This window comes from Myodes glareolus, chromosome 25 (assembly GCF_982192425.1).
Source record: "Myodes glareolus chromosome 25, mMyoGla1.1, whole genome shotgun sequence".
Taxonomy (NCBI): Eukaryota; Metazoa; Chordata; class Mammalia; order Rodentia; family Cricetidae; genus Myodes; species Myodes glareolus.
The window spans coordinates 5,825,840-5,970,018 of NC_142050.1; the positions used below are offsets into that span (position 1 = coordinate 5,825,840).

The following is a 144,179-nucleotide window of genomic DNA, read 5'->3' on the forward strand; positions in this document are numbered from 1 at the left end:
AAAACTACTTTTGGTCAATGGCTTAACAGAATATAGCCAGGCTGGAAGAGACATGAATAGAGAGAGTAGACAGAGTCAAGGAGACACCAGGTAGCCGCCAGAGGAGAAAGACATGAGCCCACTAGCCGGAACCTTGCTGGTAGGTCACAAACCTTGTGATAAAATATAAAATAATAGAAACTGGATAATTTAAGATCTAAGAGCTAGCTAGAAATATGCTTAAGATTTTGGCCAAATGGTATTGCAAATATTATAGTTTCTGGGTAATTATTTCAGGTCTGGGCAGCCGGGAAGGAACGAGCAGCCTCTGCCAACAGTGCATGTTAGGGAGCCTGAGAAGAAAAATAGGAAGAAGCACTGGCTTATTCCATGGTGTGACCAGCATCACTGTTTTTGCTTAACACTGTTTTGTTAAGTCACTTTTGCCTCCATGTGGTTTGTTCTCTGCTATAAAAATAGAGAACTAAACTATACTCTTACTCTGTGCCTAGTTGCCTGTCTGCCTTTTCTGGTTGTGGTGATATTGTTAGCATTTTTCAGCTATTTCAAAAAAAAAAACAAAAAACAAAAAAAATCAGTTAATTTTCCTAACAGTTCAGCGTAATTTACTCAAAGGCATTTTTACTGAGAAGTCTCATTGTTAGAAGTTGTTAAACATATAAAAATAATGAAAGAAATCAAACAAAATAGACCTATTTTTTTTTAAAGAGCCAAAGAACCAAATAAAAAGACAGGAGGTCAACGTACCATTTTGTTTAGTTCACATCACTGCTGCCGCTTACTATACCTAATGCAAACCTGAACTATAAGAGAAACAAATCTAAATCCTCAGATGGAGGAGCAGGAGACATGGAAGCTAGTCCTTGCTTAGCTCTTAATTGGCTGCATGAACTTAGCCAGGCCGTCTAATCACACTAGGTCCTCCATTTTTTCATTTCTAAAATCAGAGGTTGGGATGGGAAGTAATTTGAAAGTGCCCTTCAAAGTCTCAAATCCTAATATGTGATTACAATACATTTCTGCAAACTAAGCAATCATCTAATTTATTCCAGATTATGACAAAATGAACTTATAATTACCCAGTGTTCCTCTCACTTTAATTCAGAACAGTGAACAAAATTGCAAGCACAAACTGGAACAAAGCGTTCAGTGTTGGTGCGTTCATCAGCAAAGTCAGGAGTTAAGGTTCAAATGTCTACCGTGGAATCTCCTTGTTTGACGTGTTCTCATCCACTGTTGTGGTTTTGGGGGTGGTCCTGTGCCTTCCCCAACTGTGCCTGTCCAGATCTCATCTGAGGGTAGACAGGCAGTGCAGCAGTGTGTTTTCACCTAGAGCTCACAACTCACATACACTTTTCACCAAATAAAAATATCCTTTTTCATGATGTCGTGAATCCTGATTTGGGGAGAGGGTGAGTCCATGACAGGCTGGTACACATGCACACACAGATCAACCAAAGATGCCCAGAACCCAGACCAGACAGCTTAAAACTGAACAGAGGGGGTACGGATCTTTAGGACCCAGGATGGACAGGGAAAGTGTGGAAGAGCTCAGGTTCATGTAAGGAGCCTCAGGGTTTTAAAAATACATATATTTCTGCATATCGTTGCTCTCTTTTCATTCTTTTGAGGTTTAAGGGTGGTCACTGGCAGAATTACACAAAAACAGCGTTCATGGCTCAGCAGACCTTGGATCCGCATTTGGAGGTCTCCGTGGGTGGCACAGGAATGCATGCCAGTAAGAGGCCAGAGCAGGTCTGCTACCAGACACTCAATGGCTCAGGATAGATCCCCGAGCACTCCCACTAAGGGGCTTGGAAGACTTACAAATTATAATAGTAGAAAAATGTGGGTTGAAAATTTACTATCAAAACAAGCATCTCTTGGGTCCTCAAATTAGTATTTTTAGTACTTATACCGTGTGAAATCAGGTAACTTTTAGAGTTAAGCTTTGGTCTATATTAGATTTTAAAAGTTTTATATTTTTACTTAGTATGCGTTCAGGCGAGGTGGGGGTGCGGGAGGCGAGGGGCATGTGTACACGTGGAAGTCCTGTGGAAATCAGAGAGCAACTTTACTTTTGGGGAGTCTGTTCTCCCCTTTCGCCGTGCTTTGGGGGCAGGGTCTTTCCTGGTTTCTGTCACCATTGCACTGCATGTACTAGCTTCTGACTGATTCTCCTGTCCCTGCCTCCCTTCTGGCTTTAAGAGTGCTGGTCCTGGGATTACGGATGTGCTAATACATTTGGTTGGCTTTTTACGTTTGTCTCAGGGGTCAAAGGCAAATCAAGAGAGTTATGTGATCAGCACTCTCACCCACTTAAGCATCCTGCTACCTCCATAACAGATTTTTAGAGACTGAAGGGAGCTTATGCAAGCCCGAAGCAAAATGTTCTTGTGTTTTTATTCTATCGAAAATGGGAGCAGACAATCACCTAAGGCATAGCTAATAAGGATTAGTTTACACCTTTCTATGTTATTAGCTATCTTGATACAATAAAAATTTAGTGCACCAAACTCAGCAAAGCTATCTAATTGCCTTTCCAGAATCCTTCTTACTTCAGGATCAGTGAGCTTTGTCCACTTTTTTTTAATTTTAAAAATATTGAGCTATGTTGGCACTTTTTAACCAATAAAGAAACTTCTCAAGGCTTTGACTCAAATTTCACAGATTAACAATTCATGCCACACACGTCTAAGAGTCTATACATATGTTAGAAAGCATTCTCAACTTTCGTCTTCAGGGGAGAGGATACTTCTGATTCTGTTTTTGGCTAGTAACAGGACAAAAACCTGAATAGGAAGTGAGATAATTCATTTTCAATATTTCCTTCATATTCTTGTGCATTGGTAGTGACTCACTTTCAGAACTGCCCTATAGTTGTTTCCCACCTGGTTATGGGGCCACCCATGCAGAGCAGTGGCAAAGGCTGGTTTCTATAGCAAATGTTAAATTTCCCTCAGGAGTCACTGTAACACACTAGAATTGGCCTTGAATGAGAACCTCTGCAGGGCTTTCTGGGGACATAGTTTTGTATTCTTTTTTGCCTTATTGCCAGGGTGATTATTCTCAGGGAAAATATATTTCCTAAGGGATTATTAGAGATTTATTAACTGTCAAAGGAAGCGTTTCGAAAAGGGTCACAGTGCTGGAGGAACTGATTCTGACTACCTAAGTCTCCCTGAGTCTCACAGAGATCTACTGCCACAAAGAAGCCTTTGGGGAGATTTTTCTACGGTTTTTCCAACTGAAAAGCAAGGAGCCTGTCCCTATGAAGAAAAAGACTAGTGATCTAGGGTGGCAACATGTTTCTCTTCTTCGTAGGGAGGTCAGTTCCCTTCACAAGAAACGTAACCAGCCAGCGGCGACTGAGGATCATCAGAGTCTTTCTCAAGTCTGTTGGGGTGAGTCAGTTTGTGGGTAACCACCCACTCCATGCCGCATCAACATCTTACAAGGCTTTCCTGAACATGGGCAGACACGAGGACATTGAGCCACAGGCTGCATTCGCTAACCACGCCCCTTGAGATGATTGCTCCTATTGTGACTTGCTGACTTGACAGGCTTTCTAAAAGTCATGTGGAACACAAGGATCGATTCTTTTTAGTGTGCATATGTGGGATTTGAAAAAGAAGTGAATTACTTCTTTTAATTATTTATTATTAACATATTATTATAACATACACCATATAATTTATAATATATAATTAATAACATATTAATGTACAATGTATTGTTTTATTATTATTATTTTTTAAAAGATTTATTACTTTCATTTTACATGTATGAGTGTTTTGCATGTCTGTATGTATGTACGTTCACTGTATGCACACATGGTACCCTTGGAGTTCAGAAGAGGGCATCAGATCCCTTGGAACTGGAGTTAAGGACTAGCTAAAATCTGCTGCTGGGAATGCTGGTAACTGAACCTGAGTCCTCTACAAGACCAGAAAGTGCTCTTAACCAATGAACCATCTCATTATTCCCTCAAGTGAATTTTGTAAAGTTGTCCCTTGTAATCAAGATGGGTGAAAGGATAAAGACTAGGATTCTTGCTTCTAGATTCTGTGGTGTATAGGTCCTGTTTATCAGGCAACATGTTCACGGTCATGGGCAACATTGGGTAATAGGTTCTGTACTTTTGGTGTCTGCCCTAGTAATCTGTGCATTTAGAGAAATTTCCCCAATTGTGTGGCTTAAAACAGCAATAAATAATATGTTTTACACTTTCACAGTTTTGTGGACATCCGTTAAATAATGACTCAGCTACACAGCTCTGATTCTTCCATTCTCCTCCTGACTATTCTTTAATTATACCCCACACCCTAGACGGTTCAAGAATAGTGACCTTAGAATTTACATGTTAGAAGGAAGTTGTTGATTATAGTGATTTCTTCTGAAACCCAGGCCATTCACAGTTCTGTTTTGAAGATCAATAATATTTAAATAGCTAAGCATCCTTGTTAGACTGTGGTTTCTGAGAGTTTAATCAATTTTTGCTTATTCTGTTTGATATGTCTGGCCTCTCAGAGCATTCTCTAAAACTTCCTAGACACAAGGACCTTAAACAGAGATGGAGCAATGGCTCATGTCTCACTCCTCAGTCCTACCCATGCCCAAGAGGAGTACAGAGGCTTCGCTTCTGTAAACAATCCCTGAAAAAAATGAGTAGGACAGGTATGTACCTGTTTGTTTTCCTTGCTAAGGGAGTTACCTTTTTGTCATTAAGTGATGATTCTTTTTCATTCAAGGTCAAAACAAGCAAAAACAATCACTTTGCTTTCCACTATGTCAAGGTCTTCTGTGTAGTGAGGGGCTACAGGCAGACCTGCGTTTCATCCTGCCCGGCTCCCGCATGGCTAGCTTAGCCCCGGAAATAACAACACACAAATTGTATTCATTTAAGCACTGCCTGGCCCATTATCTCTAGAGAGTTAGTTACTGACTAACTCTCATATCTTGATATTAACCCATTTCTAATAATCTGTATAGCACCACGAGGTGTGGCTTACCGGGAAAGATTCAGCATGTCTGACCTGGTGGCTGGCTCCATGGCATCTGCCTCATAGCCCTCTTCCCAGCATTCTGTTCTGTTTACTCCGCCTACCTAATTTTCTATCCTATCAAGGGGCCAAGGTAGTCTCTTTATTGATCAATGAAAATAACACAATAGACAGATAACCCTCCATCACTTCTGTCTCTGCTACTGGGCTGTGTATTCCAGGCTTGCTGGCCTAGGAGCTTTCAACCAATTCCCCCATCTCAGCCTCTTGGCTTGACTTGGGATCACAGATGTGTGCTACCACATCCTGCTCTCTCTCTCTCTCTCTCTCTCTCTCTCTCTATCTATCTCTCTCTCTCTCTCTCTCTCTCTCCAGTCATAATTCTATTTCTTTAAAAAAAACACAAAACTATCTTTTTTTTTCATTTTATATACTAATCCCAGTTCCCACTCCTTCCCCTTCTCTCATTCCCTCCACCTTCCTCCCCCCACATCCACTCCTCAGAAAGGGTAAGGCATATTGCTTTGAGAAAGGACCAAGGCCCTCCCTCCTATATCTAGGCTGAACAAGATCCTCCAAACAGAATACGTTCCAAAAAGCCAGAACAAGCAATAGGGATAAATCCTGGTCCCACTGCCAGTGGCCCTGCAGACAGCCCAGCCATACAACTGTCACCCACATTCAGACGGCCTAGTTTGGTCCTATGCTAGTTCCTTCCTGTTCGACCAGGTTGGTGAGCTCCCAGGTAAGCTGTTTCAGTGAGTATCCCCACCAGAGTCTTGACCGCTTTGCTCATATTCTCACTCCTCCCACTCTTCAACTGGATTTTGAGCTCAGTCCAGTGCTCCTGTGTGTCTCTCTGCTTCTTCTTCCATCAGTTGCTGGATGAAGGTTCTGTGGTGACATTTAAGATATTCATCAATCTGACTACAGGGCAAGGCCAGTTTCGGCAGTCTCTCCACTATTGCATAGGGTCTTAGCTAGGGTCTTCCTCATGTATTCCTGGAAATTTCTCTAGTGCCAGGTTTTTAGCTAGTCCCACAATGGCTTCCTCAATCAAGATATCTCTTACTGTCCATCTCTGTCCTTCTCCCATCTTGACTATCCCGTTCCCTGAAGGTCTCCCCTCTCCCCTTCATCCCTCCTGAATCTCTTCTGCCCTCCCTTTTCCCTCAACAAATGTTTCCAATTTTGTCAGGAGATCTTGTCTATTTCCCCTTCCATTGAGAAGTACTCCATTGTGTAAATGTACCACATTTTTTTTAATCTATTCTTCAGTTGAGGGGCATCTAGGTTGTTTCCAGTTTCTGGCTATTACAAATAATGCTACTATGAACATAGTTGAACAAATGTCCTTGGTGTATAATTGGGCATATACTTTGGGTGGTATTGCTGGATCCTGAGGTAAGTTGATACCCAATTTTCTGAGAAACCACCATACAGATTTCCAAAGTGGCTGTAAAATTTTGCATTCTCACCAGCAATGGAGGAGTGTTCCCCTTACTCCACATCCTCTCCAGCATAAACTATCATTCATGTTTTTGATCTTAGCCATTCTGACAGGTGTAAGATGGTATCTCAGAGTTGTTTTGATTTGTATTTCCCTGATGGTTAATGATGTTGAACATTTTCTTAAGTGTCTTTTGGTCATTTGTGATTTTTCTGGTGAGAATTCTGTTTAGATCTGTACCCCCATTTTTTAATTGGATTATTTGGTATTTTGATGCCTAATTTCTTGAGTTCTTTATATATTTGGGAGAATAGTCCTCTGCCTGATGTGGGGTTAGTGAAGACCTTTTCCTACTCTGTAGGCTGCCTTTTTGTCTTATTGACTGTGTCCTTTGCTTTACAGAAGCTTCTTAGTTTCAGGAGGTTCCATTTATTTATTGTTATTCTCAGTGTTTGTGCTATTGGTGTTATATTTAGAAACAGGTCTCCTGTTCCCATGGATTGAAGGCTACTTCCCACTTTCTCTTTTATGAATTTCAATGTGGTCAGATTTATACTGAGGTCTTTAATCCATTTGGACTTGAGTTTTGTGCATGGCGATAGATATAGATCAGTTTTCATTTTTCTACAGGTTAACATCTGGTTATGCCAGCCCCATTTGTTGAAGATGCTTTCTTTTTTCCATTATATAACATTAGCTTCTTTGTCAAAAATCAGGTGTTCATAAGTGTGCGGATTAATATCCGGGTCTTCAATTTGATTCCATTGGTCAACCTGTCTATTTTTATGTCAATACCAGGCTGTTTTCTTTACTGTAGTTCTATAATAGAGCTTGAGGTCAGGGTTGGTGATGCCTCAAGAAGTTCCTTTATTGTACAGGATTGTTTTGGCTATTCTGGGTTTTTTGTTTTTTCTATATAAAGTTGAGTATTTTTCTTTCAAAGTCTGTGAAGAATTGTGTTGGGATTTTGATAGGAATTGCATTGAATCTATAGACTTCTTTTGGTAGAATTGCCATTTTTATTATGCTGATCCTGTCTATCCAAGAACGTGGGATATCTTTCTATTTTCTGGTATCTTCTTCAATTTCTTTCTTCAAAGACTTAAAGTTCTTGTTGTATAGGTCTTTCACTTCTTTGGTTAGTGTTACGCCAAGATATTTTATGTTATTTCTGGCAATTGTGAAGGGTGATGCTTTTCTGGCTTTCTTCTCAACTTCTTTATTATTTGTATATAGGAGGGCTACTGAGTTTTTTGAGTTGATCTTGTATCCTGTCACATTACTAGAGGTATTTATCAGCTATAGGAGTTCCTCAGTAGAGTTTTGGGGGTCACTTATGAAAACTATCATATCATCAGCAAATAGTGAGAGTTTTGCTTCTTCTCTTCTGATTTGCATTCCCTTGATCTTCTTTTGTTGTTTTATTGATCTCGCTAAAACTTCAAGAACTATGTTGAATAGATATGGAGAGAGTGGACAGCCTTGTCTTGTTCCTGACTTTCATGGGACCACTTTGAGTTTCTCTCTATTTAATTTGATGTTGACTGTTGGCTTACTGTATATTGCTTTTATTATGTTTAGATATGTTCCTTGTATCCCTGATCTCTCCAAGACCTTTATCATGAAGGGGTGTTGAATTTTGTTGAGTGTTTTTTCAGCATCTAATGAGATGATCATATGTTTTTTCTTTCAGTTTATTTATGTGGTGCATTACATTGATAGATTTTCATATGTTGAATCATCCCTGATTCTCTGGGATGAAGCCTACTTGATCATGGTGGAAGATGTTTTTGATGTGTTCTTGGATTCAGTTTGCCAGTGTTTTATTATTTTTGTATCAATGTTCATGTATCAATGTCTAATTCTCTTTCTTGGTTGAGTCTGTGTGGTTTTGGTACCAGGTTAACTGTAGCCTCATATAAAGAGTTTGTAAATGTTCCTTCTTTTTCTATTATGTGAAACAATTTGAGGACTATAGGTATTAGCTCTTCTTTGAAATTCTGGTAGAATTCTGCATGAAATCATGCAGCTTTGGGCTGTTTTAGGTTGGGAGGCTTTGGATGACTGCTTCTATTTCCTTGCAGGTTTATTTAAATTGTTCACCTGGTCTTGATTTAATTTTGTTATGTGATATCTATCCAGAAAACTGTCCATTTCTTTTACATTTTCCAATTTTGTGGAGTATAGGTTTTTGTAGTATGACCTAATGATTCTCTGGATTTCCTCAGTGTTTGTTGTTATGGTCCTCTTTTCATTTCTGATTTTGTTAATTTGAGTGTTCTCTCTCTGCCTTTTGATTAGCTTGGATAAGGGTTTTTCTATCTTGTTGATTGTCTCAAAGAACCAGCTCCTTGTTTTGTTGGTTATTTGTATTGTTTCTTTGTTTCCATTTTGTTGATTTCAGCCCTCAATTTGATTATTTCCTGCCTTCTACTCCTCCTGGATGTGTCTACTTCTTTTTGTTCTAGAGCTTTCAGGTGTGCTGTTAAGTCACTACTGTGAGCTTTCTCCACTTTCTTTATATAGGCAGTTATTGCTATGAACTTTTCTCTTAGCACTGCTTTCATAAAGTCTCATAGCTTTGAGTACGTTGTGCCTTCATTTTTGTTGATTTCTAGGAAGTCTTTGATTTCTTTTTTTAATTTTTCCTTGACTCTGGGGTGGTTTAATAGTTCACTGTTCTGTTTCCCAAAGTTTTTAGGCTTTTTGAGAGTAGTGTTGTTGTTAAATTATAATTTTAAACCATGGCTATCCAATAAGACACAGGAGGTTACTCCAATTATTTTGTATCTGCGGAGGTTTGCTTTGTTACTGAATATGTGATCAATTTTAGAGAAAGTTCCATGAGGTGCTGAGAAGAAGGTATATCATTTTGTGTTTGGGTGAAATGTTCTAAGATGTCTGTTGAGTCCATTTGAGTAATGACATCTGTTCGTTCTCTTATTTCTCTGTTAGGTTTCCGTCTGGTTGACCCGTCTACTGGAGAGAGTGGGGTGTTGAGGTCTCCTACTATTAGTGTGTGTAGTTTGGTGTGCAATTTAAACTTTACTAGTGTTTCTTTTACATATGTAGGTGCTCTTGTATTTGGGGCATAGATGTTTAGGATTGAGACACAGATTTTTTCCCTGTGATGAGTATCGAGTGTTGTTCTCCATCTCTTTTGATTGATTTTAGTTTGAAGTCTATTTTGTTATATATTAAGATAGCTGCACCCACTTGTTTCTTAGGTCTATTGATTGGAAAATCTTTTCCCAACCTTTTACTCTGAGGTAATGTCTGTCTTTGAGGTTGAAGTGTGTTTCTTGTATACAGCAGGATGGCTTTTGCTTTTGCATTCATTTTCTTAGCCTGTGTCTTATTATAGGTGAATTGAGTCCATTGATATTAAGAGATATTAATGACCAGTGATTGTTAATTCCTGTTATTTTTTGGTGGTAGTGTTTGTGTATTTCCCTTCTTTGGGGTTTGCTGGTGTGAGGTTGTCTGTTGCCTGTGTTTTTGTGGGTGCAGTTAGCTTTCTTGGGTTTGAGTTTACCTTCTAGTACTTTCTGTAGGGCTGTATTTGTGGATAGGTATTGTTTAAATTTGGTTTTGTCATAGAATATCTTGTTTTCTCCACTGATGGTGATTGAAATCTTTGCCAGGTATAGTATTCTGGGCTTGCATCTGTGGTCTCTTAGTGTCTATAGCACACCTGTCCAAGACCTTCTGGCTTTCATGGCTTCCATTGAGAAGTCGGATGTAATTCTGGGATGTCTGCCTTTATATGTCACTTGGCCTTTTTCCTTTGCAGCTCTTAATATTTTTCTTTACTCTGTATGTTTTGCATTTTGATTATTATATGGCAAAGGAACTTTTTTTGTCCATTCTATTTGCTGTTCTGTAACCTTCTTGTACCTTCATAGGGATTTCCTTCTTTAGGTTGGGAAAGTTTTCTTCTGTGATTTTGTTGAATATATTTTCTGTGCCTTTAAGCTGGAGTTCTCCTTTTTCTATCCTTATTATTCTTAGGCTTGGTCTTTTCATGGTTTCCCAGATTTCTTTGAGTTTTTTGTGTTAAGAATTTGTTGGATTTAGCATTTTCATTTACAGATTAATTTCTTTCAACACCTGAGATTGTCTCTTCCATCACTTGTATTCTGTTGGTTGTGCTTGCATCTGTAGTTCCTGCTTGTTTACCCAGATTTTCCATTTCCAGAATTTCCTCAGTTTATGTTTTTTTTTAATTGCCTTTATTTCAGTTTTTAAGTCTTGGACTGTTTGAACTGTTTTCTTTACCTGTTTGATTGTTTTTTTTTCTTGGTTTTCTTTAAGAGATTTATTGATTTCTTCTAATTTTTTGTTTGTCTTTTCCTCCATTTCTTTAAGGAATTTCTTCATTTCCTCTTTAAAGGTCTCTATCTTCATCATAAAGTTACATTTAAAATAAATTTCTTCTGCTTCGTCTGGGTTAGGATGTTCAAGTCTTCCTGTTGTATGACCACTGGGTTCTAGTGTTACTATGTTGCTTTTTAGGTTGTTGAATGAATTCTTGCATTGTCACCTACCCATCTCTTCCTCCAGTTGGTGCCTGCAGTGTCTTTGCCTCTTGGTCCAATCCTTGCAGTTGCTGTCTGTGTCTTTGGGAGCTGCTCTTGGACTGCTCTGTACTGTCGCTGTCTGTGTCTCAGGGAGTCGCTGAGGTCTCTCTTAACCCGTTCTCTTGGTCCATTGTCTTGGTCTCCTCTCTTAGTCTGCTATCTTGCTCCCCTCTGTGCTGTCACATCTTGTGCTTCGGAGTTCCTCTCGTGGTCCTCTCTGTGCAGTCACAGCTTGAGTTTCAGAGTTCCTCTGAGGTTACAGGGGATAGGAAGGTTTGAGGGTGGAGTTGGCCATCCTGCTCTTTTTAATTAATTTTATTTATTTACTTAATTTTTGGACTTATTTTCTAATGGCTGTAGCATTTGGTCTGTTTCTTTACTCTTTTGTTTTTGTTTATTTATTTATTTACTTAATTTTACATCCTGACCACCTCCCTCCTCTCCTCCAATTTCCTCTTCCCATCTCCCCTCCATCCCCAACCCCTCAGCCCACTCTCTGTTTCTATTCAGGAAGGGGTTGGCCTCCCATGGATATCAACAAAGCATGGCATATCAAGTTGAGCTAAGAGTAAGTACCACCCATATAGCAAAACTGGGGAAGGCAAACCAGTATGAAGAATAGGTTCCCAAGAGCCAGGCTAACTTGGCTTTTCACTGGAGAGCTAAAACTAAACCTTAGGCCCTCAAGCTACTGTGGCAAGTGCTGCCCCCGCCCCAGTCTTCTCTTTGGCCCCTTTTTTTGGTTTTAAAATGCTCAGGGATTTTGGAAAAATGAAGCAGAAAAATCATAAAGAAAATAATTAAAAATCAACTCTTGTTTTATTCTTAAAAATAATTATTTTATGGGCTGGAGATATGGCTCAGAGGTTAAGAATACTGGCTGTTCTTCCAGAGGTCCTGAGTTTAATTCCCAGCAACCATATGGTGGCTTACACCCATCTATAATGAGATCTAACACACTCTTCAGGCCTGCGGGGATACATGCAGGCAGTACACTGTATGCATAATAAATAAATAATAAATATAATTTAATATAATTAAATAATTTAAATATAATTTAATACTAAATATAATAAATTATTTTAAAAATAATTACTTTAAACATGTAGGCATATTTCTTCCTGTCTCTTTTTTTCTATGTATATCTTAGTTCACATGTGACTTTTTAAGCATATAACCCAAGTACATAACCTGGAGAACAGAATTATAAATTAAAGGATGCTATATAAATTTGCTAAGTTTTCTTCCTTGGTACATTCTTAAAACAAAAATAAATATAAATATAAATACACACCTACAGTTTGCATAGAGTGAGTCCTATTAGCTTAGGTGTACATATCAGTAGCTGGCTATACCAACAAACATACTTCATATTGTACATGTGCTCCTGTTTGTTCTCAGTTTTAAATCACATAATCAATTAATTTATTAATTAATATTAAACTAAAGCAAAATAAAAGTGAGATTAAACAAAATCTTGAAATTATTCAGCTTTCTTACTTGCAGCCATTGGCCATGTATATCATTTGTCACCTTTGGATTTCTTCTCTGAGGCCCATATGAAGAGGAAGAGAGAAGCCAGTGCTGCCCCTTTTGGTTACTCTGTTTGCCAAGTCCTGCAGTGATTGAAATTGGCCTCTGAAGGAGCCTCCAATCCAGAGATCTTGGTGAAGATAACGCCCAGGCCAGCTAAATACTTGAAGACGTTGGCATCGTAGAATTGGACACTATCCCTGTTTTCCATAAGCCTTGGAAAGTTTTCTGCACAGTTGGCGAAGTTTTGAATACTCCTCAACCATTACCATCAATAATGAGTTTTTCTTATGCATGATATGAGAAGACGAATATGAAGGCATCTAGTGTGAAGATAACTGGTTCCCTTCCTGTTTACTCTGCGTTCCCATTTATCTGCACAGGAGGTATAGTTAGCAGAGGAGAGGGGAAACTGGTGTGTGTTCTCTCAGTCCTTCACCACAAACCCAGCTGCCAGTGCTGAGACAGCCACACAGCGAGCTAAGGAAACTTTAAAAACTTAATTAAGGGAGAAAAAGCAAACAAAATAATACACCAGTGGGTTTATTTAGCGCTGTGGCCTTGCAAGAAACCAGAGTCTGTATTTATATGCTTCTTATGTAAGACATATCTAATTAAACAGGAGACGGGACAAGCTTTCTTCTAAGCCCATTTAGATACATGCTTATGTTTTGCCTAAATTCCCGGTGGGGTAATATAATAATAATCCAAAGGCATTAAAAGCAATTCAACTAGGCAATTTTAGACTTCAGAAATACTTTTAGCCTTAAGAACTTAGCAATCATCTTGTGTTATTGGTATAAAAGCTATCGCCCTAGGCCTGACAAGCCCCCATACTGAAGACTAATCTCCCCAAACAGAACTGATTGTGCCTGGTGCTTTTGTAGATTCTTTTCTTTCCTAGCTTTGTTTCAAGTAATAATCTGGAGGTTTACTCTTGCTCTTTTCCTTAATAATTTTAATTTTCACTTCAACTTGAAAAAATTTTGGTAACACAGAATATAAGATACCCATGTTACACAGAATATATATATATATATTTGGTTTTTCAAGACAGGGTTTCTCTGTAGCTTTGGAGCCTGTCCTAGAGCTAGCTCTTGTAGACCAGGCTGGCCTCAAACTCACAAAGATCTGCCTGCCTCTGCCTTCCGAGTGCTGGGAGTAAAGGTATGTGCCACCACCATCTGGCTACTCATAGAATATTATGAAGAACATTGACTTTGAAAGTCACAAAAGGCCACTTTCTGTTAGCACATGATATGAGTAATGCTTTAGGGCTATGGTTCCTGCAGCATATGGTCTGCAGCAGTTGCACCAGAGAGGTAAGAAGGTAGCTGCGGGCCCCTTCCTGGCTTAACTGAATCTCCATCGGCATTTATCAAGGAATTCAGATAACTCATGGTTCATTAAAGTTGAGAGCCATCGGTTTACAACAAGTTCTTCTAGAGAGGCCACCCTTCCTTTCAGGCTACCTTCTTAAGTTACACATTGGTTCTGTGATGGGAGCACCTTGGGAATTGTGATATGTGTTCAGGAGAGACGGTTTTCACTTAGGTTTCTTGAGCAGCCCTTTGTAATCTGGTGGACTTAACAGGAATTTGCTAAGGGAATGAAAGAAGTCACAGTATAAATTTTAACCTCCTTCTTTAACTCTATCTGTATATAGCTTTATACTGGCAATCAGACAGTGTGTGTGGTGTATGCTTGTATGTGTGTATACATGTGTTCACGTCTCTGTGCACATGTACATGTAAATGTGTGTGTGTGTGTGTGTGTGTGTGTGTGTGCGTGTGTGTTTAGTCCACAGGTCTATCTCATATATATATGTACCTGGATGTCCTACAATTCACTCTGTAGGTCAGTCTAGCCTTGAACTCATAGATTCATTTGTCTCTGCCTCTTGAGTGCAGGGACTAAAGGCATGCACCACTATGCCTAGTTCTACCATAGTTTTTGAGGCAGGGTTTCCCATTGAACCTGCAGCTCACTGGTTGGCTAAAGAAGCTTCCCAGAGCATGTCAGGGATCCACCTGTCTCTGCCACTCTCTTTCCTGGGATTACAGGCAGGTGCTACCATGCTTGGCTTATATGTGACTCTGGGGATTTAAACAGGTTCTTTCATTTGTAAACTGTCTTAGCTAGAGTTTCTATTCCTGTAAAGAAATTCCATGACTACAGCAACTCTCTCTCTCTCTCTTTCTCTCTCTCTCTCTCTCTTTTTCTTTCTTTCTTTCTTTCTTTCTTTCTTCCTTTCTTCCTTTCTTCCTTTCTTCCTTTCTTCCTTTCTTCCTTTCTTTTTGGTTTTTTGAGGCAGGGTTTCTCTGTGAAACAGTTCTGGCTGTCCTGGAACTTTCTCTGTAGACCAGGCTGGCCTCAAACTCACAAAGATCCACCAGTTTCTGCCTCCTGCGAGCTGGGATTAAAGGCGTGTGCCCCCCCTGCCTGGCTGGCAACTCTCACAAAGGAAATCATTTAATTGGGGGCTGGCTTACAGTTTCAGGGATTCAGTCCATTGCCATCGTGGTAGGGAGCATGGTGGCCAGGAGGCAGACATGGTGCTGAGGAAGTAGCCAAGACTCCTACATTTGTAGGCAACAAAAAGTCGACTGAGTATCCTGAACATAGGAAACTTCAAAGACCACCCCCACAGTGATCAGGCCATACCCACTCCAAGAAAGCCACACTTTCTAATAGTGCCACTCGCTACGGGATTATGCAGGCCAATTACACTCAAAGTACCACATATGGCAAGGGCTATACTGAAGGAACTATCTCCCCAGCTCATGGATATTTAAAAAAAACTAAGTTAATTTTAAATGTACATGTTTAAATTGAGTACCCATGAATAAAGTTTTCTTTAATATAACATAAATGACAAAATAGAGCAGGTATGGAATGTTTATTCCCGCAGAGTTTTTTAAAAAGGCAACTATTCAGTCATATATCTGTAAATGAAGAATGTATATGTATTCTTGGTTTTTTTTTGTTTCATTACTGGATGCTTATAACATTTTTTTAAAAAAATTCTTTTTACTGCTTGAGAATTTCACACATGCACATGCTTTCATTAAATTCACCCAAATGACCCCTAATTTCTCCCCTATGCCCCACTACTTCATGGGCTTTGTTTTTAAACCCACTGCATTCCCCTGGTGCTTCCCATACGGGCACAGGTGTGGGACTGTCTGTCGGAGCCTGAGTACCACCGAGTGCTGAGGAAAACTAGTTTGCTCCATCAGCTGTCATTAACTGCCAGTAGCTGCTCAGCTAAGGCTGGACCAGTGGACCTGTACCCTCTGTGGTGGATTTAGGCTGATATTTGATATTTTTACTCAGGTTTTGGGCATGTACTCACAGCTACTGTGAGTTCATGTCTGCAACAGGCCCGTCATGCCCAGCAAAGATTTCAACTATCGACATTTGCTCCCCTGGCTAAGCCTTTCTTGTTGTAGGAGGGTGCTAGTTAGTTCCTGAACTATATTATTTGCAATACTGTTTAACCAATAGTTTAAGCATATTTCTGGCTAACTCATATTTTAAATTAACCCATCTCCATTAATCTGTGGATCGCCACGAGGCTTACAGGGTGAAGTTCTGGCATCTGTCTCTGGTGGGGCTACATGACTTCTTCCTTTTACTCCGCCTTCTTTCTCCCAGAATTCAGTTTTAGTTTTCCCTGTGTAGCTCTGTTCTACCGTATCAGGCCAAGCCAGTTTCTTTATCAACTGATGGTATTCACAGCATACAGAGGGAACTCCCACATCACTTTCTGTCCTCTCTTCTTAGGAAGAGATATGATACAGATGTTGCATTTATAGCTGAGCACTCCACTGTGTCCTGTTTTATGTATACTGACTGGTAGTGCCTGTCTGTATTAGTCACCATCTACTGCAGAAGGAAGCTTTGCAGGGCCAGTGAGAGTGGTTCAGTGGAGAAAGGCGCTGTTGCTAAGCCTTGTGACCTGAGTTCCATATGAGGGAACCATCTAGTGGAAGTTATCCTCTAACTTGCACACATGCCATGGTGTTTATGGTGTTTGCGTGTGTGCGTGTTCAGGTATACACACACACACACACACACACACACACACACCCCACTCATATGAATAAATCAACCAACAGACAAACAAACAAACAAACAAACAAATAAATAAATAAATAGGGGCTGGAGAGATGGCTGAGCAGTTAAGAACACTGGCTGCCTTCCAAAGGCCCCAGGTACAATTCCCGGCACCCTTAACCTTAACTGAATTGCCACACGTTCCTCTCTTATCCCACTCTTCTCTCCCCTTCCCGACCTGCTCCTCCTGTTCCAGGCCCTCCACCCATCACTGTCTATTCTATTTCCCTTCCCTAATGAGATCCATCTGTCCCCCTTGCCCCTGACTGTGTCCTTACCCTCTGTAGCTCTATGGATTTTAACTTGGTTATCATTGACTTCACAGCTAATATCCACATATAAGTAAATACATACCATATTTGCCTTTCTGGGTCTGGAATACCTCACTCTGGATGATTTTTTTCTAGTTCCATCCATTTCGCTGCAAATTTCATGATTTCTTTCTTTCTTTCTTTCTTTCTTTCTTTCTTTCTTTCTCTCTCTCTCTCTCTCTCTCTCTCTCTCTCTCTCTTTTTCTTTCTTTCTTTCTTTCTTTCTTTCTTTCTTTCTTTCTTTCTTTCTTTCTTTCTTTCTTCCTTTCTTTTTTTGAGACAGAGTTTCTCTGTGTACCCCTGGCTGTCTTGTAGACCAGCTGGCTTCAAACTCAGAGATCTCCCTGTCTCTGCCTCCCCAGTGCTAGGATTAAAGGCGTGCACCACCATGCTCAGCTGATTTTACTTTTTAATGTCTGAGTAATATCCATTGTGTAAATGTTTCACATTTTCTTCATCCATTCTTCTGTTGTGGGACAACTAATTGTTTCCAACTTCTGGCTATTATGAACAGTGCAGTAATGAACACAGTCGAGTAAGGCTCCCTGTGGTAGGATGAGGCATCCTTTAGGTATGCCCAAGAGTGATAGAGCTCGACCTTGAGGCAGGTCTATTCCCAGCTTCCTGACAAACTGCTACACTGATTTCCATAGTGACTATTCAAATTTTCACTACCATCAGCAAGGAATGAGTATTCCACTCATTCCACATCCTTGCCAGCATAGGCTGTCACTTGTTTCGTTGATCTTGCCTCTTCTGACAGATGTAAGATGAAATCTCAAATTGATTTTGATTTGCATTTCACTGATGGCTAACTATGTTGAATATTTTGTTTTGTTTTTTTGAGACATGGTTTCTCTGTGTAGCCCTGGCCATCCTGACTGACCTAGGAGGACACACAGAGATCCACCTGCCTCTGCCTCTTGAGTGCTGGGATTAAAGGTATACATTGCCATCATCAAGCTCTGTATTCTATATTTAAATTGGGTTATTTATTTTCTTGTTGTCTTGGTTTCTATTGCTGTGATGAAACCACATGACAAAAAAGCAAGGTGGAGAGAGAAGGGTTTATTTGACTTACTCTTCCATATCACTGTTCATCACTGAAGGAAGTCAGGATAGGAAGTCAAACAGAGCAGGAGCCTAAAGCCAGGAACTATTGCAAGGCCATGGCAGAAAGTTGCATACTAGCTTGCTCATCATAGCTTAGTCAGTCTGCTTTCTAATAGAACACAGGACCACCTGCTCAGGGATAACACCATCATCCACATGGGCTGGGCCCTCCCCAGCAACCGCTAATTAAGAAGATGTATTACAGCGAGATCTTATGAAGGCGTTTTATCAATGAAGGTTCCCTTCTTTCACATGGCTCTGGATTGTGTCATATTGATATAAAACTAGATAGGACACTGGATATCTATTTTTTTAGTTCTTTATTTATTTGGGATATTTGTGGTCTTTTACTGTGTTGGTATAAAATCTTTTCCCATTCTATAGGCTGTCATTTTGTATAGTGTGAGGGCTGGCTTGTTGGGGTTTCTGTCCCGCCCGGTACCCCACAGCCGATATGCCCCAAAGAGAAAATCACACACAAGACTCCATAAGATTATAAACTGATTGGCCCATTAGGTCAGGCTACTTATTAGTTCTTATGACTTATCTTAACCCCTTATTCTGATCTATGTTAGCCATATGGCTTGGTACCTTTTTCAGCTGTCAGCTCACATGTTGCTTCTTCGGTGTTCTGGGCAGGAGTGGCAGAGGGAACTTCCTGTTTCCCAGAATATTCCTGTTGTCATCACCCCACCTCTACTTCCTGTCTGGTTGACCCACCTATACTTCCTGCCTGGCCAATCAGCATTTTATTAAAATACATGATTGACAGAATACAGATAATTCTCCCGCATCATTTCCCTCTCTCTCGTTTTTTTAAACAAAGGAATATACCCATAGTCCATTTGTTGGGAATGTGGGCGTAGTATTTCAGGCTACTTCCTGCTGATTGGGTGCGCTGATAATCTTATGGAGAACAACACTCGATACTCCCAGCACTGGGGAGGCAGAGACAGACTGATCTCTGTGAGTTCAGGACAGCCTGGTCTGCAGAGTTATTCTAGGACAAAGATCTACAGAGAACCTGTCTCAAAAAGTAAAAGTAAAAATAAAAGAAATAGAGGTTAAAATAAAGCTGCATAAAGATGGAAAATACACAGAGAATCTTGATACTGTATGCTATTATGCTCTCTTTGAATTGTTTGAATGCTGAGGAAGGAGCAACAGCTGCTAAAAGATATTTGTTTATAAATGCTACTGAACTAATCCAAGATAGGTATTTTGAAAATACCTTGATTTCAAAATTTGGATCGAAGGTTATGATGCTTTGAAAAAGTTCTTCTTTTGTTTTCACAGAGGATGAGACCCTGTGGATTGCTTCTATCCCAATATGGTATGATAGATCCCGTCCTCCTGAAAGGTTGCTATGAACACCCTCAAGAAATTACTTTGCTCAACTGACTGAGATGAATCTAGCACACAGTTTATACCATGAACGACCTGATTAACAGTGCCCCTATACAGCAGGAAGAAGTTTGGAGAGAAATAACGACGTCCATATTTCCAAATATTGCTTATAAATGTTCTTTTACATTTAAAGGGGGATATGATATAGATATGAATAATTTGCATTGGTATGGATTTTAAGGTAAATTTTGTTATACGTATATGCATTTCTGATCTTGATTAAGGTATTATGATTGTGTAGTTCACTTAAAAATTCAATGCATAATTAAAAATATAGGTTGTTAATGGATATTATAATGATGAATAATAATATCATCAATATTAGTCAAGCTTGTAGTAATGTTAGTTTGATTTTCTAGATGTGTATAGATATATTTCAGATATGCATTCCTCATATCTTTCAAAGACTACAGAACATGGCATTTAACGTTTGAATAACTAAGGACTTTTCATAACAATGAGGCATGTCTGCTCCTGGCAGCACCAATCTACTTCAAGAGGAAGATGGGCATCGAAGAGGCTCCTTATGGAGTTGGTTAGCCATTTGGGTAAGAAACTGCTCTTGTCTGGACTGTTGTATAAACTGGACACAGAGAATCCACAGAGAGAGGACTGCTGAAATTGCCTAAAGGTGAGATGATCTTTCGGGGTTCCTGATTCATGAAAGAGTCTACGAGACATTCTGCAGGACACAGCAGATAGTGACTGAACTGCCTTTGAAATTTCCTGCTTCATGGAAATGTCTCTGGATACTATGGGCCTGTAGGGTGAAGATGGATGCCCCAACGATACAGAGGAACTTTGGGTGACTGTCCAGGCAGCGAGATGTCTCTGTCATTTCTAGAGTTTTGGAAGTTGCTTACTTCTTGTTTACTTAGGTAATATTATATCCTCCTGGAGTCTTTGATGGAGATGAAGAATGGTTAGTTATAGTTTTCCATTATTATGATAAAGATAAAATAGATATAAATATTGTGACTGTAATTCTTACTCGATAACTGTTTTGTTACATGTAATTTTACTATGTTAAAGTGAAAGCCTTTCTGTTGTTTAAATAGAAAAAGGGGAAATGATGTAGGTGGGCCTTATGTCTATGTGTCATTTTCATTGGTTAATAAAGAGACTGCCTTGGCCCTTTGATAGGACAGAAAATTAGGTAGGTGGAGTAAACAGAACAGAATGTTGGGAAGAGGGCAATGAGGCAGACACCATGGAGCCAGCCACCAGGTCAGACATGCTGAATCTTTCCCGGTAAACCACCACCTCGTGGTGCTACACAGATTATTAGAAATGGGTTAATCAAGATGTGAGAGTTAGCCAGTAACTAACTCTCTGGAGATAATAGGCCAGGCAGTGTTTAAATGAATACAATTTGTGTGTTGTTATTTCTGTGGCTAAGCTAGCCATGCGGGAGCTGGGCGGGATGAAAAGCAGGCCTGCCAGCAGCTCCTCACTACAATTTTGTCCAAATGATGATGTCCTTTGCTGTGCAGCTTTTTAGTTTTGTGAGGTCTGTTTATTAATTGTTGATTTCAGTGCCTATGCTAATGGTGCTCTATTTGAAAGTCTTTTCTGTGTCAATGAGTTCAAGGCTATCCTCCACCTTCCCTTCTGATAGAAGAGAAGTGTGCCTTTTGTCATTGTTGTTGAGGTCTTTGATCCATTTGAAGTTGAGTTGTGTGCGGGGTGACAGGCATGGCTGTATTTGGATTCTTCCACATGCAGCCATCTAGTTTGACAAGCACTGTTTGTTTAAGATGCTGTCTTTTTTCCAGTGTATTCCTGTCCTCTGTATAAAAAACTAGGTGTCAATAGGTGGTGGATATATGTCTGGACCTTCAGTTCAACTCCATTGATCAGTGTGCCTATTTTTATACCATTACCTTTTATTTTATTTTGTTTTGTTTTATTTTTGAGACAGGGTTTCTTTGTTTAGTCTTGGCTGTCCTGGCTCCATAGCCCAACTTGCAGAGATCCCCTTGCCTCTGCCTCCTAAGTGCATTAAAGGCATGCACCACCACTGCCAGTCAATATCATTTTTATTACTATAGCTTCATAGTACACTTTGGGGTCAGGGACAATGCTACTTCCTGAAGTTCTTCTATTATTCAGGATTGTTTTAGCTACTCTGGGTTTTTTGTGTTTCCATATGAAGTTGAAAATTTTTCTTTCAAGATCTATGAAGGAAGGATTGTGTTGGAATTTTTATGGGGATTGTATTGAATCTGAAGATTGCATTGATAGGATGACCATTTTTACACATTAAACTTACTGATCCATAAGCACGGGAGATCTTTCTGTATTCTGATATCTTCTTCAATTTCTATCTTCAAAGACAACGTTTTTATCATACAAGTTTTTCACTTGCTTGGTTAGAGTTACTCCAAGACATTGTATATTACTTGAGGCTATTATGAACAGTGATGTTTCTCTGATTTCTTTCTCAGTCCTTTTGTCATTTCGATATAGAAGTGTAATGATGTTTGTGAGTTAATTTTGTATCCAGCTATTTTGCTGGAAGTATTTATCAGCTGTAAGAGTTTCCCAGTGGAATTTTTAGCATCACCATCATATTATCTGCACATAAAGATACTTTGGCTTCTCCCTCTCTAATCTGTATCCCTTGATTTCCTTCAGTTGCCTTATTGCTCCAGCTAAGACTTCAAGTCTTCATTGAGAAGTCAGGGGTTATTCTAATAGGTCTGCCTTTATATGTTACAGGGTCCTTTTCCCTTGCAGCTTTTAATATTCCCTCTTTGTTCTGCATATTTAGTGTTTTGGTTTTTATCTGCCAATAGGAATTTCTTTTCTGGTCCAGTCTATTTGGTTCTGCAAGCTTCCTATACCTTGATAGGCATCTCCTTCTTAAGATGAGAAGAATTTTCTGCCTTTGATCTTGGCTTCTTCTCCTTACTCTATTCCTATGACTCTTAGATTTGGTCTTTGCAAAGTGTCCCAGATTTTCTAGATCTATTGTGAAAGGAATGTTTTAATTTAACATTTTGTTTTGACTGAAGTATCCATTTCTTTTATCACATCTTTAATGCCTGAGATTCTCTTGAGTTCTGTTTGTGAGATTTGTCTCTGAGTTTCCTGAGCTAGTTTTTCATTACCATATTTTCCTCAGTTTGGGTTATTTTTTAAAATTCTATTTCCACTTTCAGATATTGAACTGTTTTATTCTTTTCCTTCCATTGCTTGTGTTTTCATAGATTTCTCCAAGGGATTTATTGATTTTCTCTTTAATGACCGTGTCATATATCATATGCAAACAATATTCATTTTATGGTCTTTTTCTTGTGCTTCAGCCATGTTGCAATATTCAGGGTGATCTGGTAGGGTTTCTTGGATATAGGGGAGACATACTGTTCTGACTATTACTGATTTTGTTTTTATGTTGGCATCTAAGCATCTGTGTTTGGGAAGCCTATAATTCTAGGTGCTGATAGGTATCTGGTCTGGTCTTTGCTGGGTGGGTGCTTTATTCTGTTTCTGTTGCTCTCTATGGTTCTTAGGACAGAGTGGTATCTGTGTGTTGCCTGGTAGCAAATTCTTCCAGGCTCCTTAAAGGTGTGGCCACTGGGGCGTCCAGGTAAAACCTGTTTCTAGGTATTGGGAGCTGACACTTAGGAATGGAGATGAACTAGGAGGGCTGGGGCTGAGGGTATACACAGAAGGGAGGGAAGCAGGGTGTTCCATTAGGATCTGCTTAGTCCCTGAGAGTGGGGGCAGAGAGTGAGGAGAGGCCCACAGCAGGTGTTCTGCTATGGAGCTGGGGGTGAGATTGAGGGGCTGGCTTCGGAGAAATGGAGGGAAAGGTGAAGATCTGCAGTTAGCTTTCCTGCCTCGCTGACTGTAGAGGCCTGTAGGTTTCCAGGGAATGGCATGGAAATTGGGGCTTGGATAAAGCATCGAGTAGGGCAAGGATGTTTGGAGGGGTAAATCTGTATGACCCATTGGAGATGGGGGTGGAGAAGGAAGGAGGCAGTGCCATGTGACCTGTTACAGAGCTGGGGATGAGACTGGGGGATTGGATTTGGAGGAGAGGAGAGGAAGGTGAAAATCTGCTTTTAGACCACCTGCTTCCCTGGCTGGTGGGGGCCTCTAGGTTCCTAGAGGGTTTTTTTTTTTTAAATTTTACTTTTATTTTGTGTGCAGATGTTTTGCCCAAACGTCTGTACACCAAGTGCATGCAGTGCCAGTGGAGAGAAGGAAAGGGTGCTGAATCCTCTGGAGTGACAGATGGATCGCGGGTCCTGCTAACTGAACCCTGGTCGTCTCTCAACCAGTGAGCTATCTCTGTAACCCTGTTTGTTTAATGTTTCACTGTTTCTAAAGTTTAGGGAGCAGAAGAAGACGTGAGTGGATGTGTAAAGAAAATGAAGTTCTAAGTAAATGTGTTTAGCATGAGCCAGTTGTACTGAGGACCAAGGCCTGAGACCCGTGGGAAATTGGCAAATCCTTTCCACCAGGGCAGGATCTGAAAGGCAAAGCCCTCCTCTGGTCCAAGTTCCAATGTTTATAAATGATTGCTCAGCGTGTGCAAAAGCTATCCATGATAGCTTCCTCCTGGAGGATGTTTACAGCTAGAGACTGCTCTCCTACAGAGACCAGCCAACTCCGCCCTGTGCTATTCCAGTACAGTGGGGCTCTTGGTTGCCACTCCATCAGGTGACCTACCTGACCCCAGGCTTTCTCTCCATGCCTGTCATTTCCGTGGTGTCTCTCTTTGTTTCATCCCTTCACTGTCCTCTAACCTTGGTTCCAGAAGTCAAGCTTTGGAGGAAATGACACAAAATAATGTGGTTTTCAGGACTATTTGGGTCTTCTTTTCACTTTATAAATAATCTTTGATCATTGTTATCATGCCTATATTATGGCAAAACTAAAAACTATTTTACTTAATTTTTCAATATTTTTTTCCCAGCCAATATGAGGGATGACAATGAACATGTTTTCAATCAATCAATCTGACTCAAGAGTTCCATTTCCTTCTTGATGCTGTGAGTCAATCAACAGGATTTATCTTGATTCACGAGGCTTAGCAAGATTGCATGTGATTGTCATCTCAAAACCAACTCTTCCAGATACAGAAAGAAGAACCATTGTGCTCTTTTGTAGTAAGGGGATAGGGTATAACTCTTGTTTAAGAAATCAGGAAGCCAGGTACACTAACAAGATGGCAGAATAGGGGTTTTCCACAGTCATGTCTCTGGAAAGGCATCAAACTTTGACAATTCCCACAACTGTCTGGGCATGGTCTTGGCATCTAGCGGTGACGTTACATCTTATTAGTGACCCGAAAAAGAAACAGACATAAAAGCAAGCTAAGAAAATCAGTTCTGTTTACCCATGTCATGCCTCCACAAAGGTGGCACATCGCAGTGCCAAGAGAGATCATTTTTCAAACCGATGGATTTAATTTTTATAGACCTCATTATTTAGAGACAGGAAAAATAATCAAAGACAGATTCAACCTGACAATCTTTTAAAGGATGGATAGAATTCAGATAGGTTGAGTAAAGACAGAAATTTGAAAGTTTACTGGTTTACGAAAAAAGTCCCAACAAGGATTCCTCAACAACAGGTCATTCTCTTTGTACTAATCCTGTGTCTGGAGGGGAAGCTGAAACTGCGGTGATCCGAAGCTGGCTAGGGATTGGGAACGCTTGGCTGTTTTCCAGGCAAGGGTCCGAGGAGGCCCTGCAGGGATCTAGTGCAATCTTGGCCAGGTGGGGGCGGCAGAGAATCGTCAATTGCCGGAGACATGGAGAAAGCTCTGATAAGCAGTTGTGTTGAATCTTTGGGTGTTCGTTCCCATTGAAGAGGCGGAAGAATTGTAGCTGAGGAAGGAGTCCTAAGTAGCAGGGCCTTGGAAGTGGGATCACCTCGACTGCAGAGATGTGTGGAAGCGGATGAGTGAATAGAACTAAGAGACTAGGGATTTTGGAAAAAATGATGCGGAGAAGCACTGTGTGTGCTTAAATGGGGGAACAGGCACAGAGGTCAAAAAAGTGGGGATATATAATTTCAGGTATGACAATGCAAAGAAGTCAATGATAGGAGGGTAGAATAGGTTGAGACCTCCCTTCACCTCCGACCCCCTGCTCATGGCGAGTCTGTGTAGCCCTGGGCGTCCTGGAACTCACCCTGTAGATCAGGCTAACCTCACGTTCAAAGATTCATCTGCCTCTGCCTCCAGAGTGCTGGGATTAACGGCGTGGGTTGAGATTTGTTTTTAGCTTTAAGCAGTCTCATAAATATGAGTTCAAGGGGCTGGAGACATGGCTCAGCGATTAGGAGCATTGCCTACTCTTCCTCCAAAGGTCCTGAGTTCAATTCACAGCAACCACATGGTGGCTCACAACCATCTGTAATGAGGTCTGGTGCCCGCTCCTGGCCTACAGACATACATGCAGACAAATTATTGTATACATAATAAATACTTAAAACTATTTTTAAAAAAATAAATATGAGTTCAATTGCATAATACCAAGAGAAGAATACTGAAAGGCGACAGAGATGGAAGGGTATTCCTTGGACGAGTCAGGCAGGATATGATCAAGGGTTGCTGGAGGGAGGTATATAGGATGAGGAAAGATACAGATGATAGAGACTTTGTGGGTCTTTAGTACAAGTACCAAGTTTAGGGTGGGAGTGTGATTGTCCAGGAAGAGTCCCAGTGGGCACCCAGCATCGATCATGTAGTGGAGACCAGGGGCCTTGAACCAGACTCTTTGAAATGAACACTTGCAAGTAGAGATGTATGGACAAAAGATTATACGGTGTGACTTGTTGGGCGGCTCTGTAGCTTCTATGACACGATTTTTAATCTTTCTCCTATTTTTATTTTTTCATTTTGTTTTCTATTTTTTCCTCCTGAATTTTGTTTTGTTTGTGGAAGTGCAGGGGTGGAGGACTGATTGATGTGCAGGGATGGGGGATGGATGGAATCAAGATACATAATATGAAAGACACACAATAAATAAATTTAAAAATATAAGAAAAAAGAGTACCAAGTTTAGCTCATAGGCCCACACTATCAATTTTTGCACAGTCTTCTACTCCTTGGACTATAATCAATAAATTTATTCTGTTTTTAAAAACAAGTACCAATCTTGGATAGATTAAACTATACTTTAACGGCAATTAGCTATTTGGAAAGCTTAAATTATTTCCCAAGACAATGTGGTATTGTGTATATGGTATGTACAAAGATACACTCTATGGAGAACCCCCGAATCACTTCCACCTTATAAATGAGCAGAGTTACAGTCTCAGTTATTTTCACTTTGAATTCCCCTCCTCAGACATGTGTTATTTTATAGTTTGCTTGTGTATTAAATCTTAGGTGCTGAGGATTGAGCCTGAGTCTTGTGCGTGTTTTCAAATGCTCTACCATTGAGTTATCTTCCAAGACAGTTTTAAAAAACTTTTGATTCTGAAAAGGGGTCATGAGTTTCTTAGGCTAGCTTTGAACTGTGATCCTTCTGCCTCAGTCTTCCAAGTAGCTAGAATTACTACATGGTCCTTTTACCATGTAAAATGTTATTAATTATACAAATACTTATTACCTTTGTTGTAAGAACTCTTTAGAATCGAGAAGACTGAAGACGTAATAACTAGTTCTCAGCAGTATGTTAGTTTTTTGGTTATTGTTTTAGATACTGTTTCATTGCTGAATGAGGACTCCCCTCACCATTGCATGTGTTTGAGTATTTGGTCCCCAGTTGGTGGAACTGTCAAAGTTGGGGAAGGATTAGGACTTAAGGCCTTGCTGGAGAAGGTGTGTCATGGGGTGGGGCAGGCTCAGAGGTTTTAAAAGACTCCTCTATTTACAGTATTGTATCTCTGCTTCCTGTTTGTGGATTAAAACATCAGTTCTCAGTGGCTACTCCAGTGCCATGCCTGCAAACCTGCGTGTTGCTATACTCCAAGACATGATGGAGACAGACTACAGGTCTGCAGAACTCAGTGATGAAAAGTACTTCAGAGAGAAAAGATTCATTTTGTCTCACATTTCAGAGAGAGAAGGCGGAGGGGAGAGAAGCTGGTTCATTTTGGCAGGGAAAGTAAGGGAGTCCACACAGGGCAGAAAACCTGGGTACAGAGTGCAGGCCAGAACCCGTGAGGCAGGTAAAACTCTGAAGATCTGCTTCTGTCAGGCAGGCCACATCTCCCACAGGTTCCACAGCTTCCTCTAATAGTGTACCAGAAGAAAAAAAACAAGCATTCAACCAATGAAGCTATGAGGGATATATCAGATTCAGCCCATAGTGGGAATCTTTCCTAGCTCCCAAGTATTTCCAAGATGGAGATGTAACCACTGGTTCTTAACTTTGGCTGCATATTAGAATCACCTTAGTGAAGCTTTTTAAGGACTATCAATGTCTTAGCCTCACCCCTGGAGGTTCAGAGAGAAGCCTAATTCAAGAGTAAAGCCCGGTTTTAAAAATCAATGTTACAAGTAATTATAATTCTCAGTGAAAATCGAGAACCACTTATTGAGACCATTACGGAATATATCGACCAAATCAGTCAACTTGTCAACACAGCATGCAGTGTAGGGTGCTCCTTCCAACTCTTTACCACCACATGGAACACATTTCCATAAACTGGTTTTCTTCCTAACAATTCTGTATGTTGGCAATATTTCCACAAATGGAAATGATTTTGATTTATTTCCCTCCTCCATTCTCCCATATCTGGTTAATTCTTAGAAACAGTGCCTTCAAAGCCTCATGTCTGTCCTCTCAGAGTGCTGTCTACCTCAAATGATCATCAACCTCTGGAAATCTCCTTCTCTTTTTGAGTTCAATCTCAGACAGTTGAGTGAACCATGCTCTTCAGGTGCATAGCGTGTTGTCATCATGAGCTCATGAAAAGCCTTTATGAAAATATGTATTTATACATCCTTTTAATAGACTCTTCCACACATAGCTATCAGACTATTCTTTTCAGAGGTTGCCCTCACTATGTCCCCAGGGCTCGATCTTGCAAGTGTGTTCTTTAGAACTCTCTATTGTCTAAATTCACTCAATGAAGAGATCAATTCACATGTGTTGCCCTAGTTTCAACATCTCTAAAATCATACATGATCTGTCTATGTTTATTATTTATTTAAAGTATGCATGCATATATTTTGTTCTTCTGAGATAATAGATTCTTTTTTGATCTTTGTCTAGTCATGCATAACCATTTTAGACACAAACAAAATATGTCTCTGAATTATTTAGCAATGTACTATTTCAAAAGTCAAGTAAGCTGGGACTGTAGAGATAGCTATGCACTTAAGGGTGCTTCTTTGTTCTTCCAGAGGACGAGTTTGGTCCCGCAAAACCACACTGGATGGCTCACAGTCACCTGTAACTCCATTTTCAGGGAACAAATGTGGGATGTCTTTCTGTATGCTGTGAATATGCATTGCTTTTATTGGTTGATAAATAAAGCTGTTTCAGCCAATGGCCAGGAAAAGTATAGTTAGGCAGGAAATCTAACAAAGATACAGAGAGAAGGAAGGCGGAGTCAAGGAGATGCCATGTAGCTGTCGAAGAAGAAACATGCTGGAGCATCAACAGTAAGCCCCAGTCTAGTGGCAACACACAGATTAATAGAAAGGGGTTAATTTACTTGTGAGAGCTAGTAATATGCCTGAGCCATTGGCCAAACAATTATAACTGATATTAAGCCTCAGAGGGTTATTTCATAAGTGGCTTCAGGGACCCATGAGCAGGAAAGAATCTGGTCCAGGGGGTCAGTGGAACAGAGAAAAACATTCAACTACAGGATACAACTTCCTGTAACTCCAGTTCCACAGATTCGGTAGTCTCTCCTGGCCCCTTTGGCACCCACACATATGTGGCATACAGTCACATAGACACAAAAAGATAAAAGTGAATTTTAAAACAACAGCAACAACAAACCAACAAAGCAAATAAAGCAAGGAAAGGGAGACAAAAATAAAGAGGAGAATTTCCTAGACTTAAAAGCCTGGTACCCTCTGTTTGAATTAGATTTGAACCAAATAAAACAAACTAAACCCACCCAGACCCTGCTATGAACCCAAGATAATGAAATTGAATTCAAGAGCATGGACAGTAAGAAATAATATTAAGTATTCAGAAGTGTTGATTGCTAAGAAAGTGTACTTTAATTCAGTAATCTCTCCCTGCAACTCTAAGTGACATCAACACAGATTATTGTAGAGGTTAGCAAGGGAGAAAATTTTGCTAACGATTCTAACATATTTGGAAGAGAGTCAAACAACTGATTATTTTTAGATGTTCTGGAGCAATATCATATTGGAACATATAAAATGTAAGGATGATACCCAAAAACAAAAATAGAATGTAAAACTTTCCAACTAATATAAAGCCAATAATTTAGAAAATATCACCAAAAAGTCGATAAGGAGAAAACAGAATGCAGAACATCAATGGAAGCTTCAAGAGAGCATTAAATGATAAATATGAATAGGCTAAACTCTTCTACTGAAACACTGGATAAAATTCAGATACAGATAGTGAAGAGGAGAAAAATAAGATGACCTTTGATGACTGAACATAGAAGGGCTCCCGACCAAACAAAAGCAATGTAGACTGGGTTAATATGTGACAAAATGCAACTGAAGACAATGATATGCGTTAGGCCTGTCACAATTGCTACAGGTACAAGAATGGACTCAAATCATGGTTTTAAAACACACAAAACAAAAACAGATTTGATGGATAAATCCACAACCACACAGAACTCTGCTTTCTAAAATGAAAAAAGTAGGTCAAAATAACAATATATTACTTTGTAATATATTATTATATTACAAATGTAATATATTACTCTGCCTTCAATATAATATATTAAAGTAATATATTAAGCTTGCTCTACAGCATATTTTACTGATATAAAGCACTTTGTACATGCAAAATAGAGACAGCATATTTAAAACGTCTTCAGAAACCCATGAGTTTGTGAAATAGACTTTAGCAGGAAGGTAAGGAAATTCCTTTTATCCTACAAGTTCAAATATTGTAAGACATGATCACTCACTGTCTTAGGGTTTCTATTGCTGTGAAGAGACACCATGACAACAGCAACTTATAAAAAAGCATTTAATTAGGACTGGCTGACAGTTTCAGAGGTTTAGTCTATTACCATCATGGCAGAACATGGCAGCCTGCAGCTAGACATGGTGCTGGAGAAGGAGCCAAGAGTTCTACATATCGATCCGCAGGCAACAGGAAGGGAATTGTGTACTTGAGCATACACGAGACCTCAAAGCCTGCCCCCACAGTGACACACTTCATCCAATAAGACCATACCTACGTGAATAAGGCCACACCTCCTAACAGTGCCACTCCCTATGGGCCAAGCATTAAAACACATGAGTCCATAGGGGGCACATCTATTCAGAACACCACACTTATAATTCCATAAAATTAGAAATTATCAAAGCAAAAAAACCTATTTTCATCTTCCCAAATCAATTTTGGGTGAGAAGAAAACAGGTATAAATGACAAACTTCAGACCAAAATTTGTATTATATGGCCAAAATAACTGGCACAAATAATTCTAGAGGTTTATTTTCAATATTAACGTAAGCTTTAAAAATAAATTTAAGCCAGCTGTGGTGGTGTGTGCTTTTGATTCCAGCATTTGGGAAGCAGAGGTAGGTGGATCTCTGAGTTCAAGACCAGCCTGGTCTACATAGTGAGTTCTAGTACATTCAGGGCTACAAAGAGAAACCCTGTTATGAAAAGCCAAAAATAAACAAATTTTTTTTATTTTAATAAAAAAATTTTACTCTTAAAAAGTAAAAATCAAAGTACAAACTCAGAAACATCTCATTTTCATTGCTTTCTCTCTTACCCCTTTTATCTTCATTGGAAACTTAAAAAAATCTTTTAGTTTATCCCTTTTCGCACAATTAAAAAAGCAAAGACCTTATTTTTTCACTCCTCTTTGTACAAAATCTTACCTGTCAGGTGCTATCCAATTAAGACATTAATGTTTGTCCTACAGAATCCACTAGTTTCCATTAAAAATGATTATTATCAGGAATGTGTATTAAACTTGTCAATTTTTTGTAAACATCTCTGAAAAGACCATTTCATCAGTAGAGCTTATCACATGGTATTAAATTACTAAAGATAAAATTTATCCAGACTTTTCAGCTTATTTCCTCACCCTAATTCATAAACAATCTCAAATACTTCAAAAACATCTCTTACAGATTTAGAGTCTTTCCATCCAGATATAATTGCATGCAGTTCTCTTTGCTATTTTTTATGTAACATGTTTAGCTATTATGGAATATACTGAACAGACTATTGTCTAAATTTATTTTCATAGAACTGATTTTTTTTTCTGAGACAGGGTTTCTCTGTGTAGTCCTGGACATCCTAGAACTTTTTATGTAGACAAGGCTGTCCTCAAACCTGGAGATCCACCTGCTCTGCCACCCTACGGGTGGGATTAAAGGCGTGCGCTGCCACCACTCAGCTCATAGGACAGATTTTTCATGAATTTGTTTCCTTCATTCTTTGAACTTCATGATTAACTTGAAATTTTATTTACTTCCTCATTATTGTCCTTAAATATCTAGAAATATTTGGATACCAAATAAAAATACCTAAGAATTCATTTCTTTGTATATCTGTCACCTCAATGTGGTGACAAACAGCATTCAAAATGGGAAGTGAGGAATATTTCCGGTGTTGAATGAGGTGACTATCAGTAATCACTGCGGTTAGACCAGCCTTCATCATCTCTCTGCCTTTAAGTTCATGAAAACCATTGGGTGAAAGATTTAGCTGCCATTAGCCACACACCTGTAACCCCAGCTGTTTATGAGGCAGAGGTAGATGTTCAAGGCTAGTCTACATTCTATAAAGGATGGAAGGCCTGGCTAGGGCAACTTAGTGAAACCTTGTTTCATAATATAACATTTTTTAAAATGGAGAAGAGATGTAGCTCTGTGGAAGAGTGCTTGTTTAGTAGGAGGCCCTGAATTCTGTCCCTGGTACAGGATAACGTACTGTTCCACTTTTGTTTGATGTGTTTCAGTGTTGACTCGCATGCAGATCTGTGCACTAGGTGTATGACAGGTGCTCAGGGATGCCCTGGAATGGCAGTTACAGATGGTTGTGCACTGCTATAAGTGCAGGGAACTCAAAGCAGGTCCTCTGCAAGAGCAGCAAGTGCTCTTAACTGCTGAGCCATCTCACCAGCCCTGGAAATGTTTTTTTAATATTATTTGATAGTAAGACTTATTTTCTACATTTTAAAATAACACAGTATCGAGATTCTCTGTGTGTTTTCCATCTTTATGCAGCTTTATTTTATTTCTTTTATTTTCAATTTTTGGCTTTTTGAGAGAGAGTTTCTGTGTACCTTTGTCTTGGAACTTGCTCTGTAGACCAGGCTGTCCTTGAACTCACAGAGATCCGCCTGTCTCTGCCTCCCCAGTGTTGGGATTAAAGGTGTGTGCTACCACACCTTGAACTCACAGAGATCTGTCTGCCACTGTTTCCCAGGCATTGGGATTAAAAGTGTGTACCACCAAACCCAACTACTCTCTTTTTTATTTTAAGGACTTTAACTTCTTTCTTTACTTTCCCAAACTTGTATATATTTTTAACATACTGTAAATCATTTAGAGGTTTTCTTTGTCTGTGAATCTCTCTTTACTGTATCTCGCTCACTTTTACTGACCATATGAGTCTTTAATTTGCTAAGCAATATGGGTAGGATTAAAGTTGTGGCTTTGAAGGCCGAATCCAGCCCATTCCTTAGCTTTATGAGATTCCAGGCTCTTGGCAGAGGTATCAGCTGGAGTCATGTTTTTGCCACAACTCTATGGCGTTTCAAGGTCCTTGCCAGCAAGCAAGCTACAACAGTGTGTCCACAAACAACACTCAAATGCTCTCTCTGTAGCTGGCCTCAAAGAGTCAGCATTTGCCCTGGCAGGATGGCCTAGAAAGCTGGCATTTTAAACTAGTGCAGCTTTTTTCCTGCTTCAAATGAAAACCAAAAAGCATGCGTTCAGCTTTTCATCAACACTGTTTAAGTGTTTCATGGCAGGACCTCTTAAAAGAGCTGCAAGGTTTTGCAGCTAAAGCTGAGCCAGGAAACCTCTCTTAATTAGGAGCACTTGCCTCTAGCAAGCAGAGTAGATCTGAGAAAATGCTGCTACCAAGAAGCCATGCTTCCCAAGCTGCCTCAGGCTTTATGTGGATGCAGTTGTCCACACGTTGGTGCTATTCTGATATCTTAAATTAACCCATTTCTATTACTCTATGTATTGTCATGTGGTTGTGGCCTACGGGTAAGGTTCTGTCCTGCATCTGTCTCCCGTGTCTGTCTCCTGCAGCGGCTCCATGGTGTCTCACTGATTCCGCCTTCTTTCTCCCAGAATTCAGTTTAGTTTTCCCTGACTAGCTCTGTTCTGCCCTATCATATGCCAAAGACCAAAGCAGCTTTTTTTTTTTATTAACCAATGGTACAAACAAGGGAATCTCAAATCACATCACAGTTCACCACAGTAACAAAATGACAGTTATGAAGCAGCAAACTATAACTTTATGGTTAGGGTCAGCACACCATGAGGAATTATTTAAGTGTATTAAAGGGTTGCAACATGAGGAAGGTTAGAATCTTTCTGGCTGATCACCTCCATTTCTGATCATTGATTTGCCAGTGCTTTGTGGATCTTTTCTACTCCCTTTAGGATGAATCAATTCTTTTATTAGTTCATTGAGAGAATACTTTCCCACATTTTTATAAAGAGCTTTGGCTCTGAAGGAAGTATTTATTATGCCTGCAGTTTAACCTGAAGAAAACCAGAAAAAATAGTAAACTAGAATAAGAAACCAAATTTTCAGTTTACAGGGATATCAACAGATGGAATATAGTTAGAAAAATTTCCTAAAATGAAATAATGACATTGCTCTTCAATCCTTGCCATTAATATGGTTTGTTAAAATACCAAATTAAATCCATTAAAATATTCTATATTCGTCCAGTTAAATGTTTTCCTTAAAGTTAAGTAAAAGGAAAAACTCTATTCAAAGTAATAAATATCTGAGTACTTCCTATTTGTGAGACATTATAGTGAGGCCTGGAAATGAGCAAAATCTGTGAGGCTTTTGTCTTTTTGGATTTCATGGTTGTTACACAGACAGAAATCCAGTATCTGTGAAAGAACCACCGAGTTCAATCCCTGAAGTGCTCAACAGCAGTGATTAAACTCAAGCATCAATGCGACGAATATTTACTGTATGCTTATTTCAGGACTAGAGCAGAGATAGACCAGTGGGCAACACCCCTCCTGAAAAATGCCTTCCTTGAGTAGTCTAGTGAGAAACAAGAACAAGTAACTATGTAGATTCTGTGTACCAAATATTATGGAGAAGAAAAAGGGCAGGAGTAGCATGAGAATTTTGGCTTGGTTATGTTACAGTCTCAAGCAAGGCTGTCCGGAGAGGTCTGATTTGTATGGCTGAGCAAAGTAACTAAGTTAAGAGGATACATATGAGAGAAAGTTACAAGCAAATGTTCATCAAGAGCCAAAGTCTTCAGTTGGGAATGTGCCTGTCCTTTTCAAGATAAAGAACCCCAAGGCCAGTATGACTGGAACTGACTAACTAGGGAATGAATAAACAGAAAATTTAAATTATCAGAGGTAGAGAGACTTTGGGTTTTACACGAATGGAATGCCATTCAGGATTTGTCAAGGAGAGGAATGACACTAACTTACACCTAGGTAGATCATAACTGAAGTTCATGGTGGTCAGAGGCAGGAACACAGATAAGGAAGCTATCCAATAAAGATGATTATGGTACAGGATGCGGTGGAAATAATGTTTGAGTTCTACATGATTTTTGTGGTGGAGCCATCAGGATTTGCTGGAAGATTAAAAATATAATGGGAATGGAACGATAAGGAGTTATTGGCTCCAGAAAAGTTAAAATTTTCTTATCATCTCTACACAAGCTAGGACTTGTGAACGTCTAGATTCCTCGTATTCATCTCACATTATTTAATAAGAACTCCCATTGTCGTGGCCGTGGAAAAATACACTGAAAACAGCTCCCGTGATTCTTCCACAGCCTGCTTGACCTGGTTCACTAACTAAGGTTCATCACTAAGGCGATGAATGCACTTTGATCCTTACCTCGCTCCTAGGAAAACGCCCAGAAGCCACATACGGTTTGGATTAACCAAGGAAAGCTTTTTGGAGGTGACGGGTTTTGATGAAGTATTTTTCAAATCTTTAATAAGAAAGACCTGACGAAGAGGAATGGAAACGACGCTGAGTTAGCTCTGAAATGTAAAACAACGTACTCACTGAAGACTTTGAACTTAGATAGCGTCACTCTAGGGAATCCGAGAAATTGCAGTGACTACTCAAAAGCCACGCCTCTAGCAGAGAGGGACAGGGCGCTTTTCTGTGGGCATCAAAATTCGAGCTTCCGGAAGGACAGGATTCGATGATGGACCAAACCGGATGAAGGTCGCGCGCCTTTTTCCGCCGCTGCAGGCGACTTCCCAAAGGGCAGAGTCGCTGGGCCGTTCTGCGCAGGCCCGGCAGGTCGAGCAGGCGCGGCGCGATGCCGGGCAGGCACGTTTCGCGAGTCCGAGCCTTGTATAAGCGAATCTTGCAGCTCCACCGGGCTCTGCCCCCGGACCTCAAAGCCTTGGGCGATCAGTACGTGAAGGACGAGTTTAGGAGACATAAGACTGTTGGTTCTGGCGAGGCCCAGCGCTTCTTGCAGGAATGGGAGGCAAGTGATGCCCCCTCCCCGCCCCCTTAACCCAGACTCCTGGGGTTCCTCAGTGGTATTCAGTTCAAAGACCGGCTTCCTAACTGCTCCCGATGGGAGCACGGCCAAACAGGGCGTTTGAATTAAACAGCCTAAAACTGGTCAAGCAGCGCTTCCCCAAGTCCGTCGCGAGCCCGCAGCGTCTTCCACATACTCTCTGCTTGGGCACTTTGAGTTTCCCCGGTGTTCAGATCAACTCCGTGAGAGTCTGAGGTTACCAGGTGTGGATGGGGGTGGGGTGTCTCAGAATTTACTACAGCGCCCACTGTCAAGTACTCAAAAGGCTGCCGTCCTTTTGGTTTGTACGGGACAGGCCGTGTAATTAACTTCAGCGGTTACTTAGCTTTCAGACTAAAGAAGCTTGTTTCGACCATTTGTTAATTTGTAATTTTAGGGCCTTAGTAAGTTTTTTACTTGACAGATCAATTAGATAAACATAGAAAGACTTAAAGATTACACTTGGGGAAGGGGAAAATGCTGGCGGGAGTTAAGCCAGGTAAAAGTTGCCTGTCTCTGCCTGCCTGCCTGCCTGCCTGCCCTCCCTCCCATCTTCTTTCCCTTGCCTCCTTCTTTCTTTTTGGTTTTTCGAGACAGGATTTTTCAGTGTTAACAGCCCCAGTAGCCCAGGAACTCACTTTGTAGGCCAGGCTAGACTCGAACTCAGATATCCTCTAGCCTGTGCTATCACTCCTGAAAGTTGTTTTCTTTGGGTTCTCAAGTCCTGGTTACTTTATCGTGCACTGCATTGTTCGGCAGTTCTTAAGGTGACACATGAACTGGGTTTCAGTTGTTAGACTTTTCGCTTTTCTTATTATTTTATTTTTAATTATATATTTATTTGTGTGTAAGGGGAAGGGCATGGAAATCCGAGGATAACCCAAAGGAGTCTGTTCTCTCCTTCCACCACATGGGTCCTGGAGATCAAAACTCAGTTGTGTGGCTTGGCAGCAGGCTTCTTTCTCACCGAGCTATCTCTGCGGTGGCCATAGTAATCTTTTTTTAAGAATAAAGGGGAAAAAAAAGATGAGTACTGCATGGTGCTGAGAGTCTTGCAGGATTTCCTTTCACCCTGTAAATTTCAGGAGGTGAAAGGAATTGGGGAGCAGAGGTATTTTAAAGAGACTGCTATAATAAAGTAGGAGGAAGAGCTGTCCTGCAAACAGCATAAAGATCATGGTAAACATTTTCATTGAATCCTATAATTTTTTGATTGTAGAATCATTGACATTTTTGAAGAGAGAAATTTAGAACTTTCTTAAAAGTCTTGCCTTATTAGATGTAATTTGGTTGTCTGGACCTGGGAAGGTTTAATATTTTTAAACGCAAAACACTTTCTTTAAATATGTATTTGTTCTTGCACTTAGAAAACCTAGTTTTAAATTAAGACCTCAACATTTACTAAATGTTACATGAATTAATTTTTCTAAAATTCCAGTCTTATCTGTAAAATAACAGCATTACAATAAGCATCTCAGAGCTTGTTTATTTATTATTTCATTTTGTTTTGTTTGTTTGAGACAGGTTTCTCTGTGTGGCCCTGGTTGGCCTGAAACTTGCTTTGTAGAGCAGGCTGGCCCGGAACTCAGAGATTGCCCTGCCTCTGCCTCCTGAGTGGTGGGATTAAAGACATTCACCACTATGCTGTGCTATTATATTGAAACTATAATATATTAAGGTGTTTGTAAAGTCGTATCTATGAGTTACTTTGAGGCTAAACAGGAAGACTGTGCTGAGAAGAAAGGAGTCTACATGGAGAAGTCCAAAAGTTTAAGAACTTGGCATGTTTAAGGAAAACGTAGGAAACAGTTACTTAGAAAAAGTTGACAAAAGCTGAAGGAGCGCGTACAAGATAACTGGGAAGACATGTTCTTCATCGTAGGAGGCTTGATGGCAGCAATTTCTCAGTTTAAATAAAATATTTAAAAACATTTTAAAGTAATTTAGACTTACAGAAGAGACACAAAGACAATGTAGAGTTCACAGAATTCACCATCCTGCTTTGCCTTGTAACAACATATAACCACGACATTAATCAAAATATAGAAATTAACATTGCTGGGGAACTCTTAACTACAGGGCTTACTCACACTGTACCACCGCTTTCAAAAATACCCCTACTCTGTTTCAGGGTCGGGACTGGATTCCACTCTGCATTTTGGCATTTTTTCTTCCTCTTTAAATCTGCTGTAGCTTGTTGCCAACTGTTCCATGTTTCCTTATTTTGACACGTTTTTGAGAAGTACTTTGCTGTTACTTAGAGGAATGTATCGATTTGGGTCTATTTGTTGCTTAGTCATGATTACATTAATGTTGTGCATTTTTGAAAGATTATAATGAGATGCACTATCCTCAGCACATTATGCAAAGGGTATACATCGTGGTACTGTGATGATAGTTTGATTGAAGTGATGCTGTGGTTTAGGGAAAGCTTATGGATCTGAGAAGTTCATAGAGTGCTGACAGTTTGATCCCCAATGTGGCATGCTGAGAGTGAGTAGAAACTTTAAGAGGTGCAACTCCAGGGTGAGTCCATAAGCTCACTGGGCACCACGAATGGGAGAGACTGATGTAGGTTCAGAAATACTGGAAATTCCTGTTGGAGCCAGGTGTTATATTAAAAAAAAAGAACAAAGAAAAACAGCAGCCTGAGCTCAGTGTGGTGACTGAGTGCTTGTAATCCTATCTACCCCAGGGTAAAGGGCAAGAGAGTTGAAAGGTTAAGGCTAGCCCATGTAGTTTAGCAAGACCTCATTTCAAAATAAGCCCACAAGAGGCCGGGGTGTAGTTCAGTGGTAGAGTACTTACCTAGTATGTGACCAGGCAGGACAGAAACTTCTGTCAACAAGCCAAGTCCTGAGTGCATTCTCTAGTTACACACACACACACACACACACACACACACACACACACACACAAACCCACAACCTCATGCCTGAATCTTTCTTACTTCCTGCCTAGCCATGTGCTGTATGATCATTCCCTCTGACATACACTTGCACAACAATCCAAAGACTTCCACCAGTGCCAACGGTGGAATTGCCATGATCTTGGAATTCCAGCCCGTGAGTTAAAATTACTAAATATTTTAAATGAAGAATCTGAGACTACACAAATGTCCTGTTTCTCCTTAAACTTTGACTGATTTAGCATTCATGACTATATACTGTGGTTGTGTTCCATTGCTAATTTTCTGTTCCCAATATTCCTTCTGAATGCATTAATTGAAATGTTTTTGTAGGGTTGAAATGGCTCATCTTCTCCACTGGTCTATTAGTTTTAAATATTTTTTTGGAATGAAGAAAAAGTGTTCTATGGGGTGTGTGCCTGTGTGCTTGTATGTGTGTGTGTGTATTTGTGTGTGTGTGTGGGGGGGGGTCGTGTAGTTGATGAATCAGCAGAAATTTAAACCCAGGATTTTACTATTAAGAGTGCATGTAACCTTTGTAACTCATTATTTCTGTGTGACTTTTAAGTGGATCACAAGGTAAAAAATGACAAAGTTGCATGTCATGTATATTTAAACATTTTTAACTTAGTATAATTAGAATTGATTGCATTTTGCTATTTTTAGTAATTTCCTGCCTCACCTAATTTGAAGACCTGTTAGAAGAACTTTCTGTCCCACAAGCTGCTGCCAAGTAACCACACAGAGACTTAATAGTAATTATAAATGCTTGACCAATAGCTCAGACCTATTTCTAGCTAACTCTTACAACTTTAAATAACCCATTTATGTTTATCTATGCTTTGCTACGTGATTTGATAGCTTTTCTCAGTGCAGCATGTCCCTCTTACTTCTCTCTGCATTTGCTTATAACTCCTCCATCTCTGCCCTTCCCAGCATTCTGTTTGGCTCTCCCCTAACCTTATTCTGCCCAGCTGTTGACCAGCATCTTCTTAATTTAATCAATCTCAGTGAATATATTCACACAGTGTAAAGGACTATCCCATAAAGATTTTAGGTGGTTGCTTTTGAATATCAGTCTTTTAGTTTATTTTTAGCTTGCTGGAGAAAAGGAATGAATTACTGTTCTGCCTACATGGATTGTATGTGTTTGGGACAGCTTCTACTAAGTTTTAGTGGGTTGCTTGGGTATGTCTCAGTTTATTCTGCATATTACGCATGGCAGCCTCTTTATGTGTGGTGGTTTATTGAATGGTGATGATTTATAGGATAGTGATGTCATGTAAGTCAGGGAGGCCATGGCAGGTAGATCTCTGTGAGTTCGAGGCCAACCTGGTCTACAGAGTGAGTTCCAGGATCGCCATAGATGAACAGAGAAACCCTGTCTCGAAAAACAACCCCCCCAAAAGAAAAATAAAAAAGATTTTTTTTAGACCTCTGTTGTCTCAATAGAAAATAACATATATTTTGCCCTTGAAATTAGTGGCAAACCAAGAAGTGCTTTTTCCTTTTATACAGTTGTATCATGAAATATGTTAATTGTTTAATCAAATGGTATAATCTAGTCTGTACTCTCCGCAGGCAGTCTCATGTTTTGTTTTTTCTTTCATCTCTGTTAACTTTGAGGACATGTTTGTTTTTTATAAGCAATGAATTGATAATAAAAAATATTTTTAAGTACAATTTAAATTTAACATAAAATTTCATAACTCTTGAGTTTAAAAATGTTTAAAAGGCAAATGGAAAATAAAGTTAATATAATATATGGTTGATGGAAATCACAAAAAAGAAAAAATAGTGGTTGATGGCATTAATATTTAAAAAAGCTTATTTATTTTGGTAGAAAAGCACTGATAGTTTAAATTTAAAAGATGGGCTGGGTGGTAGCTGTACATACCTTTAATCCCAGCCCTCAGGATTTCTGTGTCTTTTTGAGACCCTATCTTTATATAAAGCAGTGGTGGCTCACACTGTGAAGAACGCAAAGGAAGGGGCAGGCTGATCTCTGAGCTCTGCATCAGCCTGGTCTTCAGAGCTTTTCCAGGCAAGAGGGAGTCTAACAGATCTTTTTTGATTCACATATGAATAATATACATTGTTATATTGCTTAGATCTAGTCCTAGTGAGGCATTGAAAGCAGTGTAGCTGCCCAACAGTCAAAAATAAATCTCATGTAGCTGTATGATGGGTGGGTTAGAAGACAGCTATTGGAAAGGGTTTTAGAATGAATGGCAATTGTCCATGGTGTAATTAGATGTGAGCAATTGTTATCTGGTTGATAAAGTGAAGGGTTTTAATTTTTTTAATTTTTTTCTCTGAACTTCAGATTTTCCAGATTATCTCCATATATCACATTTCTTTAGTAAACAGGTTACTTTAAAATGCAATCAAATATACTCAATAATTTTGTAACCAGTTCTCTGTTTCTCTAAGGTCTTGAGTCAGGCACATTCAAAGAATCAAATACCAGTACTTTATAAAGATTTCTTGCCTTTGTCTTCTTGATTTTGTATGCTAATATTGGAGTTTTCATATTTTTGTATAAATATTGATGTCACCTGCATAGTTCTATATTTTCCTGCTGAATTTTTGAAATGTAGTTCTAGATACATGTGGCTTCAAATTAAAGTGTTTTATTCTTTACCTAATCAGAATAAGTATTTAGAATATATTGATATTATTTAAATATTCTGTGATCTTTCAATAACTTAATTTGGTAAAAACTAAGTTGCTACTTAATAATTGTATTGTGTTGTATTTAGCGTTTTCCTTTTAAAACATTTTGTAGGTTAAGAATGAGGCCGAATGGGAGGTTCGTTAATATTTGTTTAGTCTTGTAAAGACGTGTTAACGTGCCCCCTTTGTGGCTCGGAAGCTGGTAGTAGGCTTGAGGTGGGCATATGCCACCCCTGAGATCTGGTTATCAGGCCCAGTAATAATCTTGTGTTCTGGATTGGACTTTACCAAGATACTCAGAGACTTCAGATAGTTGGTTTCATACTCCTGCCAATTAAACTTATACAGTAATGAAATATAAGCCTTATTGTCAAATGGCTCTTTCTGCTGGGGACTAGTGAAGAGCATGTCTTTTTCTAGAAGTCAGAATATTTGCCTTCACTTCCAGGGGACCATTTCTCAGTTGTATCTCAGAACAAAGAATTATTCTAGATTTTTTTAAAGATTAATAAGGAGTCTACAGTGAACATTACAAAATATCCCGTTGGGATTTGAGATGGTACATGTTACCTGTAATCAAATACTTTATGTTTGCTGAAAAAAAAATTGACCCTTCACATTAAGTGCAGTAAATGAAAACTTCATGTTCAGTTATGTCAGAATTGACTGCCAAATCCAAAAGCATTTTTTTTTTTTTTTTTTTTTTTTTTTTTTTTTTAGGATTTCTTTGACTTTTTTTTTTTCTCCTGGTAAACATGACATTAAAGTAAGGAGAAGTGGAGTGGGCAGAGGAGTGTTTTCGTCAGGCCTCCCTGCATCTGCAGCAGAAAAGGCTCCTGCCACTTCATTGCTCGCTTTTTCCTAGACAGTGGTGGACTCATAACAATGTTTTCTCTCTGTCCTGTTTAATGTTACCCACTTTGACTTGACATTATTGCTATATCTGTTAATAGATTAAACTGATTAACTCACCTTCTGGGCCTCAGAGACATCAGCTTATTCTCCTTGTGTGCAGATTTAATTAGCTTATTTCCCAAGGGGGGATCATATTTGCCTTGCTTACAAGTTTTTGCTCTTCTTTGCTCCCGAATCACTGTAATTGAGTCATGTCTAAAGAAAAGGGTGTGCTTTGCTTTTCTGTGTTGTAAAACACCCAAGTGTTTCTGCTGTATTTGGATTGTTTTTAAAGTGCTAGACGTTTCAGGACTTTGCTGCAGTGGCTCTTCAGTTTGTTACCCGTGAGCAGGTCTACAGTTTGCTTAAAAACTATCCCCATAATAAAAATATGCATATACTTTGTTACTGCCTTTGTATACAGAACTCAGAATGGCAGTAGACGCATAGCTGACATATTTTTCCAGAAACAGTTACCGTGGTCACAAGTGACAAGAATACTTCTCTAGCTTAGTTTGAGGTGTGAGCTCGCTAATAGCCATCTTGTTTAATGACTCTTGTCATGCACAGCCTAGAGAGTTTGTTGTGTCTCTTACTCATTTGACAAACTGCAGATACACAGATGCAGTTGGTACATGAGAGCTTGTAGCCAGCAGCAACAGTTAACCCTGCTGTAGCTGAGGATACAAACACTGCAGCTGGAACTTTGGAAGGTGGAGACAGTGACAGTGGTCAGTGCTGTTTTGAAGGGGCCTTGTGCTAGTCTCCCAGTGCCTCTGGGAGGCTGAGAAAGCCACCCAGTGCCAGAAGAACTGCTTACTCTGAAATGTTTGGAAGGATGTGTGTCTTTGAGTGTTCAGGTGCTCATAGCATCTGGTTCAGTCTATTCAAATCACACTTCTAGAAACTGCAGTGTGATCAGACTTTAATTACGTAGTTAAGGTCAGCAGAAACATGTTATCAAAGGGTTTACTCAGTAGACTTCCGTGGAATCAGGCAGTTCAGTTTTACTTCTTTTATAACTACTTCCTTAGACCTTTCTTCTTGTCCTGTCTTCATTATTGCTGTAGTTTTCAGGCTACTGTAGCCATCCTTTTTGCAGAACCTTCCTCCTCATCATATCTGTGCTTACAGCAGCTGTGTCCTTGTCACGATTCTTTTACAGCCTCACCTCATCATTGTTGTAAGCCTGCTTTCCCCGTCATTCATATTGCTAGCTTTCTGGCCTATGTTGGAAATGCCAGGGACTGGGAACTTGTTCTTAGGCTAGAACCCTGAAAAGAACAGGAAGAAGCCAAGAGTGGTGATTTGGGGTTCTCATAATTCTTTTCCTTGTCTCACTTGAATTGGTTGGTCCAAACTACATCATTTCTAGATCATCAAATTTGGATTGTTTATCTAGGCATATCTTTTGTGGTGGTTTGAATATCTAGGGCCCCATAGACTAATGTGTTTGAAGGGTTGGCCAATGAGAAGTGGCACTATGAGGAGCTATGGCCTTGTTGGACTAGGTGTTCCCTTGTTGAAGGAAGTTTGTCACTGTGGATCATATGTGCTCAAGCCATGTGCAGTGTTGCAATTCACTCCCTGCTGCCTGCAAAACAATTCTTCGATGTAGACCTTTTAGCTCCTTCTCCAGCATGTCTGCATGCTGCCATGTTTTTCACCATGATGATAATGAACTAAATATCTAAAATTGTAATCTAGTGCCAATGAAAATTTTCCTTTATAAGAGTCGCCATGGTTATGACATCTCTGAGCAGTATTAGAAACCCCCAGCTAAGATAGAAGTTGTTACCAGGGACTAGGGTATTGCTGTGATAGACCTGACGATGTTTGGGGGACTTTGGGTTAGGAAAGCAGTGGATGCTTTAAGCACTGCTTAGTGGGCCATAGTAGTAGGAGCATGGAAGGCAGTGGGGTGCTGAGAAGGATTTGAACTGTTGGAGCCTGGCTGAAGAAGTTTCAGAGGGGAAGAATTTGATATGTGGTATTTTGGTGAAGAATGTGGCTGCTCTTTGCCCTTGTTCTAACAGTCTGCCCGAGGCTAAAGTGAAGAGTTTCTGGATGAATTTTATTGGCAGAGGAAATCTCAAATAGCCTAGTATAAACTTTGTCATGTGATCATTTGTAGTCACTTTTAAGAAGATCTATGAAAAGGCACATGCTGAGCAAGGAAAAGTACAAAATATACAACTTGAGGAAGAAATGGGCACCAGGATGTGGAGTGGAGCTAAGTCCTGTGTTCAAGGAGATAAGCAGATTAAGAAATAGAATAAAAGGAGTGATCACTGCAGGGCAAGACCCATTCATCTAAGGTTGTGAAAATAAATTAATGAACAACTGAGGTCCAGTTGCAGTGGTTCACACATTTAATCCCTACACTCAGGAGACAAAGACATGCAGGTCTATGAGTGCAAGGTGAGCCTGCTCTACAGAGCAAGTTCCAAGCTGGTCAAGCTTAGGCAGTGAAGGAAACCATGGAAAACAGAAATTTTGTGAGGATGTAATTGGGCAAGGGGACCATGTTTCAGCCCCAGCAAGCAGCAGAACTTGGCAGCTTTGGCCAAGTGGTTCAGGTTTTAGAGTTAAGCATAGAAGAAAGGGATTATGGAATCTCCCTCTGCGACTATGAAAAGCCGCTGAGGCCAGGTGTGTATCAGGGCTGTCCCTGTATGGAAGTGTAGAGAGTCCATTGTGTGAAGCTGTAAAGTTGAAGCCTGAATTGCCTTGGAAATGACGACGTATTGGCAGGATCATGTGATCCTGCCAAGGACAGCTGCTAACAGAGTGGAACCAACCCAAGAGAAAGAAGTGTGCTGCAGTCAACAAAGCTGAAAGGAGTTGGAGATCTGGAGAATGTTCTGACATTAGACATGGAGATACAGAGCTTGGAGTTTCCCCATCTGCTCTGAGATCTTGCTTTGATCCAGTATTTCCTTACTATCTTTCCTTTCCTCCATTTTTGGAATGGTAATGTATATCTATATGTTGGAAGTATCTGATTTGATTTTATAGGGGATTACAGTTGAGATATTGTGTGAATCTCAAAAGAGACTTTGAACTTTGGACTTTTAAACATTGTTGAGACTGTGATAGACTATGGGAACTTTTGGAATTGGACCAAAGGCTTTTTGCATTATGGTATGGTTACAAACCTATGGGGGCCAGAGAATGTAGTGGTTTGAATAGGTATGGCCTCAATATACTCATAGGTTTTAATGTTTGGCCCATAGGGAGTGGCACTTTTAGGAGGTGTAGCCTTGTTGGAGGAAATGTGTCACTGTGGAGGAGGGCTTCTTGGTCTCATGTATGCTCAAACCAAGCCCAGCGTTACAATTCACTCCTTGCTGCCTGTGGACGAAGATACAGAATTTTCACCTCCTTCTCCAGCACCATGCCTACCTGCATGCTGCCATTTTCCTACCATGATGATGAGGGACTAAATCTCTGACACTGTAAGCCATCACCAATTAAATGTTTTTCCGTATAAGAGTTGCAGTGGCCATGGTGTCTCTTCATAGCAATAGAACACTGACTAAGTCAGTCTTCTAGAAGCCTCTGAAGAGTTTTTCTGAGAAACAAAGATAAATGGGATCTCTGAGTTTCTTTTTTTCTGTATTTCCTTGCACCTTTCGACATTGACTCCACTATTTGGTACTCCTTGACTATATTTTTAAGGATGAATTTTGTAGGTTGATGGTTATGAGTATAGTCATGTGAGTGCAGCTCAAACCATCCTAAAAATATGTTTCTATGTCCTTTTCAGGCATTGTATTTAATCTATTTGTTTCCGCTGCTACCTTTGTCACAGACTAGTAAGAGTTTCTGAAGCTTGATATTCGTGTAAATAATCTATACTGGAGAATATTTCTGAAAAGTTGATTATACATTTTTATGGAACTAGAACTGCTCTAGACATACTGGCATACTTACTATTTAAGCAAGTTCTTTCTTTTGTAAATCATTTTTAAATGAATAATCAACCTATACTTTGTTTCTTTGTGTAAAGTCATTTGCATATATCGACTGTGTTTTAAAGAGGGTGTGTCTACAAATGCTGATAGATGTGACTAGAAAGAAGAGAACTTAATTTCTGTTTGATGACAAGAACAAGTGAGGATTTGACATTTGGTAGTTGAGACACACCACATTATTATAACTCTATTCCCTTATACCTGAATGCCATGAAAATATTCTCATGAGCCCAAATTAAAGGAGCATCTGAGGACTCTGTTTATTAAGATTGAATTCAATTATATCTTAAAACTGTATGTATTTTAATAGTAGCAGGGATGAGGGTGAAATTGTACAGAGTGCGAAGTGTTAATTGGGATTATTTTTAAAAATAATTTATTTTAACTTTATTTTATGTGCATTGGTGTAAAGGTGTCAGCTCACAGGGAGCTGAAGCTACAGGCAGTTGTAAGCTGCCATGTGGGTGCTGGGAATTGAACCCTGGTCCTCTAGAAGAGCAGCCAGTGCTCTTAACCGTTGAGCCATCTCTCCAGCCCAACTGGGGTTATGTTTTGTCTTTAGAAAACACAACAGGATTCCTGTATCTCAATAATTTCTTTTTCTTTAAAACTTTGTGTATACGTGTAGTTATAGAATTGGATATATATGGTACTTTTGAGTATGTTTATTAGTTTACTAAAAGTAATCTGATTATATCCAGGACCTTATTGATTTTTTTTAATATTTAGAAGATGTTAATGATAATTTACCCTCCTCTTAGTTTGAATACTGAAATACAATTAGTCAAAAATAACTATTTTCTTTTTTCCTTTCTTTTTCAGAACATTTAAGTTAATTTTTTTTTTTAAGTTTTTTTGAGACAGGGTTTCTCTGGCTGTCTTGGAACTTACTCTGTAGACTAGACTGGCCTCAAACTCATAGATCTGCCTGCCTCTACGTCTGCCTTCTAGCAGGAATAAAATCCAGAGACAGATATAGGGGTTAAAGCTGAAGATCAGAGAAACGAAACAGTAAGCCACTAGAGAGAGCTTTTACTTCTACCCATGCTCAGACCAAAGGGGCGATCCTCTGACGGCCTAGACTGCACTGTGTCTCCACCAAACCTCAGACTCTACACTCCACTGACTTCCTGTCTCTTCCTCTTTATATTCCTCTCTCTGCCCAGTCATATTGCTCCTGTCTCCAACTCTCTAGAGCTGGGATTAAAGGTGTGGGCCGTCACTACCTGGATCTGTTTCTGGATTCATCTTGTGTAGCCCAGAGTAGCCTTGAACTCACAGAGGTCCTCTGTCTAACAAGTCCTGGATTTAAATGTGTGTGCCACCACTCCCTTCCCTTAGTGGCTTAGCTTTGTATGCTGATCTTCAGGCAAGTATTATTTATGAAAATACAAACAATCTATCACTACATTGCCTAGGTGTGAGCCATTACTGTTCAGCGCTCTCTCTCTCTCTCTCTCTCTCTCTCTCTCTCTCTCTCTCCTTTTAAACAGACTTTGTCTATGTAGCTCTGGCTGACCTTGTTTCTCAGTGCTAGGATTAAGGCACGCACACCACCCTCATAGCTACAACTGTTTGTTAATGTAATGTAAGTATGATAGATTACAAAGAGAGAAACATGATTGCCACATTTAATTTAACTGCACTGTGGTTAAGTGGAAGTTTTTTCCTTATTTATTTATTTATTTGTAGGTTTGTTTAGGCACCTACTATTTCTTACGTTTTGGATTTTGGACTGTCTCTTACTTTCTTTTAGAAGTATAAATAATTAATTCTTGAACTAGGTAAGCTTTTAGGGACTCTATCCTCCTCTGGTCAAAAAATCCAAATGGAACTTCTGGATTCTCCCAAATTAAATTACTGATGATTTTCTATTGACTGGAAGTCTTAAAACAACATGAGTAGTCCATTAACGCATGCTTTGTGTTTTTTGTAGCCTGTTTTTCTATACACTTGAGAGGCTGAGCAGGAGAATCTCAAGATTAGTGATTATTTGACCTTGGTTAACAGGTAGTCACTGAGTGTTTGTTGTTGTACAATTAGACTGTTCAAGCCACAGTGTTCTGTCAATACGGCATCTAAGGTTAAGAATCAAATAAGATAGTATTTGCTCTCTTGATGCTAGTTGGTCGGGGCCCTGCAGGCGGAGTGAGTATTAGTGACTTTGGCTCTTATGTGGAGTAGGAAGAGGGTTGGTAAGAAGGTGGGGTTGACGCACAAGAGGTTCGAGGGTCCTGAATGGAGAGCAGATTATGTAATTTTGTTACTCGTGTTTCTTTCTCTTCCATATCCGACTAGTTGTGAAATCCTGTGACTCCCTTTTTATGATCTCAGAATTCTGACCTGTCATTCTCACCCCAATTGCTGTACCCCCAAATGTCTGTGGTAAGTTTGGAAGTAATCTTGCAATACTCTCTTTTGCCTGTCAAAAAGTGTGACTTTGATCATGTTACTGCCTTTTTAAAAACTGGTTTTTGTTTTCCTACTGACCTCTCTTGACCCAATGCCTTTCCCTCCTGTCGATGAGTACTTGCTGTCATAAACTCTGTGCTTAGTTATTCAGTTGAGATTCATGCTCTGTAATTGACCCAGTAGTTTTGTTTCTCACAATTCGGTCAGCCTAAATGGTTAAATTTTTCTCTATAGTTTGAGTCTAAAATGGTTTCAAAAGAGCCCTAGTCCCATAATTCTATGCTGTCTTTCTTACGTCTTCCAGCAACAGTCAAGTATCTTCTTCCGATTTCCTAAAACCCTGCTTTCCTCTGGTCTGTACTGCTTCCGGCATTGTCTTGTAGCTGTGCGCACTCTGTCATTAGTATCCGGTAGCTCCATGAGGACAAGAACAGCGCCTTGCTTCAGTGTGTGCTGTAAAATTACTAGGGATGTAGTTTTGTTTATAGCACAGGTTCAGCAAAAAAGCTTTCTTCCCTGAGGAAAAAAGCTGGTGGCTTTGCTAGTGTCCCCAGTTGCTCAAAAGCTAACTAATCAGTTGTGTCTACTATACCACTTATAAAGGTTGAGAATTTATATCAAGACTTGAGAACACAGAGTTATGTTTTACACAATACTGAGCATTCCCCAAATACTTCAGCTCCTGGCTTGGTCATGTTTAGTCTCTTGCTATGTGGAAATTAATACATATTTGATCTTTAAAAATCTCGTGTGAGGAGGGGGTGGAGATTGGCTTAGTGCTTAAGAGCCATCTTCCAGGTTGATTGATCTTCCACGGGAACCAGTTTCAATTCTCACACCCACATGGAGGCTCACAACTATCTGTAACTCTAGTTCTAGTGAATATGATGTTTCTGATATTTGAGGGCACCAGAAACACAAATGATGCACATGTATATACACATACATATAGGCAAAGTACTCATACACACAAAATAAAATAAATAAACCAAATTTAAAAAATGGTACCAGAGATCTGAGATTCCTAATTCTTCAGGGTAAGTTTGAGTAGTATAGTATTACTTTTCTTTTATCTAATTTAGTATTTTAAGTGCCTGATGTAGGGAGAAATAACAGTATTTAAAGAATAATATGGAAGCCAGGTGGTGGTGGTGGTGCATGCCTTTAACCTGAGTTCGAGGTCAGCTGTCTACAAAGCAAGTTCCAGAGGTGTTACACAGATAACCTGTATCAGTCACGGCACCCCACAAAAATGTAATATGTGTAAAACCTGAAATTGAGTGTCAGTCATATAGTATCTATCCTTATTAGAAATAAAATCCTCATTACAAATAAAACACAATTTTATTCAGAAAGAAGAGAGATGGATCCTGTACACATGTTTATATAGGATTTAATATTTGCTTTGAAGTAGTTTATAACTGGGTTTAGCTATATTTGAACCTGGGAATAAACTAGTTAGATAAAGTTGTTTTTAAATTATGTGTAATTTTACAACCTTCCACACGGTGGCAGAAAATCCTTATGTATAGAAAAATAGCCAGGCCATCAGAAAACGTTTGGTTTTAATTTGTAATATTTATCTGCCCTGTTTCAAGTACTAATATTCATGAATTATTTAAGATATGCTGTTTCTATTTACATAGCTTACATTTATTTACTGACTTTGAAATGAAGTTGCTTTTTCTATGTCTTCTCTTTAGTTTTAATCCATTTTGAAGGGTTCATGAGTATCCCTGAATAGCATTTTATGTAACTGTTTCAGTAAATCTTTTTCTCAGAGAAATTGAGAAGAGTTACCTGATATCTCTTAGATAAATGTGTAAAAACTAATGTGTGAAATGATTTTATTTTAAAAATTAGTAACTAGTTCCATGTGATCTGCAGTGCTGCGTCACCTAGAGTCTGCTGAGTCACTCTATGGCTTCATTACTACTTTGGTTTCCCTTCTTCCTCCTGCACGGCTGTCAGAAATCTTCCTTATATTTTCCTGCTCTGAACTGAAGAAGTTAATCCATCCCATGTAGTTTTATATAAGTGCCCACTGTGTTTGAGGTACCCACCTAGACACTAATGACTGTATGTAGTAAAAACCAAAACAAGCAACAGCAAACATACTAAAAAGAGGCTGGCAGAATTGCTCTGTAGACCGACCAAGGCCCTTTTGGTCAGGACAGACAGACTGTGTTTGAGCTTAGATCCACAAGAGAACACACACAGACACACACACACACACACACACACACACACACACACACACAAGCATGTGTGTACATTAATTAATAACACACATGCATGGACATTAATGATTGATTAATAATACAAGAAAAACAGACCCTAACAAGATAGGGTTTTGTTTGTCTTATTGTGTGTATGTGCGTGAGTGCACAGATACCTTTGGCGACTAGAAGGGGTGTCAGATGCCCTGAAGGTGGAAGTGAGGGCAGTTGGGTGCTGGACACTGAAATCCAGGAGTGCAGAACAACAGTAAGAGCCGTCAGTGCCGGACCCATCTCTCAACTTCAGCTCTCTCTTCTGCTGTTTCCAGTCAGTGGGTAATAAACAGCAAGTGTAAATTGTATTTGAGTTAATGTTTGTCATGTTTTTAGAACAAAATAATATTTTTCATGAAAATTTGAAGAGTACACATACAGCTTTTACCTGGGCACAGCAGATTGTTGGGTGTGGCGTTATGACAGATACGATGACCTAGGCTGAGCTCTCCTGCACTGGCTGGCTAGTTCACCCTTGCACCGATGAGCACGTTGCCGGCCAGTTTTCCCACTTTCTTGTCCTCAGGATTGATTCTCCCACACCCACACCTTCAGGGCCAGTTCTCCTGTGGTCCCCAGGTGAGGTGTAGGGCTCACTCTCCTGAGCGCTGCAGCCGACGTGGGGCAGGTACATCTCTCCAGCTCTTATGACATCAGGGCCTCTTCCACCTGCCTTAGGTGTTGATGGGGGCGCATCTCTCCCCCACCTATGCTGACACATGGCTGATAAGTAATGGGGACAGCTTTCCCATGCTCAGCAGTGGGGCTGACTCTCCCACACCTCCGCCAGTAGGGTCTGCTCTACTGTGCTGCCCAGGTGAGTCACAGGGTCCTCTTTCCAGATGCTGTAGCTGGTAAGGGTGGGGGGTCAGCTCCCTTGCCCACCACAACTGGCAGGGTTAAGGGGATGGGTGTGTTTTCTTTTTTTTAACAGTATTTTTATTCTTTGAGGATTTCATACAATGTGTTTTAAACATATGCACCTCCTATCTTAGCAAGTGTTCTATTGCTGCCACCGTGACCTAGGTAACTCTTAATAAAGAAGCATTTAATTGGGGCCCTGCTTATGGTTCTAGAGGTTTAGTCCATTATCTTCATGGCAGGAACATGATGGTATGCAGGCAGGCATGGTGCTGGAGAAGTAGCTGAAAGCTATATTCTGATCTGTAGGCAGAGAGACTCCAGGCCTGGTTTGGGCCTTTAAAGCCTCAAAGCCCACTCCCAGTGACACAGTTCCTCCAACAAAGCCACACCTCCTAATCCTTTCAAATAGTGCCCCTCCCTGGTGACCAAGCATTTCCGTCTGTGAGCCTATGGGTGGCCATTCTCATTCAGCCTTCCCCAACTGCTCACATAACCACCCTCCCCACCGCCTTCCCATCCCTTACTCTACCTTTGACCTGTCTTCTGTCTCCCTCTTCTATCATTTATTTCTGTACAATTTGTTGTCAAGTTAGGATGCACATAGGGAATGAAACAAGCACAAAAACACCATTCACCTACATTTGAAATACGTGTCAACTGACTTAGAAAATTGGGCTTTGTTGCGAGAACTATAATGTAATTATTTAGGAAAATTGTTACTGAAAGTAAAATTTTAAGTTATGAAAACATAACTGTGTACTTGATGGTAAAATTTATGATTACATGATCATTGCAAAAATATAAAATAATTATTCATAGACCACACCTCTGTTCTTTTAGCTATTTCTATAATGCTGTTCCTTTTTTTCTCTTGAAGAATATACATTTTGCAATATGGTATTATTTTAAAAATTGCTTAAAATTGCCTGCAGTCATTTTGAAGGTACATTTTACGATTGATAGAAAATTGACTTCCATGAGACTGTTGAGACAGGCAGAGAAAGAAGCTCAGGGTAAATTCTCAATAGAAAATGTTTTTGTATCAGCTTCTTTGGTGTATTTAAGTGTAGTAAACATTTAAACCTAATTTTTAAAGATTTATTTATTTATGTATTTTATGTATATGGGTACAGTGTCTGCATGTACATCTGCACATCAGAAGAGGGCCTCAGACAGTTATGAGCTGCCATGTGGGTGCTGGGAATTGAACCCAGGACTTTTGGAAGAGCACTGAGCCATCTCTCCAACCCAAACTTTATTTTTTACAGGCATTATCTTTTTGTCTCCAGTTTGATGAGCTCTCTTTGGAAGTTTTGCAAAACAAATTTCTGATCAATTGTCCTTGTTTAGGGTTATTATGAAGGCTCCAAATCACGTGCTTTTCAGTTTTTTTCTACTTTGACATTCATGTGAGCATGTTGTATTTTAAACAAGGGCTAGACCCCCACCACCGTTACTGTTCCCTGAGGCTGAATGCACAGTTATAGAATTTTTCAAGATTAAGTCTCATAAACTGTGCTTTTATAGCTGGTTGGCCTCTAGTGGTGGGTGACTCAGTCTTCAGGTTACAAGTATTCTCTTAAACACCAACTGGTGGAATCATCAGCTTTTTGTTTCCTTATTTGTCAAGTACTTTGGTTAAGTAGTGACCAATGATTTGAACAAAATGCAGCTAAAATTTATGTTGCTAGGTTATAAAAAGCTCAGTCTCATTGTAGGTCATTTAGGTTGACCTGCAGATGAATTCCAGAGATGCTGTAGTGTCCGCAGCCATGCTGAAGAGTTGACACCCATCACAGTCTTGGTGCGGAATCTTAAGAGAGCATTTGTGCTGTAATAGAGGACAGATTTTTAGGAAGGTGTCAACTTGACAATAGATTGTTTGGGTCTGTGACAGTTTAGGCTCAGTATGAATAATACATACACTGCAACTCAGATGAAATACCTTCCTCTCTAAGGGCTCTCAGTTTAGTAGGAATATTGTTACTTCTTTTGGCTTTCTACTTTAAATGTGTGTTGGTTTTATTTAAAACCAAATAATTTTGTATTCATTGCTAAGCTTGTAAAAACTTAATTTACAGCAGCATTCACAGTACTGTTTCTAACAGCCTTTCTGTGACTTCATGAGTTTGATAAGATAAATCAAGATGCTATTAGACCTAATTAGCTGGCTTTTTGTTTAAGCATTTATTTATTGTACTGCTGTTAGAATATATAATTTAAATATTTACCAAACAGCTCTTTCTACTATCAATTTAGCAATTATTGATTTATTTTTTTATGTGCACAAAAGCAAGGATAAAAATGACAGAAATTAACTTTAATGACAAGCTTGTAAGTCGATCTGATTCTTAAAAAGTATGTTTTCCACGGTAATATGCAAGTGTACTATTTATAGCTGTGGTGTGACAGCTTCCTCTGAGGTTGAAATGTTCCCTCTTGCAAGGAAGCTCCTTAAGCAGAAAGGTAAACAACTAAAAAGAGCTTCAGGAAGTCCTTGAAACCGACCAGATTTACTAGGCCGCTCCTTTCCAGAGAAAGCAATAAAAGCTGAGAGTGTCTACCTCAGGTGAAGTGAAGCTGAGCAGCAAAGATGATTCTGAGACTAGACAAGTTGCCTGGAAGACATTTAGACCAACTGAGGCACCTGGAAAGGACACTCTTCAACCTGTTGAGCTGCCAGCAGGCTGAGCAGTGTGCTCTAGGCTCTCAGCTCTGGGAGCTGTTACCTATCCTGGGGTAGGCTCTGGTGATCCAGCTGTCTTTTGAGTCATTTCTGCTGCTATAAGTAAACCCTTGAAAGGAGCGAAATAGACACAAGACCAAGTTCTCAGCACAAAGGAGATTTATTTGCCTGACAGAGGCAAAGGGCAAGGAATAAGAGACAAAAACAGGAGGTACAAGACAAGGGAGAAGGGAAAAGGAACCAGGGAGATGGGAAGGGATATTTACCCCAAGGAGACAAAGGACTACTTCTAAATAGAGAGGAGATAGACGTGACCCTTAGGCAAATGGCAGTTTATAAAGGTAAAGGGGAAAACCCTATGTTAGGATGAGTTAGGATGAATTTTGCTTGGATATTTTAATTAGGGCAGCCAAAGGAGAATTTTTAATTGCTGCACTTCAATACTTTGATGCTTTTGATAGCTAGAACTTTTTAGTCATCCTTAGGGGAGGAAGTGGCCAATAATGGAATAAACCTTGGTGGCTAGCTTTAGGAATGTAATCTTAACTGTTTTTAGAAAGGCAGAGGTAGTGGGGGGAAGAACAAGACCTGCCAGAGTCGTGTTTGCCATGTTTAGATCTACTAGAGCCCTTCACCATATTCCCATAAGTAACCCCAATAAAACCCATTAGTTCACAAAATTGGAGTTTGGTAGTATCTGTACTTTGGTCTGCCATAGGTTCTATATCTAGTATGAGTAAGCATGAATGTTACATCACTCCAGAAAATTCTCACACAACAGTAGCTGTACCTGTTGACTATGTACAAGCTTAAAAAAATTTCAAATTACCTTTATAGTAAATACTGATGTTCGGTAGAAATATGTTTGTTTGTATATGGCCAGTGATTTGCACTGTATTGTGTGTTTATCCCTGAAATTGTTTAGTAATGGAGATTTTGTACTTTTTCATTCAAGATATACCATTTTTGCTAGCTTATTGAGTCCCAAAAGAATTGTAAAATTAAGAGTATTATCAAACAATAAATAGTTACAGTGCATCATATACTAATTGGCAAAATTATTGTCTCAGGAACAAATGACTGTACTTATTTTCTGTTTTCTCAGTTTGCCTTACATATTTCACATGTACCTAATCTGTACTTTCCCATGTTTACATGCATGTACTGACTGACTGCTTTGTATGTTCTATAGGCCAAAACATATCACAGCACAAATGCCTAGAAGACTAAGTAGTTGATAGAGCAGTAAAGACAAATATTGAATTATTCTAGACCATGTGTTCAGTGCCCAGAGCTGCATGTGTCTGAGTAAACTTGCTGTATCAACATTACCTTGCTCCTATTCCTGGTTTCCTTGGCAATGTTGAGTTTTCTCTTTGTTTTTTTTTCCCATTATAATGTTGACTCTACCTTTGTTATATATAAATTTTTCTTGTAAATTTGTGTCAGTAGACCAAAATCCATACTAATGCAAAGTATTCATCTCTATAGCACATCTCCCTTTAAATGTAAATAAACATTTATAAACAATATTTGGGAATTTGGGTATAGTTCTGTCCAAACTGCTTCCTGCTTTTTGTTGGGCAAAGTAATTTTGGGGGTCTTCATGGTGACCTTTCAAGGGGTCTTGGTCCGTCAAACCACATTAGCCTGGAATGATTCCACAGGTTCTCATCCTCTGTGGAAACAAAAGAAGAACCTCTTTTCTAAAGCAACATATCCTTAGACTCCAATTTTGAAGTCAATAAACCTTTAAAACATATGTGTTGGTTTAGCTTTGCAGTCCCCAGAATCAAATGTCTTTCTACAGTCAAAAAATTAAAAAAATACAATAATATACATAATCCAGACTCTCTGTGTATTTTTCCATCTTTATGTGCCTTATTTTTCTTTACTCCTTTTAATCTATGACTGTCTGTACTCTGTTTCTTTAAAGACTTTGTTTTGTTTTTTTAAAAAACCATTTACTTCTTTTTATAACTCTCTATACTCTTTTTCTTCTTTCTCCTAAGCCTATATACAGTTTTTAAACACACTGTCTCATTTAGAGAACTTTTATGTCTGAATCTGTCCTATTGCATATCTGTAATCCTTTTCTGACCAGGAAGACTTCTTAAAATGCTAAGTGCTTCTCAAAAACCTAAGCAGCGGCACTGCTAGGGCAAACATGGCCCTGCCTCCTTGCTCCGCCCAGTCCAACATGGTGGAAGTCTGTTCAGTGCCTCTGAGACTGCCGGGTGGGAGCCACAGTCATCACCTCAACTTTGGTAACCAGTTGGCCCGTGCTGTCATCAAATAATTTGCAGCATGCTGCCCACAAACTCCATTTAAATGCTCGGCCTCTTGAAAGAGCCAAAGTTTGCAATAGCAACACGGCCCAGAAAGCCACGGTTTCGAAACTGCCTTTTTTTTTTTTTCTGCTACTGCTGAATCAAGAAAACCTCTCTTAAGGTGCCACAGTGTCAAGCCAAGATTAATTCTGTTCTTTTGTGTCTAGAATTCCTTTTTAAGCTTTGAGGTTCTATGTAGATATAGTTGACCACGATGGAGTGCCAATCTGTTGTTGGAGGCTGCTCGTTGGTTCCTGGCTGCCCAGACTCCTGAAATAATCACAAAGAAACTGTATTATTTGCAATACTGTATGACCAATAGCTTAAGCTTATTTCTGACTAACTCTTATATCCTAAACCCATCTCTGTTAATCTGTTTATCACTACATGGCTGTGGCTTACCGGATAAAGTTCCATCTGGTGTCTGTCTCTGGTGGAGCTACGTGGCTGCTACCTGACTCTGCCTTCTTTCTCCCAGCATTCAGTTTAGTTTTCACACTTAGTTCTACTCTGCTAAGCCACCGTCTAAAACAGATTCTTTATTAACCAATGGTATTCACAGCATACAGAAGGGAATCCCACATCAGCCTACTTCTTTTAATTTTAAATTAACTTTTAGATTAGCATACATACTCATATAAATTAGGTTAGCATGCATACAAAGTGATGTATTTCAGTATGACAATTCACATATATCATTATGCCTTGTTATCATCTGTTCCCTCCAACTCCACACACCCCCAGTCCATGCCCCATTCCCATCTCGCTGATCCCCTTTATTTCTCCCTTCTTGTTCCTTTAGATTTAGGTTAGATGAAACTTTGTTCTGGAGACCTTTTCTGTACCAGGTCTCATTTCTCAGCTGAACCATTCTCATTGGACTCTCTGTTCATTTCTATTTATGGCAAGTATTACACACTCATTCCTTTTCATTATTCCTCAGTGGTAATTACTTTCTCCCTTGTCTGCTGCAGCACTAAATTATAAATTGCTTTGAACCACAAATTGTGAGGTCATTTTGTATCCCTCATACCTGACTGTGAGAGTTCCCCTAGTAAGGAATTGCTGATATATGGGCAGTAAGTGTCACATCTCTTCGTTTTTATGGTGACTATTATTATTTTCTGCAGTTACTATCTTCATACTTTTAAAGCATGTATCATTTATGTGAATATTTATTGTTTTATAAATTCTGAAATGTCAAAGATTAGTATCTACTGAAGGGAAGAATTTTTATCAACAGTGAATATAAATTTCCACAGCAGGTATTTTCGATCAGGCTGAGATTTTGCTAAGTTAGCACAGCTAGGTGGCAGTTTGTGTGCACATGTTTATGCAGGTGCACATGCAGTCTGGCTGGAGGGTAGTGTGGCCGTACAGTGCCTTTCCCAGTTCTCTACCTTAGTTTTTTTTTAATTTTAACTTTTACTGTTTTACTCATATGTGTGTTTTTCCCACATTTTATCTATGCACCCCTTTCATGTGTGGTGCCTCTGAAGGCTAAAGACTACATTGGATCCTGTGAAACAGATGGTTATGTCGCCATCTCCCTGGTTTTCTGGAAGAGCAGCCAGTGCCCTCCAACACCGGTCCATCTCTCTAGCCTTCCACCACTCTTATCATGACAGGACTTTCACTGAGCTGGGACTCACCTTTCAGCTGGACCCGCTGGCCATTGAGTTCCAGCTGTCATCCTTTGTTTCCCTCCCCAGGGCCAGTGTCACAGATACCTGCTGCTCTTCTTGGCTTTTGTCTCTCCATGGATTTAGAGGAGGATAGAACTTAGTTCCTTATACACAAGCAAAAACCACTTTACTGGCCTATCTCTCCAGGAAATAGGTAGAGGTTTTTTTTTTTTTTAATCTGATTTTATAGTCATTTTTGAAATGGTTCAGTACCACTACGCGTGTGAAGAGTGTTGACACAATATTGATATATTGCTCTTAACTAAAGTCCATTATCCACACTGGCCTGGTTTTTACCTAATGACCTCTTTTTGGTTCATAATCCCATCTAGACGATCATATGATATTTAGCCTTCTCGTTTCCACTGAGTAGTGAGAATTTTTCAGTTTTTCTGTGTTTGATGACTTTGATAAGATTCATTTTATAGAATGTTCTCTTGTTGGCATTTTCTGACAGTTTTTATTTTTAATCGTGAACATAGGAAGTGTGGTGTCTGGGGAGACCACGGATATAAAGTGCCATTCTCCTCATCGATATCAAGAGAACATTAGTGCCGTTGTTTTTCCCTTGTTAGTGCTTGGTCAGCTTATACTGTAGCTAGACAAGTGCCTGGCATCCTTACCTTTAGTGGTGCTTATGTTAATCATCTCATTTTGATCCAAAGATGTGCGTACGTGTGTGTGTGTCTGACAGACTGTGTAGCCCAGGATTCCCTCAGACTTTGAACCCTTCTTCCCCTGCTTCCCTCGTGCTGCAGATTGTTCACGATAGGTGTCTTTTAAACTCTTTATTAATTTTGTTGTCAGTTTAATTAACCTAGACAGTTTGAGTTGTAAGTCATTCAATTCACTGCCAGTTCATAACACATTCACACTGCCGTGTCTATGTATATAATTAATATAAGCACCGATAGAGGATAAAGATAGCAGAAGACAGACACTTGTCCAGCAACCAAGATGAGGTGATTTCTATAAGGAAATGGTGTACAGACCATGCCTTGAAGCCTGGTACATTTAGACTCCTTTAAGTTTTATTGTTTTATTTCCAAAAAATGTTTTCCTTCTGCTCCTTTCCAAAGAGCTTTCTAACTTTGACGAAGTTTTTAGGAATAAATCATTTTACTCTGCAGTTTTATTTGAACTTGTAGAGATTTAATTCATAGGATTTTCTGAAAATCGTTACAAATGGGGCATCTATCTAGGCATTTTGACAGATTCCTATGTTACTGTAATAGTGAGTGGATTTTCTATAAAGCAGTACTTGGATAGTGTAGGCTTTCGTGTGTACATACACTTAAGTGTGTGATAACTAGTGATTGGGATTCACTTCCAGTTTTGTTGTGGTGTTGTGGTCTAAGAAAGTTGGCATTTTATGTCTGGCTGACTTTGGTATGTCGTATATGTATATGATATCTTAGCCATCTGTGAGGCTGCTGTTTCTGCTGTGGAGCCTGGGTATTTAGAATGAATACAAGTACGGGGCCTCCACCCCTGTTCTTCCAGCTTTAAAGTGTGTGTGCTTTTCTTTTGATTGCCTTCCTATTGTTTCAAGTGATTCTCTTTTTTTCCAAGGCTGTTCACTTACTTACAATCCCCATTAGAGGCATTAGCATTTGTAATAATAATTGCATAGACTTGGATACAGTTTGCATGGATTTCTCTTGACTGGTTTGTGTATTTTTGGCTTAAAAATATATCCATTATGTTTTCAGTAAATTTTCACATAATACTACTAAAACTCTTTGATTTAGTGAAATGAACATAGTCTAAGAAACTTAGACTTAAATGTATACTGATTAAAGAGACTGGAATGATAAGAACTTGAATGTATACTTCCATTACCTATTGCTTTATGTTAAAAAATTTAAGATTTGATACGTAGTATTCAACATGTATTGCAAAAAAATTAGTTATTGGAAAAATTGAAGTCCATATATGTGGTTTTCCTTTAACATTTTTGTTAATTCACCAGTATAAAGGAAATCTGCTTGCTGAAATACCAACATAACATACTATAAAGCAGTCATCCATTTTCCATTAAATAAGTTCCTTTCTTAGCATAAAAGCATGCCTGTCTTCCAGGTTCTGTAGTTTCTTGTACACTATTTACATAATTTTTCCAGCTTCTGTAACAGTCCCAACATCTGGATGTTTTACAATGATACAAAGCGAATCTACTCTTAAAAAGTGCATTGTGGACATTCCTGTTTAGGGAATCTTCTTGTGAGGACTCTTTCTATGCAGTGCACTGGATCAGCTCCTCCAAGCCCTGTGAAAATGTCAGCAAGGACATCAGATTCCCAGAGATGTGTGGGTGCATTCTAAGCCCGTGCCCTCTGAGGCTTCTAGGCTGTGCCTGTAGAAATGTAGGCCAGGACATCAGATTCTCAGAGATGTGTGGGTGCATTCTAAGCCCGTGCCCTCTGAGGCTTCTAGGCTGTGCCTGTAGATATGTCGGCAGGGGCATCAGACTCCCAGAGATGTGTGGGTGCTTTCTAAGCCTGTGCCCTCTAAGGCTTCTAGGCTGCACCTGTGTGTCATTATTTTTCATTAGCCTGATGGTGGCTCCTGGCAGTCTATCCCTTGCCCCAGGAAGCAGGGACATTTACATGCTTGACACGTTTTTCACAGAACTGCTCTTTGGCTCCCTCAGCATTGGGAAAGTTCCAGGAGAGGAAGAGAAAGGCGGTCTTTTTATGCAGTCACTAAACTGTTCAGTTCTTGAGAATAAGGTCTGTTGTATTTTTCCTGGTACTTTGTACTTGTGTCTGAGTCTTGGGCCAAGGTCTTTGAAGTCCTTTGCTTCTCTGGAGAACATGGGATGGGATGAGACTTAGAGCATCTCAAAGCTCAATCTCAAGGTTCTGCTGTTTTCTCTTGACTAGACACGTGATTACTAAGCTTTCCATTGGTTTCTGGAATTCTGGGAAAGTGTATTTACAATTTATGGCCATTTGCTTCTTGCTCTATGGAGAGATCCCACTGAAATTCTCCACTCTGCCATTTTTGCTGATGTACCAAGGTTTTGTATGAACATAGTTCTATCTTGATGATGTGCTAAACATTGGCTAGCAGAAAAACATCCAACAGAGAGTCATGGTAAGTAATTGTAAATATGACATTAGAGAGAAAGAGAGCCTTCTGGCACTGAAATTAGACTTTGAATTTGTAGGTGGCCTCCTGGAACAGGTAATGAAGGGGTGGGGTGAACTGAGTGTTGGAAAACAAGAACATTCAAGATATTAAGAAATTTGTGAAGTAGTAGCATCTGCTGGTGTCAGGGTACCTCCAGAGGGCTGTCCAGGTGTGTGCGTCTCACAACAAGGAACTGAGCAGGAACAGGGTAAGAGGAAGTACATTTCTAAAGAAGGCAGCAGGCCAGAGAAGAAATAGCAGCTCAGACAGCCCCACTCTACACAGGATTAGGCTTATATATCACATAGCTTGGGCTTTTGGGCTCATTTGTATAGTGTGGGCTTTATCTTGCATGCATATATCTGTTATATGCAGTTCTGCATGCAGCTTCATGTTTCATATATCCAGTAAGCATCCTAAATCCTCACTCATGCAGGGATGTGTATTTTGTGTTATTATATAATGAGTCACAGGCATCTTTAGACTCTGGAGGGCCTCTGTGCAGTGCTTCCAGTCTGTTCTAGCTGTCTATAAGCTGGGGAGATGGTTGCTTTTCACCAACTGATTTTTTAATATACTAATTTTGTAAGAGTTTATAGTAGACCCTCTGTATCTCACTTTCTGCCCTCATTTCCTACCTAAATAGGACTTTTTTTTAAAGCAGAGAAGTGTTTGTAATTTGCTGTAGATTAACACATTAATTTCTGCTGCTGTAAGCCTTCCCTTTTTTTTCCCTTTGATCTTCTTCCATCCTTCTTTCCTTCTCTTTTGATGCTGTAAAGACACAAAAAGCTAGTTTTGGTGGCACTCAGGAAGCAGAGACAGGCAGATCTGAGTTTAAGCCAGGGCTGTACAGAGAAACCCTGTCTCAAACAAACAAATAAAAGAAGCAAAACAAACAAAAATCCCCAAAGCAAAAAGCCCTCAAACAAATGACAGACTAAAACAAAAATCCCACAGCTCTTGCCTCAAAAAGACTAAGAGAGATTGACTCTTCTGAAGTCAAATATGAGTTGACCATGGCCCAAGGACAGGTCACCCCAAATTTTGTGTTCTAGCATATTAATTTCATGAAGTTTTTATAGTAAAAGAATGTTCTGGCTTTATTGTCAGCTTTATGCAAATTAGAGTCACCTGGGAAGAGAAGAGCTAATTTGAGGGACTGGCCTGTGAACTGGTGGCTTTAGGGATGGTGTGCCAGGGCCCAGTCCCTTTCAGCAAGCAGCATACAGGTGGGCCTGGGCTGATGTGAGCCAGGGAGTGAACCACAAGCCACATGTCTCCATGTTTCTGCTTTCGTTCCTGCTCTGACTTCTTTGATGGTGAATTATGACTTGGGCGGTCAGATGAAAGAAACCCTTTCCTGTCCTAAGCTGCTTTTGCTCAGACTGGTTTTTTATTCTTTGGAAAATTTTTATGTTTTGGTCATATTCACTCTCCCTCTCCAAGTCTTCCTGGATTCATTCCCACTTCCCTTCCCACCCAACTTTGTGTCCTCCCTCCCCATATCCGGTCCAGTTTATGCTGCCCAAATCTTGGATGTGTGGAGCACCTTTTCAGAGAAAACTGACCCCGTTTCTTGCAGCAGTTAAGAACTGTCAGTAGGTCCTCTGCTAGCGTAGAACTCCGTGTCCCACTCCCCTCTCCACGCTGGGCTTTCATCTGGTTAGGCTTGCACACATCTGTGTGAGCCTCACAGCCTCTCTGAGTTAGTATGTGCAGCTGCCCCAAAGACAACATTTCTATGTAGTCAGTCACCTCATTGGCTCTTACGCTCTTCCTACCTCCTGTTCTGCAGTGAGTGGGCTCTGAGCCTTTAGAGAAGTTCTCAACCTGGGGGTCAAATGACCCTTTCATAGGGGTTGCTTAACACCATCGGAAATCACAGATACTTGCCTTACAGTTCATCACAGTAGCAATATTATAGTTAGGAAATAGCAATGAAAATAATTTTGTGGGTGGGGTCACCACAACATGAGGAGGTGTATTAAAGGGTCACTGCTTTAGGAGGGTTGAGAACCACTGCTTTAGAGAAAGGGGGGTGTTGTCTTTGTTCCTTTTAGGTCTGGACATTCTGAGTCTGGTCAGTGTTTTATCACAATAGAAAAGCAACCTAGAACACAGAAAAAAGAAAATAAGACGTCAAAAGACTTGAAAAACATCGACACATCAGACAGAGGGGCTGCAGCACAGTGGGGAAGTTTCTGCTGTGGTCCGCTGCTGGCATCATCTTAGCCTGCGGGCTGGCTGAGCTAGGAGTCTGTAGAGTTGTAATGACGTTGGGGCAGACACAGTCACTCAGTGACTGTTAGTGGGCCGAGATCACATGGCTTGCCCACTGTCACCCGTGCGCTCCTCAACCCGCCTTTGACAAAGGTTCACACATGGTGCTGCTGCTTTCTGGGATTTTAGTTCCCTCCTTCCCTTCATCCCTCCCTCCATCCCGTCCTCCCTCCTCCCTTCTTTCTTCTTTATCCTATTCTTTCTTTCCTCTCTCCCAGGGCCTGGTACATTCTAGGTGATGTGTACCCTCACCTGAATTTGTTTCCTGAGGAAAAGACCCAAATGTTTAGTCTGTGAAACTTCACCTCACATTTGGTCTAACTCAGAGAAAGGAATAATTAAAACAGTAAATTTCTTTTGCTTAGATTTTATTAGGGAACTATTAATTGTGCTAAGTGTATGAGAGGCCTGGCATTGTGGCCTTTAATTTAAGCACTCGGGAGGCAGAGGCAAGGAGATCTCTGTGAGTCCAAGGCTAGCCTTGTCTATATAATGAGACCCTGTCTAAAAAAAAAAAGGATTGAACAAATATTTTCATATATAATATAGGATGCAAATGGATATGTATATGTGTAATAAAATGAAAAAATTGAGTATAATTATGTACTACATGATGACATTTTAATTGAGAACTATACGCGTGACAGTGGTCCAATAAGATTATGTTACTTAGTGATGTTGATCCCTTAGTGTGTGTGAATATATCTGTGGTCTTTGCACAACATTGAAATCACCTAAGTGTTCATGCCATTAAGAGTAGGGCTTATATTCATTATGGCTTTTATTTTCCCTTATTGAAGGCGAAGAGATTTGCTAAATCTAAGCCTTAGAATAAGCTGATCTTATCCCATCTCTGACACTCTTTCTCTCTTTCCCCTTTGACCACCACATCTCTCCTATGCAGACATTCTAAGGACAGGCAGTAAGGTGGAATGTATCTAAACTTCCAAGTAAGATGCTGATTCCCATACTAGACAGAGGCTTTCAGTGTTTGGAAGCCTGAAAAATCCCACTGTATTTTAAAATACAATTTCAAAAATGTATTTTAAAATGTAAACCTCTTGGCAATTTGAAAATATTTTATCGAGTGATGTGCAAATTATTATTCTTTTAAATATCTGTCCATAATTGATTTGAAAAGAAGCATATGATCAAAGTAGTTTAATTGCTCCCTAAGAGTATTTTATATTTTACCGAAGGAACTTTCTTTTTAATTGTAAAAGGAGGACAGTGTGTAGACTACTCATCGCAAGGGAAGATATGGGAAGCATGTTTCCTAGCATGTTGCTTTAGAGAATGTTAATAATTTGTATGAGTACTAATGAAGTATATTTCATAGTACTTAAACTATTCTTATGCTATTATGACTAATGGTATAAACCACTGCAGATTAGACTATGTGAAGTAGAGGAACTTCTTATGGACCTTGTGTTCTCTAGCATTCCGCTTCCCGCCTGCTCTTGTCTTTACATGACCTTGAAAGTGAGGAGTAGGAAGGGTGTGAGCTTGTGAGTCCTGATGACGCTCTTCATGGTGTGCAGTCCAGCCTCTTCCGTCATTGTGTTGTTATTGGAGGAATTAGTATGAGACTATGGTTCTCATTTCAGTTGTTTAAAGCTGCGGTCTGCTTTAATCAGTTAGGCCATGTGTTAGGTTAGACAAGGAGTCATCTCAATGCCAAAACCGAGCACTTCCCCTCAGAACAGGATCACATTCTCACTGCTTTATTTAAAAAATGAGAGACCTGGACAGAACAATTGAGAGAAAAAAGTACAATCAAATCAGAACGGAAGAAGGAACATTATTTTGATTTATGGATTACATGATTTTTTAAAAAAAATTTATAGTGACTTATTGGTCATAGCTTGAAACAAGTTAAGCATTAAGCTGCCAATATGTGAGTATAATAACATACCTTCATACACTACTTGATAATAAAAATAATTATTGATGCATACAACAATATGGATGAAATAAAATTATTTTGTTTAGTAAAATAAGCTTTACAAATGAAAGTATATATTGTGCGGTTCTAACTATAAAGTTCTTTGACTGTAAAAATACCTTCAACACCTACAAAATAACTATTAGAGCTAATCAACAAATTCACCAAAGTCATATGTAACATGAAGGGGCCAGCTTGTTGGGGTTTCTATTCTGCCCGGTACCTCACAGCCGGCAAGTCCCAAAGAAAATCACACACAGGATTCCATAAGATTTTAAATTGATTGGCCCATTAGTTCAGGCTTCTTGTTAACTCTTATAGCTTATATTAACCCATTATTCTCATCTATGTTAGCCATATGGCTTGGTACCTTTTTCAGCTGTCAGCTCACATGTTGCTTCTTCGGTGCTCTGGGCAGGAATGGCAAGGGAGCTTCCTGCTTCCTAGCCTTCTCCTGTTCTTATTGCATCACCTCTACTTCCTGTCTGGTTTTCCCGCCTGTACTTCCTGCCTGGCCAATCAGCATTTATTTAAAATATAATTGACAGATTACAGACAATTCTCCCGCACCATTTCCAGGTTATACCTACCATGAGCGACCTGATTAACAATGCCCCTATACAGCAGGAAGAAGTTTGGAGAGAAATAACTGCGCCCATATTCCCAAATATTGTCTATAAATGTTCTTTTACATTTAAAGGGGGATCTGATATAGATATGAATAATTTGCATTGGTATGGATTTTAAGGTCAATTTTGTTATATGTATATGTATTTCTGATATCGATTAAGGTATTGTGATTATGTAGTTCACTTAAAAATGTGATGCATAATTAGAAAATATAGGTTGTTAATGGATAATCATCAATAATAGTCAAGCTTGTAGTCATGTTAGTTAGATTTTCTAGATATATAGATATATTTCAGTTAAATAGGCATTCTTCATATCTTTCAAAGACTATAGAATATGGCATTTTAAATGTTTTAATAACTTAGGGCTGTTCATGACAGTGAGACATGTCTGCTCCTGGCAGCACCAGCTACTTCAAGAGGAAGATGGGCATCGAAGAGGCTACTTATGGAGTTTGATAGCCATTTGGGCAAGAAACTGCTCTTGCCTGGACTGTTGTATAAACTGGACACAGAGAACCCACAGAGAGAGGACTGCTGAACTTGCCTAAAGGTGAGATGATCTGATCTTTCTGGGTTTCTGATTCATGAAAGAGTCTGCGAGACATTCTGCAGGACACAGTAGATAGTGACTGAACTGCCTTTGAAATTTCCTGCTTCATGGAAATGTCTCTGGATACTATGGGTCTGAAGGATGGATGCCCTAATAGTACAAAAAAACTTTGGGTGACTGTCCAGACAGCGAGATGTCTCTGTCATTTCTAGAGTTTTGGAAGTTGCTTATTTTTTGTTTACTTAGGTAATATTATATCCTGGAGTCTTTGATGGAGTTGAAGAATAAATAGATAGTTATAGTTATAGTTTTCCTTAATTATGATAAAAGATAAAATAGCTATAGACATTGTAACTATAATTCTTGCTTTATAACTGTTTTGCTATATGTAATTTTACTATATTAAAATGAAAGCCTTTTTTGTTTAAACAGAAAAAGGGGAAATGATGTAGGTGGGTCTTCTGTATTTCTGTTGCTTCATTGGTTAATTAATAAAGAAGCTGCTTGGCCTGATAGGTCAGAACATAAGTAGGCGGAGTAGACAGAACAGAATGCTGGGAAGAAAGGAAGTGAGGCAGACGCCATGCAGCCAGCCTCCAGGTCAGATATTCTGAATCTTTCCTGGTAAGCCACAACCTCGTGGTGCTACACAGATTATTAGAAATGGGTTGAATCAATATGTGAAAGTTAGCCAATAAGAGGCTGAAGACAGTGGGCCAGGCAGTGTTTAAAAGAATACAGTTTCAGTGTAATTATTTCAGGTAGAGCTAGCCGGGAGCCAGGGAGCCGGGCAGGGGGAATGCGACCTTCTACAACAATCATAGAATACAAAATGAACATATAAAAATCAGACATTTCTGTGCACTAATAGGTATTTGAAATTGAACCCATTTACAGCAACAGCAAAGAGTGAAAATACTTGAAGGTAAACTAAGAATATGAAAAAAGCAAGCTGAAAGAAATTGAAAGCAAAAATAAACAGAAAGGTTCATGGACTAGAAAAATTAATATAGTTAAAAATATCTTTATTACCCAAAGCTACACACTAACTCCTATAAAAACTCCAGTGATGGGCTGAAGATGTGGCTAAGTGATTAGGAGCACTGTGTGCTCTTGTAGAGGACCCAGGTCCAGTTCCAAGCACTGAATAGTGGCACACAACCATTTGTAACTCTAGTTTTAAGGGATTTGATACCTTTTTTTGACCTCTGACAGTGCTAGGCACACATGAAGTACACATACAGGCAAAGTATTTCTATATAAATAAATCTAAAAAATATGAAAACTATAAATGACCTTTTTTTACAGATAGAGAAACATAATCATAAAACTCATATGGAATCACAAATGGCCTGAGTAGCCAAAACCAATTCTGAGAGTGAGCAAAGCCAGACACATCACAGTTTCAGATTTCAAATTACATTATAAAGATACAGTAATCAAAATAGTGTGATACTGCATAAAGACGGAGCAGCAGAACAGAGCAGAGTCCGGAAGGAAAACCCTGTGTGTCTGTCAGAGGCAGTAAGAATGCCCAGTGGAGAGAGGGCAGTCTTCAGCAGTGGGTGTTGACAAACACCGGAGATCTACAGAGGAAAGAATGAAACTGGGAATCTTACACCATCCAAAAATTACCAACTCAGAATTGGTTAAAGACTTGTCAACTAGACTGGCCACTGCAGTAGGCAGGTGGTGTAAGGCTTCTAGAAGTAGAGGTAGTGAGAGCATTTGGCTATAACACTAAAAATACAGACTATAAATCTGAAACTGGGCAAGTGGGACAATAGAAAACCAAAAGCTTCCTTCTGAACAGCAAAGAAAATAGTCATAAAATGGTAAGACTACCTAAGGAATTGAAGATAACAAGGAAACCATTCCTCTCATGAAGGATTTATGTTCAAAGTGTGTAAGGAAGCCCTACAAGTCAGTAACTAAAAGCCAAATAACCCAATTTAAAAAATAGAGCAAACTCTTGAGTAGACATTTCTGTAAGGAAAATATGCAGTGACGGGAGAGAAAAGAGGCTCAGCATCAGGATCACTGAGGAAATGTGAGCCAAACTACAGTGAAATCTTATGGTATACCTGCAAGGACAGGATTTACTAGCAAGACACAGAAAATAGTGGTGAGGATGTGAAGCAATTATAATATTTATTTGCACATGAAATATTCTGAAGACAAAGTATCGCCACTGTGATAGATGGTGTGGTGGTGCCCCAAATTAATAGCAAAATACTGTGCTATCCAGAAATCTCAGCTATGGACATTTATTAAGAGTTGATAGTAAACTCTTGAAGATATTGACTCTTCTGTGTCCACTGCGGACTATTCAGAATGGCAGAGGTGTGGTAGGATTCTTCAGGTGAAGAGGTAAGAAGATGCTTAGACTCTCACAGTAGTTAGCCTCCCAAAGAAGGATCTGCTACAATAGCAGCATAGATGACCCTGGAGAAAGTGTGCTAGATGAAAAAGACTAGGCAGAGGTGACGCACCGCCCGAGCCTTTACACAAGGTGTCTAAAATAGGCACAGGTGACGCACCGCCCGAGCCTTACACAGGTGTCTAAGATAGTCAGACTCCTAAGACTGGAACCTAGAGTGGCAGTTGTTGGGGTGGGGATAAGGTGTGGCTATGCGCTGGGAATCTGTGGCTCATGGGGCCTAGAGTTAAAACTATAGAGTACAGTAAGTGCTTGGGTCTCATGTACTGCACACGCACAATAAGAAAAAAACCTACGTCCTGTAGTCTAGCAGGTAAGAGTACTTTTGTAGCCAAATCCAAAGGTCCAGTTCAACAGAGTAGCGTGTGTTATAAACAGCAGCCAGGACCGTAACTGCTCAGCCGTCGCTCTAACTCTTCTTTTGTTTTTTTGGGACTGCATCTGATATAGTGCAGATTAGCCTCAAACTTTCATCCTACCTCCATCTCCCAAGTGCAGGGACTACAGGCATGTGCTACCACACACTCAGCCAAGGTATTGGAGTCTTTGGTTTTTGATTTCCCATAGTCCTCAATGTTGTTAAACTTTTTTGTATCAGAGGTTGACACTGAATCCTTGTTCTTCCTGCCCCTACTTTCCACATGCTAGGAGTACAGTTTTGTGCCGCTAATCCAGCTTCAGGTTCTCTTTTGAGGAGTTCTACCTCCCTTTAAGCACTTTATATTATCTAAGTATATTACCCCAAACAAAGCAAAACTAAAACCAACCAGCAGCCTGGGTTTGATTCTTGGATCCCATGTAGTGGGAATGAGAGACCTGATCCCATAAACTTGTCCTCTGACTTCCGCACATACTATCACATACACACCATACACTCTAACAATAACAGAATAAATAAAAATATTCTTACAAGGGTTTGAACTTTAAGATACAGCAAAATAGAAAAAACATACAAAACTTTCCAAGTAAACTTTGAAATTTGTAGTTATTTTAGTTACTGCTAATAATTTTTAAAAGTAAAATTACTCATGAATTCTCATTGCCTCTGGTGGAATTAACTTTGATACTAAGCAACGTTTTAAATCTGTGTCACTATTTTCTCTTAAAGGCATTCAGCTGACTTTTCAGTAATAGCCTAGTATCCATGTTAGTTTTAAGCAATACGTTATCTTTATTGAGTTCTTGAAATTTTTATGCAATGTATTTTGATCATATTTACTTCCCACTTCATCCTCCTAACTTCATGTCCCTGCATTTTTTTAACTAGCCCATCAAGTCCAATTTATATTGCTCACATCCTCCTTTATGTGGGCCATCCATTCCAGCATAGTCTATCTACAAGGGCCATATCCTTAAAAAAAAAAAAAAAAAAAAAAAAAAAAAACGCTTCCTGCTTTTGAAGGACGTGGATTTTATTAAAGGCCTTCTCTGTATCCATTGAGATGATCATGTGGCTTTTGTTCATTTTTGATTTCTTATATTTGTCTATTTGCATGTGTTGAAACAATCTTAAGTCTCTGAGATAAAGCCAATTTGATAACTGTGAATGATCTTTTTGATATGTACTTATATTTGGTTTGCAAGTATTTTGTTGAGAATGTTTGCATCTATGTTCATCCGGGATCTATAGTTTTCAGTTGTTTTGTATTATATGTATGTGTGTTTATCTGGTTTTGATATTAAAGTAGTACTGGTTTAATAGAAGGGGTTTGGGAGTGTTCCTTCTATTTTAGAGTAATTTACGAAGTGTTGATTACAGATCTCTGAAAGTCTGGTAGAATTCTACTGTACATGCTTCTGATGCTCAGCTGCTATTTTGTTTGTTTGTTTTTGTTTTCAGTTGGAAGAATGTGTTTATTTATTTTTTTCTATGTCCCAAATCTGTTTTAAGTTACTGATCTTATTATTTTTGTTATGATATTTGATTGTATTTTATTTAATTATAGATTAAAACTTAAAATCAGTAGCAAAAGAAACAGATGAAAATGTTCAAACTGACAGAGATTAAAAAACATACTAGTGGATGATGGCGATGGAATGTACTATTAAAGATATTAAGACAAAAATAAGAATTTCTTGGAATTAAATGAAAATATAACATAAGCAAACCTCCGGGGTAGGAAAGCAGTCCAAAAAGCAAAACTCTAAGTGTCTGCATTTAAAAGTCAGAAAGCACAGATAAATAACTTAGTGATGAACCTCAAGAGTTTTGAAAAGCAAGGAAATAAAGGCAACCGAAAGGCAGTAAGAACGAAGAAATAAGCAAACTCACGCCAGAAATGAATGAATTGGAAATAAACTAATGGCTTCTGAGAAAGGGAGGATTAGTCTTCCTCAGAGAGGCGCCCTCATTGGTTGATTATCCAATACCATGTTGTTAGTCCTTATCTCAGCTACTTTTCTATAGCTGTGAACAAAACACCACAAGCAAGGCAACTTATGAAATAAAGAATTTAATATGCATCTCTGGTTTCGGAGGTCAGTAGAGTCCATACGATTACATTGGGGAGTATGGCAGCAGGCTGAAAAGCATGGCACTGGAGCAGTATCTGAGAACTGATATGTTGAGACATCAGTTCTCAACATGTCCTGGTTAGGGGTTTCTGTTGCTGTGAAGAGACACCATGACCATGGCAAATTTTATAAGGAAAACATTTAATTGGGGTGGCTCGCTTATAGCTTCAGAGGTTCAGTTCCTTATCATCATGGCAGGGAGCATGGCAGCATGCAGGCAGACATGGTGCTGGCAAAATAACCAAGAGTTTTACGTCTTGCAGGCAACAGGAAGTGGTCCCAGTGTCACACTGAGAACCTTGAGCAAATGAGACCTCGAAGTCCATTTTCACAGTGACACAAGTTTTTTTTTTTTCCAACAAGGTCATACCTATTCTAACCAAGCCACACCTCCCAGTAGTGATGCTCCCTTCTGGGGCCTTTTTCTTTCAAATCACCACAGAGGGAGAGAGAGAGAGAGAGAGAGAGAGAGAGAGAGAGAGAGAGAATGAGCACACTTGCTTGCTAACTGGGGTAGTTTCAGGAACCCAGCCTGAGGAACACACCTCTTCCAACAAGGTCACACCTCTGAAGCCTTTCCACATAGTTCTACCAATAGGGGATTAAGTATTTAAATATATTTGCCATTGGGGCCATTCTCATTCAAACTACTACAATCCTGAAATCACATTCATACAAGCAACACTACATGGACTCAGCAGGAAACTGTATGTGTGTGTGTGTGTGTGTGTGTGTGTGTGTGTGTGTGTGTGTGTGTGTGTGTATGGTCCTGTATTTTGATTAGCTGGATTTCTTTGAACTTGAATGTATTTTCTGTGACACAGTATTTTAAGGTTATACCCAGAACTATTATTGATAGCCTTATCCTGATGTCTAGAAATTTCATATAACTGCTGTTTATAAGAAGAAATTGATTCTTTTGAAATATTCCAGTGCCAATCTAGAAACTCTTAAAGTTTGAGGCCAAAAAGGACTGGCTGTAGATCTTGTTAGAAGTTATCAAATATCAAAAGGTTTAAGACACTTGAGTGCATGTGATCACACGTTACTCTGAAATCATTTACTAACACTCATTTGAGAGGAGGCATAATTGAAAGACTTGAAAGTTGAGTACACAAAGTCACATTAACTCAAGGATGCCCCTGATAAACCTTGAACATAAGCCAGATTTCAGTTTTTCACCAGTGTTTTTATATCAATGCTCAGTGTTTAAAAACTTGGAAATAATTCCCTTCAACTCCTCACCACATTTGAAGTATCTTGTGCATACTTAAAATTTATATTTATATCCTATGAATCTTCTTCTAAAGTTTACAGTTTTCTTATGTACATTTTATTTTATACTTTCTTAAACAATAAGCAGTTTTTTCTTTAGAACAAAATTACATTTTAAAAAATTATTGAGATTATAATTACATCATCCTACCTTCTCTTTCCTACCTTCAAAACCTCCTCCATACCCCCCTTTGCTCAGTTTCAAATCCATGACTTTTTTCGTTAATTATTGTTTCATATATGTATAAACATATATTATATATGTGTATTATATATATATATACACACACACACAATCTGCTAAGTCTGTATAATGTTATTTGTGTGTATGTTTTCAGGGATGACCATTTGGTATTGGAAGAGTATGCTCTTCCTGAGAAAAACTATTTCTCCTGCTCTCAGCATTTCTAAGTTGTCCCTGGTTCTTTATGTAGGGTTGAGGCCTCGGGTTTTCCCCGGTCCACTTTAGCATGTCTGTTTTTGTCCTGGTTGAGCTCATGCTAAGCAGCTGTGTTAAGACTTCTGGGTGTAGCTTCTGACATTGCTAGGTGATACAATCCCACAGGAAGCTCTCTAATCTTCTCTGGCTTTTACTGTCTTTCCACCCCATTTTCTGGAACATTCCTTGAGCCTTAGTTGTAGGAGTTATTTCATAGTAGTGACACCACAAAACTGCATCTTGATTAGCTGTGGTTTTCTGTAGTATTCTCCTTCTTTGGCAAAGAGAAGTTTCTCTGCTGAGGGGTGAGAACTACACTTATCTGTGGGTGTAAGGACAATTATTTAGACTGTAGTTAGGGATTATGTTGGCTTAGAAAAGTGGTGATTGTGGGTTCTCTTCCAAGATCCATGACCTTACTCACCCTGTGTAGTTGCCTAGGTCTCTAGTAACAGGTGTAATATCCTTCTTGTTGAGTGGGTCTGAAGTCCAATGAGAGAGATGCTGGTTACCACTAACATATACATGCCACCACTGTCCCCATAGGGTTATTGTGTCAGATAATCCTTGTTGTACTTCATAGGCATCATAGTTCTCTAGGACTGTTGGCTGCTTCCCTAATTGGGAACTATAAGTACTTAGGAGTCTTTCAGGAACTGTCCAGCTCAGGGGCCTCTGCACCCCTACTTCTGCAGTGCATGATACCTTCAGCAAATAGGGGGACAACCAAGGGCAATAGCAATAGCCTATAGTGTATTGAGAATCTCTTGGACAACTCTGACAACTCAAAAGAGTGCTTCTCATGCCTAGTGTTGGGGTTTTTATTGGATGGTTTTTACTCTTGGAGGGAGCCTTAGCCCAGATGATAGAATTTCATATATGTGTATTTATACACAGCCTATGTATATTATAAGATTTTTTTAAAAAGTAGATTGGTAGGACTTCTTGAAAAAGTCCTTATGACTTTTTCAGACATCCTCACTGTTATTTTACCCTCTTCCTTCCTTCTATATTTACTCCTGTGCAGGAGAGTTTTATGTCAACTTGACACAAGCTCAAGTCATCTGAGAGGCAAGAACCTCAATTTAAAAAATGTCTCCACAAGATAGAGCTGCAGGTAAGCCTATAGGGAATCTTTTTAGTTAGTGATCAATGGGGGAGGCCCATTTGTGGGTGGTGTCATCCCTTGGCTGGTGGTCCGGGTTCTGTAAGAAAACAGGCTGAGCAAGCCATGGGGAACATGGCTAGTAAGCAATGGACTTCCGTGATCCAGCTTTGCTTGTATTTCTGTTCTGATTTCCTTTACTGATGAACAGTGATACGGAAGCATAAACCCTATAAACCCTTTCCTCCCCAAGTTTCTTTGGTCTTGGTGTTTCGTCATGGTTGTAGTGACCCTTAGACAACCCACACCCATTTTCCCCATTTTCCCACTTAGATCACTGTTACTCCTTTGTATTGCTCTCTCAACCCATCACCCTGACGTCACATATGACATTTGTCTTCTTTAAAATATCCCTCCCCCTTTTATTGAACATAGATTCTTTTCTCCTATAACATAATCTGAATACAGTTTCCCCTTTCCACTCCTTCCAGTTCCTCCACACCTCCTCTCCCATCCAGATCTGTTGATGGAGAGAGAGCTTGCTTTTTGTCCCGGCCGCCTGGCTAGCTTACACCCGAAATAACCACACAGAAATTGTATTCATTAAAACACTGCTTGGCCCATTAGTTCTAGTTTCTTATTGGCTAATTCTTACATCTTAATTTAACCCATTTCTATTAATCTGTATATCACCACGAAGTCATGGCTTACTGGGAAAGATTCTGCATGTCTGATTCTGGTGGCTCCGTGGTGGTTCTCTCACTTTGCTTTCTTCCTCCCAGAATTCAGTTCTGTTTCCCTACCTGCCCTATCACCAGACCCAAAGCAGTTTCTTTATTAACCAATGAAAGCAACACAAATACAGAAGGACCTCCTATACCACAGATCCACTCTTTTCTGTCTCTCATGAGAAAGCTTCTAAGAGACAGCAAAATAAAATAAAGTATAATAAGATAAAACAAAAACCATCATATTGAAGATAGACAAACCAAGCCATGAGAACAATAAAAGAGCTCCAAGAGAAGGCACATGGATCAGAGATCCACCATTTAAACATTCAGGAGTCCCATGAAAGCACTAAGCTAAAAGTTATAGTATGTCTACAGAGGACCTGGTGTGGACCTGTGTAGACCATATGATTGCTATTTCAGTCTCTGTGAGTTCATGTGAGCTTTGCTCAGTTGTTTTAGAGGGCCTTGTTCACCTGGTATCCTCTGCCCTCTCTTCCACAGGCACCCTGAGCTTTGAGAGGAAGGATTGGGTAGAGACATTTCCATTAGAGGTGTGCATTCTAAGGGAATCTTTGTGTGATGTCTGGTTGGCGGTCTTTGTATATCTGCGGGAGGAGGAATCCTCTCCAACAATGGCTAAATGGAGGAGTAAGGCACTGTCCTGAGGGTAGCAGAATATCAGTAGCAGTCATTTTATTGTTTTGCTTTGTACTAGTAATATTTGGACTTACCCTGGATCTCTGAGCTATCTAGTGTCTGGTTTTTGGTCACCCAAGGAGTGTCAGTTATGGGTTCCATCTCATGGAGTGGGCCTGAAATCAAATCAGACATTGATTGGTCCCTTCCACAAGGTTTGTGCCACCATTGTCTTAATATATTTTGCAGGCAGGACAGATTATAGATCAAAGTTTTCTGGCTGAATTTGTGTTTAAGTTTCTCTTTTGGTAGCCTGCAGAGTACCTTTCCATGAGAACATGTGGCTGAAGGCACCATGTAGGCATTAGCTCAACTTCTCCAGTGAGTTGTGTGGGTGCTGTCCTCAATTGGTGCCTTGCTGTTAGTTTGTGGAGAGCAATTATTTATGGATAATTTACATTGGTATAGATCTTTGCATATTGATATAAGTTCAAATTGTATTTGTTATATTGAATATGCTCCTATTTCTGTGTACAATATTTGTACACCTATGTATTTTATCATATTGTATGCATGCATGCTTCTACCTCTAGTTAAGACATTTTGTATATTGATGCAATTTTAGGTTATATTTATCATATTGCATTATATATTTCTACTTCTGATCAAGATGTTTATACATTGTTTACATTTTGAGGTCATTGTCCTCCTTTACTGCACAGTTGTTTAAACATTGTTTAATATTCTGATATGAAATTTTAATCTATAAGTTATTTAGGTATTAAGTATTAAAAGTCAATAGTCATTCAAAAATATTTGTATATAAAAAAGTTTGTAATACTTTTAGTCAGACTAATTAGGTTCTTTAGATACATAGAGATTGTATTCTGCATAGTTAGGTAACCTTCAGCCACTTCAAAGATCTGTAGAATATGGCATTTAAATAACTTAGGGTTCTGTTGATGAAAAACACTATTGCTTCTGGTAGTACTGATCTACTCCTGAGAGAATGTTGAACATCAAAGACACTCCACTTGGAGTTTTCTTTTCCTTTCTTTCCTTTTTTTTTTTTTTTTTTTTTTTTTTTGGTACAACTGGCCTTTGGGCAAGGAACTGCCCATGCCTTGACCACTGACAAAGTGCACGATTGCATAATGTCTGGACTGGACAAGCAGGATACAAGAAAAAAGTCCGCCAAATCTTGCCAAGTTAGGGTAAGATGGTTCTGAAAATTTTCCTGCCTCTGAAAATGGTCTGTCAGTTATGCTAGGCCATAACCAAAGTTGGTAGCTTCAACACTGCAAACGAGACTTTGGATGATTGCTTAGGCAGTCAGTTGTCTCTGTCATCTACTGCACATTTTGGAAAGCTGCTTGATTGCACCTTCTGCCTAGTCAAGTAATATTATATCCCTTCTCAGGTCTTTGATGGGGTTGAAGAATATCTAATCTCATTAGTTACTGTTTTCTTATGATGTAGCCAAGCCATTTCCAATACAAGACTTAGACTCCTTAAATTAAAACATTAGGATATGGCCAGGTGGTAGTGGTGCACACCTTTAATCCCAGCACTCAGGAGACAGAGGCAGACAGATCTCTGTGAGTTTGAGGTCAGCGTGGTCTACAAGAGCTAGTTCCAGGACAGGCTCGAAAGCTACAGAAAATCCCTGTCTCGAAAAATTTAAAAAAATAAAAAAATATGTTCCTTGATTAATATTGTTTATGCTGGTTGTAATTCTAACTATATACTTGATATCTGTTCCTAGTGTACATAATTTTGTGTTGGGTTTGGAACTCTCTTATTTAAACAAAAGGGGGAGGTGCTGTGGGAGCTCCTTCAGCCAAGAGCCTTAAGATACAAGCCCACTTGGGCATGGTCTCTTATACTATAAGTGCAGCTGTAAAGAACACACTCACTGTCTTGCTTCTGACTCTTGCTTCAGGCTGCTAGATTCGGTTCTTGTCTCCCATTCATGCAGAGGACTGTGATCAAGGACAGTGATCCCTGAGTCTCCCCTAAATAAATAACCCATCATTATACATAATTCTGAACTAGTGAGGGAATATTTTGTAACTTCCATCATCAGATGCTGAACATTTAAGTGTTACTCAGCCATTTGAGTTTCGTCTATTGAGAATTCTCTGTTTAGAACTCTATCCCATTTTTTGATTATGTTTTTTGATACCTAGTTTCCTGAACTCTTTTTTATAATTTGGATATTAGTCCTCTATTGGATGTGGAGTTGGCAAAAATCTTTTCCCATTATGTAGGGTGCCACTTTGTTTGAGTAATGGTTTCCTTAGCCTTACAGAAACTTTTTAGTTTTGAGTTTCCTTTTATTAATTGTTGGACTTAGTGACTACATTAATGGTGTTCTGTTCAGAAAGTCTTTTCTTGTTCCACTGTATTCAAGGCTATTCCTCACTTTCTCTTCTGTTAGGTTCAGTGTATCTTGCTTTATGTTGAGGGCCTTAATCCATTTGGAGTTGAGTTTTGCGCATGGTGATAGATATGGATCTTTTTGCATTCTTCTAACTACTAGTAGCCAGTTTGACCAGTACCGTTTGTTGAAGATGCTTTCATTTTTCCAGTGCATATTTCTGTCTTCTTCATCAAAAATCAGTGTCCATTGGTATGTGAGTTTATGTCTAGATATTCAGATTGATTCCATTGATCAATATGTCTGTTTTTGTGCTGATGTCATGCTGTTTTTATTTCTATAGCTCTTTAGTACAAATTGAAATTGGGGATAGTGTTACTTTCCACTCCTCTTTTATTATTGAGGATTGTTTTAGCTATCTTGTGTCATTTGTGTTTTCATCTGAAGCTGAAAATTGCCTTTTTAAGATCTGTAAAGAATTGTGTTGGAAGTTTGTTAGGAATTGCATTGAATCTGTAGATTGCTTTTGGCAGAATGGCCATTTTTATTATATTTATGTTACTGATACATGTATATGAGAGATTTTTCCATTTCCGGATATCTTCGATTTCTTTCTTCAATAAAGTTTTTATGATACAAATCTTTCACTTGCTTGATTAGAGTTATCACAAGATATTTTATATTATTTGAGGCTGTGGTGAAAGGTGTTGTTTCCCTGATTTCTTTCTCAGCCCATTTGTCATTTGAGTATAGGAGGAATACTAACTTTTGTGTGTTAATTTTGTGTCCAGCTACTTTGCTGAAGGTGTTTATCAGCTGTAGGGTTTCCCAGTAGTTTTTTTTTTTTAGTGTTACTTATATTTACTATCATATCATCTGCAAGTAAAGATACTGTGACTTCGTCTTTTCCAATTTGTACCCCTGATATCCTTCAATTGCCTTATTGCTTCAGCTAAGACTTCAAGTACTATATTGCATAGGTATGAAGAGACTGGGCAACCTTGGCTTCACAAGGGTTTTACAAAAATGACAGTGACTTTTTAAAAGGAAGGTATCCCCAAAGCTCTGAAAGTCAGGTTTCTTCCACTGGAATACTCACGATTCCTGTGGGTTAGCCTAGAGAATTTGCCAGCTGTACTTTCACTGTATAGTTCTGTGGAATGTAGCAATCTTTTATGATTTTATTGAAAATATTTTCTGGGTCTTTGACTGGGATTCTTTTTCTAGTTTCATTATTTTTAGCTTTGGTCTTTTCATGGTATCCCAGATTTTCTGATGTTTTGTTTCAGGAACTTTTTAGATTTAGTTTTTGACCAATGTATCTATTTCTTCTATTGTATCTTCTGTGCCCGAGATTTTTTTCTTCCATCTCTTGTATTCTGTTGGTAAAGCCTACTTCTGTAGTTCTTGTTCAAATTCTCAGACCTTTCATTTCCATTATTCCCTGTTTGTGTTTTCTTAATTGATTCTGTTGGAGATGGGATCAGGGAGGAAAGGAAGACTGAAGCAGGTTTTCTGCTACAGAGTTGGGATGAGACTGGGGTATTGGATCCAGAGAAGCAGGAGGAGAAGTGTGTATCCACCCTCGACCTACTTGTTTCCTGGCAAGAGTAGACCTTGGTTGTGTTAGCAGGTGGTGCTTACTGCAGTTGAGGACTGGGGCAAAGCAACAAGTAGGGGTATGGAGGGTAGAAGGGAAGGTCTGTGGTATCAACAGGAGATAAGATGGGGTGCAGTGAAGGCTGCCACAGGTGCTCTGCTGCAGAACTGGGGTGAGACTGGGGGATTGGGCCTAGGAGGAACAGAGAGAGTCAGTTGTCATTCTGGATCTCCATTACCTCATTGATCCTTTCTAGTTCCATCCATTTACCTGCAAAGTTCATGATTTAATTTTACAGCTAAATATTATTCTTTTTTTAATATTTATTTATTTATTGTGTATACAATATTCTGTCTGTGTGTATGCCTGCAGGCCAGAAGAGGGCACCAGACCCCATTACAGATGGTTGTGAGCCACCATGTGGTTGCTGGGAATTGAACTCAGGACCTTTGGAAGAGCAGGCAATGCTCTTAACCTCTGAGCCATCTCTCCAGCCCTAAATATTATTCTTTAGTGTACATGAAGCACATTTTCATTATCTTTAAGTTTCATAGCTATTGTCAAAAGGGTAACAATAAGCATTGCTGAGCACATGGCTGTAGGGTAGGATGTCAAGTTCTTTGGGCATTTGCCAAGGAGTGGTATAGCTGGGCCTTATGGTAAATTTACTTTCTTCTCTATACTGATTTCCAGAGTGACTGTACTATTTCATTCCCAGCAACAATGAACAAGGGTTCCCTTTACCCACAACCTCACCAGCGTTTATTCTCAGTTTGTTTGTTGATCTTAGATTCTGATAGCGTGAGATGAAATTGCAAGGTTGTTTTAGTTGGCTTTTGACTAATTGGTAAAGATGAGAAACACTTTTTGAGGTGTTTCTTGGCCAGTTTTATGTCTTCTATTGGGAACTATGTTCAGACCCCTAGCCCATTTTTCAATTTACTTTTTATTGAACATTTTTTTCATACAATATATTCTGATCACTGTTTTCCCTCTCTCATCTCCTTCCAGATCCTTCCAACCTCTCCATTCTTTCTACTCTGTGGCTTCTTTTTCTCTCTTTAGAAAACAGGCAATAACAAAATAAATCAGATTAAAACAAAACAAACAGAAAACATGAGAAACACATATACCAACCTCATAAAAAACACAAACCATAGTATATAAGCAAAGACCAGTAAGGTTAAAAAAAATTATGCCTAAACAAGCATTATGAGACTGAAAATACCATTGAGTTCCTTTTGTGGTGCCTATCTACTTCTGGACCCGAGGCCTTCCCCTAACTGTGGTGTGTATACCCAGTGAGACTCTATTGAAGAAACTAATTTTCCCTTTGTGAGTGATTGTCGGTTGGAGATAGCTTCTGGGTTAGGGATAGGAGCGATGTCTCTTTCTCCTGTCAGCACTGGGGTTCATCTTAGATCTAGAATTGGCCCTAGAATCTTGCAGGGACTGTGCTTGTAGTTCTGGTTGTCCTGGAACTTGCTCTGTAGACCAGGCTGGCCTCAAGCTCACAGAGATCCACCTGCCTTTGCCTCCCAAGTGCTGGGATTAAAGGTGTGTGCCACCAGGTGGCACTGAATGTTTCTACAGCAGACTTCTGCTATTAGTTTGCAGATTAAGGATTCTTTTAAATGTGTGTAAAAACCTTTAGAATGCTGAAAATAAGATATATTTGAAATTATATCTGAAGACTAAAACCATGACTTTATATCTTTTTAATCAATTGTAGTAAATGTAGTGCTGGAGCCCAGCGGGTGATGTGGGCACTGGAAACTTCAGTACTCCATGACCCTGTGAGTTTTCCAGTCTCTAACTGCTGCTTTTCTATCTCTTTTACTAGGCCTATGCAGCGGTGTTACAGCAACAAGCTAAGGACAGCAGACAAAGTTCAACAGGCATAGCTTGTTTTGGCACCTCTCTCCCAGAAGAAAAACTCAATGACTTTCGTGATGAACAAATTGGACAGTTGCAAGAGCTGATGCAGGAGGCTACTAAACCCAATCGGCAATTTAGTATCACTGAGTCAACAGAACCAAAATTGTGATACGTAAATCTTAACAAAGCTTGTTAAATTTATAATCTCATACCTCATCTATCGTTGGCTCTTTAAGATATATCACTGCAGCTTTAGTGGAATAGTATCTTATTTTTGGACAGTATGAATGATTCATTGATCAAGATCACAAAGGGTACACTATGCTACCATTGGAATAATATATTTGCTGTGTGGAATGTTATTTTGTGGAGTTTAATTTTTGGACTAAAAGGTGTAAAGAAGAACACACTTTGTAATTGTACTGAAAATTTCTTTTTTGTGTAGAAATGTTTTAAATTCTATTCCCATCAAGCATTAGTTAGTGGTTTGTTTCTAGTTTCATCAGTTAAATAAATATATCATGAGACTGGTAGATGTGAATTTCAGTAAGTTTATCATTAGATGTATTGTCATTCTGAAAGTCCCGCCACGTCCCCTTTAGTAGTGCACTCCTGGCTACCACTCAGAACGTCCTCTTTGAGTCATTTGGAATGCAAGTTTTAAGAAGAGCTTTAAGATTCATTTTTTGAGAATTTCAGTTATTGCCTAAAGGGTGGGGAGATGAAAATTACTGTGGTGACTAAATTTACAAATAAAATACCTATCAAGACCTGAGTGTAAGCTGGGCAACTGATTGGATACTGTAGCAATAGAAGTTGGACCAGGGAGCTGTTTCCATTGGTAAAATGTTTTCTGGGAAGGCACAGAGACTCAAGTGCAGCTCTAGTACCTACATGAAGAGCAAGCATGGGGCTGCATGCTGTGAACCTAGGAATGGAGGTGCAGAGACATGCATATCCCTGTGGCTCACCAGCGAGTCTGTGGGTTCCAGGATCGGTGATACCTACTTCCAAAAAGTGGAGTTCAATAGAGGAAGAGCCTTCTGTAGATTGTCTACATGTGACACCTGCTGTAAGGTAGGTTCTATACTACGTGACACCTGCTGTAAGGTAGGTTCTATAGATTGACTACGTGACACCTGCTGTAAGGTAGGTTCTATAGATTGACCACGTGACACCTTCTGTAAGGTAGGTTCTATACTATGTGACCCCTGCTGTAAGGTAGGTTCTATAGATTGACTACGTGACCCCTGCTGTAAGGTAGGTTCTATAGATTGACTACGTGACCCCTGCTGTAAGGTAGGTTCTATAGATTGACTATGTGACCCCTGCTGTAAGGTAGGTTCTATAGATTGACTACGTGACCCCTGCTGTAAGGTAGGTTCTATAGATTGACTACGTGACCCCTGCTGTAAGGTAGGTTCTATAGATTGACTACGTGACCCCTGCTGTAAGGTAGGTTCTATAGATTGACTACGTGACACCTTCTGTAAGAAAGGTTCTATAGACAACAAGGGTCTGGGGGAGCTGCAGTGTGGTCTAGGTCACCAGGCTGTTAACCCTGTCTGATCCCAGCCTTCCAGGCTGATAGCAGGTTGTGCATCTCTTCCTTTGAGGGAACAACCCAGTGTGTTTAACATTCCAGGTTTTCCTAGCTTATCTGTGAGCACAAGGACCACTGTGCCTCCTTCACAGAACTAAACCTTATTTCAAAAATTCAAGTCTGTTTTTCAAATTGTATGTGATATTTCCAATCATTAAAAATTTATTTTTCTTCCCTTCTCAATAACTGAATGATATTAACATAAACCTAATGTATCAGCTAATCTAATTCACCTTAGATTTTACATTTCCCTAGAGGCTTGCTTATTAGGAATTCTGAAGCGCCATGTGGTAGATTGCCAGGAGCTTCTACCATCCTTTTTAACCATTTCTGTCTGTAAGTAACTTTGGGCTCCTTCTCCTACATTCACCTGAGCTGGCCTTGAAACTTGATTTGCTCAAAAGAACAAAAGCATGTTTTAGACCCTGAAGCCTGGTGCGCTTCAGGGTTTTAAACAGAGATGGAGATTAGTACAAGGGTAACAATGTAGCCCATGTAAATTTGGATACTCTGAAAGAAAAACAGTAATGCCGGTTAACTTTAATATGAGTGTGATTTGTGGCATAACCATTTAAAACGGCCATTCAGAAATTAGTATATAAGTCTGTAGCTAGTAAAAGAGAAAATGAAATAAGGAAAACAGTAAAGGGTCAAGATCAATAGAAAAATAAGAGTAACTAGACGCTCTGATTTGATAATGGTTGTCTCCGTTAAAACCGTGCTGGAGGCTGATCCTCAGAAGTTGCATCCGGAAGTGTGCCTTAGGGCGGGCTTCAAGGGTTATACAGAAGCAGCAGGATGGAGCTCCCATGATTGAATATTAGTGACTTTATAAGAAGAGACAGAGGCAGAATACAAGGCATTCTTCTTCTCCATGAGATAAATCAGCTGCCTCAGGATTCTGTTAGTAAGGCCAATCATTACCAGCCACTGTACCTCCGACCGGGACTGTGAACTGAAGTAAATCTCTAAAAGTAACCACATGGCTAACAGAAAAGGACTGCAGTGATTGATACAACTCAAGATGTCATTGTGTTTGCTAAAGGTAAAGGATACGCTACCTGACTAAAGGCAGTTTTTAAGTCGTTAAAGAATGAGCCAGTGTAGCTACCAAAGTTTTTCCCTTCTCCTGGCGATTCGCAGGGCCGTGTGACCTCCGGCTCCCTGGAGACTCTGCACTAGCTCAGGCTTGAGGGGATAACTTAGCAAGAACCTGGTTCTCTTTGTTATGGTGATTCCACTTGTATTCAAGGTTTTAGCAGTGGATCCATAGCCTGGCTCCCCAGCTGTCCCTGCCCGAGGCGCCGGGAAGACTTTAATCTTCTCCTCCTGCTCCTGGATGGGAGGAGGCTTTGCATTTTCGATCCTTCTAGCCCACTGGTATAAATACCCGACTTGAGTTTAATAAAGTTGCCATTTACTCTGGTAAATGAGCAAAGGTCTCTTTTGTGTGTGTCTCTATTTCAACCCTCAGGACAATCGTCCATTCTCATGGGCCCGAGTTCGGGAAAGCGCGCAGCCTGAACCGGGTGTGGGTATCCATTGGGAAGTGCAGACTCTTACAGATGGCGTCCCTCGGGTGGGCTTGGCTTTAAAGAAGAATTGAAGAATCGCGTCCTGCCGTCAGTGGATCCACCACGAGAACCCCAAATAGAGGTGAGGGCCCCCCCACGATCCGGAATCTGGCCAGTTTTGTAATGTGCAATTGTGCACGGGTGATAAGGGGGTGTATAGGTTGAACAGTTTGATTTTTAGGAATATGGGTGCTGATATGTCCACTCCGGAGCTAGAAGGGCAGTTAGCAGATCAGCTACTGCAGCTCGTGGAAAAGCTAGGCACCAGGATCAAAGGTGACACAGCACAAGGGACCATCAAGGTAATTTCAGAGCTCAACCCTTGGTTCTCTCTAACTGGGAACCTTAATATCGAGGACTGGGAACAAGTTAGGGCTGATCTACGTGTTGCACAGAGAGAACGGGGAACTAAAGCCGTTCCTCTAGCGATCTATTCGCTATGGCGTCTTATCAGAGATGCCCTCCTTAGTGAAGATGTCTTAGTGAAGGAACAGTTAGAGGTTTTAAACAAACCCTTGAGGATATTCAGAAAGTAGAATCTATGAGCGAGCCAAATGCTCAGATCAGATTCGTCCCTCAAAGAAGCACCTCACTGTCTGCGAACTTGCTCGAAGCACCCCAGGAGGTGCAGGATTAGCTCTCTGCGCCTCTGCCCGGGCAGTATTAACACCGCAGATGGGGGCACAAGCATTAGGAACTGAGGTGTTTGGACCCATTCCGGAGAACTCTGTAGGGTTAGTGCTGGGCCGAAGCAGTTCTGTGCTTAAAGGAATTAAAGTTTACCCAGGAATTATTGACAGCTATCATTTGGGAGAGATCAAAGTTATGGTGGAAGCCACCGTAGGGGTCCTTGTCATCCCCCGCGGGGAGAGGATAGCCCAACTGGTTCTCCTGTGCAGTTTTCACTCTGCTAATCCCTTAAATAAACAAGTACGGGGAGGAGGCGAAGGGCTTGACCCCAGCAAATCCCCTAGGGCGTTCTGGGTTGCTAGCCTAAAGGACCGCCCTGCTCTCACTTTAACCATCTGTGGGAAGAAATTCGCGGGTCTCCCTGACACTGGGGCTGACTCGTCCGTGGTTGCTAAGAAACATTGGCCCGCTTCCTGGCCCCTTCAGCTGGCCTGCACTGCGTTACAAGGGGTCGGTGTAGCCAGCTCCCCGGAGCGCAGCACGCAATACCTTGATTGGGAGGACGAAGAGGGCCACGCTGGTGTTTTTAAACCTTATGTTCTAGAACACCTTCCTCTTATCCTGTGGGGAAGAGATGTGTTGCAGGCCATGGGAGCGGTGTTGACCACGGAACCCGTGCGGCACATGCTAGCTAATCAGGGCTTTGTCCCCGGCCGAGGTCTGGGTAAAAATCTCCAGGGAGACGTTCAGACCTTAGCCGACAAGAACTTGATCCAGCAATTGCCTGGACAGCGTGCAGGACTAGGAAATTTTTCTTAGGGGCCATTGCAGAGCAGCCAGATTATATACCTATTAAATGGAAAACTGAAAAACCTGTATGGATTGAGCAATGGCCCCTTAGTAAGGAGAAACTACTGGCTGCTCAGACCTTGGTCCAGGAACAGCTGGAGGCGGGGTGTATAGTGCCCTCCACCTCCCCCTGGAATACACCTATTTTTGTGGTTAAAAAGAAATCAGGTAAATGGAGATTGTTGCAGGATCTCAGAGCCGTAAATGATTGCATGGAAATAATGGGTAGCACCCAACCAGGTTTGCCACAGTCGGTGGGTATCCCTGCAGGATACCATCTGTTAGTTATTGACCTGAAGGATTGTTTTTTTCACCATTCCCCTGCATCCTAAAGACTCTGATAAATTTGCTTTCAGTGTGCCTTCCACAAATCTCGTAGAACCTTTCAAACGCTACCAGTGGAAAACCTTGCCACAGGGAATGTCATGCAGTTCAGTCATTTGTCCGGTGTTTGTGGCAAGGGTTATTGCCCCTATCAGACAGAAATATCCTCAATTGTATATTATCCACTATGTTGATGACATGCTTCTCACTGGACAGGAGCCAAAAGTAGTTCTTGAGGCCTTTGCTGAGCTGCAGGAGTGTCTAGCACATGCTGGGTTGGTGATTGCTGCTGATAAGGTACAACAGCAGTTCCTGTATCAATATCTGGGGCAGAGGAACAGTTTGCGTGTTTCCACAGGATGCAGAGCTCCCGATCTGGGTCCCTGAACGTCTGGTGCAGACCGTGGATTCCTCTGTTCAGAAACCTGAAGACAAGGCGAGATCGAGAGATCCCACGGACACGGCGGCGGAGGCGGCAGCGGAGTTGGCAGATTCCTGAGAGATGATCCAGCGCCTGATTTTACCCCTTTCCCAGCTTTCTGTCTCTCTGCCTGATCTGTCCCTTTCAGCCAAGGCTGCTTGACCCCCTGAGGGGAAAACAGCTACTTCCCCTGCCCTGATAGCAGCTTTGGGTGCTCAAGGCTAAAACCTTGCCTGATATACAGAATTACCATACTATTCAAAGTATCTAAATTCACAATTGGACGTTGTAGTCAATCTTCACAACTGGGTGAAGATTTTAACCTCTGCTGGTCACAGGTTATGATTTTGCTGCTTTTTCTCGGACCCCGGAATACAAAATTGCTAATTGGCTCTAATTTAGTTTGGCTAGTCATACCGGGGGTCCCATTTGCCGGTGCTGTAGCACTACTCAAGGGCGCTATTCTAAGCCAACGTTTCAGATATTGTGCAAGCACTGTCTCTTCCAGGAATGCTTATGCATACATACGCTGGAATGTCTTCTCCTGGCCAGTGGCTTCAGGTCCGCCATGGCCTGGCCCTAGTAGGCGTTCGCCTTGAAATATCTTTCAGCATAATCTGGCTGGACTCTATGTATGACTAGTAACCAAAGACGGGTAAGGATTGAATGGGAGGAGACTCTGACCTAAGACAGAAAGGTATTTTGACCTGGAATACTTTTTCCACGACGGGTAAAGAATCTGCCTGGCCATCACCACCTAAGACAAGGTGCTAGTCATCATATTTTATATATATAAAAAGGGAGACTTGTAGCTACCAAGGTTTTTCCCTTCTCCTGGCGATTCGCAGGGCCATGTGACCTCCGGCTCCCTGGAGACTCTGCACTAGCTCTGGCTTGAGGGGATAACTTAGCAAGAACCTGGTTCTTTTTGTTATGGTGATTCCACTTGTATTCAAGGTTTTAGCAGTGGGTCCATAGCCTGGCTCCCCAGCTGTCTCTGCCCGAGGCGCCGGGAAGACTTTAATCTTCTCCTCCTGCTCCTGGATGGGAGGAGGCTTTGCATTTTCGATCCTTCTAGCCCACTGGTATAAATACCCGACTTGAGTTTAATAAAGTTGCCATTTACTCTGGTAAATGAGCAAAGGTCTCTTTTGTGTGTGTCTCTTTTTCAACCCTCAGGACAATCGTCCATTCTCGTGGGCCCGAGTTCGGGAAAGCGCGCAGCCTGAACCGGGTGTGGGTATCCATTGGGAAGTGCAGACTCTTACAAGCCAGCGTATGCTGTTATGAGAAATCGTATTTGAAGCATAATATAAAGATCGAACATCATACAAACCAAAAGAAAGCTGAAGTTATATGTACAAATACATACACACATGTATACTCATGTGGTAACGTGCGAAAACAATCCCACACCAGTTAGGATTTAAAGGGGTATTTATTTTGCGGGGTAAAACTTACAAAACATCAGCCGTCAGGAAAAGGAGCCTAGTCACTGGTGCAGGATCCGGAGCCAAGAGAGCGAGCCGAGGCTTGCTGCTCTTTTTTAAAGAGAAATAGACCATGTCCCAGTGGGCTCGTACTTCAGTGGCTATTGGCTGAAGGAGCGGAAGGCGCTCCCGCAACAATGTGGATACATATGTGTGTGTGTGTGTGTGGAGGGCCGGACCACATTCTCCATTGCTTCTAGGAACAAAGGTAGAGATTGACCTCTGTGACCCCAAGGTGTGGCGGTACACGCCTTTAGTCCTGATGCCTGGGCGGCAGAGGCAGATTGACCTCTGTGACCTCAAGGCGTGGTAGTATACGCCTTTGGTCCCAATGCCTGGGAGGCAGAGACAAGCAGATCTCTATGAGTTCAAGGTGATGTAGCACACGCCTTTAATCCCAGCGCACGTGCTTGGTAACTCTCTACTGCTGCGTCCCTGCCTACTCCCGAGGCATCATCTGGGATAATGGGCAGTGAACCAATCCAAGAGTGACACGTCAAAAGCAAGAACTGTTTCCTTTATAAGGGTTGGGTTCCATCTTATCTGGGTCTCCGCCATGTTGGCTGATGCCCGCTCTCCCAAGGGGCATTAAAGCTTTACTGCAGAAGTATCCTATGTGTACCGCATGGTTCTTGCTGGCGAGACGGTAGCGCGGGACATCTGGTTCCGATACCCGGGAAGAAGAAGAAAAAGAAGAACTTTGCACCACCGGAGACCCCTTGGACACAAGGAGGATTCAGAACTGCAGGCATGCGTGCTCAGAGAGGTACGTTCTAAAGTCCAGAGAGCATATCAGAAACTGAGCAGCAGTGGGAGGTTGTGCGCTCACCCAGATAAGTTAAAAAGGACCCTCCGGTAAAGAATGGGGGAGACAGAAAAGAAAATAAGTTAAAAAGGACCCCCCAATGATTTTAAAAGAGAATGAGGATGGGGGAGAGGGCTGATTTGCAGGGTCAAAAGCTTTATGTTATGTTGTTCATGTTGTCTTTTATGTACTGGATGGGAGAGGGATATTTAAACTTGGAGACTGCTGAGGATGTGATGTTTTGGGAGGGAGGTTCTGTTTTCGTCTCCACGAAGGGGGAGAGCCTAAGGGTGTACTTGGGATTTACGTGGTTTAAATCACCGAGACCTCCTGAAATGTTGTAATGTATACCCCTAAAATTCAGCGGCCCAATAACAGCAGAAAGCAGCCAAAGAGACTAAACGACGCCCAAATTCCCTTAAAGATTAAATGAGGTCCTTTCAAGCCTGCTTCTCTGAGTTCAGCTTTGCTCCGTGCACCGGTTTGGGCTCGGAATGGGTGCAGCTGGGGCTGGAGGGCGGCTGGAGCGGAGCTTTGCTCTATGGCTATGGTGGGAGACACGTTATGCCGGCTCAGTTGGTGCCTGGCCTGGAGGGTATCACAGCAGTACCAAGAATGAGAACGGTGCCACAAGCTGCCAGGTCAAAAGGCTTACAATATGCCTAAAACTGTGAGGGGCTCTGAGGCTGGAATGGCTTCTGTTCTGCTTGGCTGAGCTGAGCTGTGCTGATCCTAGGTAACAAAGGCATAGCCTGGGGCAACGGGCGGGGCGAACAATGCTGGCTACTAGCCCAAGAGATTTTCCATCTAAATAAGGAACTAAAGAGATAACATAGGGGTTAAAAATGCTGCCTGCTCTTCCAAGGGTCATGAGTTCAATTCCCCAATGACCACATGGCAGCTTACAACTATTTGGTTTTAAATCTAATGTTTCAGGATCCACAGGGAGGTAGATGCAAAAAGCCCTTAGATTTTTAAAATGATTGGGTCGTTGGCTGGGTCTATGAGAGTTTGTTTACAGCTGCTTTTGCTATGGCACAGGTGTTGAGAGTTGGCTAGTAGGGAAGCGGCCCTGTTCGCCGCCTCTCCCATTGGCCCCTTGAGCCGCAGGCTCTGGTGCGGACCTTGAGATATCGCCGGCCTGTGCCGCCTAGGTCTGAGTGTCGGCTCCCGCCACACTCCGCCACCAACACAGCCTCAGAGAACTAGGCTAGCCCCGCGGGGAAGGCAGGGGCGCCTGGGGGTGGAGCCGCCACTTCCTGGCCTGGGACACAGGGATCTGCGCAGCGAGCAGGCCCAGGGCTGCACACAGCCCTTGGATGACGGGCGGGCTCTGGAGCCCGAGGCCACCGTACCAGCAAGAAATACGGGAACCAATAAATCTTAAATCTAATATCAACAAACAGGGCCTGGGTTTTTCCTAGGCGCCACTGGGACAACACGGCCCATACCATAAAAAACAGAGATCCCCATATGGGTTCCCCAATGGCCACGTCATCTTAGGACTCCAGGCTGGAAACAGGAAAACGGTTTTCTCATATTTTTAAAACAATAATCTCATCTATGCCAGATTTAAAATGGTTTAATTCTAAGGCCTACTATAATAACACAGACAAACAAGATTGCTCTTTAAAACAGAGACCTGTAGATCTCTAAGTTCAAGACCAGCCTACTTCCAGTACTGACTGTGCTAAATTTTTACACTGAGTTTTTTAATACTCTTAAATATTATTTTGGGAAAAGAGTTTGTTTGTTTTTTTCTAAAAATGCTACTATTCATGCTGTGGATTCATCTGTCCAGAGGCCTGAGGACAAAGCCTCTGCTATGGAGCTGTCTGGCCTGATTGCTGCGGAGCTGGCGGGTTCCTGAGGGATGGTCCAGCTCCTGCCCTTGGTCTGTCAGTTATTGCTATGTTGTTGTTGTACATTGCAATGTTGTTGTTGCTATGCCATTGCTATGCTGCTGGATTTCCCCTTGTTTTGTCAGTTATTGCTTGCTATCAGTTTCCCTTATCCTGTCAGTTATTTCTGCTAAACACTATGGGTATCTTCAAGATAGGTTACAAAATGCCATGGTTATTTAAATTAAAAATTGGATAAATATCTATTTAAACAAAAAGGGGGGGAATAATATAAAGGAACTGCCCCCGATGCCAAGAATGGCCATCGCCATGGCTCTGTTCACCATAAATTTTTTAAATCTGGATGATAATGGCCAAAATGCTACAACACGACATTGTTCGGATCCACAGCGGCCCAAAGATTTGGTTAAGTGGAAAGATATGCTTTCTAATGAATGGAAAGGCCCGGATCCCATCTTATTGAGATCCAGGGGAGCTGTTTGTGTCTTCCCACAGGATCAAGAAAGCCCATTCTGGCTGCCAGAGCGATTGACCCAAACAATGAAGAGTAATCCACAACACACGGATTCGCCTGAGGACCTGGCTGCTGTTCCTCCTGCCATTTTGAGGATGGATGACAGAGTACCGATGGAGGACACTCTCAGCTTTCCCGAAGCTGTTACCAGTCAGCCATAGGATGGTGGTGTTTCCTCGACTTTTTACAACCAATATGACTCTGGGGCCCCTCATACCATCCTAGAGATGATTTATAAGCTTGGCCATAGGACTCCAGTCCTGGGCCATGTCTCTCATTCCCCTACTTCAAAAAATGGGTGGGGGTGAAAATGTTTTGAAACAGTCCTATACTATGGATTAGTGTTTCTCCTCTGGATGGTCTGCTGACTCAAATCCCAAAATCGTAGGGACAAAATGGTTATTGCACAAGCGCTGGCTGCCCTGGAACAGGGGCCTCTACTGATGTGTGGTTATCTATGTTAAAGCAGTAAGGTTTAAGCCAACCAACTCCTGCACCCCTAGGACTGTGGTCCATTACACAGGATGGAGTGCTTGGCTTAGCTAGCCCTGAAGGTTGTCGAGCTAAAGAGCATCGCACAGAGAATGGCCCTCTCTGAGAGATAAGTCGCTCTGCTTAAGAGTTTCCTGCCATATATTCCCTTTCCCAGAAAATTGGCAGAGGGCAGGCCGGATAGGTTCCAGATGTCATGAGCCTAGGGACAGATTCCATGTAAGCCCATTTTTATGTTTTCATTTTGGGAAGTGCGACCTCTATCTTTACCTTCCTAGGGAGTTGCCTTTCTGCAAAGAAGTAAAAAAAGGGGGATATGTGGAGGGCCGGACCACATTCTCCATTGCTTCTAGGAACAAAGGTAGAGATTGACCTCTGTGACCTCAAGGCGTGGTAGTATACGCCTTTGGTCCCAATGCCTGGGAGGCAGAGACAAGCAGATCTCTATGAGTTCAAGGTGATGTAGCACACGCCTTTAATCCCAGCGCACGTGCTTGGTAACTCTCTACTGCTGCGTCCCTGCCTACTCCCGAGGCATCATCTGGGATAATGGGCAGTGAACCAATCCAAGAGTGACATGTCAAAAGCAAGAACTGTTTCCTTTATAAGGGTTGGGTTCCATCTTATCTGGGTCTCCGCCATGTTGGCTGATGCCCGCTCTCCCAAGGGGCATTAAAGCTTTACTGCAAAAGTATCCTATGTGTACCGCATGGTTCTTGCTGGCGAGACGGTAGCGCGGGACATGTGTGTGTGTGTGTGTGTGGCAAAAGTTATGGCAAGAACATTGCTAGAAGTTTACTAGAAAGATAATTTAAAATTTCATTTACATGGTAAGAGAATGATTAAGCAACCTCATACTTCAGAAGCTAACAATTTGGAAGCTAACAATTCTAAATAACTCACATGTCAAAGAAGAAACCAGGAGTGTAACTGGAACTCTCCAACAGTGAAAATGTCCAATAAAATATATGGGCTGCAACTAAAACAGCTCTTGGAATAAATGGATCCACTTCAGTGTGTCTAGCAGGCACAAGGAAAGGTTGTATATGTTCTTCTATGCGTATCTTAGCCAGGCAGGGTGGCAGAAACCTTGAATTCCAGTGCGTGGGAAGAGGTGGAGGCAAGAAGATGAAGAGTTCCAGGTCCTCCTCTGCCAGAAGGGAAGTTTGAGGTCAGCCTTCACTACGTGAGAGACCCTATCTCAAAGATCTAAAAGGAAATACCTAGCTTAGTAATTTAGAAAAACACAAAATCAAAAGGTAATAAAGATTAAACCAGAAGGTTTAAATTTAAAAAATTAAGAAACAATCTATAATGGATCATATTCTATGGAAAATCCTAGAAATGTTAACAGAAGGAAAAAGTAACTATACAGGAGCAAAGAAGGAACCAACTATTTCTGCTGATAAGATATTACAAACAACTTAAAAGTAATACCTTTATAACACCCGGAAGAAATTGACAAACTTTCTAAAAATTAAGCTTACTAAAAAAGATAAGCACACACACAGACAAAAACGCAAAAGTTTTTACAGCAATCAGAGCCATTTAGTCATGAGTTTACAGCGATTCCAGAGAGAAAAATTCACAGTTAAGTAATTTTTGGGAAGATTGTTGCCAAGTATCAAGAAACAATCCTACACTGAAATTTCTTCATTGACCAGAAAGAGGATTCCCTGATTGACTTTATCACACATCCAGTGAAGAATGAGGAAGGAATACTAGCAGACAATTTCACCTAGGAATATGGATGCAAAAAATCATAAGTATTATCAAGACAAATCCAGCAAATGACAACTCATAACCTGGTCAGGTTTGTGCCAAGAATCCAAAGCTGTTTCCACATTAGAAAATGTATAGCTATCACATTCCACATAATCAAAATAAAGGTGAATTAATTATGATCAGCTGAGAGATACAGAAAAAGCATTTGCTAAATGTAAAAAAAAATGCTCTTAAATTGGGTATGAAAGGCACACTTCAGTCCAATTAGAAAATGTCTAGCAAATAGGAATCTTTGTCAGTCACCATTTTGAGATTCAGGGAAAGGTCTGTAATTACTTCCTTTCAAGTCAAAATTGGCAATGTCTGATAACATGAGATTTAATGTAGGAAATTCAAGTTACAAATTATTAGAGTGAAAATTTGTTCTAATGTTTGCTAGATGCAAAAATTGCTGTACAAAAGTCAACCGCATTGCTCTAAATGCAGAAAATATGGAAAAGAATTTTTGTCAACAAATAGTAAATACTTCAAAACCAATTTACTAAAAGATATATAAATCTTTGTGGAGGCAATTGTATAAGTTTCTTTAAAGACCTGAAGACTTTGAGGTACTTTGTTTTCAAGATTAAAAGGCTGAAAATTACAAGATATTAATTTATCTGCAAATGTTGTATACTTTCAAAACATTAATTAAAAATTGCAATTTTTTCATTCTTACCTGATGTTCTCTTTAAATATTATATAGAACTGTAAAGTACAAAGAATGTCAAAGTCATTTTTTAAAAATAAATTTTTTTATTGAAAATAGATTTTTTTTGGTAAAATATATTCTAATTATGGCTTCCTCTTCCTTAACTCCTCCCAGTTCCTCTTCAACTCCCCTCCCATCTGAATCCATTACCCCCCCCTTAGAAAACAAACAGGCATCTTAAGGAATAATAATAAAATCATATAAAATGAAACCAAACAAACTAGAATAGGACTAAATAAACAACAGAAGAAAAGGAGTCAAAGAAAAATCATGAGAAACACATACAGATACAGAGACACATAAGAATTCCATTCACACTCATAAGAATCCCACAAAAAAACAAAACTGGAGACCATAATATGAAAGGAAGGTTAAAAAGATGCCCTGAGATGACATTATGAGACAAAAGCCTCCAAATATGTCTTTGAGTTAGTTTTGTGTTGGCCATCTACTACTGGACACAGGATATACCCTTGAGAGTGGTTTGTTCCCAATGAAATCAATTGGAGATAACTTTCAGGTTAGCGATGAGGCATGTATCCAATTCTCTTTTCAGCTCTAGGCCCTTATCTGTGGCGGACACATGCAGACCCTGTGCACGCCCTCAGTCTTTGTGAATTCATATGTGCATCCATTGCATGGTACGTAGAGGGCCTTGTTTTCTTGGTGTTCTGCATTCCTTCTAATACTCTCTGCATTCTCTTCAGCAGGGTTCCTTCCCTGAGACATGAAGGGAAGGATTTGATGGAGACATTCCATTTCGGGCTGAGTGTTCTAAGGCCTCTGACTCTGTACACATTGTCTAGCTGTGGGACTCAGAAGTTGTTTCATCTGCTGCAGGAGGAAGCTACTCTGACGATGGCTGAGCAAGGCACTGACCAATTAGTATAGTAGAATGTCCTTGGAAGTCTTTATAGCTACATTCCTTTAGCAGAACAGTAGTATCTGGTTTTCCTGTAGGTTCCTGCTCAGGTAGGGGTTCCATAACCTAAGGGGGCCTTAAATCAAATCCGATATTGGTTGGTTTCTCCCATAAGTTTTGTGCCACTATTGCACCAGCATATTTTGTAGGTAGGTCACCATTGAAGATCAAAGGGTTTGTACCTGGGTTGTTATTTACCATTGTCTTTGGTAATCTGTAGAGTAACTTCTAGTACCATGATAAACACTATCTGTAGTGGTAAAGGCTCTAAGTAGGCACCAAGTCTATTTCTCTGTGTTCAATAAGTTGTGTGGATGTTGTCTTCAGCTATAAAGCTTTACTATTAGTTTGTAGGGAATCACCCAATAGATCTGGTCATTTCTTGGCTTGTTTGAGCTTCCTTTAGGACCCCTTTGGCCAACAACTAAATTAGATATAACCCATCCTGGTATTTGAATCTCCATTTTGTGATCAGAGACATCCAATTAGGACTCCTCCATTATTTGGTGATTTCATTTAGATTGACTTCCTATATGTATACATTTTAGGAAGTTTCCAGTGTATTAGATATCCACATGGCCCTTTAAATGGACCTTAATTTTAGTTGTCTCTCCTTATATTTCTTCCCTCATTTACTTTTTCTCCTCTACTCAGTTTGATTCTCCTGTCCCTGTCACCACATTTCATCCATCCATAATTATCTATTCTATTTCCTCTTTCTAAAGAGATCCATCTTTCCAGTCCCTTATGCTACATTGAATTTCTGTGGTTCTATGAGCTGTATCTTGCTTATCAATGACTTAACATCTAACATGTACATATAAATGAATGCATACCATATTTGTCTTTTGAGAGCTGGATTACCTTTTTTCTGGCTTCATCCATTTTCCTGCAAATTTCATGATTTCAGATTTTTAACAGTAGAGTAATATTCCATTGTGTAAATATTCCACATTTTCTTTTTCTATTCATCCATTGAGAAACATTTAGGTGTTTCCAGTTTCTGGCTATTATAAATAGTGCATCAATGAACATGGCTGACCAAATGTATCTGTGGTAGGATAAAAAGTCCTTTGGGGATGTGCTCAAGAATGGATCTTGAAGTAGATTGATTCCCATCTTCCAGAGGAATTCCCATACTGAATTTTATATAGTAGTTGTACAAATTTGCATTTCCATCAGTAATTGATGGATGTCATTCCACATCCTTGGCATCAGGAGCTGCCATTTGTTTTATTGATCTTTGCCATTATGAATAGTGTAAGATAAAGTCTTAAAGTAGTTTTTATTTGCATTTCCCTGATGATTAAGGATGTTGGACATTTCTTTGTAAGTGTTTTTCAGCCATTTGAGTTACCCCTTTTAAAAATTCTGTTTAGATCTGTTTTCCATTTTTAAAATTTGTTTGTTTATTTTCTTGATGTTTAGTTTTTTAGTTTTGTATATATTTTGGATATGAGTCACTATTGGAAGTTTAGTTAGTAACAATCTTTTTCCCTTCTGTAGGCTGCTGCTTTGTCCAAATGACAGTTTCCTTTGCTTTACAGAAGCTGCTCAGTTTCATACAGTCTCATTTATTAACTGTTGATCTTAGTGCCCATGCTATCAGTGTTCTATTCAGAAAGTTCTTTACTGTGCCAATGAGTTTAAGACTATTCTCCACTTTCTTTTCTATCAGGTTCAGTATTCTGGTTGAAATCTTTGCTTCATTTGCCGCGAGTTTTGTGCAAGCTGATAAATATGACTCTAATTGCATTCTTCTACATGCAGACATCCAGTTTGACCAGCACCATTTGTTAAGGATGCTGTCTTTTCCTGTATGTATTTCTAGTTTCTTTATCAAAAATCAGGTGCCCATAGGTATGTGGACTTATTTCTGGGTCTTCATTTCTTTTCCCTTGATCAACATGTCTGTTTTTTTCCTATGCTATTTTTTTTTACATGCTCTGTATTACAACTTGAAATCAAGGACAACAACATCTTCAATAGTTCTTTTATTATTCAGAATTCCTTTAGGTATCTTTTTGGTACATGAGCATGTATGTTTCCATATGAAGTTGAAAATTGTCCTTTTAAGTTCTATAAACAATTGTGTTGGAATTTTGATATGGATTGCATGAAATCTGTAGATTGCCTTTGGTGGTAGGACAGCCACTTTTGCTACATTAGTCCTACTGATCTATGAGTCTGGGAGAGCCTCCTATCTTCTGATGTCTTCACTGTTTTTCCTAGTGTCTTAAAGTTTTTAATCATGCAAGTCTTTCACTTGATTGATTAGATCTACTGCAAGATAATTTATATTTTGAGGCTATTTTGAAACGTAGCATTTCCTTGATTTCTTTCTAAGTACGTTTGTATACAAGAGGACTACTTAAATTTGTGTATTAATTGTTCATCCTGCTATTCTGCTGAAAGTGTTGATCAGCTGTAGGAGTTTCCTGGTGGAACTTTTAGTGTCACTTATGTTTACTTTCATATTCTCTACAAATAAAGAGACTTGATTTCTTCTCTTATTTGTGTCCCCTTGATGTCCCTCAGTTGTTTTATTGCTCTAAGACCTCAATTGCTATATGGAATTGGTATGGAGAGACTGAACAGCCTTGTCCTGGTTGTATTTTTAGTGAATTTCCTTTGAGTTTCTTTCCGTTTAATTTGCTGTTGGCAATTGGCTTGCTGTATATAGCTTTGATTATGTTTAGGTATGTTCCTTATATTCCTAATCCCTTCAGAATTTTTATGAAGGGGTTTGGTTTTACTCAAAGGCATTTTCTGCATCTAATGAGGTCATGTGGCTTTTGTTTTTCAGTCAGTTTATATGGTGGATTACATTTATTGATTTACATATGTTGAACCATCCCTGCATCTCTGGGATGAAGCCTACTTGGTCATGGTGAATGATCTTTTTGATTTGTTCTTGGATTCAGTTTGTAAGTATTTTATTATTTTTATATCTATGTTTATAAGGGAAATTGGTTTGTAATTCTCTTTGTTTGTTGAGTCGTTGTATGGTTTGTGTATCAAGAGGACTGTGGCCCCATAAAATTAGTTTGTCAATGTTCCTTCTGTTTCTATTTTGTGAACTAATTTGAGGAGTATTGGCATTAACTCTTGTTTGAAAGTCTGGTATAGTTCCAGTCAAACCATCTGGCCCTGAACTTTTTTTGATTGGGAAATTTTTTAATGACAGCTTTTTATTTCACTAAGGGGTTGAGATCTGTTTAAGTTGCTTATCTGATCCTGATTTAACTTTGGTAAAGTGGTATTTATTAAGAAAATTATTCATTTCTTTTAGATTTTCCAAGTTGGTTGAGTAAAGGCTTTTAAAGCATGTCTTCTGATTCTATAGATTTTCTTAATATCTGTTTTATTCCCCATATTAGTCTTTGATGTTGTGAAAGGTTTGTCAATCTTTTTATTTTCCTAAGGAACCAATGCTTTGTTTCATTGATTTTTCATGTTGCTGTTGTCTGTTTCTATTATACTGACTTCAGCCCTGAGTTTTATTATTTCTTGCCATCTACTCCTTTAGGGTCTGACTTCTTTTCTTTTTATTCTAGAGTTTTCAGATGTGCTGTTGTTATTAGTATGATATCTCTCCCAGTTTTTACATAGGCAGTTAGTGCTATAATCTTGCCTCATAGGACTACTTTCACTGTGTTCCCTAAGTCTGGTTATTTTGTGTTTTCATTGTCATTCAATTCTAAAAACAAATAATACTGTTCTAAAAACAAAAACAAACAAACAAACTAGCGTAAAATTACTCCTAAAGACATTCTGCTCTATTCATAGAGAAGCCATCTGCAGAGAAGCTCCCTCCTGCAGCAGATGGGAACAAACATAGAGACCCACAGCCAGACATTATACAGAAAGTGAGAGACCTTGAAACACACACCCCAGTGTAGGAAGGCTCCATCAAACCCCTGACCTCAGGCCTCAGGGAACCTTGTGGAAGAGGAGGCAGAAAGAGTGTAAGAGCCAGAGGGGATGCACTAAGAAACAAGGCCTTAAACAACATGATCAAACACATATGAATTCACAGAGACTGTGACAATATGCGCAAGGCATGCATGGGGCCTGTACCTGTCACTTTGCACATATACTATAGCTTTCAGTTTAGTGTTTTTATGGGGTTCCTGAATGTGTGATCCTGTGGGTTTCTTTCCTGCCTTAGGTTCTTTCCCTTCTGTTTGTCTTGTCTAATTCTAAGGTGTTAGCTTTCGTTTTCTTTATATTGTTATATTATATTATTATCCCTTAGAAGCTTGTTTTCTAATGAGAGACAGAAAGCAGGTGAATCTGGACAGGAGGAGAGGTAGAGAGGATTTTGGAGTAGGAGAGGTAGGGAAACCACAAACAAGTTATGTTATGACTCCCAGTCACTATTTATTCTCGTTGGGAGACTTGATAGAAGAAACTCTGACAGGCTTTCTAGTGGAATTGGCTTCAGTTAGTTCCGGAGTTGTCTATATGAGGAAGATAAAGTGGAACCTTTCACCATGCTTCCCAGTCCTTCATTTCCGGAGTGCCCTTCGTTCAAATAATGCATCCTTAGTGAATTCAAAACAAAATCCACTTATCCGGTCTCCTTTCTGATTTGGAAATCTCTGAAGCCTGTTAGAAACAATTATGAGCCTGTAAGAAATATGCTATCGTTGAACAAATTATAAAATTAACATATTGGCTTACAAAGAATAAAATAGTGTTGAGTATCAGACACTCCAAATTGCACACCCTTTAAGGGTGGAAAATTGTCTTAGCCTAAAAACTGAAATGTGGCGAATGTTGAATAACTGTTGGCAAGCACTAGAAGAAAATAATGAAGTGCATAGTAATGCGTAGTAAGTTCAGGCCGACGTTCACACTGGAAAATCAAAGCTGGAGCTGTAAGAACTTTTGATTTTACATGTAAAATGTATGTCATAATGAACATGAAAGACGAGCTCACTTGAAAGCCATTTGATTTAAATGTAAGTCTAAAAAACATCTAAATGAATTGGATTTAGATTGGTTGATACTTTATAACAATTTTTATTCATTTATTTTTATTAGTAATATTTATTTTATTAATTAAGAATTTTCATTAGATTCATTTTGATCATCTTTTTCTCTTTCCTCTCATTCCTCTCAGCTCTTACCCACCTTTTCAACTTCATTCTTTCTCCCAGAATACATACACAAAACACATGCAAAACAACAAAAACAACCACAGCTAAGCAAACGAAAACAACCTTCCTTAGAGCAGGAAAGGTAGGCGTTCGACCTCCAACCTTAGCTTGTGTCTTTTAGAGCCAAAGATACACCCTGCATCATTTAGCTGCTGCTCAGTCTGTTTCCTATAAACACTGCGCATTCTGTACAGGGGAGAATGTTGTTTTGTGCTCTGACTCCATTGTAAGTTCTCAGTAAATACGGTTAATAAAGGAATGTATAAAAACAGTAACTTGGTAAGGAATCAGAGAAAATTTCATAATGTAGAAAGTTCCAAATAGAGGAGTGGTTAAAGATGTCAAGAGGATCAACTCCACTCCACAGCATCCACTCCACAGCATCCACTCCACAGCACCTACTCCGCAGCATTCACTCCACAGCACCTACTCCACAGCATGAAGCCAGTGTGCCGTGAAACCACACTGCAACGAATGGCTGTGTTAGTACTTGTAGCTGAAAACCCCTGCAGGAACTCTGGTACACACAAAATGCAGCACAAACAGAATCCAAGAACACATCCAAAAAATTATCCATTATGGTCAAGTAGGCTTCATCCCAGAGAGGCAGGGCTGGTTCTACATATGAAAATCTATCAATGTAATCCATCATATAAATAAACTGAAGGAAAAAAATCATATGATCATTTCATTAGATGCTGAAAAAGCATTTGACAAAATTCAACAGCCCTTTATGATAAAGGTTTTAGAGAGATTAGGGATACAAGGTTCATCCCTAAATATAATAAAAGCAATATACAGCAAGCCGACAGCTAACATTAAATTAAACTCAAAGCCTTTCCACTAAAATCAGGAACACGGCAAGACTGTCCATTCTCTCCATATCTCTTCAATATACTGCTTGAAGTTCTAGCAATAGCAATAAGACAACATAAGGAGAGCAAGGGGATTCGAATTGGAAAGGAAGAAGCCAAACTTTCATTATTTGCAGATGAAATGATAGTGCACATAAGCAACCCCAAAAACTCTACCAGAGAACTCCTACAGCTTTAGTACTGTGGCAGGATACAAGATCAACTCCGAAAAATCAGTTGCCCTCCTATACACAAAGAACAAAGATACAGAGAGGCTTTCACGATAGCCACAAATAGCGTAAAATATCTTGGGGTAACTCTAACCAAGGAAGTGAAAGATCTGTTTGACAAGAACTTAAAGGTTTTGAAGAAAGAAATAGAAGAGGATACCAGAAAATGGAAGAATCTCCCATGCTCTTGGATTGGGAGGATCAACATAGTAAAAATGGCAATTCTACCAAAAGCAATCTATAGATTCAATGCAATCCCCATCAAAATCCCAACAAAATTCTTCACAGACCTTGAGAGAACAATAATCAAGTTTATAAGGCAAAACAAAAAACCCAGGATAGCCAAAACAATCCTATACAATAAAAGTACTTCCGGAGGCATTACCATCCCTGACTTCAAACTCTATTACAGAGTTACAGTAATGAAAACTGCTTGGTATTGGCACAAAAACAGAGATGTTGACCAATGGAATCGAATAGAAGACCCAGATATTAACCCACAAACCTATGAACACCTGATTTCGACAAGGGAGCTAAAGGTATACAATGGAAGAAGGAAAACATCTTTAACAAATGGTGCTGGCATAATTGGATGTCAACCTGTAGAAGAATGAAAATAGATCCATATCTATCACCATACACAAAACTCAAGTCCAAATAGATTAAAGACCTCAATATTAATCTGACCACATTGAACCTGATAGAAGAGAAAGTGGGAAGTAGTCTACAGGACATGGGCACAGGAGACCACTTCCTAGGTAGAACCCCAGTAGCACAGACAATAAGAGAATCATTGAATAAATGGGACCTCCGGAAACTGAGAAGCTTCTGTAAAGCAAAGGATACTGTCATTAAGACAAAAAGGCAACCTACTGATTGGGAGAAGATCTTCACCAACCCCGCATCAGACAAAGGTCTGATCTCCAAAATATACAAAGAACTCAAGAAACTAGACAATAAAACTCTAATTAACCCAATTAAAAAGTGGGGTACTGAACTGAACAGAGAATTCTCAACAGAAGAACTTCAAATGGCCAAAAGACCATTTGAACCTCCTTAGCCATCAGGGAAATGCAAATCAAAACAACTTTGAGATACCATCTTACACCTATCAGAATAGCTAAAATCAAAAATACCAATGATAGCCTATGCTGGAGAGGATGTGGAGTGAGGGGAACACTCATCCATTGTTGGTGGGAATGCAAACTTGTGCAGCCACTTTGGAAATCAGTGTGGCAGTTTCTCAGGAAACTGGGAGTCAACCTACCTCAGGACCCAGCAATTTCACTCTTGGGAATATACCCTAGAGATTCCCTATCATACTACAAAAGCATTTGTTCAACTATGTTCATAGCTGCACTATTTGTAATAGCCAGAACCTGGAAACAACCTAGGTGCCCCTCAATAGAAGAATAGTTAAAGAAGGTGTGGAACATATACACATTAGAGTGTTACTCAGTGGTAAAAAAACAATGACATCTTGAATTTTGCATGCAAATGGATGGAAATAGAAAATACTTTACTGAATGAGGTAACCTAGACCCAAAAAGAGGAATATGGTATGTACTCACTCATAAGTGGATTCTAGCCATAATTAAAAAAACATTGAGCCTATATTTTGCTATCCTAGAGAAGCTAAATTAGAAGGTGAACCCAAAGAAAATCATATAGTTATCCTCCTGGATATAAGTAGACAAGATTGCCAGGCAAAAGTTGGGTGCTTGGGGTGGGGGATGGATGTAAGGGGAGATGGGTAGAAAGAAGGGAGAAGGGGAGGATTCAGGAGAGCTTGGGGGAATGGGATGGGTGGGATGAAGGATGGGTGGATATGGGAGCAGGGAAGCAAATATCTTAATTAAAGGAGCCATTTAAGGGTTTGCAAGAGACTTGACTCTAGAGGGGTTCCCAGGTACAAGGAGAGGTCCCCAGATTGTTCCTTGGGCGGCAGAGGAAGGGGTGACTGAACTGGCCTTGTCCCATAGCCACACTGATGAATATTTTGCATATCACCATAGAAACTTCATCTGGCAATAGATGGAGATAGAGACAGAGACCCACACTGGAGCACTGGACTGAGCTCCCAAGGTCCAAATGAGAAGCAGAAGGAGGAAGAACATGAGCAAGGAAGTCAGGACCACTACGGGTGCATCCATCCACTGAGACGGTGGGACTGATCTAATGGGAACTCACCAAGGCCAGCTGGACTGGGAGTGGTGGAGCATATGATCAAACTGGGCAGTCTGAATGTGTCTGGCAATGAAGGCTGACTGAGAAGCCAAGGATAATGGCACTGGGCTTTGATTCTACTGCATGGATTGACTTTGTGGGAGCCTGGTTTGTTTGGATGCTCACCTTTATAGACCTGTATGGAGGGGGGAGGACCTTGGACTTCCCACAGGGCAGGGAACCCTGACTGCTCTTAGGACCAGAGAGGGAGTGGGAGGTGGGAAGGAGGAGGGAAAAGGGAGGTGGGGAGCAGGTGGAAATTTTTAATAAATCAATCAATAAATAAGTAAATAAATAAAAAACAAAGAAAACAAAATGTAGCTAAAATTAACATGAACTAAAATTAAGGTGAGCATATGTTCTCTTTATTTTCCACTCTTCGATCTTTCATTTGGCTTCACTTTCCTCACAGGTTCTTTAGGTTTTGCTATAGGAAAGGCCAGGTGCTCATTTAATTATATCTTCAGAATGACAAACTTCAGAAAGGCATAGAAAGGGACACAATTGTTATATAACTACAGAGAAATTGTGTTAGTTAAATTGGGGAAACTCTTTTGCCTCTCTGACAAATGAGACTCACTTAACTGTAATTGTTACTAAAAAACCATCCACCCAAAGCATAGTTTATAACAACTTCCGTAGATTGGAAGCTAATTGTGTCAAGGCATGCAGTTCAGAGAACACTGACAATTCAGAGGAGATAGGAATGAACACACTCAACCAATCCTTTTGAATATTTATCAGACATGGTTTAGTCTGCACCTCTGAGCCTTCTACTTGCGGATGAGGTAGGTTTAATTTAGGAAAACAATCAAGTCTGACAAGTAAAGCAGATGATTATAGCAGATGTCTTATAGGAAATGCCAGCGCTAAGGGGGCTGACTTCCTGTGCAGCTGAAACCCGACGCTGCTGAAGCAATGCAGTTGCTAAGTGTGAGTGGAAAGTTTTCTGTGTAAGTTCCCATCTTCTCTGTCTCTGTGTGCCCTCTGACCCCAGTTCTGAACTCAATAACCTGGTAAAGATTTCAAGTTGCTTAGTTCTTAAAGTGGCCTGCAGGGTTTTGCTCTTTGACTTCCTTTGGTAGCAAAGGAAATCAACCAATACAAGAAATCAACCAATACTTTTTACCTGAAAGCATCTGAGAACCTCTGCTGTCGAGGGGATGGGGAAGATGTGGGAAAGCCAGAAAAGCCGGGGGTTCAGAGAAGCCATGTGAAACCTTACCAACTTCCGGGAAAACGATTACAAAATAAGTCCCTTCACTTGGTGACCACCGTGATGTGAAAACAGCCCTAAGCCTTCCTGAGATCCACATGTCTAGTCATTTTATTCTTTGAAAAGAAAATTCAAAGACCCAACTGTGATGACTTCATGAAGTCAGTAGCTGAGCAAGTATTTTGTATTTTTTAATCTTGGCTCAAAATTGTTTCATCATCACAAAAATGATCCTGCTACTACTGAAGCAAAGACAATCTGAAAGGGGGATTTAGGACAGGCAAAGATGAGCGGCAAACTGAACACACAATAGCAAAATATATATCAGTGAGAAAAGATTTAATATTCAAACTCAAATATTGAACTTATACCTGGAAGGGTGGGAGTGTCAAGTAAAGATTCTTATTTTTTTTCAGACAAGGTTGTTGTGTTTAGGTTCTCTGTGTAACAGCACTGGGTGACCTGGAGCTCTCTTTGTAGACCAGGCTGGACTTGAACTAACAGAAATCAGCCTGCCTCTGCACCCCGAGTGCTTGGATTAAAGTCGTGTGCCACCACACCTAGCAAGGCAAGAGTCTTGAAAAGAACTTCTTTCCTGAGGGAAGAGCATCCTGATGTCTGCTGTTTTGGCAGGGATACAGAAGGGAATGGAAACCAGCAGGGATCTGCTGGTACCAGCATGTCAGGAAGTGATAGGACCTGCAACTGGGCTGAAAACAGTCTCTGGGCTGGTGTTTGACACAAGGAGGATAGCGTGGAGAGACTTGACAGATTCAGGAAAACTGCAAAACACGACAAAGCAGAAAAAAGACACTTGCTTAAATTTGAATTTCAGATGAAGTAGTTATAGTGCTTTTGAGTAAATAAGCAGATATATAAATGTACTAAATATATGTCTCAGGGCTTTCTGTAAAATATCAGATAATAAAGAAAATACCCCTCTCATTCGTGAAAATATCAACAAAGCATTTTCTTAGAATACAAAAGCCACAGCAAACACTCATCTGGAGAACAGCGCTCAGTTCCTTTCTTGGACATTAAAAACAGTATGTTAAAGTTGTAGAGGAAAATTAGTTTTTCTTGATTGGTTCAGAATCTAAGAAGTCAGGCAGGCGAGCTGACCACGCATTTATACTTTCATCTTCTGGAGACCTGGGATACCCACCCCTCTGAAAGAGCAGACAGTGCGCCAGGGAATAGCATGGCATTTCAGCTCTGAAGAAGGCCACAGAAGGCACCGCCTGGTGCCTGTGAGAAACAGACCTCTGTAGTTGGATCTTAACCAGGCTAAGACCAATCCAAGGAGCACTAATGGAAAATGTGGTGATGACATGAGATGGACTGTAAATTACCTAACGTCATCTGGTCTCAGTTTCTCCATTTGCTACACAATAACTTTGGCTGTCTCACAAAGTATGATTTGTGATTAAAAAACATAGTTGTCGGAAAATGTTAAGAATTGTTCTTGCTAACCATGCTGGGGGTGGAGGCAAAAGCCTAGGGAGAGTGGGACTTCCCTATTTGAGCTGTAACTTAATTCCTAGAATAGTTTTTCCTAAGAGAGAGGGCAGGAGGAAGGACAGGATGGCAGAGAGGGAAGGAAGGAGAGAGGGAGAAGGGAAGGTAGAAAGGCTTTAATCTGGAAGGAGTAACTATACTAAAGGCACTCCTCAACAGGATTGTTCCTTGCTATTTGTGGAAGTAATTGGCATTGTTCTCTCGGAGCTCTGCAGAAAAAGCAAATGAACCAATGTTGTACTGATTGATACTACATGAATGAGCTCATTTAACTCTCAGTCCAAAAACTGTTGCCAGTGAGCTGCTTCACCTGGAGGAAGAAGCAGAGAGTCCTCTTCTCGTCCCCTTAGCAGCAGCCGTGCCACAGAGCCTCAGCGGCAGAGCCCAGCTCCTGACATGGCTGTCTCTTCTGGGTCCTGTTATTTACAGAAAACATTTAATGCTAAAATAGTACTTTAAGGTGAGAAGTTGAGGGAGTAGAATTGAACCTTCTTTGACCCAGACTTCACGATGAAGTCTTTGAAGGACTCTGTCGCTGCTGCTTGGTATATCTTTTCCGAGCATGCGACAGGCTACTTGACGGGCCTGTCTTATCAGAAGGCAAAGGTTACACTCTGCTTCCCAGGGCTTCTCTAGGATGTCATATGCATGGATCTGGATGTGGCCAGTGATCCCTTTAGCTATGCTAGCAAAATGTTGACGTGATTTTTTTTTTTTTTTTGCCTGAATGCTGTTCCTTTTGTCTTAAATTATCCCCTTCCTTCTACTTCTACCCAGTTCTAACTTGTCCCTACACCCAGGGCAAGTGTCACCTCTATGATGCTTTCCCTGGTTCCTTTAGGCACCGTGCTTGTGTTTGTTTGGCGCTTTTATCTCTCCAGTTCAGGCTGGCTGTTGCTGTGCGTGCCCAGTGCCCAGCCCTTTCCTAAGATTAGAGTTTAATGGGAACAATAGGACCATGTCACTCATCTCTGTGCAGATAAACTTTGAGAGTCAGCAGTGGACACCTAGTCAGTCGTTGTTGAATAAAGAGATCAGAGAGTCGCTGGCAAAGTTATCGCTTGGTTGATGTGCTATTTTCTAGGGCAGCTGTAACTGAGCGCCACAAAGAGAGTGGCTCAAGAAACAGACCTTTCTTCTTCTTCTTCTTCTTCTTCTTCTTCTTCTTCTTCTTCTTCTTCTTCTTCTTCTTCTTCTTCTTCTTCTTCTTCTTCTTCTTAATAGTTCTGAGGCAAGATGTCTTAAATTAAGGTGTTAACAGACCACACTCCTTCAAAAACTTCTAGGGCAGTGACTCTCAATCTGTGGGTCAAGACCCCTTGGCGAGGCCTCTATTTCCAAAAAAATATTTACATTGCAATTCATGACAATAACAAAATTACAGCTATGAAGTATCAATAAAAAATTTTAGGGTTGAGGATCACTACAAGGTGAGGAACTGTATTAAAGGGTCACAACATTAGCAGCATTAGGTTGAGAACCGCTGCTCTAGGGGAAAACCCATCCATGTTGATTTCAGCTTCAACGAGAACCAAGTGCTCTTTGTCTTGTGGCAATAAAATTCCACATCTACTTCAGTCTTCACCCAGCACTCCTGTATAAACCTTCTCCTTCATATAAAGATTCTGCTCATATTTGATTAAGTCCGACCCTACCCTGGACCTCATTGTCATCTGTCCCATCTGTAGAGATCCTCCTCTCAAAAAGTTCACATTGTAACATACTGGGGGTTAGGACTTTGACATATTGACTGGAGGTAAAACCACACAGTGGGCACTGTCTCCATCATACATATGATTCCAAATCCGTTTGGAAGTAGAAACTCAGAGGTGGATTTAATGAATAGCAGCCAGAAATGAACAATTAGGAAAAAGGGATGTGGATAAGGGAGGAAATACATCCATCAAGGAGTGTGAAGACTCCCCTCATGTAGAGGGCTCTTTCTAATGTTTAAATGAAAGAAAATTCACTGAACAGAAGTCTTTAAACTTGCCAGTGGAAGGAACTATCATGTAGTCTTTCATGATATTCTGATATTCATGATATTCTTTCATGATATTCTTTCATGTCTGATTCAGATGTTAGATTTAGAAACAGTCAGTATTGTTTCTTTAATACATTACCAAACTGCTGGCAGCTTGCCTTCTAATAGTTTTAGTCCGTACCAAAAGTGAAAGCAGGTAAATTAATGAATTTGTGAGGACAGCAAGGTGTTGTGCTGAAAGGGACAGTGGGGAATTGAAGGCGTAAGATGTGAGAAGGGTATGTGTTGGCTTCACTGCAGAAGACATGCCCCAGGCTAATGGACATTAGCCATTGACATCCTGGCTTAGGGTAGAAGCTACGAGGGTCCTATACACCTTGTCAACACACCTGATGGCCCCAGCAACAGTAGTAACAAATGAAACAGTGGTAGGTGCCAATGTTGGGTAAAGAGGAATTGCCATCATAGATAGGCCCAATGTCTTCTGCAATCTTAGAGCATGAGGGAGGAATTAGATGACATTAGCCATGTAAACTTTCTCAAAACACTCTGTGGTTAAGGCACACTGTTAAGAAATGGTAAACTGTCTTCCTTAAACACAAAATATTGACCAGGCAGTGGTGGTGCACGCCTTTAATTCCAGCACTCAGGAAGCAGAGGCAGGAGGATATCTGAATTTGAGGCCAGTCTGGTCTATGGAGTGAGTTCCAGGGAAGCCAGGGCTACACAAAGAAACCCTGCCTCAACAACCTAAACAAACAAACCAACCAAAATATTGGTGGAATGAATATTAATTTCTCATTTGGAGGAGGAAAGGGAAAGATTTTTTTGATGTAATTCTGCTTACACAAAGAGAGATGAATGAAGTCTGAGGATTTCATGTCTTAAGCAGTAGAGATCTATTTTCCTAGACCTGTAAAAACAAGACAGTTGTCTAGGGTGGAACCTATCTGTTGGTTGTAAACAAATGTGTAGAGAGCCACGTGATGCCATGCCTTATAGGTGGCGCTGATTCCTGCCTTCTACCTTTCCAACGGTGAATGCTCTCAGGTGTGAACAACTCCATATATGGCTAACGCTAAAGAAGATCTGGCTTGCTTCAGCGTTGCTGGACCTATCTGCGTTTCCCACGTGGCTTGCTGGGGTTGGCTACCCAGAGGTTATTTAAGCTGTAGGCTGGCTTTGCCCTGGGGCGAGAGGTTGCAAGAGGTAGCAAGAGGGTGAGAAGTTTATTCTAAGGTCCTGAATAAAAACTGCAGTAAGAAGAGTCCAGTGTTGCGTCTTCATTGCTGACAAAAGGGGAGCGACACAAATGTCCTCTAGAAACAGGACTCAAATGGAGTCTTTGTGTTTTTTTCCTCAAAAGAATATCTTCCCCTAAGGCTCCATGTTCATGTGGGAAGCTCTTTGGGATTCTCTTTGAAAAGTGAACTAAATCCTGGATATGCGGGTCCTTATTCTTCTAAAGACTCATTTATTTTTATTTTCTGTGTCTCAGCCTCAGTGCTTTGCCTGCAGGTATTTGCGTCTTGCACAGTATGTGATCTGGAGCTGGGATCATCTGGAACTGGAGTTACAAACAGTTGTGAGTTGCCCTGTGAGTGCTGGGAACCAAACACAGTACACCATCCACATGATGTTCTTTTATTTTGTTAAAAAGAAATGTTTTTCTTTGCAAATATGAAAACATGATAGGGGGAATTAAATTAAATGATCTTATTTTTTAAGAACAAAACAATTCCATTCAATACATTAATGTTTTGTAAAAAGAAATGACCCTATCTTTCATGATTCTAGGAAGAAAGCAAGTTACAAAGATAGACCTTCTGTATTTTTGGCTGGTGAGAGCTAAAACAGTAAACAAACCAACAGGGCCTGTAGTGTGAATTCTAATTGGTTTTAATAATAAAAATCTGGAGTCAGACACAGGGGTTAATGCTAAAAGATCAGAGAAGCAGAGCAGCCAACTACTAGTTCTTCCCTCTACTGAATCCTAAGACCCCTGAGACCAATGGGTAGATCCTGTCCCTACTAATCCTCAGAGTAAATGCTGTCTCTATGAATTCTCAGACTAAATCCTCTGTTGTTTCTCTCTCCTCTCACCTTATATTCCTCTCTCTGCCCAGCCATTTCTTTTCCTGTCCACCTCCCTAGTGCTGGAATTAAAAGTGTGAGCCACTGCTGCTTGGCTCTGTTTCTTTTTTAGACTGATTCAATCTGGTGTTGCCCAGGGTGGCCTTGAACTCACAGAGATCTGTCTGTCTCTGTCTCCTGAGTGCTGTGCTTAAGGGTGTGTACCATCACTTCCTGGCCTCCTAGCTCTGCACTCTGATCTTCAGGCAACCTTTATTTGTTAAAGTACAAGCAAAATATCACCACAGGATCAAGTTAAAAATAGAAAGTAGAGGTTATGGAGTGAGGACAACAATGAAATTCTCATCAATATCAGGACTGCCTGGTGCCCAGCAGGATGCTCTGAATGCTGGGATTTGTCTTGAAAAGGGCAAAGTTGGGAAGATGTGTTACCACCTTCTGTCTAATTTAAGAAGCATGTTAGAGAGAACAAGTAGGAAAGAGATGGATAAACCTTGTATAGAAGGGAATGACAAACACAGATCTAAGCTGGCTGGGGAGTGGGGGTAGAGTTGAGGGTCTGGGCAGCTGGATGTATGATAAAATGCTAGGGAAGGCTAAGGATGTGACAGATTGATTGTGGGCACAATGACACAAATGTTAATAGACCAGAGGCAGACGTTGTGGAAGGGACAGCACTTAGGGTGATGACTGAGCTGCTGCACTGTGGGCCAAGAACGTAGGCTGTGTGCCCACGCTCAGTTGTGGTCCTAACCCGAGGTGGAGGCTCTTTTCGATTTACAAAGTGCAATGCGGTAGTGCCTTGGCCAGTAGCACTTCCTCTGATGGCTGTTTGACTCAGAGCTACTCATGTCTCCTTCTCTTCCAATAGCTGAAAGCAGAGTTCTCTATCTCACCCATTCTATACAGCCTGGAGACTGTACTGATTTTCTCAAACAGTAATTTTAAAAACCTTAACTGCACTCTTATGTGCGTGCACGCATGAGTGCGTGTGTGTGCATGTGTGCACATGTGGAGGTAAAGGCAGTTCTTCGGGATCAAGCTCAGGTAATATAGGTTTGTGGCAAATGGCTCCACTCATATGGGCATCTTACCAGGTCTTCAAGCCATTTTGATGGGGATTGATAAACTGGAGGAAGTCATTAGGCAACAATTAGTTTCTTTCCTCATTGCTGTGGCCAAATACTTGACACAAATCATTTGAGGAGGGAGCAGTTTATTTGACATCACTATACCCGACTCTTTCCTGGTATATTGTTGTTTGGACAGTTTTTTTCTTATTAATAAATTGAGCCTCTCTCAACTTTTACCCTAACGGAGCAGCAGTGGATTGGTTTGACTTATGTTTTATTTTCAAGTAAAATTTTTATTGGGTTAACTTTAGGTTATGGAAAAGTTGCAGTGCAGACTGGAAGGCTGGGGAACAGTTCACAAACCCCTTATTTCTATCATCTACTGCAGCGTTCCAGAGTTCTCAAGGTTACCTCTATTTCTAACCTCAATAGCAAGTTCAGAGTTTATTGAGACCATGCTAAGATTTGTAGTTCGTTGAAGAGGATTGTAGAATGCACTGTGGTCTGTTTTTCTCAAAACTGTCATCATAGCAAAACGACACAAATGGAAGTCAGCCAAGGGGGGGGGGGGGGAGACAGGGATTCCCAGCACAGGACTTTTCACCGGTATCTCCAGTGCAGTCAGGTGCTGTGGTGATTTCTGGCATGCTTCAGACCTGATTGGAACAGATGCTTACCTAAGTCCAGGGTCTAAAGTTTACATCAGGGCTCAGTCGCATGGAAACAGTTGGTCATCTTTCTCCAGTGGCTTAGAAGGGAAAGGCTGATGTCGTGTGATTTACAGCCTGTATTTAATCACATTGTTAGATTATCTGTTATGGTAGCATGCCCCAAGTTCAAAAAATAAAGCAACAGAAATAGGTCGGACATTTCTAAATTGAAGACGACTACCTCTTAGGAGCTGAGAAAGCAAGGGTTGTTTCTCTATAGATAGCCCAATAAATGTCTAAATGAAGCCTTCTCAGTACTGATGGGCAATTCCTCGGGGGTGATAACAACTACTGAAGAGGTTTGCAGGCGTTAGCTCCAGTTGCTGCAGCAATATTTTAAGGTGGCTGCCCTGACATTTTACAGAAGCTGGTGTCGTAGGAGAAACAAATACGTCCCAAGTCACCAAGTCAGATTTCAGAGCTGCACTGACACTATGGCCTATCCTTCTGCCTTTTACCCCTTGAGGCCTATAAAGAAGGTGCTCCTTCTTTGTGGGGGAAGCATTTATATGGATTCTGTACAGTAAATAGGCTCATTATACATGACTTCTTATAGTGTCAGAGCTTCTCGATCAGCCATACCCGTATGCCATTTTTTTTTCCTTTCCCTAAAGCCATGCTAGGAATCAAATCCTGGGCATCCAAGGCCTTATGCATGTAAGGTAAACTTGCCAAAACTCTACCACTGAGCCATATTTCTATTCCTGAACATTGTTTTATAAGAAATGTAATGTTAATACAAATTGCATTGACATGCTTCATAGTTCTACCTTTCTAATTGTTGCAGAACATATGTAGACTTATGCGCCTCCTGTTTTCTCTAAGGATTAAAAATGTTTCTTATTCATATCTTGTTAATAATTAAATACAGTGTTCACTCCCCTCATGAAAACCCATCAACTTTCTACTATGTTGATTTGGCGTTTATATAAATTCAGAACTCAGTTTTATTTTCACTTTTAGAAGACATTATTATTTTATTTTATTTCTTTTAACCCTGGCTGTTGGAACTCAGAACTTGACCAGACTGGACTTGAAATCCTAGAGATCAGGAGCCTGCCTCCTGAGTGTTGGGTTACTTAAAGGTATGCACTCCTCCACCCCAGGCTGAGCTCAGTTTTAATTCTTATTAAGGACTTGGCATCCTACCCCACATGTACTAGCTCAGCAATATTCAAAGCCTCCCTATTTGCAATTGATAGGAAGTAGAAAGAACTAAAGCATTCTTTTACAGATAATGGGTAATAAAAATGTGGAACATATACACAATGTAGTACTACTCAGTGTAAAGAAAAATGAAATCATGAAATTTGCAGGTCAATAGATGAAGCTATAAATGATTATATTGAGTGAGGTAATTCAGACCTGGAAAAACAAAACATTGCATGTTCTCTATTATCAACAGTTCCTAGCTCCAAATCTTCAGATGTGCATCTATGGCGTGGAGTAACCACAGAAGCCAGGAAAGGGACTATGAGTGGTTATGGGGAGGTTGGGAGAGGAATAGAGATACAAGTGTTTTGAAGTAGAGAATGGATGCATGAACCTCCATCTGCGGAGGAGCTAATACAGAAGAAGACGGGGGAAATAAAGAACAAATAACAACAAATTTGTTTGATAAAACCTCAAGGAATAATGCTATTTTAAATTTACTTAAAATTATAAACATATACTATGTATCTATCTATCTGTCTGTTTGTCTGTCTGTCTATATCTTAAACGAAGTTAAGCCAGTTGGACTGACAATTTTACCTACAAGAATCATAGACTAGCAAACCCTCCAATATCAGACACGAGAAATCCTCCTTTTGAATGGTCAGGATAGTCCAAACAATATAGACTGTCAGTATAGGCCTTGATTGCCTCTCAGGTGTTGAGGGTGATGTCTACTGCCGAAGATCCTACAATGTAGGACTCAGATAATCAGAGCTAGGTCTGGCCTAAAAGCCTCATTTTGTTTTAAAGCAGAACCATGTAGGCCCTTCCCTGAAAGGTGCAGCAGAGACCTGCCGCAGGCAGAGTTAGGGAGAGCGTTCTGTCATGTGCGTTATAGCAATTAGTAAACTGAAGCCTTGGGCACTGCAGGTGGTGGATACAGGGGTGAAGCTAACGCCAAGTCAGGAAACAAGAACGGTGTATTCTCAATATTTATAATAGCTGTGTATAAGCCTGAGCCGGGAAGGCTGCCTGAGAGCATCCACATGTACACATTTCCAAGGAGACAGCAATTAAGTCATTCCCACCCACTGTCGCGTTAAGATGAGAAAACTGGAGCCTGATGTTAGGGGCAAAATTAATAATAGCAGCAACAACAGCTACTACCTATTAGGAGGTTTCTAGATGGCAGGTTGAGTTAAACACAAATGCATTAGACCATTTATTTCTCAGATGAACCTGAAAGGGGTAATTATATATATTGTCTCTAAATTGAGGATTACAGTTTATCAAGATTAAATAACTTGACCACAGGTACACAGTTGCTAACTGCTGCAACCAGTTGTGTCAAAGGAATCTCTATCTAAACTTTTCACCTTAACTATCACGCACTCTCTTAGCAAGAACCAAGAGCCAATGACGGAACTGTAAGAGAGATCAATTTTTCTACTATTATAAATTGAAAATTGCAAAAACCCAAAAACCATATTCTTACATCTCATGTAATTATATTAATATTTTCTGGGAACAACCATGTTGCTGGGCAACAAGAAGAGGCAAGACAGCTAGCAGGCTCAGAAGGCTTCTGTCTTAGTTAGGGTTTCTATTGCTGTGGAGAGACACCATGGTCAGGAAAACTCTCAGAAAAGAAAACATTTAATCAGGCCTGTCTTATGTTTTGTCCATTTTGTTATGGTGGGAAGTATGGCAGTGTGCAGGCAGACAAGGTGCTGGGCAAGGAGCTACAATTTCTACACTATGATCCACAGGCAGCAGGAAGAGACTGCCACACTGGTTGTGGCTTGAGCATCTGAGACCTCGAGGCCCACCCCTAGTGACTCACTTTCTCCAACAAGGCCACGGCTGCTCCATCAAGGTCACATTTCCTCATAAGCATCACTCCCTAAGCTCCTACAGGGGCCTTTTTTATTAAAACCACTACAGCTTCCTCGGACTTCTTGGGGAAGTGAATCCAGTCCCCTGGTAGGAAAACTTGGTTCCTCTAACAGAGGCATTCATCCATTTTTGAGGGCTTTATTTCTACAACCCAAACACCCCACACCAGACTCCACTTCCTACTGCTGCTGCATTAAAACCTTCGCCCAGCATATACACTTTCAGAGAGACACACCCTAATCCAACCATAGCATTTGGGGTACATGATTTAGATATGTGGTCAAGGGACTTAGAACACTGGTCAATATGCATTACATGCAAAAAATTTGTGGAACATGTGTAGTCTATTTTTAATTAGAACAGAGATATAAAAACTTACATGCATATGTATTAGAGTTCTCTAAAGGAACAGAACTTACATATTAGACTATATAGACTGGCTTACAGGTTGTGGTCCCGCTAGTCCAATAATGGCTGTCTACCAATGGAAGGTCCAAGAATCAGTAGTTGTCCAGTCCATGAGGCTGATATCTCAGCTGGTCTTCAATATACACCAGAATCCCAAAGAAGTAGTCTCTAATGCCAGTAAATGAATGGCCTTGCAAGTGAGAATGAGCAGGCAAAGAGAACAATCTTTTTTCTTCCATGGCCTTTATATAGACTGTCAGTAGAAGGTTGATGGATCTCCTTCCTTTAAAAGATCTAGACTAGATGTGGGTCTTCTCACTTCCGATGATTTAATTAAGAAAACAAATCCCTTGCAGGTATGCCCAGACAGGTGGGTTTGAGTCCAGATGTAGTCAAGTTGGCAGCCAAAACCAGTGTATGTATCTTAAAAGAGCATAGGTGAACCAAGGTTAAGGGAAGACTCATTTTTACGCCACAAGTGCATGAAGCTGGACACTACACGGACCAGACGCCACTGTATCTATTAGAAACTATAGTGTTACCCAGCATTCTCTGGGAAGTAGATATATGCATAAGTGGCTGTGCTTGTATATATGTATCAGGAGAGGAACTGTGGCTAAGACATTTAACGTGCTTTATATTTGATGAACTATAGCCTGGGTACCAGTTAAATACATAGGCTTGCTTCTCATGCATTTCATCAGCTGTCTCCCTTTCCAAACCCCTGCCCTGGGGAACCTTTGATGCTGCTTTCTACTCCTGCCCAGGATTTATGCCCCTTGCCGGGTTGTATTTGGTTGGAATCATTAGACCTTGGAGGAACTATGCTTTCTTCCTCAGTTGTACTCCGAAATGACTTCAGGAAAGGCTACCCTTCCGAGGTCCTACTGCTCTCTAAATGTCCTTATTCACATCTATCTAACTGGTGCATGGTCATTTTGTTCTCTTATAATACTTTGTACCATGGCTTCAGACACCTGCCATAATAATTTAGCCAGAAAACGGGAAAATACTGCTAACTGAAAAGCTCAGAAGGCTAGATGTTAGTTTCTTTCAAGTTTGACTTTGAGGCTTCTCCCTTGCAAAGAGAGACCTGGTGTCTCTCTTTCATAGTCTCAATAAGGATATGGAACCAAAAGGCACCAACAGAAGTACTTACAAGTCTGTGAGAGGCTGAGGGTGCTGATGGGTGCTGAGGGTGCTGATGGGTGCTGATGGGCGCTGATGTGGCAGGGAGCACAATTGGCTTGGGAGGAAGGACCTAGGCATCGAGACGAGCAGTGGCCAGGGGTCATGGTATTAGTCATCTGACAACAGAGTGGCTACTTTAAAGGTCCCACATGCTGCACAGAATCTCTTAACAAGGGTCTGGCATTGACTGCTAGGTTGTTCATGGTCTGCAGATGTTGGCTACCTTGCTTTAGAGTTTACTGAAATGAAGACCATATGGGCTATATTGCAAAGAACCACACAGGAAGGAGCAGTTTTAACTAGATCAAAGGTGATGGCCTACTATAGGGTTTCAAACAACTTATGTCACTAAAAAATTGATTCCGAGGCTACAATTAAATGAAATGAATTCATGACCTTCCTAGTGCCTTGGTATCATTTTTTTAAATTGTAAGCCAGTCTTAATTTGAGTGGCAGACATATTAGCTATAAGCAGAATAGTTTCATTTAAACAGTTAAGTGTTTAGTAGGGTAGTGATGTTTGTGGAGCTTGCAAACCAGTAAGTATAATGAAGATTAGAGTATTGTATGTCACCAAGGGGAAGCAGTGGTTGTAATCAGAGAAGTAGAGCAGGAAGTTACGGTAAAAAGGTTGGAGAGGGTAGCATGAGAAGGTTTCAAGGGGCAGGTGGTCTTTCCTCAGACATCAAAGGAGTTGAGTGGCACAGAGTAGTTATGCTACGTCAACATGTGGCACAACCACACTAAAGAAAGCACACCAGCTGCTGCTGCAGCAGTCACTCACTGCCTGCGCCTCCCCTGGGGCACCCACAGCAGTAGGCAGCTGCTCACAGGGACTCCAGAAAGTAGGCTCAGAAACTTCCAGAGCTGGGGCTGCAAGCATAACTCCCACAGTACCCACCAGCATGGTGCCTAGCCTCCACTAAGCCGTTTAAATTTTGACTCACACAGTCAGAGAATGCTGCAGAGATGCAGGAAGTCAGGCACAGATCGAGAAAACCTCTGAACAGATATAAAATGTTAAAAAAGGTGCTTAGGTGTTGAAAAAAGAAAGGAAAATGGGGATAGACAGTCATAGAAAAAATAAATAGTTTAAAAATAATAAAGTGGAGGTTTTAAAAAGAGAATAAAGTAATATAAAAGGAATAAGACACAAAAAGATGGGAAATACCATAATACAGGGCACCTGCACCCTGTATATTGCTTTGTTGACTTTATTTTTTTGAATGCTGATGGGCAAAGGACTGATGGGAGGCACTTGATTGTAGAAAAACAGCTAAATTAAATTAACTTATATATTTTAAGAATGTTTTAACTTTGTAATGGAAGTCAGGAAATGTGTTGTATTGGGGGAGAGGTTATAATTTTGTTTCCACAGGGAAAGAAAGCTGTGTCTTTCTTCAAAATTAATAAAAATAAGATTTGATGGGGGAAAGCTCCTAAAAATGTACAAATGTAAAAATAACCCAAAAACCAAAAACTACAAGGCAGGTGATGTATATACTCATCTCTCTACATGGGAATAGTTCTGAGACTGAATGAGACATGATAAATTTTGTTGGCATGACTTATTATTACATTACTTCCTTTTATATTTCATGGATAGAGGTTTGGTTATATAGTCCAAACAAACTAATAAAGTTAACATATGCCTTTTACTTGTTCAAGCACACAACAGAGGTAAAGACAAATTATCTTTAGCTGACTTGTGTATACCACATATCCCATATTTGTGTTAATGCAGATATATATGTTACCTTTAAAAGTTTGTGTGTTTTCAGTAAACAAAATCAGACACAAATGAAGACAAATATCCCAGGTGATCCAACCTCTAAAATGCCTCTGTTGCACTTTCCTCAAAATTCTGGATCCAGAACAACTTCAGTACTGCCAGCTAAAATGGTCCAGCCTCACAGACTACTCCAATCAGGACGTCAGATAAACTCTACACTTTCCCATCACACAAAGAGTTAAGTAATAATACAACTAACTCTCTCAGGACTTGACCATTATCTCAATTTTCTCAGGGTCCCCCAAAAATGCTTCACCCCTAGACAACAGGAAGTATTCTAGAGAACACGACACCCGCATTCCCAAGAGATAGAGTGGGTGGTTCATTTATATTTTTTTTGATCATTCAGTGGATTATAAATGTTTGTCGTTGTTTAGGGGGTGTTGACTGCAAGTTGTTACTAGTCATGGTCAGAAAAAAAAACTAAGCAAGGAAGGTTAGATTCAGGAATCTCTTAATGAAAAAAAAAGAAAAAAGTGATATAGAAATTATAGGATAAATGGGTAGATTATTGAATCTACTTTTAAACTAAAAAATAATTACTAGCCTCAAATATTTTACATTGATATGGATTTTTGTATATTGATAGAAAATTAAACTCATTTTTGTCATACATACTGTGTGTATGTTTCTACTCTTATTTAAAGTATTGTGTCTATGCAGTTCACTTAAAAACATAATGTAAAGTTCTAGTCTTTAAAAGCTATTATTACAAACTGTTTAGGATAATTAAGAAATGCAAGTTATATTCCCAAGAGTGCTATTGCTGGATCCTAAAATTGCTGGATGATTCGCAATTTTCTGAGAAACTGCCACACTGATTTCCAAAGTTGTTGTACAAGTTTGCATTCCCACCAGCAACGGATGAGTGTTTCCCTTACTCCACATTCTCTCCAGCATAATTAGCATTGGTGTTTTTGATTTTAGTCATTCTGAAAGGTGTGCGATGATATCTCAAAGTTGTTTTGATTTCCATTTCCCTGATAGCTAAGGAAGTTGAATATGTCCATAAGTATCTTTTGGCCATTTGAACTTCTTCTGTTGAGAATTCTCTGTTCAGTTCAGTACCCCATTTTTTAAATTGGGTTATTTAGAATTTTAATGTCTAGTTTCTTGAGATCTTAATATATTTTGGAGATCAGGCCTTTGTCTGATGCGGGGTTGGTGAAGATCGTCTCCCATTCAGTGGGTTGCCTTTTTGACTTAATGACTGTGTCCATTGTTTTACAGAAGCTTCTCAGTTTCCGGAGGTCCCATTTATTCATTGTTGCTGTTATTGTCTGTGCTACTAGGGTTCTACCTAGGAAGTGGTCTCCTGTGCCATGTATTGCAGGCTATTTCCCACTTTCTCTTCTATCAGGTTCAGTGTGGTCAGATTTATATTGAGGTCTTTAATCCATCTGGACTTGAGTTTTGTTCAGGGTGATAGATATGGCTCTATTTTCATTCCTCTACAGGTTGATATCCAGTTATGCCAGCACCATTTGTTAAAGATGCTTTCTTTCTTCCATTGCATAATTTTACCCAAGAGATGCACAATCATATTACAAAAGCATTTGTTCAACTATGTTCGTAGTGGCATTATTTGTAATAGCCAGAACCTGGAAACAACTTAGATGCCCACCAATGGAAGAATGGATAAAGAAAATGTTGCACATTTACACATTAGAGTACTACTCAGCAATAAGAAACAATGACATCTTGAATTTTGCATGCAAATGGATGGAAGTAGAAAACACTATCCTGAGTGGGGTAACCCAGACCCAAAAATATGAAGATGGTATGTACTCACTCATTAGTGGATTCTAGTTATAAACAAAGGGCATTGAGCCTATAGTTCACAATCCTAGAGAAGCTAAGTAATAAAGTGAACCCAAACAAGAACATATACAGATCCTCTTGGAAATTGGAAGCAGACAAGATTGCCAGGCAAAAGTTGGAAGCATGGGGGTGGGGTGGGGTGGGGCAAAGGGAGAGAGGAAGGGAGAAGGGAAGTGTTTGGGAGAGCTTGGGGGAGTGGGATGGTTGAGAAGGAGGAAAGACAAATATGGGAACAGGGAAGAAGATATCTTAATTAAGAGATGCATTGTGGCAATTCCCATCAAAATCCCATGAAACTTCTTCACAGACCTGGAGAGAACAATAATCAAGTTTATATGGAAAAACAAAAAACCCAGGATAGCCAAAACAATCTTATACAATAAAGGAACTTCTGGAGGCATTACCACCCCTGACTTCAAACTCTATTACAGAGCAACAGTATTGAAAACAGCTTGGTATTGGCATAACAACAGAGAAGTCGACCTATGGAATCGAATAGAAGACCCGGGTATTAACCCACAAACGTATGAACACCTGATTTTTGACAAGGGAGCTAAAGCTATACAATGGAAGAAGGATAGCATCTTTAACAAATGGTGCTGGCATAACTGGATGTCAACCTGTAGAAGAATGAAAATAGATCCATATCTATCACCATGCACAAAACTCAGGTCCAAATGGATTAAAGACATCAACATTAATCCGACCACTTTGAACCTGACAGAAGAGAAAGTAGGAAGTAGTCTACAAGACATAGGCACAGGAGACCACTTCCTAAACAGAACCCCAGGAGCGCAGACAATAAGAGAAACAATAAATAAATGGGACCTACTGAAACTGAGAAGCTTCTGTAAAGCAAAGGACACTGTCAGTAAGACAAAAAGGCTGCCTTCTGACTGGGAGAAGATCTTCACAAACCCCTCAACAGACAAAGGTCTGATCTCCAAAATATACAAAGAACTCAAGAAACTAGACACTAAAACTCTAATTAACCCAATTAAAAAATGGGGTACTGAACTGAGCAGAGAATTCACAACAGATGAACTTCGAATGGCTAAAAAGCACTTAAGGTCATGCTCAACCTCCTTAGCGATCAGGGAAATGCAAATCAAAACAACTTTGAGATATCATCTTACACCTGTCAGAATAGCCAAACTCAAAAACACCAATGATAGCCTATGCTGGAGAGGATGTGGAATGAGGGGAACACTCATCCATTGTTGGTGGGAATGCAAACTTGTGCAGCCACTTTGGAAATCAGTGTGGCGGTTTCTCAGGAAACTGGGAGTCAACCTCCCTCAGGACCCAGCAATTCCACTCTTGGGAATATACCCAAGAGATGCCCTAACATACTACAAAAGCATTTGTTCAACTATGTTCATAGCAGCACTATTTGTAATAGCCAGAACCTGGAAACAACCTAGGTGCCCCTCAATAGAAGAATGGTTAAAAAAGGTGTGGAACATATATACATTAGAGTTTTACTCAGCGGTAAAAAACAATGACATCTTGAATTTTGCATGCAAATGGATGGAAATAGAAAACGCTTTACTGAGTGAGGTAAGCCAGACCCAAAAAGAGGAATATCATATGTATTCACTCATAAGTGGATTCTAACCATAATTAAAGGTCTTTGAGCCTATTATTCGTGATCCTAGAGAAGCTAAATAAGAAGGTGAACCTGATGAAAATCATGTAGCTATCCTCCTGGAGATTGGAAATAGACAAGAGTGCCAGGTAACCTCGGGTGCATGGGGGGGTGGGGGGGGATGTTGGAAGGGGAGAGGGTTAGAGAGAAGGGAGTAGGTGAGGAACGGGCAAAGATCGGGGGACTGGGATGGGGGGGAGGGAGAATGGATAGATATGGGATCAGGGAAGTATATACCTCAACTAAGGGAGTCATTTTAGGGTTTATAAGAGATTTGAGTATAAAGGGGATCCCAGGTCCAAGGAGAGATCCCCAGATTGTTCTCTGGACAGAGCAGAGGGTGCCTGAACCGGTTTTGGCCCACAACCATACTGATGAACATTTTGCATATCACCATAGAACCCTCATCTGGCGATGGAGGGAGATGGAGGCGAGACCCACATCGGAACACTGGACCTAGCTCCCTAGGTCCAAACGAGAGGCAGAAGGAAGGAGAACGTGAACAAAGAAGGCAAGAGTAGAGGAAACCTTCATCCGACGTTGGATGGCAATACAGATGGAGACCCATATTGGAGCACCGGACTGAGCCCTCCACGGTCCACATGAGGAGCAAAAGGATGAAGAAAATGAAAAAAGAAATCAGGACTGCGATGGGTGCCATCACCCACTGATACAAGGAGACTGATCTAATGAGAGTTCACCAAGGCCAGCTGGACTGGAACTGAACGAGCACGTGATCTAACCAGATTCTCTGAATGTGGCCGGATTCTCTGGATGTGGCTGGCCTGGAGTCTTTCTGAAAAGCCATTGACAATGACACTGGGACTTGTTTCCTCTGCATATACTGGATTTTTGGGATCCAGTCTGTTTGGATACTCACCTTCCTGGACCTGGAGGGAGGGGGGAGGAACTTGAACTTCCCACAGGGCTGGAAACCCTGACTACTCTTAGGGATGGAGAGGGAGGAGGAGAGGGAATGGGGGAAGTGGGAGGGTGTTGGGAGGAGGGGCGGAAATGGAAACTTTTATAATTTAATAAACTTTTTTTTAAAAAAAAGAGATGCATTGTGGGATTGGCAAGAGGCTTAACTCTAGAGGGAGTCCCTGATGTCCAGAGAGATGTACCCAGCTAAAACCCTGGGCAGTGGAGAAGAGGGTGCCTGAGCTGGCCTTTTCCAGTAGTCAGACTGATGACTATCTTGGATATCACCATAGAACTTTTGTCTAGTGACAGATGGAGATAGAGACCGAGACCCACGTGGGAGTACTGGACTGAGCTTCCAAGGTCCAGTTGAAGAGCAGAAGGAGGGAGAATATGACTAAGGAAGTCAGACCATGAGGGGTTGATCCACCCACTGAGACAGTGTTCCTTAACTAATGGGAGCTCACCAAGGCCAACAGGAATGGGACTGAATGAGCATGAGATCAAATTGGACCCTCTGAATGTAGCTAACAATTGGGGCAGACTGAGAAGTCAATGATAATGGCACTGGAATTTGTCTCTACTGCATGTACTGGCTTTTTGGGATCCTAGTCTATTTGGATGCATACCTTGCTAAGCCTGGATGAAGGGGGGAGGGCTTTGGACTTTTTATAGGGCAGGGTTCCCTGTCCTCTCTGAGGACAGGGAAGAGTGAGGGTGAGTGGGGGAGTGAGAAGAAGTGGAAATTTTGATTCCTAGTATTAAAAAACTAATAATATAAAAAAAGAAATGCAGGTTAATAGTCATCTATAAAAATAAAATTTACAGTCATTTTAAATATGTTTTCAAGATTAAACATATATTTTAAATAGGTAGGTGGTCTTCAAAGACTTCAGAGACCTATAGAATGTGACATTTAAGATGCTTTAATAACATAAGGCTTTTCATGGCATAAGATACACCTACTCCTGATATCACCAATCTACTTCAAAAAAGGGTGTTGGGCATCAAAGAACCACCATATGAAGTTTGCTTTTGACATGACAAAACTAGTCATTTGGACAAGAAACTTTCCTTGCCTCAACTGTTGACAGTATGCTGTCCAAATTGGACAAACAGGACACAAAAGAAGGTGACTCTTGACCTTTGTCAAAATAATGTTGGACAGTCCTTCAAAATTCCTGCTTCACAGAAAAGTCTGTCAGATATTCTAAGTCTTTAGGTTAAAAATGGATGACCCAACATTGGAGAGAACCTTGGATGAGTGTCCAGGCAGCTAACTGTCTTTGTCATTTCTATAGCTTTGGAAGTTGCTTGCTCTGCATTTCCTGTTTACTCAGGTAATATTATATCCTTCTTGGGTCTTTGATGGTGGTTGAAGATTAGATAGTACAGTTTTCCTTGTTAAAAACTTCACAAAAAGATGTAGAATAAATAAGATTGAGAGTCCTAAAACCTTAAGTTGTTAATCTAAGAAATTCTTTTGAAGTCTAAAAGGATAGTTTTGGGTTGCTAAGACATGTTATGATAGAAAAGAGTTTTGATCTAAAACTTTGGACTAATTAAGATAGGATAGGTGATAGGGTATTTTCTCTGAATCTGCCAAATACAAATGGACTGTACATAATTCTTACATGATAATTGTTTTTATTATAAATAGTTTTACTGTGTTAGAGTTAAACCCTTTCCTTTTTATTTAGACAAAAGGGAGAAAATGTTGCAGATTTTTTTTATACTGTATGAAGATGTGTCATTGTGATTAGCTTAATGAAGAGCTGAACAACCAATAGCTAGGCTGCCTAGAGAGAATAACAGGATTTCCAGGGAAAGAAAGAATTCTGGAAAGAAAAGTGGCAGAAAGATGCCAGGGAGACATGGACTAATGTGGACATATGGTACAGAGGAGAGGTAACCAAACCATGTGGCAGAATGTAGATTAAAAATACGAGTTAATTAAGTTATAAAAGTGGCAAAGGTTTCCTAATTAATAATAACTCTCCATGTCATTATTTGCAGGCTGACAGTCCAGAAACGTCTGAGACACAGCTGACTCTGGGAAAACAACTGTCAGCCTTGCCTTCAAGGTCCAGAGTGTAGAGGTGTGAATTTTTGAAGTGAGCAAAGGCTATTGTGAGGCTCTAAGACTAATCAAAGAGTACATCCAAGAAGAAAAGCTGAAAGTATACTTTAGGAGAGCCAGTCACTGTGTTTCAGGATGACTTTAGTATAAGGATGAGATCATATCCTGACTCTGAGGCTCTTTGTTATGGGATGGAGCATCATTCCAAATGGATACTCACTTGAGCTGAGGAGGCCTCTGGATTGAAAAGCAACAAAAGTGCCCAAACTTGAAAAAAAAATGAGTTATCTATTAACATGAAGCTATACGTGTGTGTGAAGCTATACCTGACTGGATTTCTACTTTTGCTTTTGGTGTTCATTCCAGTTTAAATCCATTAAATGAATCATTGCCTGTCCTGTAGCAAAATCTTTTATTACTGGCAAATCCTAAGAGAATGTGTGGCCTCACTCTGACCTCCAGCACTGTGTGTGAAGATGGAAGGGTTTGTAATGATAGCTGAGGCCGGGGCCAGAGAGGCTTGGCTGGACTGAACTTGGAAAAGGAAAAGACTATCTGCCCCAAATTTATTTGTGTGTGTGTGTGTGTGTGTGTGTGTGTGTGTGTGTTATAAGACACATGTGTATGCAGAGGAAAACTCACAGGGATCAATTCTCCCATTCCACTACATGGGCCACAGAAACTGAACTTAGTTTATCAGGATTGACAATGCTTTTATTTATTGTTGACTTTAAAACCACAGATTTCATATTAAAGGGAAAAATAGTTTATTCAGGAGCCATTTGGAGTGACTTTGATTTGGGAATGTATATTTAGGTTACCCCAAATTTTATGTTCTAACATGGAAGAATTTTCATGAAGTTTTATAGTTTTACATAGTAAAAAATCATTAATCAAGGCAAGTTTTAAATACATTGGTTGGTAGACCAGAGAAGTAGTTACAGCAAGGTGGGAGAAGCTTTTCAATCCCTCTGAGATGCTACCCGATACCATCTTAGCTTCTGGGTTAATGGAGGCCAATGTTCTGCTAAGTTAATAGATTCCAAAGTCTCTTAGTCGTAGGATGCTAGTTCTGAGGTGGGAAAGGAATGGCTGTCCTATGGACCAAAGGTAATCCAAGATAAGGTAATTAGTCTCTGAACCTGTAACATTCTAATCTCTCTACAGTAGGACAGATATCATTCCCTTCCTCCCTCTCTCCCTCCCTCTCTCCTTCCCTCCCTCCCTCTCTCACTCCCTCCTTCCTTCCCTCCTTTCCTCCCTCCTCCATTGGGAGCAGCTTTGATTGACAGGTTGTCTTCAGAAACCAGAAAAGCAATGTGCTGTCAGTTATGCCCTGTGCTTTGGGAGATGCTGCCAGGGCTCTAAGGGATACAAATTGCCTATTTCAAGATCCAGGTTTTTCACCTGGCGGTACAGACTTATTTAGAAACTTTATGACCTTACTCTATTGTTGAGTGTTCCCCTTCCAGCTATAGCTACTTTGTACCAACCAGAGGTGACCTGTGGGAAAAAATCACAAGTCTCAAGAAAGTAGGAACACAGCTTATCCAAAGTTCCTCTGACCTCCTTGGTGGCTTGAACCTTCATTGCTTGATTTTCTCTTTGTGCTCACACTCTTTGGAATCAGATCAGGGCCTTCCACTGCCAGGCACATACCCAGCCCCAGGGCCGGGGGATGAGCTAATCCGAACTTGGCCACATTCCTGGCCCACACAGTTTTGAAATGATTGGTCAGACCTATTTTGCCACTCCTGTACATCTTTGCTGTCTTCCTGTCCAGTCCAGGGGCTGCAATGTCTGGAGTGGTAGTGGGATATGTGATAGAAATTTCAAACTCAATGTTCAACTAATTAGAGGAAGTCATGGATGTACCAACATCTTCCAAACCACTGGGTCCTTCCTTGGTGGACTCCAGTTGGAACCAATCATTGCCCGAATTCTTGTTCTCCACACCTGACTGGATAAGGGACTGACTTTTCTCCTTTAGTCGCCCCACCCTCGATACCCGATCTTGGGATCCAACAGTAGTCTTCAACACTGGAATGAGACAGAACCTGACCCCCCAGGGGGCCTCATGCGGCATCTTGGACCAGGGCACATGAGACAGTAGGGCAGTTCTAATCAGTCAATCTGTCTCTGAAGGCATAAATTCTGTTCAGGAGCTCTCATTCATATTCGTATTTAATAAAAATACGAGAAGAAAAACAAACCATCCAGTAGTATGACAAGGGCCTAAAGTTTGGTCTAGTGTGTTGCTTATTTAATCTCAGACCTGGCAGCTCTTTCCAAGTTTGGCAACATGGAGGACTCCTTCCCCACCCAGAGGAGCTTCCTGCTCCCAAATACCCTTATCTGAAGGATGTCTCTAGGCCTGGATGCCTGTTTTATCTCAAGATATAAACCCTTGACAAATTTCCCTGTAAATGTTCTTCCCCTGTTACCCACATGATAATTATAGTTAACCAATGCTCTAGTCATTTCGATAGGGCTGTGCTTCTGCTAATCCAGCAATAGGATTTGCATGCCACTTAATGCAAATTAGGGTTTGTCCCCTGCTTCCCAATCCTATATGTTTCCTATATTCTGGAACAAAGCTGAGTTGTCTCACTGAAGTCTTCTTCAGGAGGGTTATTGCTATGATTTCAACAGCCGTCAGAACCCAGTTCCCCACTCCTGCTCCCTCCACCATCTTGGGCCAGTCGTCAATGATCCCCAAGGAAGGAATCTCACACTTTCCAGCTACATTTCTTGTGGTCTTTATTAGTCCCATCTTTTATTTGTCTTTTTAAAAGCATTATCTTTTCTACACCTGATTTTTTTTATGCTGTATTTTCAAGTTATTTTTACTTCCTCCCCATCCTCAATCATTCTTACTTAATTTTTCTATTGGAACAATTCCTTAAACTTTTTATATTTCTTCCATCCTCTTAACTAGTTCTCTTTCTTAACATCTTGCTCTTACTTTATGGATGAGAAGTCTTGTGACATTTCTCTGGTTTCTTTAGGGGCTGGCCACTTCATTTCCTTGTTTTTGTTCTCACCTGATGTGCAGGATAAGTACCTTAGATTCTCTCACACAGCTGCCTTTTCCTGTGTGTCTGAGGATTTGTGGTTGTTTATTAATATAGAAGAGTGAGGAGCTGGTAGGTGGGTCTGACTGAAATTCTCTCTTCTTCCCTCACTCCCTTCTTCCCTCCTAGGAGAGACCGAGAGAAATCCAAGGTTTGGAGTTGGAGAGTTAATGAACTGGGTTTTGCTTTGCTCACAGGTGGATCCAATTTGAATTGTTGTTCTGTTTCTGTCATTAGCTCTGTGATGTTTGCAAAAGTCCTGACATTTTCCATAGGACAACACTACTTTACAGGGAACAAGGATTCCATCTGACATTGGGTAGATGTGTAGAAGAGTTCATCCCTCCACAGTTTGAGTCCTCTGTACTCCCTTGAAAAATGTACACATCTATTTCTACCCCAACATATTTCCTAAACTCAGCTCACAACAACCTTGAGGGTAGGAACCCGGACATATTCTTTTAAACCCATCAGTCAGTGTAATGCCGGCCATGGTGGAGATCAGCAATGCCAGCTGAATTAAAAACTTTTACTGACTTTGAAGACTGAAATTATGGAGCCATAGCAAACTTAAAATGATTTAAGTTTTTTAAATATTAAAAGTTTATTATACATAACTTGCAAGAGAAGAGTATCACACACTGAAATTAACCAGACCCAAAGCCTGTGTATATCAATGGACTTCTATGCAGTCGGAGCAGGGGAAGCTGTGGGGCTTCAGTGTGGACTTGGCATTGTCACTGTGGAGCATGCATTTATGCTCTTTCCTAACCCCTAACTGCTGTCAGCATATCATATTGAATTAATGTGGAAGGAAGGAAAAGTCCACAACGATGGGAACACAGGAATGTTAAACATTTATTACCTAATATTTAGTATCCTGAGGTAGTCTCCAGAACTTTCTAGGTGGTTAGAGCTCTGTAAACTACAGAAATGGGATTTATTTTATTACATTGTTTTCCTGGGGGTAAATGATATTTGATTTATGATTCATTGTTCCATTCCTTTGGTTTCTGTGATTTTACTTTTCCTTCATTCTCACTGCTGGCCAAGTACCACCAGCAAGGAAAGGAGGCAAAATTTAATCACTGGCATAGCATCTACGAAATGAGACTGAATGTGGATAGAATTAATTATAAATATATTTCCTCAGACTTGAGGCATTGGTTTCCACAACACTGAATGTTTCTTGATGGTATTTGTATTTCACCCCAGCACACTGTACCTCAATAACTTAGTTTCCCGGAAGTTCACTGGCAACAGTGCCAGCTCACAACAGGTAATATGCTGGTTAAGTCCTTTCTCTCAGGTTTTAATTCCATTCTAACAAGACAGTTGCTACTTCATTGATGACCTATGAAAAGTTTTCAAATAACAAAAGTCTGTCTAACCATGAGTTTCTCATGTGTTTATAGAATATTTAGCTGAGGTGAAGTCTATTTCAGTAGGAAAATTTATTGACAACTGTCAGTTTATCTACATCATATTTTCATCCCCAGGTCTGGGCCCAATTGTTGTTTGCTTGTGATGACCTGACAGCCTTGATCTTTTGGTCCCTGGCTTGGCTTCACATTGCCCTCAGCTCCCTTCCCACACTAGGATTTTAATGGATGCCACGCCTACTCTTTTTCTGAAGTTTATTCTTGGAACTGCCCCATTTCCTCTCAGAACACAGAGGACATGGGGTAAATAATTAAGAGTTTCGTCTTAGGAAGAAAGTCTAAGAAAAGCTGCTGGGAAACTTAAGCTGATCCTTAAGTTTCAAATAGAAGAAAAGTTTTTCCACTCAGTAGATGGCAGGGAAAATAAAATAAAATGTAACAAAACACAGGAATGGTAAGTAGAAGCAAGGAGATAGAAATTAAAGTTAATAAGACAATAATATAACGGACATGGAAAAATGTTTAAAACATCAATGAGAAGACAAATTCTCTGAAGTTTAAATAAAATTATTAGTTTATAAAACAATATCTGAACCAAAAGAATGGATAGTAACTAAAAATAGAAGTATATATTCCCCATAAAAAGAGTTGAATATTCCTGTGCTAACTATACACTCTCAAGGCAAAACGAACTAACGACAAAAGGATTTATGAGGCCAGGACACTGATGCCTATAAGGCCAAGACTACAGGACTAAGGGCACTCTCCTTTTCCCAGAGAGCTGCAATACCTTTGACCTGTGATGTCAGAAACCGGTGAGAGGCATGAAAAGAAAGCCAGGCCCCTGGTAAGCAACAGCCAGCCAAATATGAGATAAGAAACCCTGAACACTAAATCTGTGTGGGAACCACAGATCCCACCTTGGAGCACGGAACGTTAGATCTGTGTGGGAACCTCAGAATCTGCCGCGGAGCACGGAACACAGGGTTTGAGAAGAAAAGACCCCTTATCTCCCGACCCTGTTCCACAGATGAAAGAGAAAAGAAGTTTCCAGAAGAAAACAACAAAAACCGAGTTTTTTTTTTTTTTTTTTCCTGTCTGTTTTCTATTGAGAGAGAAAAGAAAGGCACGGAGTTGGGTGGGTGAGGAGGTGGGAAGGGTCTAGGAGGAGAAAGGAGAGGGGAAACCGTGATCAGAATAGATTGTATAAAAGAATATTTTCAATAAAAAACCAGTAAAAACAAAAACAGCTTTAGATATAATTCCAAGTTGTGTAAAGCAGGCAAAAGAGAAGGGATTTGGTACCAGCCACGGCATTCTGCCTCTTTCACAAGGACAAGTTGGTCCTAAGAGAAGCTGTAATTCAACTGCTTTGTTGGGAAGAGTGTAGGAAGCTTGGCGCTACTCTGTCTTCAGTTCTCCAAGACACTCCATCCCGTGGACTAAGAGGGCAAGTACCCTGTGAACCACTTGAACATTCCACAAGGGCAGGCCTAAAATTCAACTCGATGGATACAAACGCACTCCGGCACGGCTACAGTGCAGGTGTCAGCCCGAGCCTTGAAGGAGCATCCAGCTGCCAAGGTAAACAGTAATACAGGCACCGCCCAGTCAGAGCCTTAGGCCCGGAACGCCATGTGTAGACGGTATGACTCCTCAGCACTAGCTGTTGTCCTGTGCTGAAAATTTATGAAGGGCATAGGGACACGCCCATGGGAGGGTGGACTTTTGTGCGGAGATTCTTCCTGTGAGGGGAGACGTACTGCAGCTTGAGCAGGCTTGCAGTCAAACAAGCCAGAACTTACACAAAAGCAGCCACCGGCAGAGGCAACGCCTAAGAACAGTCCAGGGGTTGAGACCCCCCAAGTGCATCCCACAAAAGAGAAATATAGGCCGACTCCATATTTCCAAAAATCTTGTTACATGTCTTCTCTTTTTCACTTTTACATTATTACTTCCTAGTTGTTTTGTTTTGGTTTGTAATTTTTGCTGTTAGGTTTTTATGATTGTTCTGCATTTTCCACTCCTATTTTGATTTCATTATTTCTCCTATCTTCAACCCACATGCTTTCCCTCTTATTTCTGTGGCACTTTTTCCTCTTTTATTTGAATAATTTTTCTCCTTATCTATTTCCTGAGAATAAATTTTTGGGCTGGAGAAATAGCATAGCAGTTAAGAGCACTTGCTGCTTTTCCAGAGGACCTGAGTTCGGGTCCCAGCACCCATGTAAGGCAGCCCACAACTCCTATAACTCTAGCTCCAGGAGATCGGATGCCCTACTCTGGCATCCAGGGATACCTTTGTGCACATCACACACACATGCACACACACATACACACACATGCACATATGCATACACACATGCACACATACACACACTCACACAAGGAAGAAGAGGAAATTTCTTTAAAAATAAATAATTTTTACCTTTAATAATTTTAAAGTATATTTATTTAATCGTATCCTAATGTCATTGTTTCTGAGAGTTATTTAGGATATAACTGAAGTACTTAATTGCTTTGTTGTGCATTTTAGGGAGTGTTGGAGGGAGGTGGTATGGGGAGAACAAAGTCAAAACACATTACCTACATGCATACGGTTTTCAAACAATAGATGGAAAACATTAAGTTTCTAAGAAAAAAGCCTAAAGGTATAGAAAAACTACTCATTGCAATTATAGCACCAAGTTTCTCAAACTATAGGAAAAGATAGGGACATGCTAGAAGCATTTAGAATCCTAGACAGACAAGCCCAGAAGAGAATTCCCCCAGCCACATGGTTGAATAGCTATTGAGACACAGAACAAAGGCACTGTAAAGGGGCTCCAAAAGAAGAAGAAGGCCCAATTCTTCCATAGGAATGTCTTCAGAATCACATCAAACCTCTCAAGAAAAACTCAGAAAGCCAGGACAGCATGGCGGGACAGATTTTATATACTGAAAGTAAATAACTACCCAACAAGATGACTATATTCATCTAAGATATTTTTTTAAATAAATGAAGAGAGATAACCTTCCAGGATAAGTATAACTCACAGCAATTCATAACCACTAACGTAGGATTACAGGACACTTAAAGGGATTCTATACACAGGAGAGAGAAAGGCAGTCATGACACAGGGGCAGAGTCAAAACGAAATCTTCTGAGAGGAACAGGTTGACAGAGGAAAACTAGGAAAAAATTAAGAGCACAAATTCTGGAAGCCTCTCAGATTAATAAAGGATAAACAATTTATGTTAGCCATCATGGAAAACAAGTTTTAAATTGACAGAAATCAGCAAGTGTCTCTCAATAATAATTCCAGTTGTTAATGGGTTCAACTATCCAATTAAAGATGCAGACCAGTTGATTGGATCAAAACTCAAAATTGGTTGTCTGAAAATAAAACAGAACTCATTGGTAAATATTTATACAGTCAAAGGGTGGAATACTGTATACCAAGCAGATGGAAGCAGGGAACAAGTCGGTGTGCCCAGTCCTTCACACATGTGGTAAAGTTGACTTCCAACCAAAGTCAAAGAATACAGATGCTCAAGGTCCCTACACACACACACACACACACACACACACACACACACACACACGTTATATATATGAAAGTTGATTTCACAAAGCAAACAAAAAGTTAATTTTAGACATAAACTAACAAATACAGATCCAAATAAAATAACTGTAAATCACCCAACAAAACAGTCAATAAAGAATCCGCTGACTTAACTTGCACAGTAGGTAATATAGAGTTGATGTTGAGAAAGCATTCCACCCAACAAACTGCTAACCACAAATTCACTTCAGTAGCCCATAGATCTTTCTACACAGCAGAGTATATTCTGATCTTTAAGTCAAGTCTTAATAAACATAAAAAATCAAAACACTTTCCCACATCTTATCAGACAAATCACAATGTAGTGAAACTAGAAATCAATAATAAAAGAAAGAACAGAAGCTATCTAAACACATAGAGAACAAACAACACAGTCTTCAATGACCAATTGGTCATTGAAGAAACCAGGAAAGAAGTTAAAAAAAAACTTAGAAACAAATGAAAATAAAGTCATAATTTAATACAACATTTGGGATACAGCAATTTAAGAGGGAAATTCATAGTGCCTTCATAAAAAAATTATGGAAAACTCAAATGAGCAAGCTAATAGTGTTCTCAAGGTCTAAGAACAAACAAACAAACTCCGAATTAGTAGATGGATAAATAATAAAAATCAGGGCAGAAATTAATGAAATGCAAACTGAACAACAACACAAGAATCAGTGAAGCTAAGAGTTGGCTATTTGAAAAGACAAGACTGACAAACCCCAACACAAACCTTCTAACCGAAAGAGAAGATAAGAGAGTTAGAGATGAAAAGTGGGACATAATAACAGATAATGATGAAATTTGGAGAAACTTTAAGGGATACTTTAAAAACTTTTGATTCCATAAATTGACAAATTTAGAAGAAATGGTAAATGTTTAGATATGTTTGGCATACCAAAATAAAAACTAAGAAGATTTAAACAATGTAAACAGACTGACAATAAGCAATGAGATTGAAGTAATAATAATCTGTCCACCCTGCTCACGCCTGCCTCCTTCCCCTGACCTACTCTGGCCTCACAAGTAGGTCTAGAAAAAAATCTAGGACCAGGTGGACATGCTGCTGAATTCTACCAGATATTGCAAGATAAACTAACAACCAATTCTTCCCAACTTATTATATTGAAGAAAAGAGAGGGGCCCTTTGAAGCTCACTTTATGAAGTCAATATTATTTTAATTACAAATTCGGGCAAGAACACAACAGTGACAGAAAATATAGGCCAGCATCCCTGATGAACCCCAATACAGTTCTCAACAAAATGCTTTTAAATTGAATTAAAAAACACTAAGGTCACCTGCCATGGACAAGTCGGTTTCATTCTAATCATTTGAGTAAGTCAGTATGCACAATGTACCTGTGATTATCTTAGCAGTTCCAGAAAGGGCCTTGACAAAGTTCAACATCCTTTTGTGATGTTGTGATTCCAGAAGATAGAGAAACACAGAAAGGATGTACCTTTGATGTACCTCAGGCTACATGTGAAATAAAACATAGTTAACATTTATTACAAAGGGATCAATAATATCCATTCTTTCCACTTCCATTCAGTAGAAATAAAAAAACTTTTAGCTAAAGCAACCAGACAAGAAAAAAAGGAATAAAATAGGAAAAGAAAAAAATAAAAATAAAAAATAAAATAAAAAAATAAAATAGAAAAGAAAGAAGTAAAACAGTCTTATTTTCAGATCATATGATCCTGTTTTTATAGGACCCTACACACTCCACTAGGGAATATTTTAATCTGATAAATTCTTTCAGCAAAGTGGCAGGATACAAAGTTCATATAGGATAACCAGCAGCCTGTTTTATATATTGATATCAGATTTGATGAGAAAGAAATCAGAAAAGCAATCCCATTAACATTCCTCACAATATTCTAAAAATAAAATATCTAGAAATAAACTTAAACAAGGAGATAAAAACCTCTATAATGAAAACTTTAATACTAAAAGGAAAGAAATTAAACAGATACTGGAAGATTGAGAGACCTCCCATGTTCAGGGATCAGCAGAATTCATATTGTGAAATAACCTGGATGACTGAAAGCAATCTACAAAGTCAAACGCATTTTATTTAAGTTCACATGACATTCCTCACAGAAACTAGAAAAACAAACCCGGGTTCCACATGGGAGCACAGAAGACCCTGCACAGCCAAGGCAATCCTGAACAAAAGCACAAGGTTGGAGGTATTGAAGTTACTGACGTCAAGGTTTGCTTGCTTGTTTTTGGTCTTTTAAGGTAACTCACAGCCTAAGTTGATCTGGTACTTACCATATAGCCTAGGCCAGGCTATACAATCTGCCTACAGATGTATACCACCACGTCTTTTTCTAGTAATAACTTCTGCTATGGAGTTGTAGTAACAAAAGCATCATGGTACTGGCACAAAATCAGAGAAAAGATAAAAAGACTAGAATAGAGTTCATCTTTCTGAGAGGTGAGGCATGATCCTATATGAGGCAGTGTAGCTGGACATGTGGGAACACTGTACACACAGTGGTTTTCACTCTTACAAAAACACACTGGTTAGATTAGGAAAACAAATATTTTTAATATTTTCCTACCACAATTTTCCCCATGCAAGAATGTAATTTATCATCAGATTGGGTTGTTCCAGCATTTTTTATTTCAAAATTTTCCATTTGAAGTCAGGTATAGATGGAGGAGGGACATGACCCCTTATTGGTGACTTATTTTTAGAATCAGTGAACAGGGAACTTTGGTTAGTTGTGTACCCACAGATTATCCTACTAGAATCTAATGGACACTTTCAACCCAATAATCATATGAACGGGCCTGGTTAAACTAAATGGGGTAAAAACCCTATAAAAATCAAGGACCTGAAAGAGACCTCATAACCTACCTGTGTGGTGTGGAGATACAGGCAACCTATGTGTGCTCTACTGCGCATGTCACCTCTCTGGTCACTTCATAGTTGCCTGCCTGGGATCATACCTCCTCCTAGTCCCTCTCTTACCCCTCTTTGTACTTTGCAGATCACAGGCTCCTCCAGACCAGAAACCCTCTGGCATGCCCATGAGACGTGGAGACTTGGATAACTTACCTGTATTCTCCTTCATTAACTCCCGTGTGCAGTGGGATGATCTTTATGAATGCTGTAAATATATATTACTTTCATTGGTTAATAATAAAAATGCTTAGACCAATAGCCATGCGGGATAAGGTTAGGCAGAACAATCAAACTGAGGACTCGAATGAAGAAGGGTAGAGTCAGGGAGAGGCTAGCAAGTCACCAAATGAGCAGGGCATATAGAAAATGAGGAATTAAACGACACACGCAAAAATAAAAATAAAAGGAAAACAGTTACAGGAAAGGAACACGCAGGGACTATGATACACTACAAAAACCAAAACTTCAAATTATAGGCAAAGAAGGAAAGAATCCTGTATCAGTGGCCTAAATCAGACCTTCAAAAAGACCATAAAAGAAAACTTTCCAAACCAAGGAAATACAAATTCCAAATACAAGAAGCACACTGAGCATCAAATACAAGATCAGAAAAGAAACCCCCGCAGGATAGCACAGTTAAAACACTGAAAATACAGAACAAAGAAAGAGTATTGAAAGCTGAAAGGAAAAAAAACCCACACAAGCTACATATAAGGGAAAACCCATCAGAATAATTTCTCAGTGGAAACTTTGAAAGCCAGGAAAGCCTGCAGAAATGTACTCCAAGTTATAAAAGGTAATAGATGCCAACCCAAACTATTGTACCCAGTAAAACTATCTGCCATAGTTGAAGGAAGGAAAAACTTACCATTATACAAACAGGCCAAAAGAACTCATGTCTACCAATAATGCAGAGATCGTGGATCTCTGGACCTCAGGCCCAGTGAATACATCTACATCACATCTCCTGTGTCTATGGCCCAGGCAGCCCAGGCAACATTGCCAAAAAGGAGATGGAAAGATTGTAAGAGCCAGAATACCAGGAAGTCTGCTATAAAAACAGTCTCCGATAGAAACGGCTGCATAAACAAGACCACAGAAATATCAGTGGGCATATTAACATGGAAGGGTTATTATGACAGAGACTCACCCCCAGACTGAACTATAGGCAACCAATGGATGCTGGAAAAAGGACAATTAGCCTCTGCAGTGCTGAGCCTCCGTACTAGTGTCCAAAGCAAAGCGGTCAGCCTTGAAACCATATACACATCACTAACAGAAATAGACTTAGTATGTTCTATTTTTATAAATTTATGTATAGACACATATAATAAAAAATAAAGAGATATCAACTTGAAGGGGCATGTAAGGGCACTGAAGATGGGTAATTGGGAGAAGCTAGAGTGAGTAAAGGAAGAAGGAAAGTTATATAATTATATTTAAATTAAAAAAATTAGGAAGAAAAGAATTTATGTTCACCAAGTCAGTTCTACAGAGCCATAAATGTATTTATAATAATGTGGAAGAAAAACAAATGAAATTTTTACTGAACACAGATTATGACTGGAGATATGAATAGAAGAAGCAAAAACAGCAGCAGCAATAACAAAACAACCAAAAGAGAAAACTAAATCCCAAACAAACCAAAATCACCAAATGCCTTCAATCACACAGACCTTTCAATAATAACTTACACAGTACTTGAGTAGCAACGGTCACAACTTTTCAATCACAGAACACAAGCTGAGTGGATGGATTAAGAAAGAAAACACCACCTGGCTGTTGTCTACAAGAATCTCATATTAGCTTTAAAGATAGGAATTGCCTTAAAGTGAAAGGATGGAAAAATATTCTGAGTAAATGGGATCAGGAAGCAAGCAGGAATTGCCATTCTAATATGTGGCAAAATTGATATCAAACTAAAACTAATAAGAAGTTATAGAGAAGGGCATGGAATTCTGATCAAGGAAAGAGTTAGCCAAGATGACATTACAATTCCCTGGGAACCCACAAGCCATGCCGACCTGGGAAGTAGCGAGGCAATTTTCACACTTCCTCCTCCCCTCCAAATCCAATTCCCCAGCCTCATCTTCAGCTCTGTAGCAGACTTCCAGCTGTGGATACTTGTCCTTCTCTGTCCTCCCCAGGAGATTCTGCAGACCCTGGTGTCAGCCTGCTTTCCTCTTTTCCGTGGACCCCTTTAGTCACACCCCCTTGTACAACATCCTCATTTCTCAGCTTCAACTCCCAGTACCTAGAAACATATTCTATGCAGAACCCTCCAGTAGCCACCCCTGGCAGGATCTCACAAGAATTCCCTACCAGGCAACCCACAGCTACCATACTCTTCTAAGAGGGAGAGAGCAACAGAAATCAATGAATGGAAACCTACCCAATGAAGACAAGACCAGACATCAGCTCCTAGAATTGTAATTTCCCCGAACCCAGTTGAGTAGGAGCCAGTTTAAAAACCACCAAAACATCCAGCAACCTTACTACCGTAGGCCTCGAGAACACCAATACAGCTGAAGCACAAGACAAGGATTTCAAAGCAGTCTTTTTTGAACATATTAGTGGTCCTTAAAGAGAGTATAAATGAATCCACTAATGAAATATATAAAACCATAAACAACAGAATGAAAGGAAGAAAACGGTTCAAGACAAGAATGTTGAAATAGAATCAATGAAGAAAACCCAAGCTGCGGGACATACGGAAATGAAAACTTTAGGATCTCAAACAGGAACCTCACCAACTAAATCAAGAAATGAAAGAGAGAATCTAAGCACTGAGACATAAGAGAAGACGTGGGTATTTCTTGGTCAAAGAAATTTTAAATCTAAAAAATCCTGGCATAAACATCCAGGAAATCTGGGATACTATGAAATGACCAAATCTAAAAATAATAGGAATAGAGGAAAGAGAAGAAACCCATGCCAAAGGCACAGAAAACATTTTTTAAATTTTTATTGATTTATAAATAATACTATTCAAAATTCCCACTTCCTCCCCTCCACCCATTTCCCTCCTGCTCCCCCACTCACCTTTCCCCCTACCCCTCCAGTCCTAAGAGAGGGCAGGGTACCCTGTCCTGTGGGAAGTCCAAGGCCCTCCCATCTCCATCCAGGCCTAGGAAGGTAAGCATCCAAACAGACTAGGCTCCCACAAAGCCAGTGCATGCAGTAGAATTCTAATGCCATTATCATTGGCTTCTCAGTCAGCCCCCACTGTCAGTCACATTCAGAGAGTCCGGTTGGTCACATGCTCATTCATACCCAGTTCAGCAGGATTTGGTGAGCTCCCCTTAGAACAGGCACACTGTCTCAGTTGGTGGACCAATTCCTTGCGGTCCTTGCCCATCTTCTTCCTCCTTCTGCTCTTCAACTGGACCTTGGGAGCTCAGTCCATTGCTCTGATGTGTGTCTCTGTCTTTATCTCCAACCATCGCCAGACAAGATTCTATGGTGATATTCGAGATAATCATCAGTGTGATAGTACGGCAAGGCCAGTTCAGGCACCCTCACCTCTACCGCCCAAGAACCTAGCTGGGAACATCCCCATGGACACCTGGGAACCCCTTTAGAGCCAAGTCTCTTGCCAACCCTAAAATGACTCTCTTAACACAGAAATCATTTTCAACAAAATCAGAAGAAAATTTCTCTAATCTAAAAAGGAAGGTGCCTATCAAGGTAGAAGAAGCATGCAGAACACCAAATAGATGGAACCAGAAAACAAATTCCCTTCAACACATAAAAGTAAAAACAGTAACAAAGAAAGAATACTAAAAGCTTCAAGGGAAAAAAGACCAAATAACATATAAAGGTAGATCTATTAGAATTATACATGACTTCTCAATAGAGACTTTAAAATCCAGAAGGGCTTGAAGGATGTTCTACAAACTCTAAGAGACCACAGATGCCAGCTCAGACCACAAGACTCAGAAAACCTCTCCTTCACAATAGATGGAAAAAGACAATTCATGATTAAAGAAAAAATTACTTCAAACAGTATCTATCTACAAATCCAGCCCTATAGAGAAAAACTAACAGAAGAGGTCAAGAACATCCCCAAACACAAGGAATAAATAATTCCAGGCCAGCATACCAAAAGAGGCGAGAAAACCCCACCACAAAAATAAAATAACAATAATAAAATAATAATAAAACACAGTTCATGGATATCTCTAACATTAGTGGTATCAATTCCTGAATAAAAAGATACAGACTAACAGAATGGATGCAAAATCTCCTGTCAAATCCAAGAAGCAGACTTTATTGTCAGTGATAATCATCATTCCAGGGGAAAAGGTCAGAAAAAGATATTTGAAGCAAATGGACCTAAGAAGCAAGCTGATGTAACCATTTTAAGGCCTGACAAAGTAGAGTTCAAACCAAAACTAGCCAGAAGAAATAGGGAACGACACTACATATTCATCAAAGGGAGAAACCACCAAGAGGATATTTCAATTGTTAAAATACATGCACTAAACTAGTTTATATATAAAACAGTATTAAAGCTCAGATCAGACATTGACCCTCACACAGTGGTAGTGAATGACTTTAATACCCCACTCCCACCAGTAGGCATGAAATGCTGGAGCTATCTGATGTCATAAAAAAGTGCACCTAACATATTTACAGAACATTTCACCCAAATATAAAACTACGTACCGTCGTCTTCCCGTCTTCTCAGTACCTCATGGAACTGTCTCCAAAACTGACCACATACTTGGACACAGAGCAAGTCTCAATAAATAAAAGAAATTGAAATAACACCCTGCATCCTATCAGATTATGGATTAAAGCTGGATTGAAACAACAACAGAAAACTTAGAAACTCATGGAAACTGTACAACTCATTACTTAATAAAAAATGGGTCAAGAACGAAATAAAGACGGAACTTTCTTAAATTAAATGAAAACAAATGCACAACATACCAAACTTACAGGACACAATAAAGATGGTTCTAAGAGGCACTAGAACAAACAGAAAAAAAATCACAACCAAAAAGAATAGACAGCAGAAAATACTTACTCAGGGATGAAAAAAATAGGAACAAAATAGTGCAAAGAATCAATGAAACTAAGAAGAGCTGATTCATTGTGACTATCTGATGATGGAAGTCACAAAATAATCCCACACTAGTTCAGAATGATGAACAATAAAGGATTATTTGTTTAAGGGAAACTTACATATTACTGTCCTAGATAACAGTCCTCAGCGAAAACAAGAACAGAGTCTAGCAGCCAGAAACAGGAGCTGGAAGCAAGAGAGCAGGCACACACTTTACAACTGCTTTTAGAGTATCAGAGACCACGCCCAAGTGGGCTGGTATCTTAAAGGTTATTGGCTGAAGGAGTGGCATGTACTCCCACAACAACTATCAATAAGAATTGATAAGGACACACACTTACCCAAATCAACTAAAAGGCAGAGAGAGAAGATTCAAATGAACAAAATCAGAAATGAAAAGGGGGACATAATAACAGACACCAAGGAAATACAGAGAATCATAAGGACATACTTTAAAAACCTACAGTCCATCAAGTTGGAAAACCTATAAGAAATGGATAATTTTATCAATATATACCACATACCAAAGTTAAGCCAAGATCAGATAAGCAATTTAATCAGACCTAGAATTCCTAGTGAAAGAGATATGGGATACAGAGCTAAATAAAGAATTCTCAAAAGAGGATACTCAAATGGCTAAGAAACACTTAAAAGAATGTTCATGTTTTTAGGCATCAGAGAAATGCAAATCAAAACTGTTGCAGAATTTTATTTTAAGATATACTGTAGAGGGAGGCTGCTTTTTCGTTTCTTGGCTGCTCAGACCCAAAATGTAACACAGAAACTGTATTAATTAAATCACTGCTTGGCCTATTAACTTGTGGATATTTCTACTACCTCTTACATCTTAAATTAACCCATTTCTATTAATCTGTGTATCGCCATGTGATTGTGCCCTACTGGCAGGATTCTGTCAGGTGTCCAGCGTCTGTCTCCTCCAGCGCCGGCTACATGGCATCCCTCTGTTTCTGCCTTCTCTCTCTCTCTCTCTCTCTCTCTCTCTCTCTCTCTCTCTCTCTCTCCATCTCTGTTTGGATTTCCTCTAGCTTTACTCTGTTAAGCCATTGGCTGAAAGCAACTTTATTCATTAACCAATAAAAGCAACACGTATACAGAAGGACTTCCCACATTGCATTTGGTTATGCTGTGGAACACTTGTTTAACGATGCAAAGATGTGTTGCATTCTTTTATGTTGCATTTGTTTAACTCTGTGAAGCTGTGTTACTTTGCCTGTCTAAAATGAAGAGCTGAATGGCCAAAAGCAAAGCAGGAAAAATGATTGGTGGGATTGGCAGGAAGAGAGAATAAATAGAAGGAGAAAAGAGGGGTAAGGGGCAAGGGAGAAAGAACAAGGAGAGGAGAATGTCAGGAGCCAGCCACTCTGCCACACAGCAAGCTACAGAGTAAGAAGTAAAGAAAGATGTGTAGAAATAAAGAAAGGTAAAAGCCCAGAGGCAAAAGATAAATGGAATAATTTTTTAAACATTTTATTCACATCTATTTTTTGCTTTTAGTGTGCTCACAGAAAATTAGAACACCATAAGCAGTTGAATTAGCAATGTTTGTAAGCAAAGTTACATCATAGCTCTAAGACAAATTAGTCAAAACATCTTCA

At 40.1% G+C, this 144,179-nt stretch overlaps 1 protein-coding gene and 1 pseudogene across 3 annotated transcripts; one reads left to right on the forward strand and one right to left on the reverse strand.

Annotated features, from left to right (window-relative positions):
- Window positions 1-36,009: 36,009 nt before the first annotated feature.
- Window positions 36,010-83,116, forward strand: Sdhaf3 (succinate dehydrogenase complex assembly factor 3). Of its 3 annotated transcripts, XR_014999979.2 has the most exons (4): window positions 36,010-36,299; window positions 67,437-67,585; window positions 75,281-75,370; window positions 82,549-82,594. XR_014999979.2 is itself a non-coding variant. In XM_085683904.2 (3 exons), exons 1-2 carry the CDS (start codon window positions 36,126-36,128, stop codon window positions 67,581-67,583), a joined length of 321 nt encoding a protein of 106 aa, XP_085540030.1. In that variant the 5' UTR covers window positions 36,015-36,125; the 3' UTR covers window positions 67,584-67,585; window positions 82,549-82,787. The 3 variants fall into 3 exon arrangements, 2 of the variants coding, with proteins under 2 accessions (XP_085540030.1, XP_085540029.2); XM_085683904.2 differs by lacking the exon at window positions 75,281-75,370 and having other exon boundaries at window positions 36,015-36,299; window positions 82,549-82,787; XM_085683903.2 differs by lacking the exons at window positions 67,437-67,585; window positions 75,281-75,370 and having other exon boundaries at window positions 36,048-36,299; window positions 82,549-83,116.
- Window positions 83,117-128,073: 44,957 nt separating this feature from the next.
- Window positions 128,074-128,613, reverse strand: LOC148117809 (ubiquitin-fold modifier-conjugating enzyme 1 pseudogene; annotated as a pseudogene).
- Between the last annotated feature and the right edge of the window lie 15,566 nt (window positions 128,614-144,179).

Excerpts from the sequence above, each read along its gene's own strand:
- Sdhaf3 (XM_085683903.2), top strand. The coding sequence starts at position 36,126 with ATGCCGGGCAGGCACGTTTCGCGAGTCCGAGCCTTGTATAAGCGAATC. Across the intron at positions 36,300-82,548 it reads GCTTCTTGCAGGAATGGGAG|GCCTATGCAGCGGTGTTACA; the intron begins GCAAGTGATGCC and ends CTCTTTTACTAG.